The following is a 119,052-nucleotide window of genomic DNA, read 5'->3' as shown; positions in this document are numbered from 1 at the left end:
CTTTCCAATGAGATATTCCACATTTTCTCGTATTTTTCATTCCTTTGATTTTGTTTTGTTGCTCCCTGATATCTCATACAGTCATTAGCTTCTACTTATACAATTTTAATTTTTTAATTTTTCCCCCAATTTTGTTTTTTTTAATTAATTTATTTTGATTTATCAAAATACTCCCATATGCTTCTGAGTTTAAAATTTTTCTCCTCCTGCCTCCACACCACCCTCCCCAAGATGGCGCACAATCTGATATAGGCTATACATATACATTCCTATTAAACATATTTTCACATAGGTGATGTTATAAGTAAGAATTAGAACCAGTAAGAGGAACCACCAGAAAGAGGAAACAAAACTCAACAGAACAGAAAAAAAATAGCAAGTAGTATACTTTGATCTGCATTCAAATTCCATAGTTTTTCTTTGGATGTGGATAGCATTTTCCATCATGAGGCCCTTGGAGATATCTTATATCTTTGTATTGCTGGGAAGGGTTAAGTTTATCAATATTAGTCATTGTGCAACATGACTGTTATTGTCTGCAATGTTCTCTTGGTTATGTATAAGTGGAGTTGTGAAATGATTCAACCATTTTGGAGAACAATTTTGGAACTATGCCCAAAAGGCTATAAAAATGTGCATACCTTTTGACCCAGCAATAGCAATTCTAGGGCTATATCCCAAAGAGATCATACAAATGTGAAAAGGACTCACATGTACAAAAATATTCATAGCAGCTCTTTTTGTGGTGGCAAAGAATTGGAAATTGAGAGGATGCCCATCAATTGGGGAATGGCTGAGCAAGTTGTGGCATATGAATGTAATTGAATACTATTGTGCTATAAGAAATGATGAACAGGCTGACTTCAGAAAAACCTGGAAAGAATTGTATGGTCTGATGCTGAGTGAAGTGAGCAGAACCTTCACTCAGAGGCCTCATGGTGGAAAATGCTATCCACATCCAAAGAAAGAACTATGGAAGTTGAATTGCTATTTTTTTTCTCTTCTGTTGAGTTTTGTTTCCTCTTTCTGATGGTTCCTCCTATTGGTTTTAATTTTTACTTACATCATCACTAATGTGAAAATATGTTTAATAGGAATGTAAATGCATAGCCTATATCAGATTGTACACCATCTTGGGGAGTGGTGGGAAGGAAGGGTGAAAAAAATTTTAAACTCAAGAGCATATGGAAGTAATTGTTGATAAATCAAAATAAATTAATAATTTTTTTAAAAAAAAATCAGAATTGGCCAGATGGAAAAGGAAGTCCAAAAGCTCACTGAAGAAAATACTTCCTTAAAAATTAGAATGGAGCAAATGGAAGCTAGTGACTTTATAAGAAATCAAGACACTGTAAAACAAAACCAAAGGAATGAAAAAATAGAAAACAATATGCAACATCTAATTGGAAAAACAATTGGCCTGGAAAATAGAACCAGGAAAGATAATTTTAAAATTATTTTACTATCTGAAAGTCATGATGAAAAAAAGAGCCTAGACATCGTCTTTCAGGAAATTATCAAGGAAAACTGCCCTGATATTCTAGAACCAGAAGGCAAAACAGCAATTGAAAGAATTCACTGATCACCTCCTGAAAGAGATCATCAAAGGAAAACTCCTAGGAATATTGTAGCCAAATTCCAGAGTTCTCAGGTCAAGGAGAAAATATTGCAAGCAGATACAAAGAAACAATTCAAGTGTTGTGGAAACACTGTCAGGATAATACAAGATTTAGCAGCTTCTATATTAAAAGATCACCTGCCTAGCAAAACTGAGTATAATCCTTCGGGGGGGGGAATTTATATTCAGTTAAATAGAGGACTTTCAAGCATAACTGATGAGAAAAACAGAGCTGAATAGAAAATTTGACTTTCAAATACAAGACTCAAGAGAAGCATGAAAAGTTTAACAAGAAAGAGAAATCATTAGGGTCTTATTAAGGTTGAACTGTTTACATTTCTGATGGAAAAATTATATTCATAACTCATGAGACCTCTCTCAGTATTAGGATAGTTAGAGGGAAAAAATTGTATGCATGTATAGATAGATACGTAGGTAGATAGATAGATTGATAGATAGATAGATAGATAGGTAGATAGATAGATAGAGGGCACAGGGTAAGTTGAAGATGTAGAGGTAATGTCTGGAGAAAAAAATTAAGGGATAAGAGAGGATTATAATGGGAGAAGTAGAAAGGGAGAGGTAGAATGTAGTAAATTATCTCACATAAAACAGACAAGAAAAGGCCTTTACAGTGGAGGGGGAAATGGGGGAAGGTGAGAGGAAACGAGTGAATCTTATTCTCATTGGATTTGGCTTAAGGAGGGAATAATATGGACATTCAATTGCATATGAAAATCTATTTTACCCTACAGGAAAACAGAGGGGAAGGGGATAAGAGAGCAGAGCAATGATAGATGGGAGGGCAGATTGGGAAAGGGGGTAATCAGAAGGAAACCCTTCTAAGGAAGGACAGGTTCAAAAGAGAAAATAGAATAAATAGTGGGTGGCAGAGTAGGTTTTTCATAATATGACTACTATGGAAGTGTTTTGCACAACTTCATATGTATAACCTGCAATGAGTTGCTTGCTTTCTCACTGAGAGTGGGTGGCGAGGAAGGGAGAGAGAAAATTTGGAACTTAAAGTTTTAAAAACAAATGTTGAAAATTATTTTGACATCCAAATGGGAAATAGATTATACAGGCAATGGGGTATAGAAATCTATCCTGACCCATAGGAAAATAAATGGGAAGGTCATAAGGGGGTGGATAGAAGAGAGGGCAGATTCAGAGGAGCATTCAGAATGTACACCATCTTGGGGAGGAGGGAGTGATGAGATGGAGAGAAAATTTGGAACTCAAAATCTTGTGGAAGTGAATATTGAAAACTAAAAATAAATAAATCGATTTTTAAAAAAATCAAGTAGGGGAGAGAGACAAGATGGCAGATAAAATGTAGTGACTCACCTAAGCTTGCTCCAAAACCTCTCCAAACACGTTTAAATAGTTGCTTAAAAGAACTTTTGGAGAGGTAGAACCCAAAATGGGGGGGGGGAGTGAAATAATTTTTTATCCTAATGCAACTTAGAAGGTAAGCAGGAAAGTCCTGTCACACATGGGTGAGAGTAGAGCATAATCCAGTACAGGCTATGCCAGCACAGACCCAACCCCAGCAAACTAGGAGCAGTTCTTGTGAGCCACTGAATCCACAGTGACTGCAGCTACTTCCAGAGCTGTCAGCCCACAGAAAATAATTGGATCAAACAACTGGTCAGAAAGAGATTAGGGGGTTCTCTTTACTAGCACTGAGGCTGGACTCTGTTGCTTTGCCCATACATGTATGCAGGTCAAAATCCTTGGTGGCAGTCCTGGAGTGAGGAGGAGCACCAGCACACCAGAGCTTGTGGCCACAGTGGAGTAGGAAACCCTCCTCACATTTCTGAGGCAGAAAAGAGTACTTGTGGTCACTAATATACCAGAGCATATTCCAGGAGAGTGATAAACATGCCTCTCCCTAAATCATACCACCCAGAAAGATTTGAAAACTTACAGATCCCTAGAAATAACTCTGAAGATAGCTACACATAACCTGTGAAGCTTGGGACAGTGTGCCCTCCAGCCTGGAAGCGAGCCTTACTTTAACAAAGAATTAAAAGTCAAGAAATATGCTGGGAACTGAGCAAGAAACAAACAAAAAAAATGACCATATGAAGTTATTATGGTGACAAGAAAAATAAAAATATACATTCAGAAGAAGATAACAAAGTCAAACAAAGTTAAAGTCCTACATTCAAAGCCTCCAAGAAAAATATGAATTGATCTCTGGTCATGGAAGGGCTCAAAAAGGATTTTGAAAATCAAGTAAGAGATGTAGAAGAAAAATTGGGAAGAGAAATGAGAGTGAAGCAAAAAAAAATCATGAAAACGGTGTCAACAGCTTGGTAAAAGAGACACAAAAAAAATTGAAGAAAGTAACACCTTAAGAAACATACTAGGGCAGATGGTAAAAAGAGATTTTTAAAAAAGCTAATAGGGAGAAGAATGCCTTAAAAAGTAGAATTGGCCGAATAAAAAAAAAGAGGCACAAAAATTCACTCAAGAAAAAAAAAATCCTTAAAAAGTAGAATTGACCAAATAAAATGAGGTAGAAAAGCTAACTGAAGAAAATAATTTCTTTAAAATTAGAATTAAGCAAACAGAAGTTAATGACTTTGTGAGAAATCAAGAAACAATAAAATAAAACTAAAAGAATGAAAAAAATAGAAGACAATGTGAAATATCTCATTGGAAAAACAACTAACCTGGGTAACAGATTCAGGAGAGATAATTTTAAAATTACTGGACTGCCTGAAAGCCATGATCAAAAAAAAAAAAAAGAAAAGCCTAAACCTCATCTTCGAAGAAATTATCAAGCAAAACTGCCCTGGTATTCTAGAACCAGAGGTTAAAATCGAAATTGAAAAAATCCACCAATCATCTGCTGAAAGAGATCCCAAAGTGAAAACTCCAAGAAATATTATAGCCAAATTTTAGAGTTCCTAAGTAGAGGAGAAAGTATTGCAATCAGCCACAAAGAAGCAATTTAAGTATGGTAGAGCCACAGTCAGGATACTACAAGATTTAGCAGCTTCTACATCAAAGGATCACAAGACTTGGAATATGACATTCAGGAGGCAAAGGAAGCTAGATTACAACCAAGAGTTATCTACCCAACAAAACTGAGTATAATCCTTTTGGGGGGAAATGTATATTCAATGAAATAGAGAACTTTCAAGTACTCTTGATGAAAAGACAGAGCTGAAGAGAAAATTTGACTTTCAAATACAAGACTGAAGAGAAGTATAAAAAGATAAACAGGAAAGAGAAATCATCAGGGACTTAAGAAGGTCAAACTGTTTACATTCCTGAATGAGAAAGTGATACTTGTAACTCAAGAGAACCTTCTCATTATTTGGGCAGTTAGAAGGCGTATATACAGAGAGGGGGCACAAGTGTGAATTAAATATGAAGGAATGATATTTAAAACATAAAATTAAGGAGTGAGAAAGGAATGTACTGGTAGAAAGGGAAAGGGAGAAGTAGAATGGGGTAAATTATCTCACATAAAAGAGGCAAAAAAAGTTTTTACAATTGAGGGGACGAGAGCAAGGTGAAGGGGAATGAGTCAATCTTACTCTTATCAGAAATGGAACAAAGAGGAAATAACATACACAAATGGATAGAGAAATCTATCTTACCCTGTAGGAAAGTAGGAGAGGAAGGACATAAGAGAAAGAGTGGTGTGATAGAAGGGAGGAAAGATTGGGGGAATTGGGTAGTCATAAGCAAAACACTTTTGAAGTGGGACAAGTTGAAAGGGGAGAGAGAATAGAATAAACTGTGGGGGTGTAGAATGGAGGGAAATGTAGTTAGAAATAATAACTGTGAAAAAAAATTTTGAAGCAAGTTTTATGTATAACCATATAAAAAATGTTCTACCTCACTATTGGTTGGAGAAACACAAATTAAAACAATTTTGAGGTGCTACCTCATACTTTTAGATTGTCTAATAGGACAGACAAGATAAATAACAAATGTTGCAGGGGATGTGGGGAAAACGAGATATTAATGCATTGTTGTTGGAGTTGTGAACTGATACAACCATTTTGCAGAGCAGTTTGGAACTATGCCTAAAGGGCTATAAAACCTTGCTTACCCTTTGGCTTGGAAATTCTACTAGTAGGTCTGTATTCCAAAAGATATACAAAAAGGAAAAGGAATTGTATGTTAAAAAATATTTATAGCGGTTCTTTTACAGTGGCTAAGATTTGGAAATTGATAGAAATGCCCATCCACTGGGGAATGGTTGAACAAATTGCAGCATGTGATTATGATGGAATAACATTGTGGTATAAGAAATGATGAGCAAAATTCTCCCAGAAAAAGCTGGAAAGACTTCCATGAGCTGATGCAAAGTGAAATGTACTGTGTGCAAAGTTACAGCAATATTGTAAGATGATCAACTGTGAGTGACTTAGCTATTCTCAACAGTACAATGATCCAAGACAACTTTGTGTATTGTATTTTATGAGAAAATTTTCCACATTTATTGAGATGATTATGTGGTTTCTGTTGGTTTTGGTGTTGATATGCTCAATTATGCAGATAGTTTTCCTAATACTGAACCAGCCCTGCATTCCTGGTATAAATCCTACCTGACCATAGTGCATTACTCTTGTGATAAGTTGCTATAATCTATTTGCTAATATTTTGTTTAAAATTTTTGCATCTATATTCATTAGAGAAATTGGTCTATAATTTTCTTTCCCTGTTTTGACTTTTCCTGGTTTAGGTATCAGCACCATATTTATATCATAAAAAGAATTTAGTAAGACTCCTTCTTCACCTGTTTTCCCAAATAGTCTATATAGTATTGGAATTAATTGTTCTTTAAATGTTTGATAGAATTCGTATGTAAATCCATCTGGCCCTGGAGATTTTTTCCTAGGGAGTTCATCAATGGCTTGTTCAATTTCTTTTTCTGAGATGGGGTTATTTAAGTATTTTACTTCCTCTTCTGTTAATCTGGGTAATTTATGTTTTTGTGAATGTGTATCCATTTCACTAAGATTGTCAAATTTGTTGGCATATAGTTGGGCAAAATAATTCCTAATTATTGTTTTAATTTCTCTTCCTTGGTGGTAGCTTCACCCTTTTCATTCTTGATACTAGTAATTTGGTTTTCTTCTTTCTTTTTTTTAATTAAATTAACCAAAGGTTTACTATTATTTTTTTTTTTCATAAAACCAGCTCTTAGTTTTATTTATTAGTTCAATAGTTTTCTTAATTTCAATTTTATTAATTTTTCCTTTGGTTTTCAATATTTCTAATTTGGTGTTTAGTTGAGGATTTTTAATTTGTTCTTTTTCTATTTTTTTAGTTGTATGCCCAATTCATTAATCTCCTCTTTTTCTATTTTATTTATGTAAGCATTTAGAGATATAAAACTTCCCCTAAGAACTGCTTTAGCTGCATCCCATAAGTTTTGGTATGTTGTCTCATTATTGTCATTCTCTTGAATGAAATTATTGATTGTTTCTATGATTTGTTGTTTGACCCAATCATTTTTTAGGATTAGATTATTTAGTTTCCAATTATTTTTTAGTCTATCTTTCCATGGCCCTTTATTACATATAATTTTTATTGCATCATGATCTGAAAAGGATGCATTTAATATTTCTGCCTTTCTGCATTGGATTGTGAGGTTTTTATGCCCTAGTACATGGTCAATTTTTGTGTATGTGCCATGTACTTCTGAGAACAAAGTATATTCCTTTCCATCCCCATTCGGTTTTCTCCAGAGTTTTATCATACCTAAATTTTCTAATGTTCTATTCACCTCCTTAACTTCTTTCTTGTTTATTTTGTGGTTAGATTTATCTAGTCCAGAGAGGGGAGGTTCAGGTCCCCCACTAGTATAGTTTTGCTGTCTATTTCTTCCTGTAACTCCCTGAACTTCTCCTCTAAGAATTTGGATGCTATACCATTTGGTGCATATATGTTTAGTAATGATATTACTTCATTGTCTATGGTGCCTTTTAGCAGGATGTAGTTTCCTTCCTTATCTCTTTTGATTAGATCTATTTTTGCTTTTGCTTTGTCTGAGATCAGGATTGCTACCCTGCTTTTTTTTTACTTCAGCTGAAGCATAATATATTCTGCTCCAGCCTTTTACCTTTACCCTGTATGTGTCACTCTTTTTCAATGTGTTTCCCATAAACAACATATTGTAGGATCATGGTTTTTAATCTATTTTGCTATCTGCTTCCATTTTATGGGAGAGTTCATCCCATTCACATTCATAGTTATGATTACTACCTATGTCTTTTTCTCCATCCTTCCCCCCCATTTATGCTTTTTCTTTCTCCTTTCTCCATCCCCCCCACTAGTGTTTTGCTTTTGACCACCACCTCCTTCAGTCCCTCCTCCCTTCTGTTATCCCTTTCCTTTTTTTTCCCCTTGACACTTACTGCTTCTTCCCTCCCTTCTATCCCCCTCCCTTTTCTTTCCCCTTTTCCCTCCTACTACCTGTAGGGCAGGTTAGATTTCTACACCTAACTGCTTATGTTATTCCCTTCTTGAGCCCAATCTGGTGAGAGTAAAGTTCAACAATGCTCACCCCCCTCCCTTCTGCTATAATAGGATTTTGTGTCTTTTCCTGTAATGTAATTTACCCTTGTCTGCCTCCTCCTTTCTCAGTAAGTTTTCTTAGATCAGACTAATCCACTTACTTGGATCCATTTAACCTACATAATTAGATTTTTTAAAAAATTATTCCATAAAAGTCAACTAATGTCCACCCCCTTTATGTATACTCCTTTAACATGGTGTAATAACAATGCAGTTCTCAAGAGTTGCAAGTGTCTTCCCTCGTAGGGACATAAACAGTCTGCCCTTATTAACAACATATTGTGTCTTTCTGTCCCATTTACCTTTTTATGTCTTTCTTGAATCTTGTACTTGAAGATCAAATTTTTCATTGAGCTGTGGTCCTTTTATCAGGAAGGTTTGGAATTCCCTTATTTTGTTGAATATCCATCTCCCCCCTTGAAACATCATTCTCATTCTTGCTGGTTAGTTGATCCTTGGCTGCAATCCAAGATCCTTTGCCTTAAGGAATATTATGTTCCAACCCCTGTGGTCTTTTAATGTAGAAGTTGCAAGGTCCTGTGTAATCCTGACTGTCATTCCATGATATTTAAATTGTTTCTTTCTGGCTGCTTACAGTATTTTCTCTTTCATCTGGTAATTTTGGAATTTTGCTATTATATTCTTGGTGTTTCAATTTGGGATCTCTGTCAGGTGGTGAGCGGTGGATTTTTTCTATGGTTATTTTACCTTCTGGTTCTAGGACTTCAGGGCAGTTTTCCTTTATGATTTCCTGAAAGATACTGTCCAGGCTCTTTTTTCCATCATGATTTTCAGGTAGTCGAATAATTTTTAAATTGTCTCTCCTGATCGATGTTCCAAGTCAGTTGTTTTACCCATGAGGTATTTTATGTTTTCATCTATTTTTTTTTCATTTTTTTGTTTCTGTTTGACTGATTCTTGCTCTCTCATAGAGTCATTAGTTTCCATTTGTCCAATTCGTATTTTTAACAGATTGTTCTTCTATTAGTTTTTGTACTTCTCCAATTGGCCAATTGTATTTTTAAGGTATTTGTTTCTTCAGTGTATTTTTTTCCAGTTGGCCAATTGTATGTTTTAGGGACTTGTTTTCTTCACTGTACTGTTTTTTTTTTCCAATTGACCAATTGTATTTTTGAAGGACTCTTCTACCTCTCTCATTTGACTTTTAAAATCCTTCCTGAGCTCTTCTAAGAAGGCTTTTTGGGCTTCAGACCAGTTCATATTCCCTTTTGATGTTGCAGATGTGAGTTTGTTGACAATGTTGTCCTCTTCAGAATTTCTGTCTTGATCTTCACTCTTCTCATAATATGAATCTATGGTACATTTCTTTTTACTCATGGTGTTTCTTTATTCCCTGGCCTTTAAAGAGATTGAGCTCTCCTGCTGGGGAGCAAAGAGCACTGACCCAAACTTCTTGTGTTGGGAGCCTAGGTCTTGGTCACTGGCTTTGTGTGCTGGGGCCTCTTATGTTGGCAATTGGAGGCTGTAGGGTTCTGGCAGCTTACCTTGTGTTGGGCTGGAATCAGCAAGGCTGGAACTTTCAGGCAATTCTAGGTTGCCTGCTCTTTCTTTAGCTTTCTTCAGCTCCTTTTAGATGGGTGCTGCAGGGTGTTTATCTGCCTGAGGCTCCTTGCAGTGCTGTCTCCCTTAGTTCTGCTGAAGCACTGGGAAGCTCCTTTGCTGTAGAGTGATGAGGTACCTGGTGGTTTTCTAAGCTGGTTTCCACCAGTTTCCCCAACCTCACTGAGACACTTGGAGGTCCGGGTATTGGTGTTTGCCTGCTCTACCACCTGTGCTTCAGGATCTCCTCCTGCTTGGGAGCTGGAGGCTGTAAGTTTCTGACAGCTTACCTGGTGTTGGGCTGAAATCAGCAAGGCTGGAACTTTAGGGCAACTTTATGTTGCTTTCTTCAGCTCCTTTCAGATGAATGCTGCAGGGTGTTTATCTGCCTGAGGCCCTTTGTAGTGCTGCTTCCCTTGTTTTTGATGAGGCACTGGAAGATCCATTTGCTGTAGAATGCCAAGGCACCAGGATCTCCTCCTGGTGTGCTAAAGTGTGTCTTTTTGATAGCTGGCTGGGATGCCTCCCATTCAGTACTGCTCCCCTTCCCCCAGGGTAAGAGGGTCCTTTCCCTTTAATCTCTCAAGTGACCTGGGCTACTGCACTGCTGCTCCCTGTCTTACTTCTGGTTCAGCTGTTCCAGGGTTTTTTCTGGGGTGATGTTTTCTGGGTTTTCAGAGGTTGATAGGGGAGGGTGATAGTGACTACCTTTTTACTCTGCCATCTTGGCTCCTGGAAGCAAAACAATCCAAGATAACTCTGAAGACTTAAAATGAAAAAAATGCTATCCATCCTCCAAAAAAGAACTAATGGTATTTGAGTACAGACTGAAGCATACTTTTCTTAACTTTATTTTTTCTAGAGGGTTTTTTTTAGGTCTGTTTCCTTTTACAACATGACTAATTTGGAAATGTTTTAACATGACTAAGCATGTATAACCTATATTGAAATGCTTGCCTTCTTAATGGTGGGGGTGGAGAGAGAATTTGGAACTCAAAATTTTAAAAATAAATGTTAAAAAAGTTTACATGTAATTGTAGAAAAATAAAATACTAAATAAATTTTTTAAGTAGTTCAATATCAAACCATAAAAACAAAATAGGTTGGAAAAAATGAATGAACAAGAATAGAACAGGATCATAACAAGCTACTATAGTGCCACAGAAGCTCAAGATATGAACACAGAAGAAGACATTGACTTGGAAACATTTATAAGCAAAGTTTCAAATTAAAATGCAGATCATACACACATCCAACAAGAATACCTACAAGAGTTTTTTTTTTTTAAGTTTAAAAATGATTTAAAAATCAAATAGAAGGGGTGGAGGAAAAATTGGGAAAATAAATGAGAACTATTCAAGAAAATTAACAAAAGATAATTTACAACTTGATAAAAGAGATGCAAAAATACAGGAAAAAAATTGTTCCTTAATAATTAAAATTATCCAAATGACAGTGAATGATTCCATAAGATATCATTAAAAAAGTAAGGCAACCAAAAAAACTGAAAAGTAGAAGAAAGTGTGAAATGATGGAAAAAACAACTGACATGAAAAATAGATTGATGAAAATAACTTAAGAATCATTAGTGCTGTTGGAGGGAGTCTACTTAAACAAAGGTCTGATTCTATCATGCTGGGATGATATCAAAAGATGAGTGGGAGAGTGTTAGAGAGAAATGCATTGGCAATAAGAGAAAGGGAGAGAAAATGGGGGAAATCATCTGACATAAATGGGATGCACAAGAAAAGTTCACATAGTGGAGTAAAAAATAGGGCAGAGTGGGCAATACTTGAATAGTTTTATTAGTTCAGTGAGAGCATATACATAAACCTTGAAGTTTTCTTTGCCCTATTTAACTCCTTCATTTCTTATACCTACCCACCAAATTCAATTTCATCTTTACAACATCTCTTACATTACCCTCCTTCTCATTGCCAACATCACCATGCATGCCTTTTGTCTTGTGTCTCTGCTTAACTCCACACATCCTTCATATGGTTGCAGACCAATCTTTATTATCCACAGATTTGATTATATCAATCTACACAAAAATTTACAGTAGACACAATTTATCCTCAAAGTCAACTTGAAATTTCTTGCCTGACATTCAAGATACTCCACTGTCTGATACCATCCCCGTTTTCCAACCTGTTTTCATAATTCATTTCTACAATTTCATTGCTTTAGCCCAGTTAGATGCTTCTCTTTGGCCTAAACTCATACTCTTTTATCTCTGGTCTTTCTTTGTACAATCCTCCCTGAATGAAGTGTACAATGTAGTGGAAAGGATGCTCGATTTATCATCAAAAGTCATAGGCTTGATTACTTAGATCCTGTGTAACTGTGGGAAAGATACTTAACTTCTGTGAACTTCAGTTTTTTGGCTTTAAATTGAGGAGGTAACCACCGATGACCCCCACTAAATTCCCTTTCAACTCTAAATGTACAATACTATACTTTCTAAATCTAAATCTATGATAGCATACTTTCCCCCAACCTGTTCCCTTTTATCCGTTACATATCCACGCTATAAAACTAAACTCAAATACTGCCTCCTGCAAGATGCTCCAATTAGTAGTTGCTTTTTGCCTCTTCTATTCTACCTTATGTTTTTTTGATTCAACAATCACTGTTATTTTGCATTCCTTTTTTTTAATGTACCCCTTATAGTGTTCAAGATCTATGAGAGTAGGGCCCAAGTGTTTCAAACTCCAACTCAAACACCCACTTAGTCTGTGTAATGAGGAAGAAAACAATGTGATGCACAAAGAAAAGTCTGAGTTTGAATGCTGGCTCTACACTTACAATCTCTGTGATGTTTGCCATGTCACCTAATCTCTTAGGACTTCAGTTTTTTTTTTTTATCTTAAAAATTAGGGGGTTGGGCTAAGTGGCCTCTGAGATTCTTCTAGGACTAGATCTGTGATTCCAGTGCTTTGCACACAGGACAGCTGTGTATACAAGAAATATTTTTTTTGACAGACAGAATGACTTCTTCATAACATTGCTTTTAAGTGTCTCCTTCTTTCCTCTGACTCACCATTATAGTACAGCCCTTCATCAATTCCTGCCTGGACTATTATAGTAGCCTTTTGCTGGTCTCCTGGCCTCACATCTGCCCACCTCACTGTAGTTTATCCTTCACTTAGTAGTCAAATTGATATTCCTAGGATTCTGACCATGTCATCTGCCAACTCACATTCAATAAACTCCAGCAGGCCTCTTTCACTTTGATCAGTGTTTTATTTTTCCAAAATTACAAATCAAAAAAATGTTTAGCATTCATTTTTACAAGATTTTGAGTTCCAAATTTTTCTCCTTCCCTACCTCCCCTTCCCTCTTCTCAAAATGGTAGGCAGTGGGATAATTTTTATATGTGCTATCATGTAAAAAATATTTCCATATTCATCACAGTTGTGGGAGAAAGATCAAAAGTGAAAAACAACAAAAACATGAGAAGGAATAAAATAAGTGAAAAAATATGCTTTGATATGCATTCAGAGTCCATTGGTTCTTTATCTGGATATGGAGAGCATTTTCCTTTGAGAGTCCTTCCTTTGTACTTGTCTTGGATCATTGTGTTGCTGAGAAAAGTTGAGTCATTCATAGTTCATCATGTTGCTGATACTGTGTAGAGAGTTTTTTTCCTGGTTCTGCTGATTTCAGGTTGCATCAGTTTGTTCAAGTCTTTTGTAACAAAATAGTGTAGTATACAGGTTTTTGATCCACTCTTCTACCCATTTCTGTTTTATGGAAAACTTCATCCCATTCACATTCACCATTATGATTATTATCTGTATAGTTCCCTATATCCTATTCTTCCTCTTTGTCCTCTCCCTCCTTTCATCCTTTCCCACATACCAATGGTTTGCTTCCATCTATGGCTTCCACTGATCTGCCTTCCCTTCTGTCACTCTCCACCTTTATTTAATCTCCTAGCCTCCTACTTTCCTGTTGACTAAGATAGATTTCTATGTTCATCTGATTGTGTATATTATTCCCTCTTTGAGCCAGTACTGATGAGAGTAAGGTTCAAGCAATACCCCTCACTTCCTTCCATCTTCCACTCCACCATAGTAGGTCTTTCTTGCCTCTTCATGTGAGATACTTTACCTCATTCTACATCTCCCTTCCTTTTGCACCCAATATACTCCTCTTTCTCATTCCTTACTTTTTAAATGTTATTCCCTCAAATATATCTTATACCCATACTCTGTATCTCTATTTCTTCTATTTGTGCCATTAGTACTACAATTTTTAAGAATTATAAGTATCACCTTGCTATGTAGGGATATGAAAAGTTTAGCCCTATTGAATTCCTTCTATTTTCTTTTCCCTTTTTACCTGTTTATGCTTCTCTTGGGTCTTGATATTGGAGATCAAATTTTTGGTTTAGTTCTGGTCTTCTCCTTATCAAGGCTTGAAATAATTCTATTTCATTTTTTTCCTTAATGTATTATGCTTAATTTTGCCAGGTAAGTGATTTTTGGTTGTAATCTTATCTCCATTGCACTCCAAAATATCATGTTGCATGATCTCAGATCCTTTAAGGTTGCCACTGCTAAGTCCTGTGTGATCCTGATGGTGACCCTCCAATATTTGAATTGTTCCTTTCTGGCCACTTGTAGTATTTTTTTTTCCTTGACCTAATAATTCTGAAATTTAACTATAATGTTTCTTGGGGTTTTTATTTTGGGATCTCCTTCCTGAGGTGATTAGTGGATTCTTTCAATACCTGTGCTGTCCTCTGGATCCAGGAAATAAGGGCAGTATTCCTTGATAATTTCTTGAAAGCTGTCAAGGTCTTCCTTTTGATTATTGCTTCCAGGTAGTCAAATGATTTCTGATATTATCTCTTCTGGATCTATTTTCCAGGTCAGTTGTTTTTACCTATGAAGTATTTTACATGTTCTTCTATTTTTTTCATTCTTTCAAATTTGTTTAATTGATTCATGATGTCTCATAGAATCATTAGTTTCCACTTGCCCAATTCTAATTTCATTTTCTTTTTCTTTTTCTCTTTCTTTTTGTTTGCTAGGCAATGGGGTTAAAAGACTTGCCCAGGGTCCTACAGCTAGTAAGTGTCAAGTGTCTGAGGACAGGTTTCAACTTATATCCTCCTGACTCCAAGGCCAGAGCTCTATCCATTATTCCAGCTAAGTGCCCCTCCAATTTTAACTTTTAAGATGCTGTTTTCCTCAATTAGTTTTTGTACTTTCCATTTGTCCAATTGTACCCTTTTTTAAAATTTTATTTTCTTATTAATTTATTTTGATTTATCAACAATCACTTCCATATGTTTTTGAGCTTAAAATTTTTCTCTTCCTTTCTCCCCACCACCCTCCCTAAGACAGCACACAATCTGATATAGGCTATACACATATACATTCCTATTAAACATATTTTCACATTAGTGATGATGTAAGTAAGAATTAGAAGCAATATGAGGAACCACCAGTAAGAGGAAACAAAATTTAACAGAAGAAAAAAAATAGCAAATAGTACGTGTTCATCTGCATTCAAACTTCATAGTTCTTTCTTTGGATATAGATAGCATTTCCATCACAAGGCCTTTGGAGATATTAGATCCTTGTGTTGCTGGTAAGGGTTAAGTTTACCAATATTAGTCATCACACAATGTGGCTGTTATTGTGTACAACATTCTCTTGGTTCTGCTCACTTCACTCAGCATCGGACCATACAAATCTTTCCAGGTTTTTCTGAAGTCAGCCTGTTCATTATTTCTTATGGCACAATAGTATTCCATTACATTCATATACCACAACTTGTTCAGCCATTCCCCAATTGATGGGCATCCTCTCAATTTCCAATTCTTTGCCACCACAAAAAGAGCTGCCATAAATATTTTTGTACATGTGGGTCCTTTTCCCATTTGTATTATCTCTTTAGGATATAGCTCTAAAAGTGCTATTACTGGGTCAAAGGGTATGCACATTTTTATAGCCTTTTTGGAGTAGTTCCAAATTGCTCTCCAAAATGCTTGGATCATTTTACAATTCCACCAGCAATGCATTAGTGTTCCAATTTTCCCACATCTTTTCCAGTATTTATCATTTTCTTGTTTTGTCATCTTGGCCAATGTAATATGTGTGATGTGGTACCTCAGAGTTGTTTTGATTTGCATTTCTCTAATCAATAGCTATTTAGAGCATTTTTCATATGACTATAGAGGTCTTTAATTTCTTCATCTGAGAACTGCCTGTCCATATTCTTTGACCATTTATCAGTTAGGGAATCACTTGTACTCACAAATTTGACTTAATTCTTTATATATTTGAGAAATGAGGCCCTTATCAGAGAGACTGGTTGTAAAAATTCTTTCCCAGTTTTCTACCTTCTTTCTAATCATAGTTGCATTGGCTTTGTTTGTGTAAAAGCTTTTCAATTTAATGTAATCAAAGTTACCCATTTTGCTTTTTGTAATGTTCTCTATCTGCTGTTTGGTTGTGAATTCTTCTGTTCTCCATAGATCTGATAGGTAAACTATTCCTTGCTCTCCCAGTTTGCTTATAGTATCAGACTTTATATCTAAATCCTGAAGACATTTTGACTTTATTTTGGTATATGGTGTGAGATTCTGATCAATGCTTAGTTTCTTCCATGCTCTTTTCCAGTTTTCCCAGCAGTTTTTTTTTTCAAAGAGTGGGTTCTTATCCCAGAAGCTAGGATTTTTGGGTTTATCAGATAATAAATTAATATTATCATTGACCACTTTGTCTTGCATACTTCACCTATTCCACCACTGATCCACCACTCTATTTCTTAGCCATTACCAAGCAGTTTTGATGACTGATGCTTTATAATACAATTTAAAATCTAGAATGGCTAGGCCACCTTCCCCTGCATTTTTTTTTTTCATTAGTTCACTAGATATTCTGGACCTTTTCTTCTTCCAAATGAATCTTATTATTATTTTTTCTAACTCTATGAAATAATTTTTGGTAGTTTGATTGGTATGGCACTGAATAAGTAAATTAGCTTATGTAGAAATATCATTTTTATTATATTAGCTCTGCTTACCCATGAGCAACTGATGTTTTTCCAATTATTTAGATCTGACTTTACTTGTGTGAAAAGTATTTTGTAATTGTGTTCATATGGTTCCTGGGTTTGTTTTGGGAAGTAGACTTCTAAATATTTTATAATTTCTACAGTAACTTCAAATGGAATTTCTCTTTCTATCTCTTGCTGTTGGATTTTGTTGGTAATATATAAAAATGCTGATGATTTCTGTGGGTTTATTTTATAGACTGCAACTTTGCTACAGTTATTTGCTATTTCAAGAAGTTTTTTACTTGATTCTCTAGGATTCTCTAAGTATATCATCATGTCATCTGCAAAGAGTGCCTTATGAAATATCATGTTACATGCCCTATCATCTTTTAATGTAGAAGCTGCAAGGTCCTGTGTAATCCTGACTGTGGTTCCAGATATTTAAATTGTTTCTTTCTAGCTACTTGTAGACTTTTCTCTTTGACCTGGTAATTTTGGTATTTGGCTACTATATTCCTTGGCATTTTCAATTTGGGATCTCTTTCAGGAGTTGTTCAGTGGATTCTTTCTATGTCTATTTTACCCTCTAGCTCTAAGACCTCAGGACAATTTTCCTTTATGATTTCCTGAAAGATACTGTACAGGCTCTTTTTTATCATGATTTTCAGGTAGACCAATAATTTTTAAATTGTCTCTCCTGGATTGATTTTTCAGGTCAGTTGTTTTACCAATGAGGTATTTTAGGTTTTCATCTATTTTTTTCACTTTTTTTGTTTGTTTGTTTCTGTTTGGCTGATACTTGCTCTCTCATAGAGTCATTAGCTTCCATTTGTCCAATTCTAATTTTTAAACAATTGTTTTCTTCTGCTAGATTTTGTACCTCCTTCCCCATTTGGCCAATTGTATTTTTTAAGGATTTATTTTCTTTTCTTTTTTTTTATTGTTTTCTTCCACCCCTCCCCCCACCCCAAGATGGTATGCATTCTGAATACCCCTTCCCCTGGTCTGCCTTCTCTTCTATCTCTCCCCCTTCTTCTCTTATGCCCTTCCCCTTCTATTTTCCTGTAGGGCAGGATAGACTTCTGTACCCCATTTTCTGTATTTCTTATTTCCCAGTTGCATGTGAAAATATTTTTTTAAAAACATGTGTTTTTAGAACTTTGAGTTCCAAATTTTCTCCCTTCCTCCCTCCCCACCCACCCTCATTGAAAAGGTAAGCAACTCAATATAGGTTGTACATGTGCAGTTATGCAAAACACTTCCTTGGTAGACATGTTGTGAAAAACTAACTCTATTTCCCTTAATCCTATCCTGCCCTATCATCTATTCTATTCTTTCTTTTGACCCTTTCCCTCCTCAGAAGTATTTGCTTCTGATTACCCTCTTTCCCAATCTGCCCTCCTCTCTATCACCCCCTCCCCGCTCTCTTGTCCCCTTCTCCCCCTATTTTCCTATAGGGTAAGACAGATTTCTATTCCCAATTGCATGTGTATGTTATTCTCTCCTTAAGCCAAGTCCCATTAGAATAAGATTCCTTCATTCCCTCTCACCTTCCCCTGTTTTCCCTCCATTGTGAGAGACATTTTTTTCTGTTTTCTTTTTGTGAGATAATTTGTCCCATTCTACCTCTCCCTTTCTTCTCCAAGTGTCATCCTCTCTCATCCCTTAGTTTTATTCTCCAGATATGACCCCTTAATCTTCAACTCACCCTGTGCCCTCTGTCTACCTATATATACATACATACAATTTTTTTTCCTTCAACTACCCTAATACTGACAAAGTTCTCATGAGTTACAAATATCATCTTTCCATGCAGGAATGTAAACAGTTCAATCTTAATAAGTCTCTTATGATTTCTCTTTCCTGTTTACCTCTTCATGTTCCACTGGAGTCCTGTATTTGAAAGCCAAATTTTCTGTTTAGCTCTGGTCTTTTCCTCAGGAATGCTTGAAAGTCCTCTATCTCACTGAATGACCATTTTTTCCCCTGAAGGATTATACTCGGTTTTGCTGGGTAGGTGATTCTTGTTTTTAATCCTATCTCCTTTGCTCTCTGCCATATTATATTTCATGCCCTGCAGTCCTTTAATGTGGAAGCTGCTAAATCTTGTGTTATCCAGATTGTATTTCAACAGCACTTGAATTGTTCCCTTCTGGCAGCTTGTAATATTTTCTCTTTGACCTGGAAAATCTGGAATTTGGCTACAATATTCCTAGGAGATTTTCTTTGGTGATCCCTTTCAGGAGGAGATCTGTGGATTCTTTCCATTTCTATTTTGCCCTCTGGTTCTAAAATATCAGGGCAGTTTTCCTTGATAATTTCTTGAAAGATGATGTCTAGGCTCTTCTTTTGATCATGGCTTTCAGATAGTCCAATAATTTTTAAATTCTCTCTCCTGGATCTATTTTCTAGGTCAGTTGTTTTTCCAATGAGGTATTTCACATTGTTTTCTAATTTTTCATTCTTTTGGATTTGTTTTACAATGTCTTGATTTCTCATAAAGCCACTAGCTTCCAATTGCTCTATCCTAATTTTTAAGGAAGTATTTTCTTCAGTAATCTTTTGGACTTCCTTTTCCATTTGGCCAATTTTTCTTTTTAGGGCCTTTTTCTCCTCATTGGCTTTTTGGACCTCTTTTGTCATTTGGGTTAGGCTGTTTTTTAAGGTGCTATTTTCTTCAGTATTTTTTTGGGTCTCCTTTACCAAGCTGTTGACTTGTTTTTCATAATTTTCTTGCATCACTGTCATTTCTCTTGCCCGTTTTTCCTCTACTTCCCTTACTTGCTTCTCAAAATCCCTTTTGAGCTCTTCCAAGGTCTGAGACTGATTCATGTTGTTCTTGGAGGCTTTGGATGTAGCAGCTTTGATTTTGTTGTCTTCTTCTGGTTGTATATTTTGATCTTCTTTTTCACCAAAGTAAGATAATATAGTCTGACTCTTTTTGCACTGCTTGCTCATGATCCCAGCCAATTACTTGAGTTTTAAACTCTTTGTTAAGGTAAGTGTCTGCTTCCAATGTGGAGAGTGTACTGTCCCAATTCAGGGGTTTGTGTAGCTGTTTTCAGAGATCCTTGTAGGGACCAGTAAATTTTCAGTTCTTCCAAGGTGGTATAAGGGGCGAGGTGTTTACCCCTTTCTTGGCCTATGACCACAAGTATTCCTTTCTGTCCCATAACTGTGAGGAGGAGTTTCTCTCCACAGCCACTCCAAGCTCCACCAAGCCAGCGCTCTTCCTCACCCCAGCACTGCTGCCTAGAACTGCGACCCAGATCCACACATGGGCAAAGCAAGAGATTCCTGCCTCAGCAGTAGCAAAGAGATCCCTGCAGTCCCTCTCTGATCAGCCACTGGATTCCCCCCTCAGTCTGTGGGCAGGAAGCTCAGGAAGCAGCCGCCCCTCCCCCCAGGGCCATGCTCTTGGGGAATGGAGCTGAGACCCCGCCTTCCTCTCTGACCATGGACAGAAACAGGCTTTTCCCACTGACCTTCTAAGTTGTCTTCGGCATTTGTGGATTGAGGAGTCTGGAAATCTCCACAGCTGTCTGTGATTCAGTCCTCTGAGGCCTGCTCCATATTTGCTAAGGCCTGCGTACCCACACTGTGCTGTGCTGCCCTCCCAGCCCGGGGCAATACACCTTTCTGATCAATCATCCAGGTTGTCTTGGGCTGGAAATTTGTTTCACTCTGTCTTTTTGTGGGTTCTGATGCTTCAGAATTTGTTTACAGCCATTTTTTATGAGTATTTGGAGGGGTTTGGGGGAGAGCTCAAGCAAGTCACTGCTTTCACTCTGCCATCTTGGCTCCGCCCCCCAGGGATTTGTTTTCTTCAGTGTACTTTTTTTCCAGTTGGCCAATTGTGTTTTTTAAGGACTCTTCTACCTCTCTCCTTTGACTTTTAAAATCCTTCTTGAGCTCTTCTAAGAAGGCTTATTGGACTTCAGACCAGTTCATATTCCCCGTTGATGTTGCAGATGTGGGTTTGTTGACAATGTTGTCCTCTTCAGAATTTCTGCCTTGATCTTCACTGTTCTCATAATATGAATCTATGGTACATTTCTTTTTACTCATGCTGTTTCTTTATTCCCTGGCCTTTAAAGAGGTTAAGCTCTCCTGCTGGGGAGCAGAGGGCACTGACCCAAGCTTCTTGTTTTGGGAGCCTAGGTCTTTGTTACTGACTTCGTGTGTTGAGGCCTCTTATGTTGACAATTGGAGGCTGTAGGGTTCTGGCAGCTTACTTGGTGTTGGGCTGAAATCAGCAGGTCTGAAACTCTAGGGCAACTCTAGGTTGCCTGTGTTTCCTTTCCTTTCAACTTACTTAGGCTCCTTTCAGATGAATGTTGCAGGGTGCTTATCTGCCTGGGGCCCTTTGTAGTGCTGCTCACCTTATTTTTGCTGAGGCACTGGGAGACCTGTTTGCTGTATATTTCCAAGGCACCTGGTCATTTTTCTGAGTTGGTTTGCACTGGTTTCCCCACCCTCACTGAGGCACTTGGAGGTCCAGGTGTTGGTGTTTGCCTACTCCACCACCTGTGTTTCAGGATCTCCTCCTGGTGTGCTAAAATGAGGTTTTCTGCTAGGTTGCCGAGATGCCTCCCATTCTGTACTGCTCCCCTTTCCCCAAGGCAAGAGGGTCCTTTCCCTTTAATTTCTCAAGATACCTGGGCTACTGGACTTCTGCTCCCCATCTTTCTTCTGGTTCGGCTTTCCCAGGGTTTTTCTTGTGGTGATATTTTCTAGGCTTTCAGAGATTGACAGGGGAGGGTGAGAGTGACTACCTTTTTACTCTGCCTGGCCAACTGTATTCTTTAAGAAGTTGTTTTTTTCTGGTGAATTTTTGTATCTCCTTTTCCATCTGGGCAATTCAACTTTTGAAGCAGTTTTACAAGCTGTTGAGTCTTTTTTTTTTTCCATAATTCTCTTTCATCACTATCATGTCTTTTCCCCATTTTTCTTCTATGTCTCTTATATGATTTTAAGTTCTTTTTTGAGCTCTTCCATGAGTTCTTTCTGGGCTTGAAATCATTTCCCATTTTTCTTTAGGGTTTTACTCAGAGGTGTTCTGACATTTTGTCCTCTTTTGAATTTGTATCATGGTCTTCCATGTCACCATAATAGCTTTCAATTGTCAGATTCTTTTTTAGTTGTTTTCTGCTCATCCCTTCCCCCCTCCTTTTTTTTAAAACCTTTTTTCTTTTCTTTTAAATTTGAGCTCTTCTCCCTGGATGGAAGGATCAATGTTTTAGACTTTTTGTGTTGGTGGCTGCAGGTCCTGGCTGTTTACTTGGTGCTACACTCATCTTGCCCTGAGGCCCACAGGGGACCTTTTTATCTGGTGCTGCACCGCAAACAGAATGAGGTGAGAGTTGACTTGTGCTGTGGTAGGTAGTAGGGGTCTGGCAGCTTCCCTGGTGCCAAGCTGGGGTCCTAGTGGTGGTGTCTGGCATATGCTGATGCCTGGTGGGATTTTTATGTGTTTTCCTGGGGCTACACTGAAGTACATGGAGGTCTGACCCTGGAAGGATGCCTGTTTGCCCTGGACTTTGCTAAAGCATGTGGAGATCCAGTTGCTGTAGGATATTTTCCCATGGCAACGCTGAAGCTCTTGGAGGTCTGGCCACTTTGGGAGGCCTGCCTGCCTAGAGCTACATGGAAGCACATGGTAGTTTTTGAAGCTGGAATCTGCCAGTTCTCCTGGCTATACTAAGGTATGTGGGGTTCCTGATACTGGCTTTCAGCTGCTTCACTGCACTGGGGCTCAGAATTTCCCATTGGTGTGCTGAGGTGGGGCTTGCCGTTAGCTTGTTCAGGTATTTCCTGTCCTGGAATGTGTTCACCTTTTACCTGAGTGAGATAGACCTTTCTTGCTGATCCTACAAGTCTCCTGGGCTAAAAGACCACTCCACCCTATCTTTCTGTGGCTCTGCTGTTCCAGGGTTTGTTCTGGGTTGATATTTTATGGTTGGCTGGTTAATTGGAGGTAAATATAGGAGAGCTACTGTGATTTACTGCTTTCTCTGACATCTTGGCTCCTGGACAGCAGCTCTCTCTTATTTCCAGGATCAAATATAAAATCCTCTGTGTGACTTTTAAAGCCCTTCATAACCTGATTCTTTTCTACTTTTCCATTCTTCTTACATCTTACTCTCTTCCACATTCTCTATGATTTAGTGACACTAGCCTTCTTGCTTTTTCTCACAAACAGAGCATTCCATTTCCTGGGTCAGGCATTTTCACTAGCTCATGACAGGAAATGTCTTTCTGTTCATCTGCACCTTCTGGCTTCCTTGATTTCTTCAAGTCTCAGCTAAAATTCTACTTTTGACAGGATGCCTTTCCAGGTCCTTCTTGATGGGGCCTTTACTCTAAGATTATCTCCAATTTATATCCTCTATATGTCTTGTTTCTATGTAGATTTTAATGTAGCCTTTCCCCTGCTAGACCATGAGCTCCTTGAGAAGAGAGGATGTTTTTTTTTCCATATTTTCATTTTCTGTGGCTTTTACCAGAGTGCCAGGCACATAAAAGTACTTAATTGTTGACAACTTATTAACTTGCCCAGATTTCATCTCTCAAATAAACTAAAAGAATGGCACCAAATTCTGATGAAAGCTATTCAGATCATTATCATCTCTTCGCTCTCACTTTCTGCAGTCATTTATTGGAGAAATAAAGTTATATCAAGTTTTAAAACTTTGATGTACTTTGATGTACTCAGTGTATTTTATTTAAAATGTTCACACTTTTGTATGCAGCTGAGAGAAAAGAGTGAGCGGACTGAAAGTGAGAGTAGAAACATTACAGAGCAGACAGAAAGACTATGTGGTGCAGTGGAGTCTAGAAATATGAGTTCAAATCCTTGCTGTGATATAATCTGGGAACCTTGAGTAAGTTTGACTTTTTGATGCTCATTTTCTCTATTGTAAAAAAGAGTGTTAACAACACTTACACTTTCACAACTTACCTCACAGGGCTGTGAGGAAAATGGATTGTAAACCTTGAAGTCTGTAGGTACATGAAATTGCCGTATATAAATCTGTCAGTGGGGGCAGGAAAGAAGCTACCATGTATTATGGACAGGGGTCTTCTGTAGTTGTATTTTCATATAACTGCTTGGGATTAGTAGATCTTTTTATTTTGGGGGTGAGGGACTAGGCAATGGGATTAAGTGACTTGCACAGGGTAATACAGTTAGTAAGTGTTGTGTATGAGACTAGATTTGAATACAGGTATGCCTAACTCCAGGGCCAGTGTTTGGATTAGTAAATCTTGATTCTAGTCTTTGATTTGATGCTTGCTAGCTGCATGACCTTATAAAAATAAGTTTGTTTCTTTGGGATCCATTTCCTTAATATCTCAAATGAGAACAAAAATCCTTAACTACTTTATCTTATAAAGATTCCAGGAGGATCAAGTGAAGTAATATATATTGAAGGCTTTGGGAAAGTTTTTTTTTTTTTTTAAGTATGATTGTACAAATATAAGGCACTGCTGTTATGAATGGATGGATGGACAAATGAATGAAGAACTATTGTGGAGTGCAATGTGCAAAAACTGTGCTAAGCTCTGGGAATACAAACAGAAAAGCAAAATTCCCTGTACTCAAGATATGCATATTTTTTTCTTTTTCTTTTTTTAATAGTATTTTTTCCCAATTACATGACAAGATAATTTTTAACATTGATTTTCACAAGATTTTGAGTTCCAAATGTTTTACCATTTCTCCCTCTTCTCCTCTCTAGTGAAAATCATTGGCAATTTGATGTTATACATGTGCTGTCATGTGAAACACGTTTCCATATTAGTCACAGTTGTGAAAAAAGAAGATAAAAGGAAAAAATGAAAAAAAAAATAAAGTAACCGAAAAAACATGCTTTGATTTGCATTCACAGTCCATCAATTCTTTATCTGGAAATGGATAGTATTTTCATTTGTGAGTATTTACTACTTATCTTAGATAATTGTGTTGCTGAAAAGAACTGAGTTATTTGTAGTTGACCATTATACAATGTTGTTGATACTGTGTATGTTTTCTGGTTCTGCTTATTTCACTTTGCATCACTTTATACAAGTCTTTCCATGTTTCTTTCTGAAAGCTGCCTATTCATCATTTCTTATTGCACAATAGTATTCCATTCCATTCATATGCCACAGCTTGTTCAGCCATTCCCCAATTAATGGGCATCCCCTCAGTTTTCAATATTTTGACAACATGAAAAGGGCTGCTGTGAGTATTTTTCTACATGTAAGTCATTTCCCCCTTTTTATGATCTCTTTGGGATATAGACCTAGTATCCCAAGATTTGCAAGATCAAAGTGGATGCAGTTTGGTTGCTCAGAATGGTTAGATCAATTCAGAATTCCATTAAAATTGTATGAGTGTCCCAATTTTTCCGCCTCCCCTCCATTTGTCATTTCTCTTTTCTGTCATATTACTCAGGCTGTGTGAGCTGGAAATGAGGGTAGAGATGTGTGTTAGGTGGCAACTCAGAGTAGCTTTTAATTTACAATTTTACTAATCAAAAGTGACTTAGAGCCCTTTTTCATATGCCTATAGATAGCTTTGATTTCTTCATCTGAAAACTTCTTATTCATATCTTTTAACCATTTATCAGTTGGGGAATGGCTTGCATTGTTATAAACTTGACTCAATTATCTACATATTTGAGAAAGGAGGCCTTTATCAGAGACCTTTGCTATAAATATCATTTGCCAGCTTTCTATGTTCCTTCTAATCTTGGTTGTATTGGCCTTGTTTTTGCAAAAGCTTTTTAATTTAATATAATCAAAATGATCTGTTTTAGACTTTTTTAATGTTCTCTATCTCTTGTTTGATCATGAATTTTTACATTCCCCATAGATCTGACAAGGAGATTATTCCTTGCTTTCTAATTTGTTTATGGTGTCACCCTTTGTGTCTAAATCACGTACCCATTTTGACATTATCTTGGTATACTATGTGAGATGATGTTGGTCTATACCAAGTGTGTCCTATTGTTTTAGCAGCAATTTTTGTCAAATACTGAGTTTTTTTTCACAAAGCCTGGAGTCTTTGAGTTTATCAAACACTAGACAACCATGGTCATTTACTACTGTATCTTGTGTACCTAAACTATTCCATTGATCTACCAATCTATTTCTTAGCCAGTACCAGAGAGTTTTAATGATAATTGCCTTATAATATAGTTTGAGACCTGGTATTGCTAGGCCACCTTTCTTTACTTTTTTTCTTTCATTAATTCCCTTGACATTTTTGACATTTTGTTCTTCCAGATGAATTTTGTTGTCATTTTTTTTTTGAGCTCTGTCAAATAACTTTTTTGGTAATTTCATTGCTATGGCACTGATTAAGTAAATTAGTTGAGGCAGAATTGACATTTTTCTTATATTAGCAAGTCCTAAAAATGAGCAATTAATATTTTTTCAATTGTTAAGATCTGATTTTACTTCTCTGACAAGTATTTTAAATTATGTTCATATATTTCCTGGCTTTGTCTGGAGAGATAGACTCCCAAGTATTTTATTTTATTTATTTTAATTTTTTTTAATTTTTTTTAACATAAATTTATTTATTTTTAGTTTTCAACATTCACCTCCACAACATCTTGAGTTCCAAATTTTCACCCCATCTTGTCCCTCCCCCCACCCCAAAATGGCACGCATTCTGAATATTCCTTCCTCTAGCCTGACCTCTCTTCTATCTGTCACCTGCTTCTTTTATCCTCTTCCACTTCTATTTTCCTGTATGGCAGGATAGACTTTGTGCCCCATTTCCTGTATTTCTTATTTCCCAGTTGCATGTGAAAACATCTTTTGTAAACATGTGTCTTTAAAACTTTGGGTTCCAAATTTTCTCCCTTCCTCCCTCCCCACCCATCCTCATTTAAAAGGCAAGCAACTCAATAGAGGTTATACATATGCAGTCATGCAAAACACTTCCATAGTAGACATGTTGTAAAAAACTAACTCTATTTCCCCTAATCCTATAGTACTCCTCCATTTATTCTATTCTTTTTTTTTGACCCTATTCCTCCTCAGAAGTATTTACTTCTGATTACACCCTTTTCTAATCCGCTCTCCTCTCTATCATCCCTCTGCTCCCTTGTCCCCTTCTCCCCCTATTTTCTTGTAGGGTAAGACAAACTTCCATACCCAATTGAATGTGTGTGTTATTCCCTCCTTAAGCTAAATCCTATGAGAATAAGATTTACTCATTCCTTCTCACCTTCCCCTGCTTCCCCTCCACTGTAAGAGACTTTTCTGTTTTTTCTTTGTGAGATAATTTTACCCCATTCTACCTCTCCCTTTCTTCTTCTCCAAGTATAATCCTCCCTCATCCCTTAATTTTATTCTCCAGATATGACCCCTTAATCTCAACTCACCCTGTGCCTTCTATCTATCTATCTATCTATCTATCTATCTATCTATCTATCTATCTACATACATATAATTTTTTTCCTCCAACTACCCTAATACTGACAAAGGTCTCATGAGTTATAAATATCATCTTTCCATGCAGGAATGTAAACAGTTCAATCTTAATAAGTCTCTTATGATTTCTCTTTCCTGTTTAGCTCTTCATGTTCCACTTGAGTCCTGTATTTGAAAGTCAAATTTTCTATTCAGCTCTGGTCTTTTCCTCAGGAATACTTGAAAGTCCTCTATTTCACTGAATGACCATTGTTTTCCCCTGAAGGTTTATACTCAGTTTCTCCAGGTAGGTGATTCTTGGTTGTAATCCTATCTCCTTTGTCCTCCCAAATATTATATTCCATGCCCTGCAGTCCTTTAATATAGAAGCTGCTAAATCTCATTTTATGCTAATTGACTTTCCGCAATACTTGAATTGCTTCTTTGTGGCTGCTTGTCATATTTTCTCCTTGACTTGGGAACTCTGGAATTTGGCTACAGTATTTCTAGGAGTTTTCCTTTGGGGATCTCTTTCAGGAGGACATTGGCGGATTCTTTCACTTTTTATTTTGCCCTATGGTTCTAAAATATCAGGACAGTTTTCCTTGATAATTTCTTGAAAGATGATGTCTAGGCTCTTGTTTTGATCATGGCTTTCAGATAGTTTGATAATCTATTTTCCAGATCAGTTGTTTTTCAAATGGGATTTTTAACATTTTTTCCTAATTTTTCATTCTTTTGGATTTGTTTTACAGTGTGTTGATTTCTCATAAAGTCACTGGCTTCCAATTGCTCTACTCTAATTTTTAAGGAAGTATTTTCTTCAGTAATCTTTTGGACTTCCTTTTTCATTTGGCAATTTTTTCTTTTTAGGGCATTCTTTTCCTCATTGGCTTTTTGGACCTCTTTTGCCATTAGGGTTAGACTATTTTTTAAGGTGTGATTTTCTTCAGTATTTTTTTGGGTCTCTTTTAGCAAGCTGTTGACTTGTTTTCCATGATTTTCTTGCATCACTCTCATTTCCCTTCCCAGTTTTTCCTCTACTTCCCTTACTTGCTTCTCAAAATCCCTTTTGAGCTCTTCCAAGGCCTGGGACTGATTCATATTCTTCTTGGAGGCTTTGGATGTAGGAGCTTTGACTCTGTTGTCTTTTTCTAGTTGTGTGTTTTGATCTTCTTTGTCACCAAAGTGAGATAATATAGTCTGACTCTTTTTCACTGGTTGCTCATGACCCCGGCCAATTACTTGAGTTTTAAACTCTTTGTTAAGGTAAGAGTCTGCCTCCAATGTGGAGAATGTACTGTCCCAAGCTTCGGGGGTTTGTGTAGCTGTTTACAGAGATACTTGTAGGGGGTTTGGAGCCAAGATGGTGGAGTGAAAGCAGTGACTTGCTCGAGCTCGCACCCAAACCCCTCCAAATACTCATAAAAAATGGCTCTAAACAAATTCTGAAGCATCAGAACCCACAAAAAGACAGAGTGAAACAAATTTCCAACCCAATGCAACTTGGATGATTGATCAGAAAGGTGTATCACTCTGGGTTGGGACCGCAGCTCAGTGCAGCCTGGGTGCGCAGGCCACAGCAAACCTGGAGCAGGCCTCAGAGGACTGAATCACAGGCAGCTGTGGAGGTTTCCAGAATCCTCATTCCACGGATGCCAGAGACAACTTAGAAGGTCAGGGGGAAAAGTCTGTTTCTGTCTGTGCTGAGAGAAGAAATGAGGGTCTCAGCTCCATTCCCCAAGAGCATGGCCCTGAGGGGGGGCAGCTGCTTCCCGAGCTTCTGGCCCACAGACTGAGGGGGAATCCAATGGCTGATCAGAGAGTGATTTCAGGGATCACTTTGCCAGTGCTGAGGCAGGAATCTCTTGCTTTGCCTTTGGTTGGATCTGGGTTACAGTTCTGGATGTCAGTGCTGGGGTGAGGAGGAATGCTGGCTTGGTGGAGCTTGGAGTGGCTGTGGAGAAGGAACCTTCCTCACAGTTACAGGACAGAAAGGAATACTTGTGGTCACAGGCCAGGAAAGCAGTAAACACCTTGCCCCTTATCATACCACCTTGGAAGAAATGAAAATTGATAGTTCCCTACAAGTATCTCTGAAAACACCTGTACAAACCCCTGAAGCTTGGGACAGTACATTCTCTACATTAGAAGCAGACTGTTACCTTAACAAAGAGTTTAAAACTCAAGTAATTGGGCTGGATCATGAGCAAGCAGCGCAAAAAGAATCAGACTATATTATCTCACTTTGGTGACAAAGAAGATCAAAATATACAACCAGAAGAAGACAACAAAGTCAAAGCTCCTACATCCAAAGCCTCCAAGAAAAATATGAATCAGTCCCAGGCCTTGGAAGAGCTCAAAAGGGATTTTGAGAAGCAAGTAAGGGAAGTAGAGGAAAAACTGGGAAGAGAAATGAGAGTGATGCAAGAAAATCATGAAAAACAAGTCAACAGCTTGCTAAAGGAGACCCAAAAAAATACTGAAGAAAATAACACCTTAAAAAAGCCTAACCCAAATGGCAAAAGAGGTCCAAAAAGCCAATGAGGAGAAAAATGCCCTAAAAAGAAAAATTGGCCAAATGGAAAAGGAAGTCCAAAAGATTACTGAAGAAAATACTTCCTTAAAAATTAGAATAGAGCAATTGGAAGCTAGTGACTTTATGAGAAATCAACACACTGTAAAACAAATCCAAAAGAATGAAAAATTAGAAAACAATGTGAAATATCTCATTGGAAAAACAACTGACCTGGAAAATAGATCCAGGAGAGAGAATTTAAAAATTATTGGACTATCTGAAAGCCATGATCAAAAAAGAGCCTAGACATCATCTTTCAAGAAATTATCAAGGAAAGCTGCCCTGATATAGTAGAACCAGAGGGCAAAATAGAAATTGAAAGAATCCACAGATCTTCCTGAAAGAGATCCCCAAAGGAAAACTCCTAGGAATATTAGCCAAATTCCAGAGTTCCAGGTCAAGGAGAAAATATTACAAGCTGCCAGAAGGAAATAATTCAAGTGCTGTGGAAACACAATCAGGATAACACAGGATTTAGCAGCTTCTACGTTAAAGGACTGCAGGGCATGGAATATAATATTGAAGAGGGCAAAGGAGATAGGATTACAACCAAGAATCATCTACCCAGCAAAACTGAGTATAATCCTTCAGGGGAAAAATGGTCATTCAGTGAAATAGAGGACTTTCAAGCATTCTTGATGAAAAGACCAGAGCTGAATAGAAAATTTGACTTTCAAATACAGGACTCAAGTGGAACATGAAGAGGTAAACAGGAAAGAGAAATCATAAGAGACTTATTAAGATTGAACTGTTTACATTCCTGCATGGAAAGATGATATTTATAACTCATGAGACCTTTGTCAGTATTAGGGTAGTTGGAGGAAAAAATTATATGTATGTATAGATAGATAGATAGATAGATAGATAGATAGATAGATAGATAGAGGCACAGGGTGAGTTGAAGACTAAGAGGTCATATCTGGAGAATAAAATTAAGGGATGAGAGAGGATTATACTCAGAGAAGAAGAAAGGGAGAGGTAGAATGGGGTAAATTATCTCACAAAAAAAAAACAGAAAAGAACTGTCTCTTACAGTGGAGGGGAAATGAGGGGAAGGTGAGAGGGAATGAGTGAATCTTATTCTCATAGGATTTGGCTTAAGGAGGGAATAACATACACATTCAATTGGGTATGGAAATCTGTCTTACCCTACAGGAAAATAGGGGGAGAAGGGGACAAGAGAGCAGGGGGATGATAGAGAGGAGGGCAGATTGGGAAAGGGGTAATCAGAAGGAAATACTTCTGAGGAGGGACAGGGTCAAAAGAAAGAATAGAATAAATGGGAGGGCAGGATAGGATTAAGGAAAATAGAGTTCATTTTTACAACATGTCTACTACGGAAGTGTTTTGCATAACTGCACATGTACAACCTATATTGAGTTGCTTGCCTTTTCAATGAGGGTGGGTGGGGGAGGAGGAGGGAGAAAATTTGAACCTAAAGTTTTAAAAACATTTTTAAAAAAATGTTTTCACATGCACTGGGAAATAAGAAATACTGGAGATGGGGTACAGAAGTCTATCCTGCCCTACAGGAAAATAGAAGAGGAAGGGGATAAGAGAAGGGGGCAAGGGGAAGAGATAGAAGAGAGGACAGACTAGAGAAAGGATATTCAGAATGCATGCCATCTTGGGGTGGGGGGAGGGATGAGATGGGGTGAAAATTTGGAACTCAAAAAATTGTGAAAGTGAATGTTGAAAACTAAAAATAAATAAAATTATATTTTTTTAAAAAAGGGACTTGTGGGGACCTGTCAATTTTCAGTTCTTTCAAGGTGGTATGGTAACGGGTGAGGTGTTTACTCCTTTCTTGGCCTGTGCTCTGGTCAGTTAGTGACCAGAAGCACTCCTTTCTGTCCTGGAACTGTGAAGAAGGTTTCCTCTCCGCAGTCACTATGAGCTCCACCGTGCCAGTGCTCCTCCTCGCCCCAGCACCACCACCCAGAGCTGTGACCCAGATCCAAAAACAGGTAAAGCAAGAGATTCCTACCTCAGCACTGGCCAAGATATCCCTGCAATCCCCCTTGGATCAACCACTTGATTCCCTCCCAGTCTGTGGGCCAGAAGCTGAGGTTGAAGCCACCACCACGGTGCCTGTGCTCTGTGCTCTGGAACTGGCCCAGAGACCTAGCACCTCTCTCACCACAGAAACAGACTTTTCCCACTGACCTTCTAAGTTGTCTTTGGTAGTCCTGGGTTGAGAAGTCTGGAAACCACCACAGCTGCCCTCAGTTCAGTTCTCTGAGTCCTGCTCCAGGTTCACCAAGGCCTACAAGCCAACACCGAACTGCCCTCTTCTCCCAGCCAGGTGTGATATACCTTTCTGATTAATCATCCAGATTGTCTTGGGCTGGAAATTTGCTTCACTCTGTGTTTTTGTGCATTCTGCTGCTTTAGAATTTGTATAGAGCCATTTTTTATAGGTATTTGTAGGAGTTTGGGGGAGAGCTCAAGCAAGTCACTGCTTTGCTCTGCACCTTGGCTCCACCCCAACTCCCAAGTATTTTATATTGTTTACAACTATTTTAAATGGCATTTATTTTTCTATCTCTTCCTGCTGGGCTTTGTTGTTCATATAAATAAATGCTGATGATTTATGTGCGTTTCTCATATATACTGCAAATTTATTAAAGTCATTAATTATTTCAAATAGTTTTTAAATTTATTCTTGAGGATTCTCTAGGTATACCATCAAATCATCTGCAAAGAGTGATGGCTTTGTTTCATTGCCTATTTTAATTCCTTCAATTTCTTTTTCTTCCCTTTTTGCTATAGCTAACATTTCTAGCACTGTATTGAATAATAGTGGTGATAATTGGCATCCTTACTTCACCCCTGATCTTATTGGGAAAGTTTCTAACTTATTCCCATTATAGGTAATGCTTGCTGATGGTTTTAGACAAATGCTGCTTATCATTTTAGGGAATGCTCCCTTTATTCCTGTGCTGTCTAGTATTTTTAATTAGAATGAATGCTGTATTTTGTGAAAAAAAACTTTTTCTGCATCTATTGAGATAATCATAAAATTTCTGCTGGTTTTGTTATCAATATAGCCTGTTATGTTGATAGTTTTCCTAATATTGAACCAACCCTTTGTTGTTAGCACAAATCTAATCTGGTCCCAGTGTATAATCCTTGTGATATATTGCTGTAATTGCCTTGCCAATATTTTGTTCAACTTTTTTTAAAATTGATATTCATTACAGAAAATGTTCAATAATTTTCTTTCTCTTTTGTAACTCTTCCTGGTTTAGGTATTAGCACAATATTTGTATCATGAAAGGAGTTTTGTAGGACTCCTTTTTTCCAAAATAGGCAAATAGTTGTTTTTTTATACTATTGGAATTAATTTTTCTTTAAATGTGTGGCAGAATTCACTTGTCAACCCATCTGGCTCTTGGGACTTTTTCTTAGGGAGTTTATTAATGGTTTGTTCAATTTATTTTATAAGATGGTAGTGTTTAGGCATTCTATTTCCTTCTCTGTTTATCTGGGTAATTTATATTTTTGTAAATATTCATCTATTTCATTCAGATTATCAGATTTATTGACATGTATTTGGGCAAATTATTTTCTAATGATTGCTTTAATTTCTTCCTCATTGATGTTCATTTCACCCTTTTCATTTTTGATACTTGACATTATGTTTCTTCATTTAAAAAAAAATCAAATTAACCAATAGCTTATCTACGTTATTTTTTTCCCAACAAAAAACAGCTCCTAGATTTCCTCATTAGCTCAATTTTTTTTTAACTTTCAATCTTATTAATCTCTCCCTTGATTTTCATGATTTCCAGTGTGATGGTGATTTGGGGATTTAAAATTTGTTCTTTTTCTAGGTTTTTTTTTTCTTTTGGTGTGTGTGCCCAATTCGTTTGTTCTTTTTTTCTGTTTTGTTGATGTAAGATTTCAGAGAAATAAATTTCCACTAAGTACTACTTTGGCTGCATCCAATAAATTTTGGCATGTTGTCTCTTTGTTGTCATTCCCTTCAATGAAATTGTTGATTTTTTCTATGATTTGTTCTTTGACCCACTTACTCTTTAGGATCAGATTATTTGGTTTCTAATTAAATTTTAATACATTTTCTATGGCTTTTTATTACATGTGATTTTTATGGCATTATGGTCCAAAAAGAATACATTTAACATTTCTGCATTTCTACATTTGATAATGTCCTATTTACATGGCCAACTCTTTTGCAAAGGTGCCATGCGCTACTGAGAAAAAGGTATATTCTTTTCTGTTCCCATTTAGTTCTCTACAAAGGTCTGTCATATCTAACTTTTTTTTTTAATATCCTATTTACCTCTTTAGTTTCTTTCTTGTTTATTATTTGGTTGGATTTATCAAGTTCTGAGAGGGAACAGTTGAAGTCACCCACTAGTATAATTTTGCTGTCCATTTCTTCCTGTAACTTTCTTAACTTCTTTAAGAATTTGGTTGTTATCAAACTACTTGGTACTGGCTAAGAGATAGAATGGTAGACAGCAGAATAGGTCAGGTATGCAAAACACAATTCTCAGTGACTATAGTAACCTACTGTTTGATAAATCCAAAGACTCTAGCTTCCTGGATAAGAACTTATAATTTAACAAAAATTGCTGGGAAAACTGCAAAACAGTTATGGAAGAAACTAGAAATAGACTACCATCTTACACCCTACACCAAGATAAAGTCAAAATGGGTGCATGATTTAGATATAAAGATTTATACTATAAGCAAACTAGGAGAGCAAGGAATAGTTAACTGTTAAATCTATGGAGAAGGGAAGAATTTATGACCAAACAGGAGATAGAGAACATTATGAAATGCAAAAATGGATGATTTTAATTACATTAAATTGAAAAGGTTTTGCACAAACAAAGCCAATGCAACCAAGATGAGAAGGAAAGTAGAAAATTGGGAAAGAACTTTTACAACCAGTCTCTCTTATAAGGGCCTCATTTCTAAAATATATAGAAAATTAAATCAAATTTATAAGAATGCAAGTCATTCCTCAATTGATAAATGGTCAAAGGATATGAACAAGCAGTTCTCAGATGAAGAAATTAAAGCCATCTTTAGTCACATGAAAAAAAAATGCTCTAAATCACTGAATAGAGAAGTGCAAACCAAAACACCTCTGAGGTACCACATCATACCTATCAGACTGGCTAACATGACAAAACGGAAGAATGATAAATGTTAGAGAAAACATGGGAAAATTGGAACACTAAAGCCTTGTTGGTGGAGTTGTGAACTGATCCAACTATCTTGAAAGTAATTTGGAACTATGCCCAAAGGACTACAAAATGTGCATACCCAGCAATAGCACTGTCTCCCAAAGCAATCATAAAAATGGGGAAAAGGGCCTACATGTACAAAAATATTTACAGCAGCTCTTTTTGTGTTGGCCAAGAAATGGAAATTGAGGGATGCCCATCAACTGGGGAATGGCTGAACCAGTTGTGATATATGAATGTAACAGAATACTATTATGCTTATAAGAAATGATGAGAAAGTGGACTTCAGAAAAACCTGGAAAGACTCAAATGGACTAATGCTGAGTGAAGTGAGCAGAATCAGAAGTACATGGTATACAGTAACAGCCACATTGATTGATAACTAACTTTCATAGCCTTGGCTCTTCTGAGCAATACAAAAATCTAAGACAACTCCAAACTCTAAGACTCATCAAAAAAAATGCTATCCATATCCAGAGATAGAACTATGGAGTCTGAATACAGATCAAAGCATACTCTTCGATCTCTTTTTTTCTTTTGTTGTTTTGTTTTGTTTATTCTTTCTCATGGTTCCTCCTATTGATTCTAATACCTCTCTACAACATGACTAATGTGAAAATATGTTTAATATGAATCTATACGTAGAGCCTTTATTAGATTACACGCCATCTTGGGGAGGGGAAGGGGAGAGAGTAGGAGAAAATTAAAAACTCAAAAGCTTATGGAGGTGAATGTTGAAAACTAAAAATCAATTAATTAACTAAAAATTAAAAAAAAGCTGTATGTTTTACCACTTGGTGCATAAATGTTTAGTATTGATATTGCTTCATTGTCTATGGTATCTTTTAGCAAGATGTACTTTCCCTTATCTCTTTTAATTAGGTCCCTTTTTGTTTGTTTGTTTTTACTTTGTCTAAGATCAGGATTGCTACCCCTACTTTTTTTTTTTACTTCAGCTGAAGCATAATAGATTGTGCTCCAGCTCCTTACCTTTACTCTGAATGTGTTTCTCTGCTTCAGGTGTGTTTCTTGTAAACAACATAACATAGGAATATGATTCTTAATGCACTCTGCTATATACTTGTTTTATGGGAGAGTTCATTCCATTCACATTCACAGTTATGATTACTATCTGCATCTTTCTCTCAATCCTGTTTTTCCTCCTGTTTGTCCTCTCTCTGCTTTCACATCTTTCCCTCCTCACCAGTGTTTTGCTTCTATCTACCATCTCCCCTGATCTACCCTCTCTTCTTGTGAGCCTCCCTTTCCCTTTACTTAATCTCCTTCCCTCCTACTTCGGTATATTATTAGATACATTTCTACATTCAGCTGATTGTGTATATTATTCCCTCTTTGAGGCAATTCTGGTGAGTGTAAGGTTCAAGTAATGTCCCTTGCCCATCCTCCCATCTTCTCCTCCACTGTTATACATCTTTTGCACCTCTTCATGTGAAATAATTTACTTCATTCTACCTCTTCCTTCTGCAACCAGTATATTCTTCTTTCTCATCTCTTAATTATTTGTATGTCCCCTCAAATTCAACTTATACCCTTATCCTCTGTCTATGTATTTTCCTTCTAGGTGTACTATTAGTGGTACAATTTTTAAGCATTACAAGCATCATCTTCCCATATAAGGATATAAATAGTTTAACTCTATTGACTATATTATGGTTTCTTTTCCCTTTTTACATGTTCATGTTTTTCTTGGGCCTTGACATTGAAGATCAATTTTTTTTACCTCTGTTCTTCTCCTTAAGAAAGATTGAAATCCTTCTATTTCATTGAATGACCACTTTCTCCTTAAGTTATTATGCTTAATTTTACCAGGTAGTTGATTCTTGATTGTAATCATAGCCTCTTTACTTTCCAGTATATCATGTTCCATGACCTCCAGTCCTTTAATATTGCAGCTATTCAGTTCTGTGTAATTCTGATTGTGGCTCCCCAATATTTGAATTGTCTCTCCCTGGCTACTTGCAATATATTTTTTCCTTGACTTGATAGTCAAGTTCTGAAATTTGGCTATAATGTTCCTTGGAGTTTTTATTTTAGAATTGCTTTCCTGAGGTGTTTGGTGGATTCTTTCAATGCCTATTTTGCCCTCTGGTTCTAGGATATCAAGGCAGTTTTCCTTGTCAATTTCTTGAAAGATGCTGTTCAGGTCCTTCTTTTAATTATGACTTTCAAGTAGTCCAATGATTCTGACATTTTCTCTCTGGATCTATTTTCCATGTCATTTTTTCCCCATGAGGTATTTTACATTTTCTTCTATTTTTTCACTCTTTTGAATTTTTCACTATTTTAATTCTTGATGTCTCGTAGTCATTAGCTTTCACTTGCCCAGTTCAAACTTTTAAGAAGCTGCTTTCCTCAATTAGCTTTTCTACTTTCTTTTTTCTTTAACCAATTATACTTTTTAAGATTATGTTTTCTTCAGTGGATTTTCAGATCTCCTCTTCCATTTTGACAATTCTACTTTTTAAGCAATTATTTCTTTTTTCCAAGCTTCTGACTTTTTTTTACAGTTCTCTTCTATCACTCTCATTTCTTTTCCCAGTTTTTCTTCTACTTCTCTTATATGCTTTTAAAGCTTTTTTTTTTTTTTTTAGTTCTTTCATGAGTTCTATCTGGGCTTGAGACAACTTCTCATTTTTCTTTGGGGTTTTGCCCACTAGTGTTTTGACATTGTTGTTCTCTTCTGAATTGTGTCTTAATCTTCCCATGTCACCACAACTTTCTATGATCGGATTATTTTCGTTATTTTTTGCTTTTTTAAAATTTTTTGCTTTTTTCCCTTTCCTTTAAATTTGAGCTCTGCTTCCTGGGTGGAATGGGTACTATCTCAGGCTTTTTGTACCAGGGGGATGCAGGCCCTGACTGTTTACCTGGTGTTGCACTGGTGTTGCCTTGAGGCCCACAGGGGCCCCTCATGTCTGGTGTTGTGCTGAGGGGGTGCACTGGGTGGTGGCTGGTGTTGCTGGAGGCCTTATGAATCTGGCAAGTTACCTAGTACTAAACTGGGGTCCCAGTGCTGATGTCTGGCATGTGCTTCAGCTCATGAGGTGTTTCTGCATTTCCTTGGGGATGTACTAAAGCATATGGTGGCCTGGCTGCTGGTGGCTGCCTGTTTGCCTAGAGGTTTTCCTGAGGCTATGCTGAAGAATGTGAAGGTTCTCAGAGCTGGAGTCTGCCTGTTCCACTGGCTATGCTGAGGCACATGGGGGTCCTGCTTTGGTGTTTGCCTGCTTTACTTCATTGGAGTTCAGGATCAACTGCTAGTTGTCTAAGGTGGGGCTTACTGCTGGCTTGCTGGGAACCTTCCTGTCCTGGACTTCATTCCCCTTTTACTGAAGTGAGATAGATATTTCCTGCCAATCTTCCAATTTCTTGGATTCAAATATTGTTTCACCCTATCATTTTTCTGGTTCTACTGTTCCAAGATTCATTTGGGGACATTATTTTATGGGGTTTTTTTAGGTGAATATGGAAGAATTACGGAGATTTATTGATTACTCTGCCATCCTTGCTCCTGGAAGTCAAGGGACACATTTTCTAATAGGGTAAATTACAACACAGAGGAAATTTCAGCAGCATGGAAAAGCCCTGAGATCCTTAAAGTACAGGAGCAAAGCAGTTGATAATGAATTTATTTTACTGTTACTTCTATGGGTGAAATCATATCCGTTTCTTAGGTTGAACGATTTGACAGTGACATGGACTTTGATGTTGAATAATTTCTATGCTATTTGTGGTGTTAAGGAGCTCAGGGCTACAACAGCTACAGAGGCAGTTGCCAACTCTCATCTCTATAAATATTGGAGTATGGTTGCTGGGGATGGACTAGAAGTGCATGTGGGAAGGGGACTGATGATATTTTAGCTATTATTGGGATTAACAGACTATTCCCAGGGATAGTTGTTGGTAGTGTTGAGAAGGATAAAAGCCTCATTCACCATACAATTTGCTCCCCTCAAAGTGTGCTGCAGTGGCCAGGTTGGAAGCAGGGCTAATAGGGTTTTGCAAGTTTCAGGACTCTTGGATTCAGGGTGCTAAGCTGTTTCAATTTTGGTCTGAAAGGAAGTGGTAGTCAAGGTAGTAGCAGTGCTTTGGCTCAATTGGCACAAAATAGCAAATGAAAAAGTTAAAACAACAAAAAAATTAGAAGAAATAAAAGGAATAATCAGAACCCACTAAACAGTTTCATGTTAAGAAGACTGAGAACACAAAGGAAATGGAGGAATATCTTCAACAATATAAAATACCCAACCTAACAAAAGACCAAATAGAAATCATAAATAATTCAATCTCAGAAAAAAAATAAATAGAACTAATTATTAAGGACATACCAAAGGAAAAATAACCTGATCCTCATAGATTCATATGAAAAGAAAAATTAAATAAAATTCACTACAGGGATTAATCCAACAAATCTCAATCATGCCCAAGTTAGATTTATACCAGGGATATACCAGGTATGGTCCAATAAAATGAAAATAATTAACATAATTAATCTTATTTGAAATAAAAACTGAAAAAAAAAACCCATGTGATCAGGGCAGCTAGGTGGAACAGTGGATAGAGTAATGGCCCTGGATTCAGGAGGACCTGAGTTCAAATCTGGCCTCAGACACATAACACTTAATAGCTGTGTGACCCTGGGCAAGTCACTTAACCCCATTTCCTATCCCCACCCCCCAAAAAAATTATCATCTCAATAAATATAGAAAAAGTTTTGGACAAAATACAACGGCAATTTGTGCTAAAAAAAAAAAAGCCTTCTACAAAGCAAAGCAAATTATAACCTTTTAAAATACATATTTTAAAAGAATTTAACTAAATCAAAAGCGTGCATCATGTGCCTTGAGGACACAGTATAAATGTTTCCATTAAATACAAGAGTAAAGGAAGAATTCCAACTCTCCCAACTGTTCTTTAATATAGTTCTAGAAATCCTACCAATGGCAATAAAACAAGAAATAAACTAGAAGTCAAAAGGTGAGATTTCTTGGATTAATGCCCATAATCAAAGTGAATTTTATTTTTCAAAAAAGGATTTTAGTCAATATTTATGAATAACATTGGTCTATAGGTCTTTCGTATTTATACTTCTCTGGTTTAGGTATTGATTATGTTTTTTCTTATAAAACTGATCTAGTAAGGTGCTTTCTTATTTAAATTTTGAGAATTGACATAGTGTTGGTATTAATTATTCTTTAATAGTTTGAAAATTCTCATATGAATCTATGAGGATAAGGTTATTTTTCCTTTGGTATTTCCTTAATAACTAGTTCCATTTCTTTTTCTCAGACTGGATTATTTAAAATTTCTATTTGGTCTTTTGTTAGATTGGGTATTTTATATTATTGAAGATATTCTTCCATTTCCTTTGTGTTATCATTCCTCTTAACATGAAACTGCATAGTGAGTTCTAATTATTCCTTTTATTTCTTCTAATTTTTAAAAATTATTTTACCTTCTTCATTTGCTATTTTGTGATGTGATTTTTCTTCTTATTTTTAGTTAGATTAATTAAAGGTATATAAATTTTATTAATCTCTTCTAATAATTACATTTTAGTTTTATTACTTCTATAGTCTTTTTGGGCTTGCAATTGATCTTTTTCTCCTTCAGTTTTAAATTTTCTGTTTTTGTGTTTATTTAGGATTTATTTGCTCATTTTCAATTTTTGAAAATAAACATTTAATTAATTATCTCTTAAATTTTGTTAATACATGTTCTTGGGACATAATTTTCTCTGAGGTCTGCCATAGCTATGTTCTAGAAATTTTGGTATGTTGTTTCTTTATTATCATTTTCTTTCATATAATTTTGTATTACTTCTATTATTTGTTCTTTGACTCATTTCTTATTTAGGACTTCATTAAGTATCCATTTCGGTCTATTTTGTTTTTGTTTGTACTCCCTGAACTGATAATACTTACTGTGTTAGGGTCTACAAAAGAAGTACTTTTTTCTGTCCTTTTACAATTTCTGGCAATATTTCTATGACCTCATATAGGAGTTTCTACCTATAATCTCATAAGTCTACCTATATAAGTCTAATACATCATATGTGTGTGTTATATACGTAATATAATATAAATCTAATAATTTTCCAATAATATAAAAGTTGAGTATACCCAGAATTATACATATTATTTATTAGTCCCATTTATAAGAAACCACATATCTTTTAGATATAGATTCACCATCAATTTGAATTCTATGTTTCCTTCTGATAATCTTATTTTAGATCTATCTATAACTTAGAGAAACATTAAAAATTTACTGATACTATTGTATCAATGTCTCTTTTGTCTTATAATTCAGCTAATTTTTTTCTTTATGAAATTAGGTACTAAGGCATTTGATGCATATAAGTTTTATATTGATGTTGGATTGTTGTCTATGGTTCCTTTCAGCATAATGTAGTTTCATTGTGTATCTTTTTTTATGTTGTGAATTTTGTTTTTTTACTTTTTTAGATAGAACAACTATAATGCCTGATTTTTTGTATTCACTTGATACATAGCAAATTTCATTCCAGAATCGCATTTTTATTCTCTGTATAACTTTTTTAAAAGTGTGATTGGTGTAAGCAACAGATTGTAGGGGTTCTTTTTGAATTATTCAATATCTCATTATTCTTTTGTTTAAATGTTTAATCCACTCCCATTTAAAGTTATGAGTTAAGTTTATATTTTTCTCTACTACTTTTTAAAATTAAGATTCTCCTTCCTCTATAAAGACAGCAGTCTATCTATTCAGTTACTTAGTTTAATCAACTTGAAGGCTACCTGTTTCCAGCAGCTCTGTTCTGCTTACCATGAAGTACTTCCAATTCCCATTTGTTACTCTCCTAATTTTAGTGTTTTGCTTAACTTATTATTTCCTTAATCTTTCTGTCTTGCATCTGATTATCTAATCTTTCCTCCCTTTCCCCCTCTCATACAATCATTCAAGCAAAATCTCTTTGCTTCAATTTGTTTTGTTAGTTTTAACTTTTCATTTTCTGTGCCTTTTTCTAAAAAAGGATTACTTTGCCTCATTCTCTTCATCATTTTTTTCCCTTTATGTCTATTCTAGATTTTTATTCTCTAATTCATGGCCTTTATAGCTGTCTATATTTTATGTTTTATTGTCTCTTCTATTAAGATGCAAGTCTCTTGCAAGTAAGGATTATTTTATTCTTTGTGTTTGTGTCCCTAAGACAGTTCTTGGCAAAAAGTAATATATATGTATATATATATATGTATATATATATATATATATATATATATATGTATATATGTATATATATATGTGTATATATATGTATATATATATGTATATATATATATGTATATATATGTATATATATGTATGTGTGTGTGTGTGTATATATATATATATATATATATATAAAATTAAGCTGTTGATTGAAAATAGAATGGTCATGAACTCTGTTACTTGATTTAAGTTTCTTGGAAGGAATTCCTCTGATACACCCTGTCCTTGGGATACCAATGGGCCAGAAAATAAATGCTACATTTCCAAGACAAATCAATGTTTGAAGTTGGGATGTAGTGTCAGTACAGATTTCTTTGGGTTAGATGTGGCCAGTCTTTCCATTTGCATGTGTAAATACATTTTAAAATGAACAGAATCTTTTCTAGGAGGGTTTCTACTCTGAGAACATCTAAGATAGAAAATCCAAAATATTCTTAGCAGACTATTTTATGATATCAAAAAACTGAAAAGAGGAGAATTGGGCAATGGCTAAACTAATTGTGATATAATAATTTAATAGAATGTTGTTGTGGTAAAGTCATTTCAGTTATGACTAACTCTTTGTGACCCCAGTTAGAGTTTTCTTAGCAAAGACACTGGAGTGGTTTACTATTTCTTTCCCCAGCTCATTGTATACATGAGAAAACTGAGGAAAACAGGGTTAAGTTATTTACCTAGGATCACAAAGGTAGTAAATGTCTAAGGCAGATTTGAACTTGGGTCTTTCTGACTCTAGTCCCAGTTCTCTATCCACTGCACCACCTAGCTGCCCATATAAAATATTACTATGTCACAAAAATTAAAAATATGAAGAAGCCAGAGAAACACTTCTAAGAACTAATGGATGATGAAATTAGCAGAATCAGGAAAAACAGTATACATGGTGAGGACATCAATATAAATGGTAAAACTAAGAAAACACGAAATTGAATGTTTTATAATTTAATAACCAGGTTGGCCAGGAGAAGAAATGAGAAACTGCACTTCTTTTCCTTCCTTGCAAATGTGGGACACTATGAGCCTGGAACATTTCATATATATTCTGAGATTTGGTTGATATATCGTATAGTTTCATTGAATCATATTTTTCTTCTTTCTACTCAACTAGCAAGAAGGGATTGCTCTCTGTGTTGGAGGGATTGATTTGCTTGGAAATGAATATAAGGTAAAAACAAAAGATATCCACAATATTAAGATAAGATTCCTTGGACCCTTGTTAATCAATTGTTTAAAACATGAGGAATTAGAAAAAACGGCATTCAGTTTAAGGTTTAAGGGGCAGAGGAAGTAGTGGAGATAAAAGTAAAAAGAAATTCTACCAGTTGTCTTGGGAAGGGGAAAAGGCAGATAGATTTGAAATGTTAAAATAAAATGAAATCCTGGAGAAGAACTGAAAGCAACTGAAAAAATCAAAATCAGAGAAGAATGTGGAAGAAAGCCAAAGATATAATGTTTTAGGCAAGGTTTTTAGTTTTAAGATCTTTGAAGTGACAGCATTCAAGATTGAAATTCAGCTCAATGCAAATCTTCAAATGCCACCCTCTCCCCATTTGTGTAGAAGCACTAGTTGGATCTGTTGTGTAGTTTGAGGAAAAGTATTTTAGTATTACATGTGTTGGAGAACTGATGAAGCTTAGGACAAGGAGGAAGTGATACAAAAGAGGTAAACAGACAGAAATAGAAGGAAAAGAAGGAGAGGAAGAGAAAAAAAAGTGAAGAAGAGAAAAAGCTGAGAGGGAAAACTCACTTTGACCCACTATATCTAGATGCCCTCAGGCCATGCTTTACATTCCTTCCAATCTTATACCATGAAACCAGGGCCTATCCAATGCATTACCCTAAAACTTCTCTCCTACACACAAACACACACACACACACACACACACACATCTTTCTTTTACTCTTATACTAAGAACATAATCAGGTCAATATTATCATTGCTACCAGAAATGATATGAAAACCTACTGCTAGTTATGATTCCATTCCCAATCTCTGGATCAAAACTTTCCTCTCTATCCACTACTCCCCTGTATCTATCATTGTAATACAGGTCCCTTTGGAACAGGGACTGTGTCTGTATCCACAGCACTCTTCACAGTGAATAATAATAAAAGTTGATTGTCAAAAATAAAATAAAAAGGAAGAAAACCAGGAAAAAACAGAATCAGAAGAAAAAAAGAAAAGAAGGAGAGTAGGAAGAAAAGATTAGGTAGGGTGGAAGAAAAAGACTAAAAGAAGAAGATGATAAAATGAGAAAGAAAAAGAAAAAAACTAGAATACAAAAATGTACCACAGTGACTTGAAGAATTCAAGAAAATGTGTTGTATGAAAGGTCTGGCTTTTCACATGAGGAGCTTCAGAAGGTGAGAGAGAAAAATTATACAGGAAGGATATAATAGGCCCTGGACATTTATATTTTGCTTGTTAGCAAATGGGACTCCCTACCCTTGTCAGTAAGCAAAAAGACATGAGAAAATAAAACTTCTTAGATGCAACTTGGAAAATTTCAATCTGTAGAGTACACTCCAACCCAAAGCCTCCAAAGAATGTTGTAGAAGAAAACTGTACAATTATGATCATGTAATTCAAATGTGAGTGCTGACAGTGGGTTATTTCAAATATGAGTATATTTATTCCCTTAACTAAAACTGGAATAAGTAATAACAAATATTTTTAAAAGTAGATCATATTTAATATAACCCAAATTAACCCCCCACACAAAAACCAACTGAGTTTTTGAAGCACTATGAAAAAAAGGAAATCCTACAAGTCTTTCATGTCCTCATAGTCTCTCATGTCAAAGCTTCACAGCCTTTCACCCCCATTCCAAATGTATTAATGTATGGCTGATTGCACCTATTCCTAGTTCTGAACAGCTTCATTCATCTCTATATTGAGAAGCTGTCTCATGATCAGAGTTGTAGATACCCATGTGAAAGAAAAAATGTCTTCCCATCCAGTTCCACTAGGGCTTCTTATGAAGGAGAGCCAACATATTCATCCAGATCATAATTCAGTATGCTCTATCTTCACTTCAGCTGCTTCCTTTGTCAAGAGATCAGTCAAAAATGCCACCTCCTTTTCCTTCTGTTTCTTGGCTGCTTTGGGGGTGATGTTAATGTGGAAATACTCTTCATTATGATCATATCTAGGCCATTTTGGTAGCCCTTCACCATTGGGGTTTCTGGAAATATAAGCAAGATTTTCTTTTAAATGATGATCATTTAATCACAGGTGGTGATAGTGGTTAAAAAAGAAGAGGGGGCTGAGGAACACACTAAATTTGCAGAGACAAATTCCCTAATATTTGGACAATATTAAATTTTCCCCTGCTAAAAACCTTTCAAGGCCTCACATAATAAAATAAAGCAGTAAACATTGAAGCAAGTATTCTTATTAGTAAAAATTTTAAAAAACAAAAAATCATTTAGGTGGTGTAAATAAAGAAGAATCATAAACAAAAGAATTAAGTAACTTAGTGTTTGATGAACTCAAGAAAATAGGTTGCTTGAGGGAGAATCCAGTTTTTAACAATGTAAAGAGAGAGAGCTAGTTGAATTTCTCCTACCTCTACCTCAGATAATTCAAGTACAAGCTGTAATGACAGATGACAAAGCATTAATATATTAATAAAGTGATAACACTTGGGAATCCTTTTTTTCCAAAGAGTAGATACTTATCTCTGATTGAATTGCAAGGGCAATCATTGGCTAGGCAAAAACTGGTAGAGCCTTTAGGGTCCTTAAAAGGCTAAGTGGCCAGTTATGCAGTCCTTCAGTGAAAAACCCAAACTTTGAAAGAAAATCACTGAAGGGGACTTCTCTTTCTTTCATCCTATTGAACATGATATCTAGCAAAAGATCTGTTTGCCCAGAAGAAGAAATACGTGCATTAGTTGCAGAGTCACTTGAAGAAGTGAGGAGGTACACAATCTTCAGATAAACATGAATGTAGAAGGACAGACAATCAAGTGGTACAGCCTCTGGCAGAAAGAAATGTGGTCAAGGGATTCAAGAACAAGCAAGTTCTGGCTGTAGGCCACTGGGCCTCAGTCTAGCAATATACCTGGAAGAGATATAGAGTTTATGGCAGAAGCTTTGTGAGGACTTCAAAAAAGAGAAAACATATTGTAGACTGGCAATACTACCATGACAAGTAGCTGTGACTCTGTGTGTTGCCTTCATGTGTATACTACTACTATTGCACTCTAAATATGTGTCTGTCTTTAATATAGATGTCATATATTTCTATAAAAGTTTGCTTGAGGTTTATGGCAGTAATATCATGTAGCCGTCATGGTAAATACGTGCCTTTCCTAAAACTAATTTTAGCAAAGTGTTAATGGGAAACACATTGGTGGGATTCATAAACTGTAATTTTTATGATTATTTAAATTTTATGATTACAGAGAGTACACCAACACAAGTAGGTGAGTAGTCCAGAGTAATTTCTACATCTTTCACTGTATACTTCAGCAAGCTCAAAATGATTGTGATCTAAATATTTTTAAAAAGCCATTAAAATTAAGATATTCTTTTGTAGATATGGCTAAGCGGTAAACTCTTTACCAAACAATGGCTAGAAACAATCACAAAAATAATTTTAGTTACATGAAATTGTTATCAGTCTTTAAATGTTTTATCATGTTTTGCATGGACAATATAACTAGGATACAACTAAGATGATACAAAAAAAGTACAACTAGTATAATAAGGGAAGTAGTGCTTTGCAGAGGCAGTGGAAATCTTTGCATCACTATTTCTAGGAAAGGTTTGAAATCCAAATAACGCTGGGATTTAACACAAATACAGAATACTACAAGTCATCCTCCCATAGAAAAGTAGTCAAAAATATAAACAATCCTCAAAAGAAACTGCTAATAATTTCATTTATATAAAAGTACTCTAAGCAGTTAACTGTAAGAGAAATAAAAGAAGATGGTGTAGTTGTAGGAAGAAATATAGTCTGGCTATCCCACCACATTTCTTGCACTAAGATCTAAAAAAAATGTACTACTTCAAATTCGGGTTGAGAAATTCAAGAAAAAAGTCAATTGCTATTGTTTTGTTATGTCCAACTACTCATGACCCTCTGGACTATATTGTCCAATGGGTTTTCTTGGCAAAGATACTGGAGTGTTTTGTCATTTCCTTCTGCATTGGATTAAAGCAAAGGTATGTTGAATGACTTTCCCAGGGTCACACAACTAGTAAATGTCTGAGGCTGGTTGTGAACTCAGGTTTTCCTGATTCCAGGCTCAGTGCCCTACCCATTGAACCATCTAGTTAAAGGGAATCATTTTTTCCATCCAAAGGTGGATTAGGGAGACAGAGAGGTTGTCAGATATAGGGTCAGGTATATACAGGATCCCCATGGACATGAAGCACTCCGTAACCCAGGGAGAAAGGGCTAGTACTGAGCACAATGGCATGAAGTCCCTGGAGAGCAAGAGTTTCCGGATGATCTCTGATCTAGTGCAGGGTCAGGAGCAGGGACCATCTGGAGTGTCTGTCACCTGCTACCCAGTTCTAGGTCACAGGACCAGGATGGAATAAAAAGTATCTTGCCCTAGGGATGGCAGAGAGGAGCTGGTAATGGGCTTTTGGTGTGTGTTCTAAGGAATAAGTTTAGAATCAAATAGCAGCTATATGACTGTCATTCCAGGATTGGAGCAGAAATTCAGTTCTATCTTCCAGGAGAGCAGACTGACTGAAACACGCAGAAGAATAACAAGTGAAGGAAACTTAGATCAAAGGAAGCCTGCAATTCAATATCTCTGAACTTGCAGAATTGCCAAGTGGCTGATTCCAAATAAGCTATCAAACCTAAACCTGGGTCAAGAATTGCAGAGCTCACAGGAATTCAGTGAGCCAACATCACTTCAGATAACAGCACTGTAGGGGACCTAAAAGTTTCCTCTGACTGAACTATGAAAGCAGCAAAAGGACACGAGGGTGGAAGCTCAGCCAAGCATCCATCCTCGCTCCCCCACATACCAGAAGTGTGTAGATCCAACTTTAACATAAAATCAATATCAAGAATTAGGCTGGAAGAGGGATCAAACAACAACAAAACAAAGTAATCCCACCATAAAGAGCAATTATGATGACAGGGAAGCTCAAAACACAAAACTAGCAGTGAACGACCTCATAATATCTATAAGCAAAGACTCAGAGATAAACAACTTGGGCATAAGTATAACAAAAATTCCTGGAGGTGATAAATCAAGAGTTTAAAAATGTGAAAAAAAGGTTTGTAAAAACTAAATAAGAGAGGCAAAAGAAAAAATGTGAAAAGAAATGAGAGCTATGGAATAAAAAAAAAAATTGAAAGGGAATTAACATTCTGGAAAAAATAGCTCCCTGAAAATAAAATTGACAGATTTAAAGCTAATAACTACATGAAATGTCAAGAAGTATTTTAAAAAGTCAAAAAAGAAAAAAGAAAAAAAGAAAGAGAATGTGAAGTATCTCATAGCAAAACCATCTCATCATGGGAAACATTGAGGGGGGAAAATGGAGAATTATGTGACTGCCTACAAGCCATGGTAAAAAAAAGGCCTTGACATCATATATGAAGAAATAATAAGAGTGCTTAGCTCTTTTGTAACCTCAGGGCAGAGCAGAAACTGAAAAAGTCCACCAATAAAGTCCTTAAAGAAACCCCCAAATGAAAATTTCCAAGAATACCATAGCCAAAATCCAGAATGTATAAGTCAAAGAAAGAATGTGGCAAGCAACCAGAAATATGATATGGGATTAACTCTTTAATAAAATGGAATAGAAGAGCAATATGGATTAGAAACCAGAATCCAACAACATATTGTTTATCATAAATACATTTGAAACAGAATGATATACACAAACTTAAAACAAAAGTCTGGAGTAAAATCAATTATGCTTTAGCTGCAGTTAAAAAAGAAACAGAGTCGGCAATCATGGTCTTACACACAACAGCAACAGCAAATATCTGTGTGTGTGTGTGCGCGTGTGTGTGTGTGCATGCGTGTACTTACTATAAAGAAATAAATAGGAAATCCATATTTAGTTGAAATGCACCATTTATATCAATGCTAAAAATATGTTCACTAAAATACATTCACATCTAAATTCCTTAAAGTTAAATGAACTACAGAGAGAAATTGGTGGTAAAACTATTTAAGTGGAAGAACTGAATTTTTCCTGCTCAAGCTTAGATGATCTAACCAAAAATAAACAAAAAAGAAATAAAGGACCTGAATAGAATTTTAGAAAACTTAAGTTGTGATAGTTTTCTGGAGAATATTGAACTGCCAAGAAACACAGGGACAATATGAACACAATTTTAAAGTACTCTTTACACAAAGACATCTAAATAATTGAATAAATGTTAGCTGATCATAGGCATAATGAGTCTACACTATAAAAATACCAGTACTACTTAAGTTAATTTATTTATTCAGTATCATAAAAGTCAAACTGCCAACAAACAATTTGAAAGAGCTAGAAAAGGAACAAAATTTATGTGGAAAAATAAGAGGTCAAAATATCAAGGGAACTCATGGAAAAAAAAAAGTGGGAAGAAAGGAAGCCTAGAAATACCACATCTCAAACTGTATTACAAAGTAATAGTGGTCAAAATAATTTGATACTGAGTAATAGGCAGAAAGGTGACTCACTGGAAAAAGATTAGGTACACAATATACAGAAACAAATAAGCAAGATAGCCCTGTGTTTCACAAAAGCAGAAGTCTCAAATATTGGGGTGAGAATTCACCATTTTACAAAAATTGCTGGGAAAACTAGAAAGTAGTCTAACAGAAACTAGGTATACAAAAGTATCTCACATCATATAATCAAGATAAAATCCAAATGAGTACATAATTTAGACATAAGGGTAACATTATTAACAAATTAGAGGAAGCTGAAAGAAAGTAATTGTCAGATTTATGGATAAAGAAGAGTTCTTGGCCAAACAAGAGATACACAGAGTCACATGTAGTAAAATAGATAATTTTGATGAAATGGAATAAAGAAGTTTTTGCAAAAAACAAAATCAATGAAGCTAAAATAAGAAGAGAGAAGGATGGAGCCAAGATAGTGGAGTAAAAGCAGTGACTTGCTTGAGCTCTCCTCCAAACCCTTCCCAATACCTGTAAAAAAACAAAAGGCCCTAAACAAATTCTAAAGCAGCAGAACCCACAAAAAGACAGAGTGAAACAACTTTCCAGTCAAAGACAACCTGGATGGTTGATCAGAAAGGTATATTGCACCCGGGCAGGGAGAACCCTGGAGCATGACTCAGGGGACTGCATCATGTACAGCTGTGGTGGTTTCCAGACCTCTCAACCCACAAACACCGAAGACAACTTAGAAGGTCAGTGGTAAAAGTCTGTGACTGTGATGAGAGAGAAGAGCTATCTCAGCCCCAGTCCCCAAGTGCTTCCCTGGGGTGGCAGCTGCTTCCTGAGCTTCTGACCCACAGACTGAGGGGGAATCTAGTGGCTGATCAGAAGTGGATTTCAGGGATCTCTCTGCTGGTGTGGGATTGTCTTGCTTTTCCTGTGCTTGGATCAGAGTCACAGTTCTAGGTGACGGTCCTGGGGCAAGGAGGAGTGTTGGTGTAGTGGAGCTTCTAGTGATGGTGTAGAGAAAATCCTCCTCACAGGCAGAAAAGAGCACTTGTGGTCACTTATAGACCAGAGCACAGGCCAGAAAAGGAGTAAACGCCTTGCCCTTGATCATACATACAATCTTGGAAGAATGGAAAATTTACAGGTCCCAAGAAGTATCTCCAAAAACAGCTACAAAAAACCCCAAAAGCTTGAGACAGTGCATTCTCCACACTGGAAGCAGGACCGCCCCCCCCTTTAACAAAGGGTTTAAAACACAAGTAATTGGCTGGGATCATGAGCAAACAAAGGTGCAAAAAAAGTTAGTCCATAGAATCTTTCTTTGGTGACAAAGAAGATCAAAGCATACAGCCAAAAGGGGACAACAAAGTCAAAGCTCCTACATCCAAAACCTCCAAGAAAAATATGAATTGGTCCCAGACCATGGAAGAGCTCATAAAGGATTTTGAGAGGTAAGAGAAATAGAGTAATAACTGGGAAGAGAAATGAGAGTGATACAAAAAAATCATGAAAAACAAGTCAACAGCTTACTAAAGGAGACCCAAAAAAATACTGAAGAAAATCATACCTTAAAAAATAGCCTAAGCCAAATGGAAAAAGAGGTCCAAAAAGTCAATGAGGAGAAGAATGCCTTAGAAAGCAAAATTGGCCAAATGGGAAAAGAAATAAAAAGCTTACTGAAGATAATATTTTCTTAAAAATTAGAATAGAGCAATTAGAAGGTGGTGACTTTATGAGAAATCAATACACTGTAAAACAAATCCAAAAGAATAAAAAAATAGAAAACAATGTAATATATCTCATTGGAAAAACAACTGACCTGGAAAACAGATCCAGGAGAGAGAATTTAAAAATTATTGGACTATCTGAAAGCCATGACCAAAAAAAAAAAAGAGCCTAGACATTATCTTTCAAGAAATTATCAAGGAAAACTGACCTGATATTTTAGAACCAGAGAGAAAAATAGAAATGGAAAGAATCCATCAGTCACCTCCTGAAAGAAATTCCCAAAGGAAAACTCCTAGGAATATTATAGCCAAATTCCAGAGTTCCCAGGTCAAGGAGAAAATATTACAAGCAACCAGAAACAATTCAAGTATTGTGGAAACACAATCAAGATAACACAAGATTTAGCAGCTTCTACATTAAGGGACTGGAGGGCTTGGAATATAATATTCCTGAGGGCAAAAGAGATAGCATTAGAACCAAGAATCACCTACCCAGTAAAACTGAGTATAATCCTTTGGGGGGGGGGAATGGACATTCAGTGAAATAGAGGACTTTCAAGCATTCTTGATGAAAGGACTAGAGCTGAATAGAAAATTTGACTTTCAGGTACAAGACTCAAGTGAAACATGAAAAGGTAAACCAGAAAGAGAAATCATAAGAGACTTATGAAAGTTGAACTGTTTACATTCCTGCACAGAAAGATGACATTTGTAACTCAGAAGACCTTTGTCAATGTTAGAGTATTTGGAGTGGAAAATTTATATGTTTGTGTAGATAGATAGATAGGTAGATAGATACATACATACATACATAGATACATAGATACATAGATACATAGATAGAGGGCACAGGGTGAGTTGAAGATGAAGGGGTGATATCTGGAGAATAAAATTAAGGTGTGAGAGGATTATCCTGGGAGGAGAAAATGAGAAGTAGAATGGGATAAATTATCTCACATAAAACAGACAAGAAAAGGCTTTTACAGTGGAAGGGAAATGGAAGATGAGAGGGAATGAATGAATCTAATTGTTATTGGATTTGGCTTGAGGAGGGAATAACATACACACTCAACTGGGTATGAAAATTTACCTTACCCTACAGGAAAATTGGGGGGGGGGAAGAGAGCAGGAGGATGACAGAGGGAAGGGCAGATTGGAGGAGTGGGTAATCAGAAGCAAACAATTCTAAGGAGAGGCAGGGTCTAAAGACAAAATAGAATAAATGGAGGGCAGGATAAGATTAAGGGAACCATATGTAGTTTTTCCCAACATGACTGCTATGGAAGTGTTTTACATGACTACACATGTATAACCTGTAATGAGTTTCTTGCCTTCTCAATGAGGGTTGGTGGGAGGGAAGGATGGAGAAAATTTGGAACCGAAAGTTTTAAAAACAAGTGTTAAATAAATTGTCTTCACATGCAACTGGGAAATAACATATACAGGAAATGGGGTATAGGAATCTATCCTGCCCTACAGGAAAGTTGAAGGGGAAGGGGATAAGAGAGACAGGGGAGAGGAGGAAGGGAGGACAGATTAGAGGAAGGGGTATTCAGAATGCATGCCATCTTGGGGTGGCGGAGGGATGAGATGGGGAGAAAATTTGAAACTCAAAATCTTCTGGAAGTGATTGTTGAAAACTAAAAATAGATTAAGTATTAAAAATAAATAAATAAATTAAAAAAATAAATCTGCTTCCTTCAAAAACTTAAAAAATAAATAAAGTGAGAAGAGAATCATTGCGTTACCTTTTTCTGATAAAGGTCTCATTTCTAAAAAAATATGTTAAATGAGTCAAATTTATAAGAGCCATTTCTCAGTTGATAAATGGTCAAGGGATATGAAGAAGCATTTTTCAGAGAAAGAAATCCAAGCCATATGAAAAAGGTTATAAATCACTAGTAATTAGAGAAATTCAAATTAAAGCAACTCTGAAGGTATTTACTCACACCCATCAGGTTGGCTAAGATGACAAAAAGGGAAAGTGACAAATCCTGGAAAGGTTGTAGGAAAACAGATATACTAATGCACTGGAGCTATACACTGGTCTAGTCAGTCTGGAAAGCAATTTGGAATAATACTGAATAAGTCATTCCTTTGTGCACCACACGAAAAAAATGTGGTGAACCAATAATAACACTATGGAGTCTATACCCCTAAGATTTTTTTAAAAAGAAGAAAATTACCCATGTGCACAAAAATGTTTGTATCAGCTCTATTCATTATGTCAAAAAATTGGAAACTGAGGGGATGCCCTTAATTGGGGAATTGTAAAACAAGTTATGGTACATGAATGTGATGGAGTTATATTCCCAGCAAGAAATGCTGGGAACAGTTTCAAAAAAGTGTGAGAAGTTTTGTATGAACAGATACAAAGTAAACTCAGTAAAACCTGGAGAAAATGTATATAATAATAATAATATTGTGAAGACAAACATCTTTGGAAGATTTAGGAACTCTTATTAACATAAGAACCAACCATAATTCAAGAGGGTGCATGATGAAACGTACTACTCATCTTCAGTTAAAGAGGTGATGAACCTATACTGAAAACTGAGGCATCAATTTTTGGGATGTGGTCAATGTAGGATTTTGTTTTACTTAATTCTGCATGTTGAAACAAGTTTTGAGGCTTTTGCTCTCTCTACATGTGGGAGGGGAAAAGTAGGAAAGAGAAAATTAGGAACTGAAAATTTTTTACAAATGTAATAAAAAAGAGAAATACAATCACATAACCCTGATATTTCACCTGATACCCAGCAAACTGGAAAGATGATAAAAGAGGAGAATAGTCAATGTTGGATTAAATAAAGTTGTGAAAGGATAGCCAAACTAATGTACTGTTGAGAAAATAATGAATTAGCTCACCCATTCTGGAAACACAAATAATAGGAGTTAAATGTTCATATCCATTGACTCAGAAACCTCATTCTTAGACACAGGCCCCAAGAAGGTCAGTGGTAAAGATAAGTGTCCTACATACACTAAAATGTTCATAGAAGTACTTTTGTAGTAGTAAAGGCCTACAGGAGAAAGTCCATATTTTGAAATCAATTGGAGAATAGCTGAATATATTTTACTACTTGAATGGAATAGAATACTAATGAGCTATAAGAAATAAAAATATAATAAGTATACATAAAGTAGGAAGACATGAAATTATGCAAAATCCTATGCATAATAACTTCAACAATGTAAATGGAAAGAATAATGACCACATGAACAATATGAAACTTAATCCTTAGCCCAAAGAAGAGATGAGAATTTACCTCTCTCCATTCTTTATAGAAGTGAGGGAACATGAGTATGAAATTCTGCTTCTAATGTCAGATATGGTTGCTATGTTGGCTAGTTTTGCTAAAAAACATTTCTCCTTCTTTTTGATCCTTTGCTATAAAGGAGGATATTTGTAAGAGGGGACAAAGGAGGGATAAATTAAGAAATGTAGATGATGTAAAAACGAAATGTATCAATAATTTTTTGAAAAATATTTCCCTTTTTGTTACTAGTCTTACCCATTCCGAGCAAAGTTGGCCCAATATTTCATCACCATCCTGCTAAGTTGCTTCTCCTCTTTTGGGGACCCATCTGAAAATGAGAATTGCAGCTATTACAATGTGACTAATGTATGTTAAAGAACAAAACTGTGAAGTTTATCTTCAGTGCCCACTCCACTTTGCTTTGCTTTCACAACTTGTTTCCTTTAAGAAAGAGACTCATGTTTTATTTTTATCTTCCAAAATTTACAAATTACTCTGACTTACTGAGAAGTCTTGTAATATTAAAATAGTTTAGCAAAACCATTAATACAGTGAAAGTTCATTTAACATATCACATCTATAGCAACCCCACTGCTATCACCACACACATATTTCTATTTAAAAAAAAAAACAAATTTATTTTTTTTTCTTCCTATTAAATGCCACCCCATTGGGAAAAGGAGAAGGAGCAAATTTCTTTTTAACAAATATGCACAGGCAAACAGAAATTATTTTTAATGATTCCTATTGCTTTCCAGATTGGTTGTATGTATCCATAGGTTTAGTAACAATACACATACATCCATTTACTAAATTTCCTTCTTTAGCATTTCTCTTTTCATTTTGTGTCATTTTTGCCACTTAAATGGCTGTGAGGTAGAGTCTCAGAATTACTTTAATTTGCTTTGTCTGACTAGTAGTGATTTGTAACATTATTTCAAATGGTTAAAAATAACCTAGGCCTCTTCCCCTGAGAATTCTCTATTCACGTACTTAGACCATTTATCTATAGGAGAATAGACTCTTATCTCATAAATTTTAATCAATTCTTTATGCATCTTGGAAATGAAAAATTTGTCAGAGAAATTTGTCTCAAAGGTTTCTTTGCCAGTTAATTATTTGCCCTTTAGTCTTAATTTTCTTAGATGTTTATGCAAAAACTTTTTTTATACTTTTATGTAATATCAGTTAAATATCTTAGTTTTTATTTTTACTTTCTTTTTAAATGTTCATATTCTTATTTTAGTACTTAATTGAGATTTTTATTTTGGCAGACTTTCTAGTATTCTAGTTGCATTATCAATTCACTGATGTGTTTTATTTATTATTAATAAAAGTGGTTAGATATATAAATTTCATTCAAAAATTACTTCGACTTGGGGCAGCTAGCTGATGTAGTGGATAGAGCTCTGGCCTTGGAGTCAGAAGGACCTGAGTTCAAATCCAGCCTCAGATACTTAACATTCACTAGCTGTGTGACCCTGGGCAAGTCACTTAATCCTGATTGCCTCACCAAAAAACAAAATAAAAAATTATTTTGACTCAACTTTAAAAGTTTTGGTGTATTGTCATTATTTTTAATGAAATTTCCAATCATTTCTATGATTTGTTCATTGACTCAACAATTGTTCAGGTTTAACTTACATAGTGTCCAGTTGATTTTAATAATTCTATCCATGATTCTGTATTTAATATAATAGTATTGCACTATGATCAATAAAGGATATTTAAATTTTTTTTTTTGGTATTTGTTTGTGAAGTTTTGTGTCCTAAGATATGATCAATTTTTGTAAAGCTATGAATGGCTTTCTATTCCCACTTCACATTCATCAAAAGTCTATCATATCTAATTTTTCTAAAATTCTGATCATGTTTAAACTTCTTTCTTAATTTTTTGCTTTAATTTGTATGGGGCTGATAGAGGCAAATTGATATCTCCCACTATTATAGTTTTACTGTCTATTTATCTTTATAATTCATTTGGTTTTCACTCTAAGAATATACAAGCTGTGATATTGGGTTCATATTTTAAATATAGAAAAAAAAACTCGTATATGTTACTTTTCAGCAAAATGTAGTTTTCTTCATATCAGCTATATTTTTGCCATTGCTTTGTAAGAGATCATAACCACTACCTTTGTTTTACATGTGTGTATGCGTGTGTGTGTGTGTATGTGTATGTTTGTGTGTGTGGCATTCATCTGGCTGGGTTGAGGAACCTATAGCCTCAAGGTTATGGCCTTCTGACTGACTTCAAATTTTAGAGAACAAATCCTTTTATTAAGGAGATTTATTGTGAAGTTTGGATTCAGTCAAAGGGTCACACTTGAGGACCTAAAGGCCACATATGGTCTTGAGGCTGCAGGTCCCCCACCCCTGACTGCTGAGGCATAATAGATTTTATCCAATGCCTGATTTTAACTGTGTGAGTCTGTTTCAAATGTGTTTCTTTTAAACAACTATTGTTAGATTTTGCTTTCAGATTCCTGCTAAATTCTTATGTGTTAAGGGTGAGTTCATCCCATTCACATTCAAAACTATTATAGCTAATTGCTTATCCCCCTCCCATTCTATTCTCTTGTATTTTTCTTCTGTATTCTCTTCCTTTTCTGTTCATTTCAAATTAGTTTGCTTTTTCCCTTGTTCTAACTTATTCTTCACTATCATCTCTCTAAGCTTAAGGTTTCTTTTGCTTATGACTAATCCTTCCCTCAATATACTATCCCTTTTTTTATTATACTTCCCTTTTTCCTGTTCCTATGTACTTGTTGAATGTTTCACTACACCAAATTCTTGTGTGTTCTTCTCACCTTTGACTAGTGTACGTGAAAGTGAAGTTTGAGTGGAATCTTCTTCTGCCACCTCTTCAATGTTTTATATGGTTCTACTTACAAAATCCAATTCTGTGTTTTAAAAAGTTCCCTAATATTTCTCCCATTTTCCCTTCATTCATCCTCCCTCCCCCACTCCCTTTTGTTATTTTCAGTTGGGAGTCCTCTCTTCCTCCAGACTTCCTATCCTTTACATTAAACAGTGCACTTTTTGTACATTTTCTTTGGACAACAATATATTTGGATGGAAAACTAGGGAAAAGTATCAAGGCAAAAGTTCCAAGATGGAAGGAGGGGAAATCACATGCTCATGTCATGAAATTTGAGGGCCCTGATGGTTTTTCTATTTGAAGTACAGAGATTCTTCAAAAGTATGTCATCATTTGCTCTCCTGACCTCATTACCAGGATCTTTGAAAGCAGAGGAGCCGTCAAAGAGAATCAAACTCCTGAAGCAGAACTATCTGGAATAATTGTGGCATTCTGATCATCATAAGAGAATCTCAGAACTACAAAGGATCTCAGATTCAATCTAATCCAACTCATTCAGAATAGGAAAAGTCTTCATGTCCTAATAATTGGTCATTTAAACTCTGGTTAAAGACTTTTGTTGATCGGTAACTCATTACCTTAAGAGACAGAACAAGAATTCTTTCAAGTAGCCAATTTTTTTTGGTTATATTATCCATTGCATTTGGTTCTATCCAAGCAGAGGAAATCTAATCACATATGATAACCTTTTAGTATATGTTTTTGAAAATAGCTTTCCATCATTTGCTTGCAAAGTCTTCTCCCCTTCAAAGTAAATATTGACTGATCCTTTAACTATTCTCAAATGGCAAGGTCTTAACGGACCTCCCCAATCTTGTTACTCTACTTTTGATGCTCTCTATGTTGTCAATGTACTCTCTAAATGGTGCTGCCAAGAACTGAACAGGATATAACAGATACAGCCTGACCAGGAGTGAGCAAAGCAGGACTATCAGATCCTTTATCCTAATCACCATGCTACTGTCAATGGGGTCTAGCATCACTTCCTCAGGGAAAGAAAATGTTTTGTTTCAGCTGTGACACTTGAGTTTTAGGAAAATAACCTTGATATAAGTCTGAGGCCGAAAAATGGAGATGTTTGTTTTAGTTCCAGATCCATCATGAATCTGTGGTAAGTAATTTCACTCTCTGTGACACAATAATCTCTATATTTTGGAGATAATACATCATCCTTTCTACCCCACAGATATGTTGTGAGAACCAAATGAGATAATAATAGAAAGGCATTTTAATAACCTAAAGAAGCTGAACATACGTAAGGACTAAAAATTATTTCAAAAATGGACAAAAGGTAACATTTTAATGAAGCTTTTGTAGCAAGCAAAGATCCATTACTTCTTAAAAATGGAGATCCAAAGACAGAAAAGATGTCATCCGCATGGTCTGCCTTGACTGTTGCTGGTTTCAAGTCTCCCCAAACACTTGACCGATGTTGAAATTCATACAGGTAAGTGGGTTCACCTGAATCTGAAAGGAAAGAAAATGTGGGAAAATTCTAGAGTCCCATATCACAAATGGAACATTCTAGATAATCTTTGGAAAGCTAAAAAATGATTATGTTCTGAGATATTATTTTAAATAATTGGAAAACATAAGTCCTGGCAACCAAATATAATTAGAGGTACCAAGAGAAGTGTACAGAATGATGGCCAAAATGAAAGGAGGTGTGTTTTTTTCTCTTAAGATTACCAACTATCCTGTGGTAGCTCATTAAGAGCCTAAGCTCCGACTTCCTGATCATAGAAAATCAGAGTTGGCTACAAACAAAGATCATCTTGTACAATCTTCTGTGTCATATAGAAATCCAGCTTCAGCTTAATAAAGGCAGCTCAAAGTAGATTTCCATGCAACAGGTGCCATCATCATACTGTCCTTCCCAGCAGACTGAATAATGGTATCTTCTCAAATCTGTCTCCACCATTTTTCATGTCTTTGTACTATACATATTTTTTTCATGTAGGAAAAAATTGAACCTTAGTCTTCAAAACCTAGTACTCTTTTCATTACATAGGCAACTACCTAATCTGTCTCTGTGTAAGGTCTTTCCAAAGTAACTCAAGAATTATCTAATATCTTTGGCTGAAAGCTAAACGGGATATACCTGGATTTATCACCACCCCTTCCCTCATACTCCCCCAAAACTCACCCCTGTTAAGTCGACCCAAAATCACAGTTGGAATCCAAAATGTCAAGTCTCCTAGCATTTCCAGAAATAAGCTTTTCTTTTTGACAGGGTCACTTGTTCCTCCAAGATACTCTTCAGTTATCATCGGAGTAAGGACTTTGGGAATTTTCTGTAATGGCCAATGAAACAAGAGGTGAAAAGTGACAGAATATTCATTCTTTCATTTCTTTTATTTCTTCATCTTTCAATTAATCTGTGCATCCATCAATTATTTTATCTATTAATTGACTTGATGTCTTATTAATGTTGCCAAAAATAGAATTTCTCACAATCGCATTGTCATTGCATTATGAACAAGCTTCAATACGTTATGAAACCCAGGTTAAATTCTTCAAGCAAATAATCAGTTAATATTGCTTGTTATATTAACTTCCTCAGAAATGTTCCATCTAAAATCATGATTTATGGAATAAATTACAAAAATTTGGGAAAATAAGACTATTTTAAGGATTATTACTTTGTGTTAGGTGTCTTTGCTAGACATTTTGCAGAATATAAAAAATTAATTAGACAAATTCCTTCAGTGTGACACAGTAGATGGAGAGTTGGGCTATGAGCCATAAAGATCTGGGTTCAAATCCTGAAACTGTCACATATTGGCTATGTGATTGTGTAAATTATTTAACTTCTCAGTGCTCTAGGCTTTTCTCCAAGAGTATAAACTGCAGAGAAGTTACCAACCTGAATTGGTGGAAGAATTTTCTTTATTACCATTAACCCCGACCAATAAAATCATGGATCAAATACTACCCTCATACTGTCTGCACACAGTTTATAATCTAAGGGGTTAAAATAGAGACACACATAAGCATAATGTAAAGTAGATTTGGATAAGTGCCCAGGAAAGGTATAAACAATATGCTAATGCACTGTTTGCAAGGTGGGAAAGAATATTCCCAAATTGGTAGATCTGTTGGTTAGAGAATGTTTGATAAATTCACTTTATACATTCTCTCATTGGTCTTTACTATAGAGGTGGGAGGACCACATCAAAGGTTTCCATTTTCTAACCCAAGGAGACAACTGCAAGTTAAACTACTTTGTTCTTTGATTGCTTTGTCTGGGATTGAAAACATAATGTTACAGTGGAAATTATACTGGAATGGGCATCAGGAGACCTTGGTTTAAGTCTTAGCTCTTTGACAGACTAGATGTGTGACTTTTGGGAAACTGTTTCCCTTCTCTGGGCCTCAGTTTTCTCTGATTATCAAATGAGGACAGTTAACTAGATAGGCTTTAAATTTCCATCCTAGATCTGATATTTGATGGCTCTAGGTTTCTTACAAGAAGTGGGTAAGAATGCCATAATAGTTCCGTGGCCTTTGCTTGCTCCAGTCCCTCCTCTGATATAGGATATCCCAGAATCTGCAGAAAAAAATGAAATTTTACACAACACATTAATGGCTAATGGGAAAAGAAAAGCTGATACAAATAAGGACAATGTATTTATTCTACTTTTAGCTTTCAAGTAAAGTTCTCTGATAAGTTTAATTGATTCAATAGGTTAACATGACTTACTAAGTGTCTCAGGAAATCACAAGAATAAATAAGATGACAAAAATATTTTTCAAATCCTGAAAAGAATAGGCCCCACATCTACCCAGCAGTCAGAAGCATCCAATGAAACAGGGATTCCCATAGTACCCAGAGGGTTGGCCAATTATAAGCTTCTGGATTCTTAACCATTATAGCTTACCTAGAAATCAGACCTGAAAGGAGTTACTGAGATAGGTACCACATTCCTTTAGATTACTAGAATGCCCCTTGTTAGAATGCAGATGGCACTTGTAGAGGTAATTTTGAACCATTTATACATGAATAGCTATCACTTATATCTGAATGAGTTAGCTGAAAGACTCCTTAATCTAGACCAACCAACTCATTTTACAGATTAAAAAAAACGGAAGTTCATAGAAGAGCAATAAGTGACTTGTGCAAAGTCATATTAGTAGTGAGTATTAGAGCCAGGATTCAAGCCCATGTGTGCAGATCCTATATCAGATGCTCTTCCCACAATATCATATTGGTTCCACATTTGTGGAGATGGGAAGAGTCAAACCCAGGATTTCATACAAAACCTCTCCAATTTTATTAGGAAGAAAACTCTAGGAAGGATAAGGGCACTGTATACCTTATGGGGGGGGAGGGAGACCAAGTGAGGGCACTGTATCACCCCAAAACAATCTCTTCTTTTCTATGGACCTTAGTTTTTCCAGCGGAAAGATGAGAAGTTTGGACTTGATGCCTTTCGGCTCCAATGTTCTAAGATTCTGTGGGTGTGAGAGTGCTAGATGACCAGTTTTGCCTCTGCAACAATATAGCAATTGCCTAGAATATTTCATCAGAAATGGAGTACTGTCCTAGGGGAGAGAAGTGCAGGTTTGTTAACCCAGAATCAACAGCAAAACATCTCTGCAGAGAAAGCCAAGCACACTGAAGATTTAACTGGGGTGGGTAAATCCCTGGTTCTAGAGAGATAAAGAGAACACAAGATTCCAGAAGAAGTATAATGCTCATACATTGGGAAGAAACCAACCAAATTCATGGTTGGTGATTCCCATGATGTAGGGAATGTGCTTGAATTGCTTTTCAGCCAAGAGCTCTTTGGGACTTCTGGGGAAAAATACTCCATCCACAACTGCAGGTAGGAAGAGAAATTTCTGGAAGAAAAAAAATAGTAACATAGTCAGTTTCTTTCCCCACCAGAGTGAGTTCATTTTTATATTATTTCTCTATTGTTTATGAAGGGACAGAGTCATAGCATCCTTTGGTGAGGTCAGCAGTGAAAAGGACCTTCAATTTTACTCTGGGTGACCAAATCACAAGGATATTGGTAGACAATGTCTTCAATTTTCCAATGAATTAATTATTTCTTAGTCAATTACTTTTGACTTTTTTACAATTGATTTCAACACAATGGATCAGAACATATATAAAGTCAGTTTAGTAGATAGTATGAGAAGTAGCTTGTATGTGGGAAAAGTCTGGTGTATTAAAACTTATCCTTTATAAAGTGTTATGTTGACTCTATATGGGGTGAAGTAATTATTGGATGATAATACATTGTTTCCTCTTCTTTTCAAGGTCAAGTTTAAGTGCCACTTATGCCAAAAAGCCTTCTCTGCTTATTCTAGTTTACATGGATTTCTCTCTCTTTGAAAGCTACTTAACATTTATTCGGATGTGGGAAAAAAGCCCTCAACTTGAAGTGAGAAAGTTAAAATTGATCCATGGCCCCAACATTTTCAGCCAACTCACTTGGACATATCACTTATTCTCTTTAAATCTCAATTTCCTCATCTATACAATGAGATGATCCTTGTATTATGTATCTCACAGGATTATGAGGAAATTAAAAATAACAACAACAACAACACATACACACAATAATGATCTGGTGTCATAGCATTCATATATCATCTAAAATTTTAATCAACCAAGTGTGCATTGCATTCTCATTGTTCTGTCTGTCCTGTCACGGAGTTATAAAATCTCAGAGCTGAGCATTTGTAATGCGAGTGAAGATGTTATCTAATCAAATGCATACTTTAACTGGAACACCTTTACAACAAATCCAACAAATGCCTATCCAGGACTCACCAGAATACTTCCAATGAAGGGAAATTCATTACATTTGCAGCCAACTAATTACACTTCTGAATAGTCCTAATTATTAAGTAATTTTCTTTTGTGTCAAGCTTAAAGGTATCTCTGCATCTTCTTCCCACTGCTTTTAGATGTGGTCTATGGGGTCAAACTAAAAGAAAAAATGCTCTGCCACAAGAGAGCCCATAAACTACTTGAACACAGCTACCATAATTGCCTGGAGTATTTCCTTTTCTAGGCTGACCATTCTTTATTCCTTAATCCAAACCTCTGTGGTGTAAGCTAGAGGACCTTCACCATCCTGGATGCCCTCCTCTGAAAAAATCTTGGGTTTGTTTATTTTCCTAATAAATGATCATTCCTAGAAATAAACAAAGTGCTCTAGGTGTGGTCTGCCCATGGCAAAATGCAGAGAGTCTATAACCAACTCATTAATGGTAATCACCGCCTCTCTAAATGAAGCTTCTTGGAGTAGTCCTATAAAAACTCCAAATTATGTGTAGAATGATTTTACATCTGTGCATGTGTATACACGTAATTGTGTCTAATAATAGTCAGCTCTGAGGGAGGTATGGGAGAAAGAAAGGGGAAAAAAAGGAAATTTGCATGATAACTCTATTATGTACTTAAAAGCAATATCAAGTTACACATAATAGATTTGCAATTTGGTGTGCACTCTTTGTTATTATGTGGTGCTATGGAAATGCTTGTTTTATTCAATAAATTAAAAATAAAATTAAAAAAGAAAGGTAGATAGAAACTAAAATTCTAAAGGGGACCTTAGTCCAGAAACTATGGGATACCCTCAGTAATAAAATTCTAAACATACAAAGAAAGGTAAAACCAATGAGTAGGAAAAAAATTGAAGATACTTGAAGAGATGATGTGGATACACCAGGAAACACTAATAATCTTGAGGGTTTTTTTTAATATGTAAAGAAGTAAAAGCAAGATCAGGTAATAGGAGTAATATAGCAAGTAATTTGCAATAGTCTTCAGAACAAAAATGGTTTCAAAGGTGATAAAATTTATAAGGAGCTGAGACCAGTGAAGAAAAGTATAAATAACTGAACGGGTATTTGAAGCTATACCAGTGAAAGGAGGAATTACAAGAAAGCTAGAACAGCTGCTTGGAGTGGTTGGGGCCATAATAACTAAAAATGGAGGGAAACAGTATTTAATTTTTGTTTTCCTTTTGTTTTCTCTGCCAAGGAGAATGACCTTTGCACCAAAAATGGCAGAAAAAATGGCTAATAGTGAAAGAATACTTAGAAAAGTACTGGAGAGAAATAAAGAGAAAATAAGAGAACATTTGGCTACTACCCCTAACAAAGTGAGAAAATCTGGTCCCTAAGAACTATAACACTGGGTACTGAAAGAACTAGAATATGAGATTTCTAAGCCATTGTTAGTGATATTTGAAAGTTTGGGGATAATAGGAGAGGTATTGTAGAACTAGAGAAGTTAAAAGGTAGTCTTATTTTTTCAATAAATGGAAAAGGACTGCAAATTATAGGACAATGAGAATGATTTCCATTCCTTGAGAAATTCTAGAATGTATTATTAAGGAGATGGTTAACAAAGGAAGAGCTGATAACACAACCAGCATGGCCACATTAAGATCACCAGTCATCTTATATTATCAAACATTTTCTATATTTGGAGATGATAGGAATGCTATAGATAGAGTTTAGTCTCTTGTCTTTGTTCAGTCATATCCAACTCTTTGTGACCCCTTTTGGGGTCTTCTTGGCAAAGATCCTGGAGTGGTTTGCCATCACCAATCTCCAGCTCATTTTACAGATGAAGAAACTGAGGAAAACAGGGTTAAGTGACTTGCCCAGGGTCACAAAGCTAGTAAATATCTGAGGTCAGATTTGAACTCAGGAAGATGAGTCTTCCTGATTCCAAGCCTGGCATTCTATCTACTGATTTTAGTGAAACATAAGATAAGGCATCTTATATTCTTCTTGTGGGAATGATGGAGAAATGTAGACCAGATGATAGTATAATTAGATTAATTTGGAAGTGATTCTATGACCAGACTCAAATAAAATTTGTCAATAGCTCAATGTAATCTTGACAGGAGATCTCCAGTGGAGTACTGCATGGATCTCTGCCTGGATTTGTTGTGTTTATTTTCTTATTATTCAGGATTTGGATAAAATGATTTATGACAGGGATGTCAAATCTGTGGGCTATCCTAAGATAGGAAGGAAAGCTAACACATGAGATAATAGTCAATATTCAAAAATATCTTGAGAGGCTAGTCTAGAACACTGGGCTGCATTTAACACAATCAAATTTAGTAGGGACAAATGTAAAATCTTTCACTTGAATCCAAAAATAAATTTTAAATTACAGTGTGAAGAAGGTATGGTCAGATAGCAGTTATCTGAAAAGGCCTGAGGACTATTTTCCAAGGTCTATAGAAGTTGGCAGGAAAGATGTAGAAAGCAAAAAAGCTAGTGTTATTTTGGATTGCATAAAGAGAATCATAGTTTCCAGAAACAGTGAGCTGTACACTCATCACACCTCTTCTAGAGTATTTTGTTCAGCTGTGCATATCATAGTTTACAAAGAACACTGATGAGTTGAAGGGAAGCTAGGGGGCATACAACACTAATTGTAAAAGACTTTAAATCAATATCATATAAAAATTGGTTGAAGACACTGGACATATTTAGCTTGCAAGAGATAAGACTTTGAGGGAGTCTAGTGGTATATGAATAACTGGTAGAAGAGGAGGGTAAAATAAAAAAAATGAGTGGAATTTGCAAAGAAATCATTTAGATATCATATTGGTAAAAATTCTTAATAATTAGAGCTACTCAAAATTGGAATGGGCTTCCTTAGCTGGTAGTAGGTTCCCCCTTAGTGTAGGTCCTCAAGAAGAGGTTAGATGATAACTTTTCAGTTAAATTATGGTGAGGATTCCTTTCAGGGGTGGATTGAACCAGAAGGGTACTAAGGGCCCTCCCAACTCTTAAATTCTGTGATTCCATGAATCAATGAAGAAAATTGTCCATGGTATAAGTAAATCACTTTCTCATTAACAAATCACATCAACACAGATTATTTAATTTGGTTCTCATAAGACTTTAGAGGCAGATTCTTATACCCCATTATTTTACAAATGAGAAACATGAGGTTGAAAGGGGTTATAGAAATCACAGGACATGGAGCTTTGAGGAATCTGAAAGATCATGTAGTCTAACCTTCTTATTCACCAAATATTATATTCTGTAGTATTTATCAAATACCTATATATATGTGCTAAATACACATATGCTAAAGTCAAAACTCAAATAATCCTTGCCCTTAAGAAGCTTTTATTTTAATCTATAAAGAAAAAAAAGCAAAAAAAAAATCTCTGCACCTCTTTCTTCTACAGTTGAAGAAATGAGGCTCTGAGGGGAGACTCATAGACTAATCCTAGTTCTCCTAATTCCTAACCCAGGATACTTTCCATGATAGCATGGTGTTACCAATGCAAGTCAGACTATGCAAGTAGACTTTCAGTTTAATAAGGTAACTGATTCAAGAAAAGAAAAAACAATATTTACATCATGTACAAAACAGAGCTTAATACAGTTATGAAATAAGGAACTGGAATGATTCAAAAGTCTGTATATAGAAATCGTGGGGTTGGAGGGAATTTATTATAATGGAGTAATTGTCTAAGAGATCTCCATGGAGCTTAGGAAGAGACTGAAGAAAAGACAGACTTATAGAGTATTTATGTTTAATTATCTAAGGGGGCAATTAGCTTTAAAGTGATGGTGATGAGAAAGGTAGGGCTAGGGAGAACCTTGATTACTGTTGAACTAAGTGGACAAGGTCTAGATTTTCAGATAGCCAGTCACCCTAAATACTTTCCATTTAGTAATTAGTCCAAAGCAAAGGCCCTTTATAGCAGTTACAAGCAACTCCTCATAGGGTATAAAAGGTATATGGGAAACTAATGAGATTGATATTGATCTTCATTACCTAGAGCCTTGGCCTTTAATTTGAGAGGTGTAGAGGGTATCATTGGCCTAGCTCAAGTATTTCCCCAGTCTACAATATTGTTCAACCTTAAGTTGAATAATTTGGATACACAAAGTGTGTTTTGGCCATCCTCATCTTCAGGACTATTTCAGGAGTATTTTAGTATGGAAGGAAAGGAGAAGTGATACAAAGTTTTATGAAGAGTTCTTAACCTGTCATCTATGAATTTATTTTTAATATTTTGATAATTTTTTCAATATAATTGGTTTCCCCAATTATCCCTAAAGGTAAATCTCCCTGACTCCAGGTATGGCATTCTATCCATTATGCCACCTAGCTGCCCTTCATGCTTAACTAGAGCTTAAAGGAGCCAATAGTTGAAGTCTGCAATTAAGACAATAAGAATGCCTTACCTCTGTGGGGTCTCCTAGGAAATCCAGGTGAAATAAATCCTGTGAAGGCAAACAAAAGAAAGGTGGGAGAAAAGACTTCCCAGAAAGACCTGATCTTGCTACTTCCCTTGATAGTAAGATTCATTCTCATAGCATTCTCAAGGAGATCCTCAGAGAAGAATTATACAGGGCTTCTGGGCCCCTATATAGCCTGGGAAACTAGAGACATAAGAGCCACAAAAAGAGTAACAGGGAATCTAGGAACTTAAGCTTGGAAATGTAACCTCAAGTTTTTCTTCCTCTTACCTCACCCTAACCCATCCTTTAGGGGAAAAATATATATATATATATATATAAGTGAGGTAAATTGTCCTAGAAACAAAAGTGTTGGCACTTTTTCCCAAAAATTTTAATATGTAATATTTCATACCCCATGCCTACTCCCCAGAAGATATTGCCTCCATTCTGAGAAAAATTGGGGGGAAAGAACAGTGTTGTCTATTCATGTAAGCCTGCATTTATATTTGATGGTATTTAGTGGAAATTATTCCAGTGTTCCCAAAACTTATATAGGAAGAGTTTAATCACTGCATTTTTAACACATCAGAAGGGTCTTGTCCTTGTTCTACATCACTACAATCTCTGAATTCTGCTAAGTCAGGATGGGAAACCTGTGGCCTCGAGGCCACATGTGGCCCTCTAAGTCCTCAAGTGTAGCCCTTTGACTGAATCCAAACTTCACAGAAACAATCCCTTTAATAAAAGTATTTGTTCTGTAATACTTGGACTCAGTCAAAAGACTGCACCCAAGAACTTAAGACCTAAGTTTTTAATCAGTCCATGATAAACTGGTTCCATATATAGAAAGAGAATTATAGCAATTATGTGAATCATTCCAGGCCCAACAAACTACTTTGGCTTCACTTGCCTGGGCGATCTCCCCAGTTTTGGGGGTATTTCAGTGAATCTAAATAAATATCCTGAGGTTGCATTTTCTTCTTCATGTATGGACACAATCTTAGTCCTAGATCAGATTGACTTAATGGAGAAAGCCAGAGAAATCCCTGGGAGGATAGACCATGTGGTAAACATACCTTTTTCCAAGGAAAGCAACAACCCATCAGGTTCTCTGAAGCTTCGAGGTCTAAAGGCAACTTCTCTGCCTTCTCCTCACCTTAGTTATCATTATAAGAACAAATTCTCAGAAATACTTGACTCTGTGGTATCAAAGAGTATAGAGAACCTCAAGAGTTCTTCTGACCTAGACTCTTGAGATTAGGCAGATGGACATCAGAAATGAAACTCAAAAACCAGATCATGACTAGATTATTTTCAAATTAAATAGGACGAGTTGAAGGGACTTTTGTTAAAAGTGAATCTGTAAGGCTAATTCTAATTGGAGTGAAGGATAAGGAAACCAGGGCTTTTTCAAAAAAAATCATAATTTAGATAATGTTGACAACACTTAGCATCCTTCAACCAAGAAGCAACCAAGGCTAGCATCCAGTTAACAAAAATAAATGGAGAAGATGGGATGCTACTAGATGGTATGCTAATTGCATTGTAGGAAGTAAGTTCTTTCCTAGTGAGAAGCAGCACCCCACCTCTAACTGTGACATTTCTTCACTGCACTCCCATGATATTGAGGTTTGAAGGAGTATTCTTCTCTGTTTCCACTAAGTGCCATGATTTGCCAACTATTGCCTCTAATGAAAATACCCACACTTCCCTGTCCAACAAAATATAGCTACCTATAATTCTAAAGATCAGAGCATCTCAGCCATGGGAGACAATTCATGTCCCTTTGGGGAACCTGAGAGACTGAAGTGATCAAACACCATGAAATTTGTTCAAGGGCAGGAGATAAGAGTTATAAGGTCAACTACCATATTCTGAGTTGTATTTAGGATCTCCTTCTCTGTCTTCTGCCGCATACAGTGAACCATGACAGCTGATGTGGTTGTTTTACATCCAGCAAAAGTGGCTATTTTCTGTAACAAAATAAAACAAGGAACACTTTTTTGTTACTAGCCTATGTGGATAGAATAGATCTATCAGAATCATGGTGTGTCTGGATGCGGAACAACTTGGTGTATGGAGACTATGCTGAATCTGGAGTCAAAAGACTTGAGGTCAAATTCTGGCTTTGGCTCTTTGATTCCTACATGATGTGTGTAAGTCATTTCCCCACTCAGCGCCTCAGTTGAGGTGGTTAGACTAGTTGTTTTCCAGTGTCCAGTCTAAGTTTGCAAATGGAAACATGTTTTTGGAATGGCATATAATAAAAGGAACCTGCCTCAGCAGCTGGTTTGATGTTGGAACTGAACAGAGATTCCATAAAGAGAACCCCACTCTGGGAAATGGCCCGGTGAAAGAGATTCTTGGTCAAAGGAGACAGCATCTGAGATAAACACAGAGGGAAAATAAGATTATGATTCAAGAACAGAACTGTAGTTAGCATAGGACAAGTATCTCTTTGTCCCAGGGCATGAAATGTAAAGCTTACTGAAAAATCCTGCCTCCCTTCACTATAATAAAAAAGTAACAGCAACAACTAAGTTTAGCACTTAGTTATTAAAAATAATTAGTTAAAATAGAGATGGAGGCCTCAGTACAGTATACAGAAGACTAGCCTTTGAGTCACAAACTGTGATTCTTGTTTTTCCCCTGACATCCACTGGCTGTGTGACTCTGGATAAAAAACAACTTATTAGTACACTAAGGGAGTTCTCAATTATAAGTTACAGAATAATTGCTGATTTGCATTTTTTTTCCATCAGGAGATCTCTATACTAATGAAATCACAGATTTGAACAAAAAAAGTTAAAATAAGAAACCACCAGAAGCACACTTCCATCTGTTGGCTAGCATCCCTCATCCTAGCTATGCCATGCTTCTCTACTTTTCTCAATGGAGGCCTTCTCAGTAGTAGCTTCTGATTTATCTGTTTACATTTTGTTTCCCTCCAGTAGAATGAAAAATTGAAGGCTAGAACTATTTCTTTTTGTCTTTGTGTCCCAGTAGCAAACATGGTGCCTTGTACATAGATTAAATTTAATAAGTGCTTGGAGAATGAAAACATGAATGTGCCAGGATCTCTCCCTGCACAGGGAGTTTTATCCCTAAGATTTCTCCTTCCCTCAACTTTTTCTTAAAATATTAATATGAGGACATATTTTGCGCTACTTGCTCCAGGTGTCAAAATGGCTCTTTACAGCATAGTTCAAGAGAATTGATTAGGTGGATCAGGGAAGCCCACTTGGGCTCAGAAAATACTATACACTGAAGTGAGACTATAATAAATAAATTTAGGTTTGGTTTTCTCCTTGGTGAAATATTTCCAGTGTTATTTGTTTATAATCCTGGAATTTAGCTTATCGATGAAATCCTCAAAGAAATGAAGTTAGTAACATAAGAATTAGTGAGTTTAGTCAGAAATGTGTAACAGACTAGATTATAAAAAAACTAGGAAAACTGTGAAGATGAATTGTTTTCCCCTAGTACCCATTAACTCCCATATCTATTGCTTTTCTTTTCACTCATTGACTTCCCTTCTTTTCTTTTCTTTTCCAAAATCCAGTTTTCTCTGGATCTCTCCTCCTCTCCTTATCAAAATCTTCTCTTAGGAAAGCTTATGATAATCCTATTCTCATGGAGGTACTATCCAAGGAATTTTGGTTTGTGCCTAGCCCTGATCAACAAGGCAAATTCAGGAAATTAGATGAAGCTTGATACCTTGCATGCAGCCAGCACTTATTACAAACCTTGGCACAGCTTTTATAGACAACAGTAAATGACTTCCATATAAAGGCCAAAACTGCTGATAAGTACAAGTATGAGGAAATGGGTTTGTGCCACCTCAACTTTTCCCATGTCTAAGTATGAATGTGTAAGGGTGTTTGCAGATTACTATTTCCTGCAGGCTGGTTGCACAGGTACACAAAGATCATGCAAGGTTTGAATATATAGTCACTAAGGCTAGTTCAATGGCCAATCAGATTTAATATACTACTCCTCCAAGGAAAAAAAATGTGTTTTAAGTGGGCAGTAAACCTTAAAGTAATGAAATACTGAGGTTAGAAGAACAGAAATTCAATGGATTGGGTTCCTTTTTGGTTACTTCCTGAAGGCCTGGAAATCATGAAATCCTGGAAACTGTGACTGCATATAGGGCTAGACCAGCCCCCGGTTCTGTACCCAGATAGTGCCAAGTAAGCTATGGTTGTAATTCCTGGATACTGGGATTAAAGAAAAGTAGTAAGTCAAGCAAGTTCTTGCTAATTCACTAAAAACAGTATTATGGAAACCCAGTGAGGGGAGATTATCCAAGGTAGGTCAAGAAGGATGGAGATTGAGGAAAGACTATCAGACTTGACAATTAAGATATTTGTGGTAATGTAGTAGAGAGAAGTTTCAGTCTAGTGATTAGGTTAGAACCCTGATTATGGAAAAACTTGGGACATAATGAGAATTAAGAAATCAGAAGCATCAAATAAATAGGTTTTTCAAGCTGAGAAGAGGAGGAGATTATAGGAGATTTCAGGGATGGTTGAATCAAGTGAGGTTTGGTTTTGTTTTGTTTTGTTTTGTTTTTGATTTTTAGGATACAAAGGCATGTGGGAATTTTTGTAAGCCACAAGGAAGGAGTCAGTAGATAGAGACCAAAGACTAGAGAGAGAGAGGGCAGCTGATAGCAGGGGCAGGAAAAGGTCGCATAAAGATTGATACCATTCTAGACTGCTTATTTCACCTCAAGCTGTTGCTCGCAAAGATAATAGTTCTCCTTCTAGCTTCATAAAGTTAGGTTGGGCTACCTTAGGGAGAAACCGTGTAGATTTTCATGATACTTTCAACTACTTCGTGTATTCTGCATGCATAGAAAGAACATTGGATTTGGAATCTGGAGATGAGTTTAAGTCCCAGTTAATATACTTCATGACAGTGAGACTACAGCCACTTCATCTATCTGAATCTCAGTTTCCTTCTCTATATAACTAGAACAATAACACCTGTATTACTTAATGGAGAGTATAGCTGTGAGGGAAGTGATTTTAAAGTACTTGTGAATTGTGTCGTTATTATGAAAGAACACCATTTTGAAAACTGAGTACAGGGGCAGCTAGGTGGTGAAGTGGATAAAACACTGGCCCTGAAGTCAAGAGGACCTGAGTTTGAATCTGGCCTCAGGCCAAACACTTGACACTTACTAGCTGTGTGACCCTGGGAAAGTCACTTAACCCCAATTGCCTTAAAAAAATGAGTACATTCAATACAACCATAAATATTCATTATTAGCTATCTGTAGTCAGAATCTTGAGGCATGGCCAACTTAACTGATTTCTATGGCTCCCACTCTTTATTAAGATTCACTAGCAGTACCCTCCTCAATCAAGGCCTGGCACTGTGAAAACTCACCAGAGCTGAAACACTAAAACCTCCTGCTGACTCTCCGAAGATGGTCACCAAGCTTGGGTCTCCTCCAAAATTACCAATGTTCTTCTGGACCCAGTGGAGTGCAGCCACTTGGTCCAAAAAACCCCAGTTCCCTCGAGCATGTTCATCTCCAGTGCTACAAGGGAGGAGAAGAAAGGAGGTAGATGAATTTTTAAAAAAAAGAGAATAACTTTCAAAAAACAGTATAAATCTTGGAGAGTGTTGAGTTAGGGTCATGAAATTGAAGGCAGCATGGTATAGTGTAGTGGAAAGAGTACTGGGCTGGTGGTAGTTAAGAGATAACGGGGTTCAAATATGACTTGTGATAGTCCATAACTATGTGGTCATGATTCAAAACACCTAATCTTTCTGAGCTTCATTTTCCTAATCTGTAAAATGGAGATAATAATAGTACCTAAGTAATGGGTTTGTTGACAGGTCCAATAACATAGGTAAAGCACTGCAAATGCCAATTGTTACTATTAGTAATATCTGGTAATAAGGAATAATAATGAGCCTTTATATCTTCAGTGAATCCAGATCAACCCCCCACATTGTTATTTTTGTGTAGGTCCTTTTTTCTTCATTAGATGTATTATGAGGGTAGAGACCAAGTCTTCTTTGCCATTCTCACTGCCTACATGAAAAGACCCAATTCATATCCCACCTCTTCCAAGAAACATGGATGCCAAAACCCATAAAGATTTTTCCTTCCTTTGAATTCCAATAACTAAGAATTATTATTTTATACTCTCCACTTATCAATTATCATTTTGTTGTTGTTGATACTCAATCTTTTTCTGTTGATACTTTTTGTTGTCAATACTTGTTGGTACTCAATGCACAGTATCAGTAGGGAGGTAGCATATTTAGACTGGGCAGAGGTGAATCAAACAGCATTAACTTTTTTTTAAAGAAATGGAAAAAATGTGCTCCACGTAACCTTTCATTTTGCCCTCATCTTCCATGTATATCTCTTCTTCAAGTAAATAGGATATTCAGAGCATGCATCCATCAAGCCTACACATTACTCCTATAGAATTATTTTGGGCAGAGTCCATGAAATGGGTTGGTAGGACACAGTATCCCATTCAGGGATGTAATGGAAATATATTACAGATAATTTTGTAACTTCTCAGCATATTTTCTAGAATACCGGGCTGCAAATCTGTTTCAGGAAAAATAAAGGAGGGGGTTAATTGACTCCCTGACCCATAATCAGAGAATTAATCTTAGCCTGGGCACATTCTTCTGGTTTTGGTTGGTTGCCTGGCTAAGTGTGAAGGCTCATTGGCTCAGTAACTATATACTTCAAGAAGGTGAGTGTCAGTGTCAAAAATGAAAAAAGGTAAATTCATCACCAATGAAGAAGAAGTTAAAACAATTATTAGAAGCTATTTTGCCCAATTAATGCCAATAAATCTGACAACCTGAGTGAAATAGATGAAAATTTAAATTGCCCAGATTAACAGAAGAGGAAATACTTAAATAAATATCTTAAAAATATAAATATCTTAGAAAAAGAAATTAAGCAAGCCATAAATGAACTCTTTAAGGGGAAAAAAAAACCTTAAGAACCAGATGTATTCACAGCTGAATTCTACCAAACAATTAAAGAATAATTAATCATGAATATATAAACTATTTGGAAAAATAGCAAAGAAGGAGTCCAACCAAATTGCTTTTATGACACAAATATGGTGCTGATACCTAAACCAGGAAGAGTGAAAACAAAATAAGAAAACTCTAGACCAATTTCCCAAATGAATATTTATGCAAAAAAATCATATGAAATACTAGCAAGGAGATTATAGCAATGTGTCACAAAGATCAAACACTATGATGGGGGATTTATGCTAGGAATGCAGGGCTGCTTCAATATTAGAAAAACTATCAGCACAATTCACCATATCAATAATGAAAAGAAAAAAAAATCATATAATTATCTCAATAAATGCAGAAAATACTTTTGACAAAATACAACACTCATTCTTATTTTAAAAAACAAACATTGGAAAGCATAGAAATAAATGAAGCTTTATTCAAAATGATAAATAGTATCTATTTAAACCTATCAGCAAATGTTGTCTGCAAGGAGGATAAACTAGAAGCCTTCCCAATAAAATCAGGGGTGAAGCAAGGATGCCAATTATCACCACCATTATTTAATATTGTACCACAAATGCTAGCTTTCACAATTAGGGAAGAAAAATAAATTTAAAAAAATAGAATGCGTGCTGAGGAAACAAAACTATAACACTTTGCAGATGATATGATGGTACACAGAGAGAATTCTAGAGAATCAATTAAAAATTAGTTGAAATAATCACTAGCAAAGTCCAGCAGGAAGAGATAGAAAAAGAAAATCTATTTACAATAGCTGTATTCAAACACTTGTGAGCCTATCTGCCAAGACAAACTTGTGGGTTATATGAACACAATTACAAAACATTTTCCACTAAATTAAAGTAATATTTGAACAATTGAAGAAATGCTAGTTGTTCATGGGTAGGCCAATATAATAAAAATTAAAATTCTACCCAAACTAATTTACTTGTTCAATTGCATACTAATTAAAGTAACAAAAATATTTTCTAGATGTGGGAAAAAAATTAAATTAATCTGGAAAGATAAAAGTTGAAGAATATCAAGGGAATTGATGAAAAAGAAATGTGAGGGAAGGTGGTCTACCAGGACCAGATCTCAAACTATATTACACAATGATAACCATGAGAACAATCTGATGCTGGTTAAGAAATAGAGTGGTGAAACAGTGGAACAGATTAGGTACACAACACGCAGTATTAAATGACCACAGTAATGTAGTGTTGGATAAACACAAACATCTAAGTGTTTGGGAACAAGAACTCACTAGCTGACAAAAATTTGTAGGAAACTTGGAAAGCAGTTTGGCAAAAATTAGATTTGGACCAACATTTCACATAAAACACCAAGATAATGCCAAAAAGGATATATGATTAAGACACAAACTGAGATACCATAAATTAGGGAAGCATGGAATATCTAACCATCAGATCCATGTATAAAGGAAGAATTTGAGAGAAAGCAAGAGATAGAGAGTATTATAGGAAATAAAATGGATAATTTTAATAATATTAAATTTAAAAGGTTTTTAAAACAAATCCAATGTAGCCAAGTTTAGAAGGAAAGTAGGAAATAGGGTAATTTTTTTATAGCAAGTTTCCCTGATAAAATCTCATTTCTCAAATATATAGATGATTGAATCAAATCAATAAGAATAAGTATCATTCCCAAATTGACAAATTGTCAAAGGATATGAACAGCTAGTTTTCAGAAGAAATCTATAGTCATGCAAAAAATGCCCTGTATCACTGTTGATTAGAGAAATGCACATTAAAACAACTCTGAAGTATCACCTCATACTTATCAGATTGGCTAATATGACAGAAGAGAAATGACAATTATTGGAGGGGATATGGAAAAGTTGGAATACTAATGCACTGGTGGTGGAGCTGTGAACTGATCCTATAATTCTGAAGAGCAATTTAGAATTATGGCCAAAGGGCTATAAAACTGAGCATGCACTTTGATCTAACTATAGCAGTACTAGATCTGTATCCCAAAGAGATCAAAGGAAAAGGTAAAGGAAAAGGATCCATCCATACATTCATATTTACAATGGCTTTCTTTGTGGTGGCAAAGAATTGGAAATTGAGGGGATGCCTATCAATTGGGGAATGGTTGAACAAGTTGTGGCATATGAGTATGATGGAACGCTAGTGTACTATAAGGAATGATGAGTAGGTGGGTTTCAGAAAAAAAAACTTAGAAAAACTTATTTGAACTGATGCAAAGTGAAGCCAGAAGAACAAGGAGAACATTGTACACAATAGCAGCAACATTGCATGATCAACTGTAAATGACTTAGCTATCTTTAGCAATACAATCATACAAGACAATTCCAAAGGCCCCAGTCCCAGAGCAGCTTCAGGGTGGTGGCTAATTTCAGAGCTCTCATCCCACAAATGGAGGGGGGAATCAAGCAGCTGATCAGAGGGAGATTGCAGGGATCTCTGCTGGTGCTGAGGCAGGATTCTCTTCCTTTGCCCACTCTTCAATCTGGGTTGTTCTGGGCAGCACTCCTGGGACAAGGAGGAGCATTGGCATGGTGGAGCTTGTGGTAGTGGTGGAAAGGGAAACCTCCTCACATTTCTAAGGCAGAAAAGAGTGTTTGTGTCACTCATAGACCTGATCACAGTCCAGAAGAGGAGTAAAGACCTTGCCCTTGATTGTACCACCTTGGAAGAACTGAAAATTTACAGCTCCCTAGAAGTATCTGCTGCACAAAACCCCCAAAGCTTGGTACTCCACACTGGAAGCAGACCCCTACCTTAACAAAGAGTTTAAAACTGAAGTAACTGGCTGAGATCATGAGCAAACAACATTAAAAAAAAAAAAACCTCAGACTATAGAATCTTAATTTGGTGACATAGAAGATCAAAACATACAACCAGAAGAAGTCAACAAAGTCAAAGCTCTTACATCCAAAGCCTCCAAGAAAAATATGAATTGGTCTCAGGCCATGGAAAAGCTCAAAAAGGATTTTGAGAAACAAGTAAGAGAAGTAGAGGAAAAACAGGGAAGAGAAATGAGAGTGATACAAAAAATCATGAAAAATAAGTCAACAGCTTGCTAAAGGAGACCCAAAAATACTGAAGAAAATACCACCTTAAAAAATAGCCTAAGCCAAATGGCAAAAAAGGTACAAAAAGCCAATGAGGAGAAGAATGCCTTAAAAAGCAGAATTGGCCAAATGGAAAAGGAAGTCCAAAAGCTCACTAAAGAAAATACTTCCTTAAAAATTAGAATGGAGCAAATGGAAGCTAATGACTCTTTGAGAAATCAAGAAATTATAAAACAAACCCAAAAGAAGGAAAACATAGAAGACAATGTGAAATATCTAATTGGAAAAACAACTGGCCTGGAAAATAGATCCAGGAGAGATAATTTAAAAATTATTGGACTACCTGAAAGCCATGATCAAAAAAGAGCCTAGACACCATCTTTCAAGAAATTATCAAGGAAAATTGCCTTGATATTCTAGAACTACAATGTAAAATAGAAATCGACAGAATCTACTGATTACTTCCTGAAAGAGATTCCCAAAGGAAAATTCCTAGGAATATTATAGCCAAATTCCAGAGTTCCCAAGTCAAAGAGAAAGCATTGGAAGCAGCCAGAAAGAAACAATTCAAGTATTATGGAAACACTATCAGGATAACACAAGATTTAGCACCTTCTACATTATTGTATTGGAGGGCTTAGAATATGACATTCAGGAGGTCGAAGGAGCTAAGATTACAACCAAGAATCACCTATCCAGCAAAACTGAGTATAATCCTTCAGGGCAAAAAAAGTGGATATTCAGCGAAATAGAGGACTTTCAAGCATTCTTGATGAAAAAACCAGAGCTGAATAGAAAATTTGACTCTCAAATATGAAACTCAAGAGAAGCATGAAAAAGTAAACAGGAAAGAGAAATCATAAGGGACTTATTAAAGTTGAACTGTTTACATTCCTACATGGAAAGATGGTATTTGTGACTTATGAGACCTTTCTCAGTATTACAGTAATTGGAGGGGAAAATATATGTATATATGTGTGTGTGTGTGTGTGTATATATACACACATATGTGTGTGTGTGTGTGTGTGTGTGTGTGTGTGTGTGTGTATGTGTATGTGTATAGACAGACGGCCCAAAGTGAGTTTAAGATGATGGGATGATATCTAAAAAATAAAATTAGGGAGTGAGAGATTATACTGAGAGGAGAAAGGGAGAGGTAGAATGGGATAAATTATCTCACATAAAACAGACAAGACAAAGATTTTACAGTGAAAGGGAAGCCATGGAAGGTGAGAGGGAATGAGTGAATCCTACTCTCATCAGATTTGGCTTAAGGCAAGAATACCATACACATTCAATTGGGTGTGAAATGTATCTTACCTTTCAGGAAAATAGGGGGAGAAAAGGATAAGAGAGGGGGAGATTGTAGAAGGGAGTACATATTGGGGGAGGAAATAATCAGAAGCAAACACTTTTGAGGAGGGACAGGGTCAAAGAAGAGAATAGAATGAATAGGTGGGTGAGATAGGGTGTAGAGAAATAAAGTTGATTTTTCACGACATGACTATTGTGGAAGTGTTTTGCATGACTACATATGTATAACCTGCATCTAGTTGCTTGCCTTCTCAATGAGGGAGAATGGGGAGGGAGGAAGGACATTAGCCACTGGACAGTCTCTGATTTCAATGAGATTACATTACAGAAGCATGCCGATAGGCCCCCAAATGTGCCTGGTTCTAGGAAAGCAAAGCAGGAAATAGAAATATTCTCTGCTACAGGGAGACCTTTACCTTCTTTGAGAGCCTCTTAAGAACAGTTGCCAAGGGGTAGGATAGGACTAAGGAAAATGTAGTTAGTTTTTCACAATATGACTACTATGTAAGTATTTTGCATGACTAAACATGTATAACCTGTATCAAGTCACTTGCCCTCTTAGTGAGGGTGGGTGGGGAGGGAGGAAGGTAGAAAATTTGGAAATCTGAAACTTTGGAATCCAAAGTTTTAAAAAAAAATTTAAAAAAAAATTATTTTCACATGCAACTGGGAAATAAGATATATAGGAAACGGGGTATAGAAATCTATCCTGCCCTACAGGAAAATTGAAGGGGAAGGGGATAAGAGAAGGGGGGTAGAGATAGAAGGCAGGCAGATTAGGAGAAGGGGTATTCAGAATGCATGTCATCTTAGGGTGGGAGGAGGGATGAGACAGGGAGAAAATTTGGAACTCAAAATCTTGTGGAAATGAATTTGAAAACCAAAAATGAATTAATTAATTAAAAAAAAAAGGAACAGTTGCCTCAGGAATCAGAGAATTTCAGAGGTGGGGTGTACCAATGGATCTAGTAGCAAGAGAAGATTCACATTCTTGTTGTATATTGGTTGAATTACCAGACTCCAGATATTACCTAAAGAACCCTAGGATTCCCAGGCGGTACTGAATGGACACCACTACCACATTTTCAAAGGCTGAGAGGGCCAGTCCATCATAGGTTGAAGCCTCACCCATCATCAGTCCTCCTCCATGGATCCATACCATTACCTGAGGAATGAGAGGAAAAGAAATTGTTTTGGTCAAAGGAATCCAGAGTTAAAAGAAACCTTAGAAAGTGAATTTCTAAGAGACCCAGGACATATGATCAGTGATCTTCAGGAAAGTGGTGAGGTCTTCCTTCCTCTCCAACCTACATTGCTAGTATCTTCATAGTACTTACTCTACTAAGCCGTATAAACTTCTGCATTCTGGAAGCTCGCTCTATCTTAGGACTATTTTTCCGCATTGGAAATACCCTCCTTCCTGGGGCCTCTCCCACTGATTGCCTTGTTTCTTCTAGGACTTCTACTTTAAGGAGAAAGCCCACACGACCACGCTTTCATTCTTCTCTGCTTAACTAGTGAGTCATCTTCATAGCATTTTTTATACCATGTTCCTCACTGGTACCCCTCCCCCTTTTCAGCTGCCTTTTATGTATTGTTACCCTCTCTTGGGATCTAAGTTTCTTGAGCAGGGACTACCTTTCTTTCTGTTTATATCTGTATTTCCTGCACTTAGTACAATGCCTGGCACATAATGAACATGCTTATTCACTTGAATTGTTGATTTGGTACAGTGGAAAGAGAACCAAATGAGGAATTAGGAATGTGGGTATTGTCAGTATGAGTACCTATGAGTGTGTTTATACATGCATAGCTCATTTAACACACACTTAATAGTAAATGCATGCGTGTGTGTACAGGCCATAAGCAGAAAGTGTACTTTATAAGAATCAGCCCCATCAGGCTCCAGGTCACTTCTGTGGCCACCATGAAAGCTCTTGAGTTTCTACTTTGGGGATGTAACGTGTCTCCAGCCTCCCAGAACCTTCCTCAGCAATGCTCTTACAAGCCAGGGTTTTGTGTACAATGAAAACTCTTTGGCTTCTGATGTGAAGAACAGTACTGGAGGAAAACCCAATGTGTAAAACTTTTTCCTCAATGCTTTGTTCAAAGTACACTTCAGTAAGAAAAAGGTCCATTCTTTGTAAGAAGACCTCTTACAAAGAAGTATCTAGAAAGCATATTCATTAACAGCAAAAGTTAGTTTGGTCAAGCCTTCCTATTATCCATTAACCAGCAATTAGGAAGGAAAAGAGAAGAGATAAGTCAAGGGTATAGGCAGGGCACTATGTCACTGTCAGGAATGCTGCATATCACTGTGGCCTCCATGCTGTCCTTGGGACATTCATTCAGTTTTTGACTATTCAATAGGGGAATGTGGAATGGTGTAAACAAGCACTAGCTTTAAAATAAGAAAACCTGGGTTCAAATATCAGCTTGGCCTTTTACTATCTATGTGATCTTGGGCAGTCACATTCTTCCTCAGTTTTTTTATCTGTAAAATGAGGGGATTAGACTAAATGTTCTACTAAGTTCCCTTCCAGACCTATATTTTGCTGTGACCAGAGTGTGGAACCAGTACTGAAGGGTATTGGGGATTTCTCAAGAGAGAGAATGGACCATATATAGGCCCTGGAACAAAATAAATCTGTTCCCTCTTAACATATAAAAGGAAGATAAAAAGTCCAAGGGACAAGGAAAAAAAGTACCACTTCACTGTGGGGAAAGGTAGAGAAAGTCCTGAGTGCAGCATGGAAAGGAATGAGACATGGCTCTGAGAGGAGCTGAAGAGTCTAGAGGTTTGGGGGTGCTACTGGGAACCCCCAAGATTGCGATGCCAGGCCCTGCTTGAAAGAATTTCAACTCAAATCTTCTTCCAGCCAGAGGAAAAGTTTATTAGCAATAAAACACTTAGGCCAGGTGATGTCCTAAAGACAAGCGAGCATGAAAAAGTCTCAGCCTGTTGGGCATGAGATTCTCAGAATCTGAATGGGGGTCAGGGTAGATGTTATATACTAAAGTGATTTTGGGTGGCCAGGGAGGGGGCTGGGAAAAGGGTCTAGGTAAGAATTCCAATTGGAGGTCTGAGAGATTGAATAGACAATGGAAATAGAAATGAAGGAACTGAAAGCCATCTGAATGAGATCAAAAAGGTGCAGCTAGGGCTTTCAAAGGGAGATAAGGGGAGTTGACAAAGGTAGTCCTTAAGGAACCTAAAATGGGAGCCAGATTCTTTTTAGGGCAGGGGAAAAGGCACATCTGAATAAGATTAAAAGTAAGGCTAAGGCTTTCAAAGGGAGAGGAGGGGCTGGGGCCTGTAGACAAATGGGAGTCAGATTCCCTTTGGTGCAAGGGGTGAAGACCTCAGTTTGGGCCCCACCCCATCAGAGCCATCCAATCACAGACAGAGAACTCAGGGATAGAGGATACTTCTGATATGTGAATTCAGGGCATGAAGGAGGCTTTAAGATGAAGAGCTGGGGCATAGTGAGGCTGCAGGATGGTAATGGAAGTCTTGAGAGAAGCCTAATTACATCTCCATGCCAATTCTTTTCCTTAATATAACCACTTAGAATAATTAGCAGAGGTGTAAAATTCAAGACTAGAGGGCTGCATGTGGCCCCCAAAACTCCTGAGTATGGCCTGAACCAGATTAAAATATAATTGGGAAATGTTTAACAAAATAAATAAAACTATAATACAACATTGATAGTGTTAATTTGTAGCTTGCTAAATCAAATTGCAGCTGCAAATTTTATTTGACTTTGACATCATTGATTTAAAACATCAAAAATAAAGAAATACCACAGATCAAAATGTTCTCTCAATCCACCTGGTTGATTTGGAGAAGGCAATGTTAGTGGTGAAAGAAACTAGTAAGTAATTAAATTTCCCACATTTGAATCAGTTGAAGAAACTAAGGAGATTTGAACAGGGAAGGGTGGGATAGGACAACTGAATTTATGTATTAGAAAAATTGCCATGGAGACGAGGGATCAAGCTTGTTGTCTTCAGCCTATTGGGCTACAACAGGAACAATGAGAGAGGTTTGCAGAGAAATATATTCCAGATCTATAGAAGAATAAGTTCCCTAACACATCGAGCTGTCCCTCTGTAAAATGCCCTTGATTGCTAGTGAGTCCCCACTCACTAGAGGTCTTCAAGCAGAGGATGAATGACTATTTGTCTGGTATATTATAGAGAGGACTCCTATGTAGCTATGGGTTATCTTAGATAACTTGTAAAGTGCTTCCAACTTGGAAATAATGTAGGTAGATTAAATGAGAGAAACCTCGGTGATTAGAGGATTCAATAGTCTCCACTTGAGGATTGGTTAAAGCTATGAGGTGTTTAGTTTAGCTAAAGTAGACTCAGGGGGAGCATAGTCACTGTCTTTAAATATCTTTTGGGTTGTCCACAACTGCCTGGTCCTGCAGAACAGAACTGGACCCAAAAGAATTTTGTAAGGATATAGATGGAGGAAGGAATGTCCTTGTTTCACAGCCTACTGTGTACCAAATACTATGCTAACAGCTGCACTAGGCAAAACTAAATGACTTTCCAAAATCATAAAGTCTGACCACTGGGAGAAGGGGAGGATATCAACCCATTGCTAGTCCCTGTAGACCAAGAGTTGGTTCCCTGTTTGTCTTGCGCTGTAGATAAAAGAAGTAATAATGACTCACCTACCAACTCCAAAGTCATAGCCAACTGCAGCCCTAGGCTTCTTACCGGTAACTTGGTCTTCATCGCCAGGTCAGATGGGCTATAAATGTTTAGGTACAAACAGTCTTCAGAAGATGTCATTGAAAAGGTTTCATTCCGTATGGAGAAAAGACTAGAGAGTTTCTTTGACACCACTATATCCTGGGGACACCTGGCCAATAAAACATGTGAAAATCATTTCCTTTCAGCAGCATCTTAGGAAAGCTTATTTGGGGCCATAGGATCATTCAGCAGTTTTAAACCTGGTAAGGTCCTTAGAAATCACTTAGTCAAAGACTTACATTTTAGAAATGAGGAAACTGAAACTTGGGAAGGGCAAATATCCTGTCAATGGTCACAGAGGAAATAAGTATTAGAAAAAAGATGACAACTCAGGTCCTCTGACTCCACCACCTACATCACCATCTCACCACTAGTGAAAGTTTGACCAATGTCTTTCATTTTCTTTCAGTTCCCAAATGACCCACTAACTTTCTGTTTGACTTTGGACTTAACCACTCTGGATCTCAGTTTTCTCACCCATCAAAGATAATATTTAGAGTCTCTTTGGGTGTTCTGTCTCACTGTGAATAAAATACTTGCTGGTCTTGGGAACAACAGAGCAGAAAAACGGAGATTGACATTGAGGCAGAGAGTCTACAAAATTCATTCTACCTTATGAAACATTGGAATATCTGGAGGGCCAGTCAAATGCAAAATTGGGTCCCTAGAGCTGCTCTTTCAGACCTCAATGAGAGTATGCTTGGCCTTCACTCTCTGTACCCTCCCCATTATACCAAAATGCATGTTTCTGGTGTCCCAAATGTTGTTACAGCTATTAGTTGTGTTATAACAAGAAGTCAGTTCCTCATATCATTTACATACCATGATTGTGGGGTGAGTAAAGTAGTAATCTCATCCCCACTATAAAAATGAGACAACAGAGAGGTTGAGGCACAGGCCCAGGATTGCACAGCTCTGAAGTACCAGAGTCAGAGCTAGAATCCTAATTATAGTTCCAAGGCTCTTTACTCCAAACCACGTGCTTTATACGAGTGCTTTATACAAGCGCTTTATACGCACCAGAAGCTTTAAAGGCCCTAGAGAGCCTGTTTTATGACTAGAGATGGTCCTGGCATGACTGAGCAATGACAGCAGAGGCTACTTGCCATCCTGCTAGGTAATTTGTGCCCAGGGATTTATTTGAATATAAGTAAGCAAAGAAGCTAGCGCAAGCAGCATCAATGCAGGTTTGACAACTGCAGCATGTCTATTATTTATTAATTTTGCCTGAAGTTTCTGAAATAGGTAAATAACTTTATGGTTCAGGAGCAGGCCACTGTGAAAATCTGAGATGTCCTCCAACAAACTCTCCAACCTCTGATACTGTTTAAGCTAGGGGGTTGAACACAAAAAGAAATAGGGATATTTTCCAGGGTGGTAGGGACAAAATGAAGGATTCTCAGAATTTGACTACAAACTAATCCAAGAACAATAGCATGCTTCTTCATGTTCTCCTCCATTTTAACCCCTCCCTTCCCAAGAAGAATCTGAAGACTGATAGCTTACAAGGGTGGGTATGTAGTGGTGTTCTTCACATACTCCCAGGGCTCAGGAGGCTGTGGTGGATGGAATCTCAAGGGTCCAAGAGGAGGTTTGGCAAAAGGAACACCCAGAAAAACACGGACAGGTATGTCAAATCCTTGCAGTCTCACTTCTTTGCCTTGGACTTTCCCATATTCAGTGTCCACTACCAGCATTGAAGGATGCTGTTGCCCTGTGCCATAATGAGAGAGGGGAAGTTAGTTTCACTGAGGAGGCAATGGAACTAAGTAGAATAATGACTGCACTAGGAATCAGGAACCCTAGCCATCCCTACCCAGCTCTGCCAAGTACTGGTGGGACCATCATGGGAAAGTGACCTCAATTCTCTGGGCCTCAGGTTTCTCACCTATAAGCTAAGGGTAGTAATAGAAACCCACTGGATTGGTTTGTATTTCAAAGGAGAAAATGAACATTAAAATGCTCAGCAGATACAACAAAGTAGCATATAACATTCCTATAAGACTTATCTGTTAACAAAATCCTATTCACAGTCCTACCAAGTGAGTAGCAAAATTATTCCAATTTTACAGATGGAGAAACCCGGGCTCATAGGAGTCAAGTCATCTGCCCAAGGTCACACAGCTGATAAATATATTATAGAGACATATTTTGTGCATTTTACATTATTCCATGGGTCTTTGCAAAAGAGAGTTTGATAGTAATACATACATTTCTGTATTCCTTCTATAGAAAATGTGTGCATTTGTCCATGTAGTCAATAAGCTTTTACAGAGCCCCTACTATAGTCAGTGCATTGTGCTTGATGTTGATGGACACTAGACAAATGGGACTTACAGATGGATTTCTCTCAACTCTAGGGACGCTAAATTAGGCTTTCCCACTTGGGATGATTGGGCCATGTTGTGGCATGGAGCCAAGAAGCATGAACCCCTAGCTGTGTAGCCAGCTGACACCTTCATTGGTACTAAAGCCTGGCTAAACTGCTCCTGGGCAGCAAATTTTTGTTAAACTAAACTGGAGTTGAATTATATACTAGAAAAGAGGCATGACCAATTCTGCTGAAGATCAGCATGACTGCTTTTAGTCTGCTTTCCCAAACAGATTCCTTGAAGCATGAATGTTATTTCTTCACAGATGACCAATCTCCTATGTCACATTACAGCCTAGGTTATTATGGAATGTTCTGGGGAGAAAAAGCAAAGTCCACAGAGAGCCCAAAGTCCACAGAGAGCTTTAAAGAGTTTTATAGATTGGGCTAAGAAGTTCCAATACTACAAGTTATAATACTAAATTACATATGTCTTCCTCCTGGCACTTTCCTACACACCCTGAAATTATATGATGCACAAATCTCCCTAGCTTCCTTTTTAAAGATCTGAGGGAAGCTTGGTAATGGGAATATTTTCACAGTCACCCTAAGTGTCCAGAATCCAGTTTCTGTGCCCTCCTTGATGCCTCAAAAGAGGGTGACGTTAGGCCCAAATTACATAAGCAGGGGTTGAATGGGGGTTGAACAGACTCATGTCTTCCCAGGAGCAATTTATTTTATTCTGACAAACTTAAGCACCAACAATGTATAATGTATTGTTCTCAAGACTGGGGATATAAAAGCAAAAAATAAAAAATCAACATTCCTTGCCCTCAGGACCTTGTCTTTCTATTAAGATAATACATAGCCACATATAAGTAAATAAATGCAACTTATCCATTAAATTATTGGCAGGAAAGATGTGCTATTGGTAGAGATGAAGAAAGGCCTTACTTAAACAGCAGAATTTGAGTTGCACTTTGCCTAAATAGGGATTATATGAAGCAGGAATGAGGAAGGTGTCCATTCAAGATGCAGTCAACCATCTAAAAAAAGGCAAAAAGTCCAGAACAGAATATCGTGCATTAGAAATGGACAGTAAGTCTTTAATCAGATTGAATGAAGAGTAAGAACATAAAATAAGAACAGAAAGGTATTTGGTATCCAGATTATTTAGGAGTTTTAAATACCAGGCTGAAAGTTTTATATTTTATTTTAGTTGCAATGGGGAGCCACTAAAGAATTTTGAGGGCATCATTGTCAGATCTGTGTTTCAGGCATATCAATTTTGCAGCTATGTAGAGGATGAATTGAAAAGGAGAGAGACTAGAAAGGAGACCAATTAGGAGGAAATTTCTATAGCCCAGGTGAGGGGTAATGACAGCCTGAGTCATAAAAGAGGCTGTATGTACAGTGAAAGGGGGTAGATAGGAGAGAGATTATAAAGATAGAACAGACAAAAATTGGAAACTTATTAGATGAGATGGAGTAATAATGTTGGCAAGGAGTCAAGAATGTTTCCTAGGTTTTCAACGTGGGGGCCTAAAAAGAGGGTACGGCCCTCAACAAAATGATGATATTTGATAGAAGGAGAGATTTACTGAGGGATAATCAGCTCTATTTCGGACATACTGAGTTATAGATGCTTATTCAACATCCAAGTGATGATGTGCAACAGGTAATTGTATTACAGGACTGTGGTTCCAGAGCAAAATTAAGATGAGAGAGAAGGGGAAGGGGGGGAGAGAGAGAGAGACAGAGAGAGAGAGAGACAGAGACAGAGACAGAGACAGAGAGACAGAGACAGAGAGACAGAGAAACAGAGAGAGATCCAAGTCTTCTTAGTAAAGATGAAGATTGAATCTATAGGAGCTAATAAAGGTAGAAACAGGAGTAGAGAAGCCTAGGACAGATTCTTGGGCAGTGCCCATGCTTATTGGACAGAATGATGATGATCTAGCAAGGTGACAAAGAAGTAAAGCTCAAACTAGAAGGAGAGCTGATATGATGTGTACAGCACACTCTGTAAATTTTGAATGATGATTTACAGGGAATGTATTATTTATTATCTCATTCTCATCTTTTTAATGGAATTCAGATAGAAACAGTATTAAGAAAATTTGCTATTCTACTATTATTTATCTACATTGAATATTATGAAGATTATCCCAAAGGTGGATAATTGTGACTGCTTTATGTACTTTAAAAATATCAGGATATAAGCTTATCTTCCATAGGCCCACTGGAAACATCTTTGGGACACCTACCAGTAGCAAATAGGGTGACAAGGTTGATATGTGCTTCATTATTTTCCCACATGATTTTGATTTATTCTATATATTTTATTTTCTCTATTTTGAACATTCAAAATTTGACAGTTTGGAGGCTATGAATATTTGATAGTGACATCTATTAAAATGTTGTTCTTAAATTTTTATGGATCAGTGCTATGTACTGGCTAATATGGGCAATAGATTTCTCCATGATAGTGCTTCCTTCTGTAAATTATTTTATTACTTCTCAAGGATATTTTGTTATTTGTAATTGTAATAAAGGGATGATAATGGGGAAAACAAAAGAAAACAGTGGGATTGTGAGCAGGAGATTAATAGCTTCAAAGGTGCAGCCTCACGTAGTATAAAGACTGAGAAAAGGCCAATTAAAAGTTTATTGGTAGCCTTGGAGAAAGTGATTTCAGTTTAAAGGTGGAATTGACGTATTACAAAGAATTTTAAAGAAAATAAGAGAAATAGTGGGCACAAAATCCTGACAGAACCTTGACCCTGGTATCCAGAATGGGTTGTACACTATACAAACATAAAAGGGAGAGTATGCCCCTATATGGAACCACAATGAGAAATAAGAGAACAATAACCCTTATTGTATAGAAATAAATGGGCATGGCACTTGGATAACACTATTAGTCTCCTAACTGGGGAGTTAACAATAAACTTCATTATTTGCTGAGGCAGAATCCTTCCCAGGGTTCCAGGGGACCTGCCTTCTTAAATGCTGCAATTGGACTCCTAAGCAGAAGCTTCCATTCATATCAGAACCTTGGTGTATAAAAAGATTAAAAGGCCAGTAAGCTCTTCCTGACAAGCAAATTAAATAAAGGCAAATGAGAAGAAGTATTCAGCAATGGTCTAAGAAGTCTTTATTTGTAGGGAGCTTAATCTGAAGGGGGAAAAAATTTGAGGTACGTTATAAAGATAAGCTATGTGTACTGACTGTTTGGAAACCACATCAGTCTGGTATTTTATGGGTATCTGATGACAACAAAACAAATATTGTATAAAGGAAGAATAGATTTATTGCCTTCATCCAGTGTTTCAAAGGGCAGGTAACCAATGCTTGCTACTTTCGAAGGAATCAGAGTTATCTGACATTCCATTAGTTTTTGAATCATTGGGACTTAGGGGTTCCTTCAGTCATGAGCCCCTAGATAACTACCACCAAGTTTCTGTTATTTTGTGGGTCATAAAAGTCTCCAAATCATAGTTCATGAGTTCCTACACACACACACACACACACACACACACACACACACACACACACACACACACAGTGTGTGTGTCTATACACATATATATTACATATATATATTTTACTCATCAGTCAAAAGATATAATTAGTTAGAAATAAAGGCTTTTGATGAAATAGCAATAATGAAAGGAACAGAAGAACATGTCTTCCCTAAACCTGGAGTCATCCTCACATAAATGCACATCTTCTCCATGGAAAGAGTAAATATACATAGAGATCATACAGGGGGAGTACATGCAGTCAGGGCATGGAGGAGCAAGTTATGCCTCTAATGCTACACCCCTGCAAATGTGTGTGGTGATATTGTTCAATAGCTCTGTTGAGCTTATTCTCCACGGGAGAAAATCTTCATTGCTAATGGTCTTCATTTATACAAATAACTTTAGGGCTAACTGATACTACAAGGGATACTGGGTTTAGTAATCTCTGTATTGCAAGGGAGGGCCACAGCTCTGTCAATGAGCTCTTTCAGCCACCTTGACCATCCATTGTATCAGTGAAAGTTAGTAAGGTTAGTAAGCCTCTCAACTTCAGGGAAAGGCTTCAGTTCTCTTCTGTCATCAGTTTTAGACAATGACTATAAAGTTCTTAGCTAGGGTGCTCACAGAAGTTAGGTAGCTGCCTAGTCTGAGATCAAGTTTTTTTTTTTTAATTATCCTCTTCCATTTTCACTCATTCCCACAGTTCAACTTTCATTTATCTGACATGAAGAGAAGCCAATTTTGATGTTTATTTCTTATCACATTTCCTTGACTGGAGCAACTATCTCTAGAACTTGCCTTCCTCAAACTGAAAAGAATCTGAGTGGAATTCTAGTGAAGAAATTGCTTTTGACTTTTCTCTACCATGCTCCTCTACTTTATGCAAATAACATAGGCACCACTGTTTAGAGAATGATGAAAACCCTGGAAATCTTGACCCTATTTCCCCTAATAGGAAATCATAGCCTAGTCTTTCAATACATGTGCATTAAGTTTAGTCATTTTCAAATGTTACTTTTCATAAATCCCCCCATTAATGATTTTATTTGGTAATTACACAGATATGGTAAGAAGTACTATATTCTCTATTTTTTTGTTGTTGAAATTCAGGAGATAACTTGGATGCAGAAGTAAACTTCATAACTTAATTCTTAAATCATCTTAAGGAAATTTTACTTTCTAAAGCCATTGTACTCTTTTGTAGTTTTACTTATATTTTATTTATATTTTAAAGTTATTTTTCAAAAATGAAGAAAACAAGCCCCTAAAAAATACAATAGACCAAATGGGGAAGGAGGTACAAAGTCTGAAAGTAGAAAACAATTTGTTAAAAATTAGAATTGGACAAATGGAAGTTAATGACTCTACAAGACAGCAAAAATCAGTCAAACAGAAACAAAAGAATGACAAAATAGATGAAAATATAAAATACCTCATGGGTAAAACAACTGACCTGGAAAATCAATCCAGGAGAGACAATTTAAAAATTGTTGTTTTACCTGAAAATCATGATGAAAAAAGAGCCTAGGCAGTATCTTTCAGGATATCACAAAGGAAAACTGCCCTGAGGTCCTAGAACCAGAGGGTAAAATAGCCATAGAAAAAATCCACCACTCACTACCTGAAAGAGATACCAAATTGACAACGCCAAGAAATACAATAGCAAAATTCCAAAATTACCAGATGAAAGAGAAGGTGCTGCAAGCAGCCAGAAAGAAAGCGTTTAAATATCATGGAACCACAGTCAGGATTACACAGGACCTTGTAGCTTGTACATTAAAAGACCGTGGGTCATGGAATATGATATTCTGTAAGGCAAAGGAGCTTGGAATGCAGCCAAGGATCAACTACCCAGCAAAAATGAGCATCTTTCAAGGGAGGAGATGGATATTCAACAAAATAGGGACTTCCAAACTTCCTGATAAAAAGACCAGAGCTCAACAAAAATTTGATCTTCAAGTACAGACTCAAGAAGGACATAAAAAGGTAAAGACAGAAAATACAATATGTTGTTAATAAGGGCTGTTTACATCCCTACAAGGAATATGCACTTGCAATCTTGAGAACTGTATTGTTATTATACCATTTTCAAGGGGTATACATAAAGTGGGTAGATATGAGTTGACTTTGAGTAATAAAAAAAAATCTAATCAAGTGGGTTAAATGGATCCAAATAAGTGGATCAATCTGATCTTAGAAAATGTACTGAGAAAGGAGGAGGCAGACAAGGGTAAATTACATTACAGGAAAAGACACAAAATCCTATTACAGCAGAGGGAAAGAAGGGAGTGAGATGAGCATTGTTTGAACCTTACTCTCATTAGTTTTGGCTCAAGATCAGTTAGGTATAGAAATCTAACTAAACCTATAGGCAGTAGGAGGGAAAAAGGGAAAGAAAAGGGAGGAGGGATAGAAGGGAGGGAAGAAGGTAAGGGTCAAGGGGAAGAAAAGGGAAAGGGATAATAAAAGGGAGGGACTGAAGGAGGTGGTGGTCAAAAGCAAAACACTAGTGAGGAGGGAAAGGAAAAGGAGAAAGAAAAACATACACTGGGTGGAAAGGATGGAGAAAAAGACGCAGATAGTATTCACAGCTGTGAATGTGAATGGGATGAACTCTTCCATAAAACAGAAGTGAAAAGCAGAATAGATTAAAAAACATAATCCTACAATATGCTGTTTACAGGAAACACATTTGAAAAAGAGTGACACATACAGGGTAAAGGTAAAAGGCTGGAGCAGAATATATTATGCTCCAGCTGAAGTAAAAAAAGCAGGGGCAGCAATCCTGATCTCAGACAAAGCAAAAGCAAAAATAGATCTTATCAAAAGAGATAAGGAAGGAAACTATATACTGCTAAAAGGCACCATAGACAAGTAATATCATTACTAAACATATATGCAAAATGGTATAGCATCCAAATTCTTAGAGAAGTTCAGGGAGTTACAGGAAGAAATAAAGGACAAAGCTATGCTAGTGGGGGACCTCAACCTCCCCCTCCCTGAACTAGAAAATCTAACCACAAAAATAAATAAGAAAGAAGTTAAGGAGGTGAATAGAACATTAGAAAAGTTAGGTATGATAGACCTCTGGAGAAAACTGAATGGGGATAGAAAGGAATATACTTTTTTCTCGGTAGTACATGGCACATACACAAAAATTGACCATGTACTAGGGCATAAAAACCTCACAATCCAATGCAGAAAGGCAGAAATATTAAATGCATCCTTTTCAGATCATGATGCAATAAAAATTATATGTAATAAAGGGCCATGGAAAGAAAGACTAAAAAATAATTGGAAACTAAATACCTAATCCTAAAAAATGATTGGGTCAAACAACAAATCATAGAAACAATCAATAATTTCATTCAAGAGAATGACAATAATGAACAACATACCAAAACTTATGGGATGCAGCGAAAGCAGTTCTTAGGGGAAGTTTTATATCTCTAAATGCTTACATAAATAAAATAGAAAAAGAGGAGATTAATGAATTGGGCATACAACTAAAAAAACTAGAAAAAGAACAAATTAAAAATCCTCAACTAAACAAAATTAGAAATATTGAAAACCAAAGGAAAATTAATAAAATTGAAATTAAGAAAACTATTGAACTAATAAATAAAACTAAGAGCTGGTTTTATGAAAAAACCAATAAAATAGATAAACCTTTGGTTAATTTAATTTAAAAAAAGAAAGAAGAAAACCAAATTACTAGTATCAAGAATGAAAAGGGTGAATACCACCAAGGAAGAGGAAATTAAAACAATAATTAGGAATTATTTTGCCCAACTATATGCCAACAAATTTGACAATCTTAGTGAAATGGATACATATTTACAAAAATATAAATTGCCCAGATTAACGAAGAGGAAGTAAAATACTTAAATCCCATCTCAGAAAAAGAAATTGAACAAGCCATTGATGAACTCCCTAGGAAAAAATCTCCAGGGCCAGATGGATTTACATGCAAATTCTATCAAACATTTAAAGAACAATTAATTCCAATACTATATAGACTATTTGGGAAAATAGGTGAAGAAGGAGTCTTACCAAATTCTTTTTATGATACAAATATGGTGTTGATACCTAAACCAGGAAGAGTCAAAATAGAGAAAGAAAATTATAGACCAATTTCTCTAATGAATATAGATGAAAAATTTTAAAAAAATACTAGCAAATAGATTACAGCAACTTATCACAAGAATAATACACTATGACCAGGTAGGATTTATACCAGGAATGCAGGGTTGGTTCAATATTAGGAAAACTATCAGCATATATTATATCAAAACAAAACCAACAGAAACCACATGATCATCTCAATAGATGCAGAAAAAGCTTTTGAAAATACAACACCCATTCCTATTAAAAACACTAGAAAGCATAGGTATAAATGGAGTCTTCCTTAAAATAATAAATATATCTATCTAAAACCTTCAGCAAGCATTATATGTAATGGGGACAGGCTAGAAGCATTTCCAATAAGATCAGGGGTGAAACAAGGATGTCCATTATCACCACTGTTATTCAATATTGTACTGGAAATGTTAGCTTTAGCAATAAGAGAAGAAAAAGAAATTGAAGGCATTAGAATAGGCAAAGAAGAAACAAAGCTATCACTCTTTGCAGATGACATGATGATATACTTAGAGAATCCTAGAGAATCAAGTAAAAAACTACTTGAAATAATAAACAACTTTAGCAAAGTTGCAGGCTATAAAATAAACCCACATAAATCATTTGCATTTCTATATATTACCAACAAAGCCCAACAGCAAGAGATAGAAAGAGAAATCCCATTTAAACTTACTGCAGACATTATAAAATATTTAGGAGTCTACCTCCCGAAACAAACCCAGGAACTCTATGAACACAATTACAAAACACTTTTCACACAAATAAAATCAGATCTAAATAATTGGAAAAACATCAGTTGCTCATGGGTAGGCTGAGCTAATATAATAAAAATGACAATCCTACCTAAGCTAATTTACTTATTCAGTGCCATACCAATCAAACTACCAAAAATTATTTTATAGAGTTAGAAAAAATAATAACAAGATTCATTTGGAAAAACAAAAGGTCCAGAATATCAAAGGAACTAATGAAAAGAAATGCAGGGGAAGGTGGCCTAGCAATTCCAGATCTTAAATTGTATTATAAAGCAGCAATCATCAAAACTGCTTGGTACTGGCTAAGAAATAGAGAGTAGTGGATCAGTGGAATAGGTTAAATATGCAAGACACAGTAGTCAATGACTATAGTAATCTATTATTTGATAAACCCAAAGACCCCAGCTTCTGGGATAAGAACCCACTCTTTAAAAAAACTGCTGGGAAAACTGGAAAAGAGTATGGCAGAAACTAGGCATAGACCCAAATCTCACACCATATACCAAAATAAAGTCAAAATGGGTTCATGACTTAGATATAAAGGCTGATACCATAAGTAAACTGGGAGAACAAGGAATAGTTTACCTATCAGATCTATGGAGAACAGAAGAATTCATGACCAAACAGGAGATAGAGAACATTATGAAAAGCAAAATGGATAATTTTGATTACATTAAATTGAAAAGTTTTTGCAAACAAAGCCAATGCAACTAAGATTAGAAGGAAGGTAGAAAATTGGGAAAGAATTTTTACAACCAGTTCTCTGATAAAGGCCTCATTTCTAAAATATATAGAGAATTAAGACAAATTTATAAGAATACAAGCCATTCCCCAATTGATAAATGTTCAAAGGATGTAAACAGACAGTTCTCAGATGAAGAAATTAAAGCCATCTATAGTCATATGAAAACATGCTCTAAATCACTATTGATTAGAGAAATGCAAATCAAAACAACTCTGAGGTACCACATCACACCTATCAGATTGGCCAGCATGACAAAACAGGAAAATGATGAATGTTAAAGAAGATGTGGGAAAATTGGAACACTAATGCATTGTTGGTGGGTGGGTGGAGTTGTGAAATAATCCAACCATGTTGGAGAACAATTTGAAACTGTGCCTAAAGGGCTATAAAAATGTGCATACCCTTTGACCCAGCAATAGCACTTCTCGGGCTATATGCCAAACAGATCATACAAATGGGAAAAGTACCTACACTTACAAAAATATTTATAGCAGCTCTTTTTGTGGTGGCAAAGAATTGGAAATTGAGAGGATGCCCATCAATTGGGTAATGGCTGAAGAAGTTGTGGTACATGAATGTAATGGAGTAGTATTGTGCTATAAGAAATGATGAACAGGCTGACCTCAGAAAAACCTAGAAAGACTCGGATGATCTGATGCTGAGTGAAATGAGCAAAACCAGGTGAACATTGTACACAGTAACAGCAACCTTCTGTGATGAGTAATATTGATAGACTAACCCTTCTCAGCAATACAAAGATCTAAGGCATCTCCAAAGGCCTCATGATGGAAAATGCTATCCATATCCAAAGAAAGAACTATGGAGTTTGAATGCAGATCAAAGCATACTATTTGCTGTTTTTTTTTTCTTCTGTTGTGTTTTGTTTCCTCTTTCTGGTGGTTCCTCCTATTGATTCTAATTCTTCCTTACAACATCACTAATGTGAAAATATGTTTAATAGGAATATATATGTATAGCTTATTTCAGATTGTGCGTCATCTAGGGAGGGAAGGGAGAGAGAGGTGGAGAAAAATTTTAAACTCAAAAGCTTATGGAAGTGATTGTTGATAATTCAAAAATAAATTATTTTTTTTAAAAAAGTTATTTTTCAAAACTGTTACTATTTAGAAAGTTATTTTTTGAGATCAAGGAAGACTGAAGATAAATGAGCATTTATAATCAGTGGCACTTTAATATTAATGACAATTAGTCCAATGTCAAGAGAGGTCAGTGACAAAAGATGAAGTCCAGACCACTCCTAATTGAAGCCTAGTATGTTAGGTATACTGGCTCCCATTCACATTCTGCTGAAGAACCTTTTCCAAGGTATCATCCCTGCCACCTCATGGCAAGTTGACATTAGCTTTCTCTAGACTTTTTCAGGAATGCAAATACATCCTAATAGTCATCAATATTAATACCAGTTATTACCAGTAATACCAGGCTTTGCTGAACTCAATTTCTACCAGTAATGGCCTTGAGTAGAAATTTATCTAGCATGACACAAATGGATTTTTGTCCTAGGGCAGTATTTAGGAGGGAGTATCCCTCTTTTCCTAAATCATTACTATCCCTAGACCTCCTATCCATTTGTGATCTTTCTCATACATGGAAGGACTCCTGTATTGCCAAGCCCAGAGTCTTAGCACTGTGGTGCTTTTTCTGAGTCTGTGTTCAACCCTAAATCCATTTGGAATTATATGTCAAACTCTCTGCAAGATCATAACTGTGCCCAAGGTTGGGTTGTTCATGGCACCACTGCCTCCACACCCATTATTTGGGGGTTATCTTGTCAGAAATTACTTTTTACCCATGAGTGCTAGTGTGGTTTGCCTCTGTGGAAGGCATGCTCTCTATTACTCATGCTGTTAAATACTGGGGCCATGGCTTGAGCACTGGCCGGGCAAAACATTAAGCATTACCACAGCTCTATCATGCCACTTCCTGCCCTTCTCACTTCCTGGAAAAGTAGAGGTATTTACTTTATGAATTTAGTAGACAGCCTCTTTATGACATCAACTTTATCAATCAGCTTCAAGGTGAAAAGGATGCAGAGAAAGGCTAGGAAACATTATAGATGGTGGAACTTAGGATCCAGCCAATATCCTTACTTGCTACCTCAAAACAGAATGAAAAGCAGAATCTGGTGATATTTTTTTCTGATATGCTATTCCAAGAAATAATAGAGCAATAGGATTAGATCAACTGCCTAGGAAATCTGAAACCCTAAGACCAGGGTGAATGCAATCTGATAGACACTGAATGAAGAGTCACCATCCTAGGTGCACGTCCACTGCTTTCATAAGTAGATCTGGCCTAGTAGTCCAAGGAAAAGCAATATTACCCTTGGAGGAGTATTTTACCCCAATTTTGAGGACTCTAAGGAATACTCCATAACAGTGGCAGTGGGAACAAGAGAGGGAAATGAGCAAAGAGTATTACAATATATAACTATCATAGATTCTCAGGGATTGCAGTATTTATGGACAGAGCCATGAGTCCTTTGGAGCCTGGTTATGACTGATGTAGTTACTTTTCTACTACTATTCTTTTTTAAAATGATTTAATATTTTCCCCATTTACCTGTAAAATCATTTTTAACATTCATTTTTTAAAAATTTTGAGTTCCAAATTCTCTCCTTCCCTTCCTCCCTAACCCTCCCCCACATTCAGAAGGCAATTTGATATAGGTTAGACATGTGCTAACACGCAAAACATTTCCACATTAGTCATGTTGTAAAAGAAAACACAGACAAAAAAAGAAAAATAAAGTGAAGAAAAAGTATGCTTTGATCTACCTTCACACTCCATCATTTCTTCCCCTAAAGATCGATAGCGTTTTTCATCATAAGCTCTTCAGAACTGTCTTGGATCATTACATTGCTGAGAATAGCTGTCATTCACAGTTGATCATCACACAATATTGCTCTCACTGTGTACAATGTTCTCTTGGTTCTGCTCATTTCTTTTTGCATCAGTTCATTTAAGTCTTTCCAGGGTTTTCTGAGAGCATCTTGTTTGTCATTTGTTATAACAAAATAGTATTCCATCACAATCATAAACAACAACTTGTTCAGCCATTCTCCAATTTCCAATTCTTTTCCACCATTGAAAGAGCTGCTATAAATATTTTTATACACATGGGTCCTTTTGCTTTTTTTATCTCTTTTGGATACAGTCCTAGTAGTGGTATAGCCTGCTCAAAACGTATTGATGGTTTATAGCCATTTGGGCATAGTTCCAAATTGCTCTACAGAATGATGAAATCGATATGCAACTTCACCAACAGTGTATTAGTTCCTCAATTTTTCCACATCCACTCTGAATTTTCTCATTTTCCTTTTCTGTCACATTAGCCAATCTGATAAATGTGTACTGGCAGTTCAAAATTGTTTTAATCTGCATTTCTTTAATCAATAGTGATTTAGAACATCTTTTCATATGATTATAGATAGCTTTGATTAATTTATCTGAAAACTGTGTGTTCATATCCTTTGACCATTTATCAATAGAGGAATGGCTCTTATTTTTATAATATTCATTCAGTTCTCTGTACTTTTGAGAAATGAAGTATTGATCAGAGAAACTTACTATAAATTTTTCACAGTTATGATTACTGTGTATTTCCTTCTATCTATCTATCTATCTGTCTATCTATCTATCTATCTGTCTGTCTGTCTGTCTGTCTGTCTGTCTATCTATCTATCTATTTATACATACATTAACTTTTTACCCCCCACTACCCTAATACTGAGAAAAAAAAAAGAAATTATCCAGGAAATGTGCCCTGATATTCTAGAGCCAGAAGGTAAAACAGAAATTGGAAAAATCCACCAGTCACCTCCTGAAAGAAATCCCAAAATGAAAAGATACAGGAATATCATAGCTGAATTCCAGATAGATAGATGCATAGATAGATAGATGGCACAAGGTGAGTTGAAGATGAAGGGGTGATATCCGGAAAATAAAATTAAGGGGTGAGAGAGGATTATACTGGGTGAAGGAGAAAGGGAGAGGTAGAATGGTGTAAATTATCTCACATGAAGCACACAAGAAAAGGCTTTTACAGTGGAGCAGAAATGGTGGAAGGTGAGAAGGACTGAGTGAATCTTATTCTCATAGTATTTGGCTTAAGGAGGGAATAACATACAAAATTGGGTATGGAAATCAAGAGAGCAGGAGTATGATAGAGAGGAGGGCAGATTTGGGGAGGGAATAATCAGAAGCAAACACTTCTGAGGAAGGACCCAGGGTTAAAAGAGACTGTAGAATAAATGGGAGATGGGATAGGATGAAGGGAGATATACTTAGTTTTTCACAATGTGACTACTATGGAGGTGTTTTGCATGACTACACATGTATAACCTGTATTGAGTTGCTTGACTTTTCAATGAGGGTGGGTGGGGAGGGAGGAAGGGAGACAATTTGTAACCCAAAGTTTTAAAAGCGTATGTTAAAAAAAATGTTTTCACATGCAATTGGGAAATAAGAAATACAGGAAATGGGGTATTGGCATATATCCTGCCCTACAGGAAAATAAAAAGGGAAAGGCATAAGAGAAGGGTGGGGAGAGATAGAAGGGAGGGCAGATTAGGAGAAGGGATATAGAGAATGCATGCCATCTTGGGATGGGGGGGAAGGATGAGATGGGGAGAAAATTTGGAACTCAAAATTTTGAGGAAGTGAATGTTGAAAACTAAAAATAAACAAATAAAAAAAAAGAAAATGCAAGTGCCTTGTGAGGAGGGGTTGTTTCATTCTTTGTATTTGCACTCTTAGCACCTACCAGAGTGTCTGGCCTATAGTATTCACTTAAATAAATGTTTGATTGATTGGAAAAAAAAGAATCATCAGCCTAGAAATGAAAATTGAATCTACCAGAACTGATGAGATCACCAAGCAAGACAAGAGAAAAGAAGAGCTCAGGATGGAGCCTTGGAAGTCACCCACCATTACCAGGGATGACCTGGATGAAAATTCAGCAAAGGAGACTAAGAAGCACTCCAACAATTAGGAGAATGAGGAGAAGCAGTGTCATGAAAACTTAGTAAGAACAAAATATCAAGGAAAAGAAAGTGATCAACAGTGTCAAAGGCTAAAGAGAAGTCAAATAAGATGAGGATTGAGAAAAGGTCATTTGATTTGGCAATTAAGAGATCATCAGAGCAATCAAGAAATAGAGAGGCACAGGACATAAAATAAACAATTTTTATGTCAGTAAAGTATAAAATTTTTGCATAAAGAGAACCGATGCTTCCTAAATTAGGAGAGAAGGAAGAAACTGGGTGGGAGATTATAAGAAGATTATCTGATAAAGATCTCACCCTTAGAATATATAGTTAACTGATTCAAATTTATGAGAATAACAGCCATTTTTCAATTGATAAATTGTCAAAGGATATAAATAGGTAGTTTTCAGAGGGAGAAATCTAAACTATCAATAGCCACATTAAAAAATGCTCTGTATCACTATTATTTAGAAAAATGCACATTAAAATAAATCTGAGATACCACTTCACATTCATCAGACTGACAAAGTTGATTAAAAAGGAAAATCACACATTCTAGAACGGCTGTGGGAAAACAGATAACTTAATGTACCACTGGTAAAGCTGTGAACTAGTCCAAGCATTCTATTTTATTTATTTTTTAATTTTCTAAATTATTTTTAATTAATTAATTCATTTTTAGTTTTTAACAATCACTTCCAAAAGATGTTGAGTTCCAGATTTTCTCCCCATATCATCCCTCCCCTCACCCCAAGATGGCATGCATTCTGGAAACCCCTTCTCCTAATCTTCCCTCCCTTCTACCTCTTTCCCTCTCCTCTTATTCCCTTCCCCTTCAATTTTTACTGTAGGGCAGGATAGATTTCTATACCCCATTTTCTGTATATCTTATTTACTAGTTACATGTGTTAACTATATTTTTAATCCTTGTTTTTAAAAGTTTGGGTTCTAAATTTTCTCCCTTCCTTCCTCCCCACCCATTCTCATTGAGAAGGCAAGCAACTCGATACAACTTATACATGTGTAGTCACGCAAAACACTTATATAGTAGTCATGTTATGAAAAACTAGGTATATTTCTCTTAATTCTGTCCCACTGCCCATTTATTCTATTCTCTCTTTTGACCCTATCACTCCTTAGCAGTGTTTGCTTCTGATTACCTTCTGCCTCAATCTGCCTTCCCCTCTATCATCCTCCTGCTCTCTTGCCCTGTTCCCCTCCTAGTTTCCTGTAGGGTAAGATAGATTTCTGTTTAAAATTGGGTATGTATGTTATTCTCTCCTTAAGCCAAATCCTATGAGAATAAGATTCACTCATTCCCTCTCACCTTCCCCCAAGTCCCCTTCACTGTAAAAATCTTTTCTTGTCTGTTTTATGTGAGATAATTTACTTCATTCTACCTTTCCCCTTCTCCTTCTCCCAGTATGATCCTCTCTAACCCCTTAATTTTATTCTCCAGATATCACCCCTTCATCTTCAACTCACTCTGGGCTATCTATCTATCTATCTATCTATCTATCTATCTATCTATCTATCTGTATGTATGTATATATATATGTATATATACATGTATATATGTGTATATATATATATACATATATATATATATATATATATATATATATAATATATATACATACATATAATTTTTTCCCTCCAACTACTCTAATACTGACAAAGGACTCATGAGTTACACATATCATCTTTCCATGCAGAATGTAAACAGTTCAACCTTAATAAGTCTCTTACGACTTCTCTTTCCTGTTTACCTCTTCATGTTTCTCTTGAGTCTTGTATCTGAAAGTCAAATTTTCTGTTCAGCTCTGGTCTTTTCATCAAGAATGCTTGAAAGTCCTCTGTTTCACTGAATATCCATTTTTTCCTCTGAAGGATTATACGTAGTTTTGCTGGGTAGGTGATTCTTGGTTGTAATCCTCTCTCCTTTGCCCTTTGGAATATTTTATTCCAAGCCCTCCAGTTCCTTAATGTAGAAGCTGCTAAATCTTCTGTTATCCTGATTGTGTTTCCATAATACTTGAATTGTTTCTTTCTGGCTGCTTGCAATATTTTCTCCTTGACCTGGGTACTCTAGAATTTGGCTACAATAGTCCTAGGAATTTTCCTTTGGGGGTCTCTTTCAGGAGGTGATTGTTGGATTCTTTCAATTTCTATTTTGCCCTCTGGTTCTAAAATATCAGGGCAGTTTTCCTTGATAATTTCTTGAAAGATGATGTCTAGGCTATTTTTTTGTCATAGATTTCAGATAGTCCAATAATTTTTAAATTATCTCTCCTGGATCTGTTTTCTAGGTCAGTTGTTTTTCCAATCGGATATTTCATATTGTTTTCCTTTTTTTTTCATTCTTTTGGATTTGTTTTTCAGTGTCTTGATTTCTCATAAAGTCATTACCTTCCAATTGCTTCATTCTAATTTTTAAGGAAGTGTTTTCTTCAGTAAGCTTTTGGACTTTCTTTTCTATTTGGTCAGTTTTGCTTTTTAAGGCATTCTCCTCCTCTTTGGCTTTTTGGACCTCTTTTGCCATTTGGGTTAGTCTATTTTTTAAGGTGTTATTTTCTTCAGTATTTTTGGGGTCTCCTTCAGCAAGCTGTTGACTTGTTTTTCATGATTTTCTTGCATCACTCTCAGTTTTTCCACTGCTTCTCTTACTTGCTTCTCAAAATTGTTTTTGAGCTCTTCCGTGGCCTGGAACCAATTCACATTTTTCTTGGAGACTTTGGACGTAGGAGCTTTGACTTTGTTGTGTTCTTCTGGTTGTAAGTTTTGATCTTCTTTGTCACCAAAGTAAGATTTTATAGTCTGACTCTTTTTTCACTGTTTGCTCATGATTCAGTGAGTAATTTGAGTTATAAACTCTGTGTTAATGTAAAGATCTATTTCCAGTGCGAGAATGTACTGTTCCAAGCTTCAGAGGTTTTGTGCAGCTGTTTTCAGAGATACTTCCAGGGACCTGTAAATTTTCAGTTCTTCCAAGGTGCTATGATCAAGGGTGAGGTGTTTACTCCTTTTCTGGCCTGTGCTCTGGTCTATGAGTGACCACAAGCACTCTTTTCTTTCTTGGAAGTGTGAGGAGGCTTCCCTCTATCCAGCCACTACACACTCCACCATTCCAGCTGTCCTTGTCCGAGGATCTCCACCCAGAACTGTTACTGAGATCCAAGCACAGGCAAAGCAAGAGAATCTTGCACCAGCAAAGAGATCCCTGTAATCCCCCTGTGATCAGCCACCGGATTCCCCCTCAGTCTGTAGGCCGGAAGCTCTAGAGGCAGCCACCACCCTGGGCCACACTTGGGACTATGGCTGGGACCCCACACTTTTCTCTCACTGCAGACACAGACTTTTCCTACTGACCTTCTAAATTGTCTTTGGCATTTATAGGTTGAGAAGTCAGGAAACTGCCACAGCTGCCTGTGATTCAGTCCTCTGAGGCCTGCTATAGGTTTTCTGAGGCCTGCACACCCACACCAAACTGCATTCCTCTCACAGCCCGGCACAATATGCCTTTCTAGGTTGTCTTGGGCTGGAAATTTGTTTCACTCTGCCTTTTTGTGGGTTCTGCTGCTTTTGAATTTGTTTAGAGCCATTTTTAGAGGTATTTGGAGGGGTTTGGGTGAGAGTTCAAGCAAGTCACTGCTTTTCCTCCACCATCTTGGCTCTGCCCCCCAGTCCAACCATTATAGAAAGCAATTTGGAAGGATGCCCAAAAAAGTTATTTAATTTTGTATACCCTTTGACCCAAAGAAATCCACTACTATGTCTATACCACATAGGGACCAAAAAAAGGGGGAAATCTACAGGTGCAAAAAATATTTATAGCACTTCTTCTCATGATAGCAAAGATTTGGAAATTAAGAGGGTGCCCATCAACTGAGAATAATGGAGCAAATTATTGTATGTGAATGTGATGGAATATTATTGTGCTATAAGAAATGATGAAGAGTATGATTTCAAAACGACCTAAGAAGACTTACATGAACTGATACAAAGTGAAATGAGTAGAACCAGAAGAACAATATTAAATAACAATATTGTAACAAGAAACAACTTTGAAAGACTTAGAAATTCTAATCAACACAATGACCAAACACAATTCTGGAGAACAAATGATGAAATATATTACCCACCTCCAGACTGAGAGATGATGGACTCAGATTGCAAACTGAAGCATTTTTGTTTGTTTAATTTGGACATAGCTAATGTAAGGATTTGTTTTGCTTGGCTATGAATGTTTATGACAGGTTTCATTTTTCTTGCTTTTTTAAGTAAAGAGTAGGTTTGGAATGTCATAGCTGAGTTTAAAAACTCTCAGGTTAAGGAGAAAATATTATGAGCAACAAGAAAAAAAATAAATAGTGTGGAAATACAATCAGGATTTCACAAGACCTAGCAGCTTCTACAACAAATGACTGTATGTCTTGAAATATTATATTCCAAAGAGGAAAATAGCTAAGGTTGTGACCAAGAATAACTTACCCACCAAAGCTGAGTATAATCCTGAATAAAAAAAAAAAAAGGGACAATTGACAATCTGAAAGACTTTCAGGTATTTGTGAAGAAAAAAAAAAAGACTAGTACTCAGTGGAAAATTTAATATAAAAGATCCAGAAAAAAATACAAGGAAAATATCAAAAACTAATTATAAGAATCACATTAAGATCAAATGGTTTAATTCTTATATATGAAAATGGCACCAGTATTCTTAAACCTTTCACCATTACTAGGATAATTTGAAAGAAAGGTTGGGGCTGAGTTGTGTGTGATAGGGTAATTCTAAAAAAATGAAATTGAACAGGAAAATGTAAAAAGGAGCAATTATGTCATAAAATGAGGCATGAAAGGAAGAGCTAATACAGAAGAAGCAGGTGGAGATGGAAGGCTAGTAATGTTGAAACCTTAGTTTCATTGAATCTGGGTTGAAGGAGAAGCAACGCATATGTCTAGAGGGGAATAGAAATCTTCTAAACTTGAAGAAAGGTGAGAGGACTAGGAGAATGAGTGGGAAAAGGAACTTTTAGAAGGATGTATAGATTAAGATTCAGGAGGGTGGGGGAGAGAAAAAGGGAAGGATTTTAGAGAGGTTGGTAGAATAAGGGATTGCAGGGTAAGGGAAAAAGATACAGATAAAGGCATAAGATAAAAAGTGAGTCTGAAAAGAACAATAGTGAGTAAAAATAAGATGAAGGGAAATTCATAAATAACTTTTAAGGTGAATGGGATAAACTCACCCATAAAACAGAAACAGCAAAATGGATTAAAAATCAGAAACCAACAATATGTTGTTTACAAGAAACACATTTAAGAATGATAGTTAAAATGTAGGGTTTGAATAGAATTTATTATTCTTCAATTGATGTAAAAAAGGCAGGGGTAGCAATCATGATCTTATACAAAGTTATGGCTAAAATAGATTTAATTAAAAGGAATAAACAGGGAACTACATTTTGATAAAAGGTATCATAGACAATGAAGCAATATCAATGCTGAACCCACATGCACCAAGTATTATATCATATATACATGCTTCTATTTATTAGTTCTTTCTCTGAATGCAGATGGTGTCTTTCTTCTTATGTCTTTTGTAGTTAATTTGGGTATTTATAATAGTCAAAATGACTTATTCAATCAAAGTTGTTCTTAAAACAATATTGCTGTTACTACAGACAATGTTCTCTTGGTTCTGCTCATTTTGCTCTTCATTATTTTGTGTGAATTTGCCCATGTTTTTCTAAGATCAAGAAGCTCATCATTTCTTATAGCACAGTAGTATTCCATCACCATCATATACCAGAACGTGTTCAACCTTTATAGCAATACAACGATCCAAGACAATTCTGAAGGACTTATGATGAAAAATGTTATCCATCTCTGGGCGGGGGAAAGGGGGGAGGGAACTACTAGAGTATGAATGATACTGAAGCATTCTTTTTTCTTTATTTTTCTGGGGTTTTTCAGAGGCAGTGTTCTGGGTTTTTTTTTTTTTTGCAATATGGTTAATATGAAAATGTGCTTTGCATAACTGCACATACAGAATTGGAAATTGAGGGAATACTGATGAATTGGGGAATGGCTGAATTGTATGGTATATAATTGTGATGGAATACTATTGTGCTATAAGAAGATAATCAGAAAAAACCTGGGAAGACTTGATTTATCAACTCATGTGAAGTGAAGTGAGCAGAAGCAGGAAAACATCTTACACAGTAACAGCAATATTGTGATGATCAACTGTGAAAGACTTAGCTACTCTGATAAAGACAAATAATTCAGGACAATTCAAAAGATAACATGATGAAAAATGCTATCCACCTTCAGAAGGTGAAAAAATGAACTCTAAATGCATATTGAAACATACCTTTTTTTTCTTGAAGCATATTTTTTATACTTTCTCTATTTCTCTTGGGGTTTTTTGGTCTGTGTTTTCTTTTCCAACACAGCTAATATGGAAATACATTTTGCATGACTTCACATGTATAATTGATATCAAATTGCTTGACTTCTCATTTAAGGGGGAGCAAGGGAAAGGAGAGAGAAAATTTGGACTCTCATTTTTTTAAATGAATGTTTAAAAATTTACATATAATTGGGAAATAACAAAATAAATAAAATATATTGGAAAAGCAGATCACTTTATTTTTTTTTTCATTCTCCTTAAGGACCTCAGAGACACCTCATGCTAGCCTTTGCATGGGGCCCTTTCTCCTGTCTCTGGGTCTGGAGTTCACTAGAGCTCCACACTAGACCCCCACCTGTGCTCCTTGGATGATGCTCCCTCTTACTGAACTCCTGCCTCTATGAACTTTGGAGATTATACGATCTGTCTTGCCTAAGGAATTTCTGCAGTTTCCAGTCTTGGGCCAGAAACCAATGTTAAGTACGACCAAGCCTGGAACTCCACAGCGGATTGGCCTGGAGATGCTTTTGATTGCACTTGGGGTGGGCTTTGTTCTCCAAAATCAAACACATATTGATTACATCTGTATTTTTTTAAAAAAAATACAAGAAAGAAAGAGAGAGAGAGAGAGAGGGAGAGACAGAGAGAGAGAAAGAGAGAGAGAAAGAGAGAGAGAGAGAGAAAGAAAGAAAAAAAGAAAGAAAGAAAGAAAGAAAGAAAGAAAGAAAGAAAGAAAGAAAGAAAGAAAGAAAGAAAGAAAGAAAGAAAGAAAGAAGAAAGAAAGAAAAGAAAGAAAGAAGGAAAACAGGGCCAAGGTAGAGGAACTTCAGGCATGCATGGAAGACAGCAGAAACAAAAACATTTTTCATGTTCATTTGTTTTTGTCTATTTCATTAAAGGCTATAGGTTTTGTGTAAAATTTCGTTATTTTGCTGACTATTAAGTTTATATATTTTTTTTAAAAGCCTGTTCAGAGATCTTTTTTGCTAGCCAATGGCTTAAACATCTGTTTGTTTCTTTTTGACTCCAGGTCCATCAAAGTCATAGAATCATAAAATTTATAGGTATGAGAGACATTTGAGATCATCTTTTTTAGTGCCCTCAGAGTACAGGTAATGGCACTTCAGATCAGAGAATTTCATATTAATATTTTCAGAACTTTCTTAATTTATGTCCCTTCCTTGCAAATGTTTAAAGGTTTCTAGTCCTGGCCAGATTTTTCTCATAGCTCTATGCATAACTGCATTCTTTTCAGCATCTATTCTTCTATTCTCTCCCGGAGAGCCTTCCAGATAGATCTGGAAAGGACAAGTTGATTAGCTGGTCCAACAATATCCTTTCAGAGGTCCTCAGTCACTCTTATTTCCTCTTCTCCAAAGAAAGCAGAAGACAGCTTAGTTGATTTGAAGACCAGTAGGAATGAGCCCTATTCCTCCTCTCTCCCTCCAACTCTGAATCTGTTTCTATGCGCACAAATGCACAAAGTGAAGAACTGAATTAGATAATGAAGAGCCACAATACACATATAAGCAAACTGTTATTTTTAATATGAGTTCTCTAGGCAATTACCTCAGTTTACTACTTGATATACATGTTTGTTCCAACTAGAAAGTTTTACCTTTAAGACCTATCTAAGGTAGCCCACTGAATTCATCCAGCTCTAAATCTTAGTTGGCCCATTATTTTGACCACCTGAGAGAGCTTAGAGGTTTTCAGCAGAAATCTCTCCCAGAACTGTTCCTCCTCTCTTCTCATCATTTCTATCATTTCATACTGATTCTCTCCATTCTCTGGACTCCTTAACATCACTCAGCAAGACCACATGTCCTTCAGGTTCCCAGTCCTTTACTACAATTGAGCATTACCAAAAAGCAGTCAGTATTTAAATGATTTCTGCAGGGAGTCAGCATGGATTAATATTAAAAAGGCTATAAATTGAGCCACCTGAAGTCTAGTCCAGTCTCTGCAACTGTCTTAACTCTCCCTTTATTTTATCTTGGCCTAAGTATTCACTGTAAAATGCGAGTGTTGAAATAGATTGCCACTGAGGTTCTTTCCAATCTTGACATTCCAGAATTTCTATTATTTGAGCTAGGGGATTTTTTTTTCTTTTGTCTTGAAAGAGCTAGAAAATTGCTAAAACATTTCCATTTCAGTTTTAGAACAGTTGTCTTTGCCCAGATAATATTTTGATTTTTTGCTTGTTTGGTTGTTGTTTTAAGTGACTTATTCCTGACTGCACTAAAGCCAGAAACCCCTGTGGCTGCTCTAAGTGGGACATACTGGAGTTAAGGAGGTGGCCCACAGTGTCAGCTCCCTTTACCTGCTGCTGAATTCATAAAATCAGCAACTTCTTCCAATGGAAAAAACACAGGAAATCTCGTTCAAGATATGGAATTCTATCAGAAACACTAGTCTTTATGCAGCTAATGTTATCAGTTTTGTTCTCATTTCTTGTATATTGAAATATTTTTGATTGTTAATAAAATCCATAAAAATTTATTTTAAAAAAATGTTTAGATGAGATACTACTAAGTGTTCTAAGCAGTTCCATTTTCTTTTCTTTTTGAAAGGAGGAATAAAACAAAACAAAACAAAAACCCCAAACCTTACCCTGTGTGATGAACACGATAATAGAGCAGAGAAGCAGAGAAATCAGCCATATGTTGTTGAGAACAGTTCTTTGCCACATGTCTAGTGCAGGGATTTATGTTTTCTTAAAAGGCCGAGGTTGCTTCTGTCTTGCACAGCTGTAAAATGATTGAGTGACTAACCCCTGTACTGAATCATAGAAATGCCAAGTCAGGCAAAAACCAAAGAGGAATTAATCTTCTTCAAATATTACCCTAGTGAGAGCCAAGATTTGTGTCTTGAGTCTCCACCCACAATTCACTAATCCTCTTCATTTGAGGGACTCTATAATGTGCTTCTATGCAAAACTGAATACCCACATCAGCAAACAAAACCAATGTTACGTAAGGTATACTTTAACCATAAAACCAGTTTGAATTTTCTATCTTCAGTGTACATAAAGTCAGTCATACTGCTTGGTGTGATGAATCAATAGGGTTCAGTGGGCAAACTGTGGGCTTAAAAACATCTTCTGAGTTGACTGTGAGGCCCACTTGCTGGCTTGCTGGGTGACCTTGAAGAACTCTCAACTTTTTGTCATTTTTGGTTTTTCATCAGTGCAAAAATCATGAAGGAATCTAGTTCTTTAGAGAAAAATATCTTTATAATTTATCAAGGCATACTGAGTGATGATTGAAGACCGTGTAAAATGTGGGGGTAAAGGAAGAAAATGAAGAGGAAGTGCCTAACTTGAAAATGCTAAGATTTATTAGGGAAAAACACTCAAATCAGGGAAATAGAAATGATAAGAGAATAAAAATAATTCACAGTTCTCAAGTATTGTAAAGTTTGCAAAGCACGTTCTTCAAAACTCTATAAGACAGGTAGGATAAGCACTATCCAGCTTTCAGATGAAGACAGACTATTTGAGACTCTGTCATTTACTCAAATTAATACAGCAAGTAGCAGACACAGTGAATTTCCAGGTCTCCTGACTTTTTACATTATTCTAATATATAGCCAGCCTAAGGGAAAGTTTTGAAGTAAATTTGGAGGGGAATCCAACCTCCCTTTTCTGTACCTTTAGTCTTTCTTGTGGCATCTGATGACCGTAATGGTCTGATTTTTTCATGCTGTTCACCTGACCATTCCTCATAGTCATGTCCTCCTCAGATGGTCATGTGCCAAAAGGGGAGGACACTATTGAAAAGAAAATGAGGAATAAAATGCAGTCTCTATCCTTAATCCCCCAAACCCCTATTTATCCATTCTATCTTCCTTCAAGACATAGCTTAGTTGCCAGCTCCTACAAAAGGCTTTTTCCTCACCCCTCAGGTTATTACTACTCTAATTTTTTTGAACTTACTTTGTATTATTTTGTTATTTAATGTTTCCTCTGTGTACATGATATTTCTCTAATTCAGAGAATAAATTTTGCAGTGTTTATAATTTTTCTTTGAAATTTTGGTAGAATTCTCCTGTGAATCCAATACTACTAAGATCTTTTTCCACTTCATAGTTCCTCCACAATTTTTTTGTCTGTTTGGTTGGATTTGGTTTTTGGAGATCAGATTTTAAAGATTCCAATGGGATCTTCTCTTTTTTTATTATTATTAATGGGTTATTTCAATCGTGTCTGACTCTTTGTGACCTCATTTGGAGTTTTCTTGGCAGAGATACTAGAGTGGTTTGTCATTTCCATCTCTAGCTCATTTGACAGATGAAGAAACTGAGCAAAATAGGATTAATTGACTTGCCCAGAGTCCCACAGCCAGTAAGTGTTTGAGGCCAGATTTGAACCCAGGAAGATGGTTCTTCCTGACTTCAGGACCAGAACTCTAAACACTGTGTCACCCCACTGCCCTTGATCTCCTACTAGTTTGTGTATTTTTGTATTTTTGAAAGTATTCTTCTATTTGTTTTCTCAGTTTTGGTGTCATCTAACTTTGAATTTTTAAAGCTATTCTTTTAATTTTTATGGTTTTTTTAACTTTCTCTTGATCATTTGTTATTTTGATTTGATCTTCTGTGCTCTTCTTTTGAATCAGATTGATTAATTGATCATTTCTACAGCCTGTTTGGGTTCCACTCAATGTATTTCTTCATCTTCCATAATTTCTCTTTTTTATGACTTTTTTAGGTTTTTGTGTGTTGACTTTTTAATATTTTGAAATGTGCATTCAGTTACTTAATCCTTCCCTTTTCTCTTTCCTTAACGTATATTTATAGAGATATAACTTCAGCCTGAGGACTCCTTAAACTATATCCAAGAAATTTTAGCATATTTTTTCATTATCTTTTTCTTTCACATAATTATTATTTATATTATTTTTCTTCTGACCTCAAAATAGTTATTATTTTACAGTAATATCTCCATTTGTGTCTGTAACATATTTCTGTGCTCCATGAAATAATTATTATTTTTATTTCATTCAGATTTATAAAGTATATATTTACTATTTCTGCCCGTATATGCATACATATATGTTTGTATATATTATACAAACATATACGTATATAGAATATCTCTGCCTTAATACATAGTCAATTTTCTAAAAGTTCTATAGTACTGAGAAACATAGATGCCTCAAGTATTTTAGCTCCAGTTTCTCCAGAAATTTGTTCAATTCTATATTTTCCATTTGTTGATTTTCTATTAGATTTGTCCAAAACTTTAGTTATTAGTCCATATCTATTTATGTCTTCTTGTAAATCACTTAAATTTCCTTTCCTTTCCACCATCTGGTACCATCCTATTTGCCCATACTGATTTCATAAAATTTGAGTTTCCATCCTCTTTGTTCTAGCTGAACTGAACAAGTTTCTATGTCTAGAATTCATATTGTACTCTTGCAGTTCTATGTTTTGTTCATGCAGTCCCCAAGGACTAAAATGAACAATGCAATGGAAAGAGTGCTGGATTTAAAGTTAAAAGACATGGGTTCAAATCATGCTTGGACATTTGCTACTTTATGATTGTGGGCAATTTACTTAACCTCTCAGGATTTCATCTTTACAATAAAGGAGTTGGGCTAGATCTCTTCTGAAAACCCTTCCAGATATATATCTACAATCCCAGTACTTTGCACCCAAGTGCTTATATGGACAGATTAGCTTTTTTTTTTAATCCCAATATACTTCTGACCTCTGCTGGACATATTGAAAAAGGACTGAGTTCTGCCTGGACTAGAACAAAGTCCAATTCTTATAAGATTGATAGAGACCAATTTCAGAAAATAAACTTTTGAAAGATTAAAATTTACTGACAAAATAAAAAATAATTCTATTCAGTTTGAAAAAGGCTGAGAGAATTTGCCCAAGTTTTACCTCTTCAATAAACTGAAAGGACACCAAATTCTTGTTGAAAACTCTTCTGGTTGTCCCAAACTTATCCTATGATTTTCTGCAGTCACTATATTGACTAAAGCTGTATCAACTTTTTAAAAGTGGGAGGAAACTATTTTTATCTAAAGACTTGGACTACATCTGCTGAGAGGAAGGACCGGGTATGTTGAAGTCAAGGTAGAAAGAGAGCAACGATATTATAGAACTGAGAGAAAGATGATGAGATTCCTCCTCCCTTGTTTACCCTATGACTCAGTGTGGTGAGGTGGATAGTAAAGATCTAAGTTCTAATCCTAGCTCTAACACAACCTGGGTAACCTTGAGCAAATTTGTCTTCTTGATACTCAGTTTCTCTATATGTAAAATGAGGATAACACTTATACTTGCAATTACCTATCTCACAGGGTTGTAATGAAAAATGGGTTGTAAACTTGTAGAAATATGACATTGCCATGTATCAGTCTGTAGGTGGGGGCAGTACAGAAGCTATATATATTGAAGGCAAGGCCCATCACAAAGCTATTTGGGGTTAAAAGATCTTAATTTTTATCTTGGATTTGATGTTTATTAGCCATATGACCTCCAAAAGAATCATTTGACAATTTAGCATTTCAGTTCCTTCATATGTCAGATGAAGATCAAAATCCTATCATGTCTATCTTACAAAGATTTTAGGAGGATCAGTTGAGACAATGTATCTTGATAACTTTTGAGAAATTTTTTAAAAATTATTTTTACAAACTCTGAGTTCAAATGCAGCATTAAACACTTATTAGGTAACTGACCTTGGGCAAGTTACTTAACCCTGTAGAACTATTGCTTTGAATAAATAAATGAATGCATAGGCATTTATAATTAGGTGTACTATGTGCAAAATGCTGTGCTGCACAAAGAAAGGGACATATACAAGTTTCAGGATGGTAGAAATTTCAGGATTTGTCAATGGAAGAAGCATCTAAGCTTCCTTCCAATTCTAATATCCCATATTCTATTTCTAACACTAATAGTTCCAAAGCTTCTTCTAGTTCTAATATCCCATGTCTTAAAGCCACTTTCTGCTTCCAAGTCTCAGTTTCCTCATCTGTAAAATGGGGAGGTGAGACTAAATTATATCCAAGGTCTATATTCTATCTCTAATATCCTATGTTCAAATGATATCTATGCTCAGGAAACTTGAAAGTAGGTATTATTCTTCACAGTCCCTGGTATCCCATTGAGGAAGAAATATTCTGCAACAGCTATCAAGGAGGGGCAACTAAGGAAAAAAGGTCAATGCATTCTCCTTTTTTATGGGGAACATGAAATTGAATTCCATCATAATGCCTTTCAGATTTGCCAGGCAGATATGCATGGTAGAAATGGACACTTGATGGTCAAAATGGAAATCCTCTAGTTTTCCCACTCTGATCCCTCAGAAAATTAGTATTTCCTCAGGACTGCCCAGCACACACAAAAATCCTAAGGAGAGAGGATAGAAGCCTCATTTGGAGTGAGCTGACATGGGTGGGAAGAAAAGAATTGAAGAGAAGATTGGATACTGGTGGAGCAAGAACCATTGTAACTCCCTCAGCATTGGAAGAAGTGAAGGTCCAGAAATCACTGGAACCAACAGCCTATACTAAGAGACCTGTAGACAAGGAACCAGAAGGAGTGAATGACTGGTCACCAAGACAAGGACTATGTGACCAAGGGTTGTAGGTGGCACATGGATCAGAGTGAGCTACTGGAGCTCTTCAGGTTGCTTAGAACAGAGCTGGTACTTCTTTGCTTTCCCATTCTTTCTCACATTCACTCTCCTTTCTTTGGAGAGAGATTACTCAGCTTCCATTTCTTAAGAATTGTTTTACTTCATGTTTCTTTTGTTACATAGATAGTTTTCTCTAAAATAAATGTAGTCAACCATTGTATTGTTGATTTATGTGTTTCATTACTCAAATGCAGTAGAGGAAAGTCATTAGCAGTGTGATGGAGATAAGGCAGAAAGTGCCAAGGTCATTTTTCCTGGCTAAGAGTTTAAGCTGAACAAAAGAGAATTGTTGATTCATTTTTGTATAACTTCCTAGAGCATTAAAAAAAAAAACTAAACTAAGTTCATTCCTAGGCAATGAATGAGCAGCTGGGGGATAAGGGGAGTGTTGAATGACTTGTTTATGTGGGAGAGGTAACTCCTCTAGCTACTTCCTCTCTCCAAAATTTACTTCCCACCACCTGCTTAAAGGAAATCTAAACCCATTTAAGGAGTGAAAACAAAGGAGGTAACTAGAGAGAAATTCATGACTGAAGACAAAAAGGTGTTGATACTATTTTCCCAGAGGCAGTAAATGGCCTAGTCCTCAGCAGCCCAACCTAACAACACTTTACATAATTACAACCCCTGTGGGCCTCAAAATGACTTTTAACATTTTTTATGGACCTTTAGCTCTCACTTCTTGGCACCTAATATTCACACCAGGCCTGTAGCAAGCATCTTTCCATTGTACCACTGAAATTCTTTATTACCCTGTCTATCTAGTTTCAGAGTTCATTATCTGAGCCTGTCTCCTTATATTTATGTCAAAGGGGCTGATCAGGGGAGTCTATGGTCAATTTGATGATTTGATGATGATTTGATGATGATTACATAAGCTTTTCCCTGGAGTCAGGAAATGACCTCTCCATGGAGATAGGGAAAATTCTCATGGGTTTCTTTATGGGGTGCAGAGAATTCCTAATTGATTTTCAGTGAATAGAATTCCCCTCAAAATTACTGATGGGCTGGGACTCAGGAAAAATGGACTTTTTTCAGAGGATCTACTTTTTCTCAAGGGCCAATAAAAGTGACATGACAGACAATTATATTAATTTTGAGACTTGTGTTGACTTTTTCCTGTTCAGAAAGCAGGTCAGAATATTGTAGAGCAGAACTAGGATGGGGGAAGGAAAGCATGGATATATATATACAAGGATTCACAATAGCCTTCTTGGAGCAAAAGTATATAAGAGTGTATGGGCCCCTATCTTTCTATCTCCCTGGCCTAAGAGGACAGCTATCCTGAGAATGACCTTTTCCAACCCCAGATTTGGAAACCTTTGTTATAAGGACAGTCCCTGAAGATGGCCATAGAAAAAGTAAATATGGCCCACATAATCCAGAAGCTTAGCTCATGGATAATATTCCTGAACCAGAGCCTCCTGTGTATTTGCTAGCAAGTATGATACCAGAATTTACCCTTCTAGATGGAGAAGGAAGATATCCTGGGTAGCAAGAGCAGTGATCCTAACAGTAACTTCGTGAGTAAATTCAAGGACAAGAGTTCCTAGGTTTGAGAGTTCAAGAACCAGAACTTCTAGAGAGAGAGAAAATAATATTCTGGGCTGTCTTGGAGATATAAAAATTATGTAATGGACCTAAAAATAGAAAAGCAATGAAGGAGACCCTCAACTTAGAAAAACAAGAGACTTGTACTTTGCCTCTATTATAATAAGTGTTTCAAATTGCAGAGGCACAAGGGGAAAAATGTTGCTTCTTCAGCAACTGCAAAATTTATTGCTTTCTATGGAAAAGCTTTGTAGGCTATCTGAATTCTTTGTATATTTTCTTTGTTTTTTTTATAGATTCCTAAGAGCCTATTAAGTGGCATATCTTTAGGATCTGTTTATGACTCCTGTAAGCTGTATGCATTATAAACATTTGTTGTTGCTTGGAATAAGGGACCCTACTCAATATACGTTTACCACTCAGTGCTTTAAAAAAAAAAACTATTCATATTTAGTTTTCAACATTCACTTCCACAAGATTTTGAGTTCCAAATTTTCTCTCCATCTCTCCCTTCCCGCTCCAAGACATCATGCATTCAAAATAATCCTTCCCCTAATCTGCCCTCCCTCCTATCACTCCATCTTCTCCTATTCCCTTCTGCTTCTATTTTCCTGTAGGGCAGGATAGATTTCTATACCACAGTGTATGTATATCGTATTTCCTAGTTGCATGTAAAAGCAATTTTTTTAAACATAAATTTATTTATTTTTAGTTTTCAACATTCCCTTCCACAAATTTTTGAGTTCCAGATTTTTGCCCCATCTCACCCCTCCCTCCACCCCAAGATGGCATGCATTCTGAATATTCCTTCCCCTAATCTGTCCTCTCTTCTATCTCTCCCCCTTCTCTTATCCCCTTCCCTTCTATTTTCCTGTAGGGCAGGATAGACTTCTACCCCATTTCCTGTATTTCTTATTTCCCAGAAGCATGTGAAAACATTTTTTTAAACATATGTTTTTAAAACCTTAGGTTTCAAATTTTCTCTCTTCCTCCTTCCCCACCCACCCTCATTGAAAAGGCAAAAAACCCAAAATAGGTTATACATGTGCAGTTATGTAAAACACTTCCATAGTAGACATGTTGTGAAAAAGTAACTCTATTTCCCTTAATCCTATCCTGCCCTCCCATTTATTCTATTATTTCTTTTGACCCTGTCCCTCCTCAGAAGTATTTACTTCTGATTACCCCTTTCCCAATCTGCCCTTCTCTATCATCCCCTGCTCTCTTGTCCCCTTCTCCCCCTATTTTCCTGTAGGGTAAGACAGATTTCCATACCCAATTGAATGTGTATGTTATTCCCTCCTTAAGCCAAATCCTATGAGAATAAGATTCATCATTCCCTCTCACCTTCCCCTGTTTCCCCTCCACTGTAAGAGACTTTTCTGTTTTTTTTGTGAGATAATTTACCCCATTCTACCTCTCCCTTTCTTCTCTCCGAGTATAATCCTCTCTCATCCCTTAATTTTATTCTCCAGATATGACCCCTTAATCTTCAACTCACCCTGTGCCCTCTATCTATCTATCTACATATACATACATATAATTTTTTCCCCTTCAACTACCCTAATACTGACAAAGGTCTCATGAGTTATAAATATCATCTTTCCATGCAGGAATGTAAACAGTTCAATCTTAATAAGTCTCTTATGATTTCTCTTTCCTGTTTACCTCTTCATGTTCCACTTGAGTCCTGTATTTGAAAGTCAAATTTTCTATTCAGCTCTGGTCTTTTCATCAAGAATGCTTGAAAGTCCTCTATTTCACTGAATGACCATTTTTTCCCCTGAAGGATTATACTCAGTTTTGCTGGGTAGGTGATTCTTGGTTGTAATCCTATCTCCTTTGCCCTCTGGAATATTATATTCCATGCCCTGCGGTCCTTTAATGTAGAAGCTGCTAAATCTTGTGTTATCCTGATTGTGTTTCCACAGTACTTGAACTGTTTCCTTCTGGCAGCTTGTAATATTTTCTCCTTGACCTGGGAACTCTGGAATTTGGCTACAATATTCCTAAGAGTTTTCCTTTGGGGATCTCTTTCAGGAGGAGATCTGTGGATTCTTTCAATTTCTATTTTTCCCTCTGGTTCTAACATATCAGGGCAGTTTTCCTTGATTATTTCTTGAAAGATGATGTCTAGGCTCTTTTTTTGATCATGGCTTTCAGATAGTCCAATAATTTTTAAATTCTCTCTCCTGGATCTATTTTCCAGGTCAGTTGTTTTTCCAATGAGATATTTCACATTGTTTTCTAATTTTTCATTCTTTTGGATTTGTTTTACAGTGTGTTGATTTCTCATAAAGTCACTAGCTTCCAATTGCTCTATCCTAATTTTTAAGGAAGTATTTTCTTCAGTAATCTTTTGGACTTCCTTTTCCATTTGGCCAATTTTTCTTTTTAGGGCATTTTTCTCCTCATTGGCTTTTTGGACCTCTTTTGCCATTTGGGTTAGGCTATTTTTTAAGGTGTTATTTTCTTCAGTATTTTTTTGGGTCTCCTTTAGCAAGCTGTTGACTTGTTTTTCATGATTTTCTTGCATCACTCTCAGTTTTTCCTCTACTTCTCTTACTTGCTTCTCAAATCCTTTTGAGCTCTTCCAAGGCCTGGGACTGATTCATATTTTTCTTGGAGGCTTTGGATGTAGGAGCTTTGACTTTGTTGTCTTCTTCTGGTTGTATATTTTGATCTTCTTTGTCACCAAAGTAAGATAATATAGTCTGACTCTTTTTTCTGCTTGCTCATGATCCCGGCCAATTACTTGAGTTTTAAACTCTTTGTTAAGGTAAGAGTCTGCTTCCAATGTGGAGAGTACTGTCCCAAGCTTCAGGGGTTTGTAGCTGTTTTCAGAGATACTTGTAGGGACCTGTAAATTTTCAATTCTTCCAAGG

General features: G+C 36.3%; 1 protein-coding gene across 1 annotated transcript; it reads right to left on the bottom strand.

The window, feature by feature from the left end:
• Positions 1-44,833: 44,833 nt before the first annotated feature.
• Positions 44,834-109,753, bottom strand: LOC110207510 (liver carboxylesterase 1-like). Its single transcript, XM_020985203.2, has 14 exons — positions 109,567-109,753; positions 85,564-85,771; positions 84,022-84,166; positions 80,322-80,455; positions 73,293-73,446; positions 70,174-70,278; positions 69,764-69,868; positions 67,899-67,937; positions 62,409-62,549; positions 61,174-61,254; positions 59,851-59,998; positions 59,040-59,171; positions 55,079-55,151; positions 44,834-45,408 (listed from the first exon to the last, which is right to left on the bottom strand). The coding sequence occupies exons 1-14, from the start codon at positions 109,643-109,645 to the stop codon at positions 45,231-45,233; spliced, it is 1,722 nt and encodes a 573-aa protein (XP_020840862.1). The 5' UTR covers positions 109,646-109,753; the 3' UTR covers positions 44,834-45,230.
• Between the last annotated feature and the right edge of the window lie 9,299 nt (positions 109,754-119,052).

Source organism: Phascolarctos cinereus, unplaced genomic scaffold, assembly GCF_003287225.1.
Source record: "Phascolarctos cinereus isolate Bilbo 61053 unplaced genomic scaffold, phaCin_HiC Scaffold_2;HRSCAF=192, whole genome shotgun sequence".
Classification (NCBI taxonomy): Eukaryota; Metazoa; Chordata; class Mammalia; order Diprotodontia; family Phascolarctidae; genus Phascolarctos; species Phascolarctos cinereus.
This window is presented reverse-complemented; position numbering and strand designations above follow the sequence as displayed.

Coding starts and splice junctions, on each gene's coding strand:
- LOC110207510 (XM_020985203.2), bottom strand. CDS start 109,645: ATGTGGCAAAGAACTGTTCTCAACAACATATGGCTGATTTCTCTGCTT. Junction 85,772..109,566: donor TATCGTGTTCATCACACAGG/GTAAGGTTTGGG, acceptor ATTATGGCACAG/GGCAACAGCATCCTTCAATG. Junction 45,409..55,078: donor GCCAACTTTGCTCGGAATGG/GTAAGACTAGTA, acceptor TTATATTTCCAG/AAACCCCAATGGTGAAGGGC.